General features: G+C 37.7%; 12 protein-coding genes, 2 long non-coding RNA genes and 1 pseudogene across 24 annotated transcripts; 9 read left to right on the top strand and 6 right to left on the bottom strand.

Moving 5' to 3' along the window:
• Window positions 2,564–8,100, top strand: LOC18775718 (sucrose-phosphatase 2). 2 transcript variants are annotated; one of them, XR_002271828.1, is made up of 9 exons: window positions 2,564–2,911; window positions 3,023–3,328; window positions 3,706–3,807; window positions 4,684–4,878; window positions 4,991–5,281; window positions 6,079–6,265; window positions 6,709–6,755; window positions 6,874–7,041; window positions 7,199–8,100. XR_002271828.1 is itself a non-coding variant. In XM_007209100.2 (8 exons), the coding sequence occupies exons 1-8, from the start codon at window positions 2,735–2,737 to the stop codon at window positions 6,964–6,966; spliced, it is 1,398 nt and encodes a 465-aa protein (XP_007209162.2). In that variant the 5' UTR covers window positions 2,564–2,734; the 3' UTR covers window positions 6,967–8,080. The 2 variants fall into 2 exon arrangements, 1 of the variants encoding a protein (XP_007209162.2); XM_007209100.2 differs by having other exon boundaries at window positions 6,874–8,080.
• LOC18776366 (galactan beta-1,4-galactosyltransferase GALS1) lies at window positions 16,436–18,937 on the top strand. Its single transcript, XM_007208780.2, has 2 exons — window positions 16,436–17,792; window positions 18,062–18,937. Exons 1-2 carry the CDS (start codon window positions 16,660–16,662, stop codon window positions 18,477–18,479), a joined length of 1,551 nt encoding a protein of 516 aa, XP_007208842.1. The 5' UTR covers window positions 16,436–16,659; the 3' UTR covers window positions 18,480–18,937.
• On the top strand, window positions 21,346–23,571 carry LOC18775914. The gene is made up of 5 exons (XM_007209451.2): window positions 21,346–21,612; window positions 21,726–21,852; window positions 21,967–22,179; window positions 22,327–22,542; window positions 22,799–23,571. Exons 2-5 carry the CDS (start codon window positions 21,850–21,852, stop codon window positions 23,114–23,116), a joined length of 750 nt encoding a protein of 249 aa, XP_007209513.1. The 5' UTR covers window positions 21,346–21,612; window positions 21,726–21,849; the 3' UTR covers window positions 23,117–23,571.
• LOC18777909 lies at window positions 29,644–30,870 on the top strand. The gene has a single exon (XM_007210949.2). It carries the CDS (start codon window positions 29,968–29,970, stop codon window positions 30,634–30,636), a length of 669 nt encoding a protein of 222 aa, XP_007211011.1. The 5' UTR covers window positions 29,644–29,967; the 3' UTR covers window positions 30,637–30,870.
• LOC18777667 lies at window positions 37,312–45,666 on the top strand. 3 transcript variants are annotated; one of them, XM_020564127.1, is made up of 13 exons: window positions 37,312–38,256; window positions 41,275–41,327; window positions 41,474–41,601; window positions 41,696–41,756; window positions 41,994–42,098; window positions 42,368–42,643; window positions 42,802–43,178; window positions 43,384–43,483; window positions 43,758–43,811; window positions 43,906–43,992; window positions 44,455–44,583; window positions 44,707–44,978; window positions 45,234–45,666. In XM_020564127.1, exons 1-13 carry the CDS (start codon window positions 38,082–38,084, stop codon window positions 45,361–45,363), a joined length of 1,947 nt encoding a protein of 648 aa, XP_020419716.1. In that variant the 5' UTR covers window positions 37,312–38,081; the 3' UTR covers window positions 45,364–45,666. The 3 variants fall into 3 exon arrangements, with proteins under 3 accessions (XP_020419716.1, XP_020419717.1, XP_007210598.2); XM_020564128.1 differs by lacking the exon at window positions 37,312–38,256 and adding an exon at window positions 40,369–40,711; XM_007210536.2 differs by lacking the exon at window positions 37,312–38,256 and adding an exon at window positions 40,824–41,155.
• Window positions 45,669–47,798, top strand: LOC18777217 (AP-1 complex subunit sigma-1). Its single transcript, XM_007210796.2, has 7 exons — window positions 45,669–45,695; window positions 46,221–46,307; window positions 46,703–46,794; window positions 46,937–47,045; window positions 47,139–47,174; window positions 47,256–47,342; window positions 47,543–47,798. The coding sequence occupies exons 1-7, from the start codon at window positions 45,669–45,671 to the stop codon at window positions 47,612–47,614; spliced, it is 510 nt and encodes a 169-aa protein (XP_007210858.2). The 3' UTR covers window positions 47,615–47,798.
• LOC109949168 (uncharacterized mitochondrial protein AtMg00810-like) lies at window positions 47,667–49,642 on the bottom strand. The gene is made up of 3 exons (XM_020563906.1): window positions 49,497–49,642; window positions 48,364–49,144; window positions 47,667–47,762 (listed from the first exon to the last, which is right to left on the bottom strand). The coding sequence occupies exons 1-3, from the start codon at window positions 49,640–49,642 to the stop codon at window positions 47,667–47,669; spliced, it is 1,023 nt and encodes a 340-aa protein (XP_020419495.1).
• Window positions 62,837–71,435, top strand: LOC18776821 (tetratricopeptide repeat protein SKI3). Its single transcript, XM_007210335.2, has 20 exons — window positions 62,837–63,076; window positions 63,191–63,274; window positions 63,422–63,841; window positions 64,012–64,062; window positions 64,257–64,349; window positions 64,757–64,897; window positions 64,979–65,059; window positions 65,291–65,538; window positions 65,618–65,789; window positions 66,223–66,338; window positions 66,439–66,496; window positions 66,753–66,818; window positions 66,969–67,181; window positions 67,342–67,393; window positions 67,720–68,093; window positions 68,203–68,297; window positions 68,768–69,007; window positions 69,407–70,050; window positions 70,411–70,611; window positions 70,876–71,435. Exons 1-20 carry the CDS (start codon window positions 63,065–63,067, stop codon window positions 71,049–71,051), a joined length of 3,537 nt encoding a protein of 1,178 aa, XP_007210397.2. The 5' UTR covers window positions 62,837–63,064; the 3' UTR covers window positions 71,052–71,435.
• Window positions 73,653–76,053, bottom strand: LOC18777624 (protein LYK5). The gene has a single exon (XM_020563614.1). It carries the CDS (start codon window positions 75,838–75,840, stop codon window positions 73,810–73,812), a length of 2,031 nt encoding a protein of 676 aa, XP_020419203.1. The 5' UTR covers window positions 75,841–76,053; the 3' UTR covers window positions 73,653–73,809.
• On the bottom strand, window positions 76,715–80,384 carry LOC18776505. The gene is made up of 9 exons (XM_007210753.2): window positions 80,051–80,384; window positions 79,277–79,504; window positions 79,037–79,158; window positions 78,766–78,826; window positions 78,474–78,614; window positions 78,132–78,239; window positions 77,726–77,954; window positions 77,384–77,635; window positions 76,715–77,008 (listed from the first exon to the last, which is right to left on the bottom strand). The coding sequence occupies exons 1-9, from the start codon at window positions 80,180–80,182 to the stop codon at window positions 76,926–76,928; spliced, it is 1,356 nt and encodes a 451-aa protein (XP_007210815.2). The 5' UTR covers window positions 80,183–80,384; the 3' UTR covers window positions 76,715–76,925.
• Window positions 84,621–87,195, top strand: LOC18777507 (UPF0047 protein C4A8.02c). The gene is made up of 7 exons (XM_007209599.2): window positions 84,621–84,984; window positions 85,160–85,220; window positions 85,356–85,450; window positions 85,544–85,577; window positions 85,849–85,903; window positions 85,997–86,039; window positions 86,881–87,195. The coding sequence occupies exons 1-7, from the start codon at window positions 84,796–84,798 to the stop codon at window positions 86,950–86,952; spliced, it is 549 nt and encodes a 182-aa protein (XP_007209661.1). The 5' UTR covers window positions 84,621–84,795; the 3' UTR covers window positions 86,953–87,195.
• On the bottom strand, window positions 84,935–88,131 carry LOC109949116. Of its 2 annotated transcripts, XR_002271606.1 has the most exons (3): window positions 87,990–88,131; window positions 87,743–87,859; window positions 84,935–85,005 (listed from the first exon to the last, which is right to left on the bottom strand). It is a non-coding gene; the product is annotated as an uncharacterized LOC109949116 (long non-coding RNA). The 2 variants fall into 2 exon arrangements; XR_002271605.1 differs by lacking the exon at window positions 84,935–85,005 and having other exon boundaries at window positions 87,651–87,859.
• LOC109949115 lies at window positions 90,544–99,631 on the bottom strand. 6 transcript variants are annotated; one of them, XR_002271604.1, is made up of 5 exons: window positions 98,213–99,631; window positions 97,301–97,444; window positions 97,117–97,208; window positions 91,089–91,277; window positions 90,544–90,825 (listed from the first exon to the last, which is right to left on the bottom strand). It is a non-coding gene; the product is annotated as an uncharacterized LOC109949115 (long non-coding RNA). The 6 variants fall into 6 exon arrangements; XR_002271599.1 differs by having other exon boundaries at window positions 97,301–98,620; window positions 98,921–99,631; XR_002271600.1 differs by having other exon boundaries at window positions 97,301–99,053; window positions 99,111–99,631.
• On the top strand, window positions 108,492–117,577 carry LOC18776500 (annotated as a pseudogene). Its single transcript, XR_002271597.1, has 7 exons — window positions 108,492–108,999; window positions 109,180–109,240; window positions 109,382–109,476; window positions 109,570–109,603; window positions 109,876–109,930; window positions 110,024–110,066; window positions 116,959–117,577. The product of XR_002271597.1 is annotated as a UPF0047 protein YjbQ (transcript).
• Window positions 117,585–118,499, bottom strand: LOC18777511 (probable calcium-binding protein CML31). Its single transcript, XM_007209594.2, has one exon. It carries the CDS (start codon window positions 118,208–118,210, stop codon window positions 117,653–117,655), a length of 558 nt encoding a protein of 185 aa, XP_007209656.1. The 5' UTR covers window positions 118,211–118,499; the 3' UTR covers window positions 117,585–117,652.

Raw genomic sequence — 142,436 nt, 5'->3', positions numbered from 1 at the left:
TAGTTTTGCAATTTTTGTACGTTGAGTTAACCCACTTTCCACGTAGTTAATCAAAATTGTCAAACTTGACATTATCCTGAAAGTTAAACCAACATAATAAATAATACAATACACATTGAGAAAACATTGTTCAAACCATATATATGTGTGTGTGTGTGTGTGTGTCAGAATAACAAATATTTATATGATTTGTATATTTTGTTGTCATAATAGCATATCAATAATCATGTGCAATTTGGGTCTACCACATGAGAAACACTCAAACCTCCCACGAAACACAAGAAACAGATTTACAGAGAGGAAATTTTCAATTATTTCTGCTAGGGGATGGATTTGCCTGGATCATTGTAAAGTACTTTCTACTCTCTGGCCAATCCCAATGGGCAACACGTCTGTATAGCCTCAACACTCCCTAATTCAACTTACAATGATCTAGGCAGACCCAAATTGGAAATATATTATTCATCCAAATCGAAAAAGAAATACAATTAATAAGTTCTTTATCTTCAAATCCAATCCAACAAACAAAATTAATAAGTTGAATAAACTATTTCAAGTGGCCAACAGAAAACCATGGAATTAAAACAAAGATGGTAGGAGAGAGAGAGAGAAAGAAAAGCAAACATGGGATTATAGATCGGTAAGTTGAATTAGGGAGTGTTGGAATTGTTTCAAACCAAGGTTACAGACGTGCGTGCTCAACAGTAGTTCGACCAAAATTTGTGTAGTATGGTTTTGCTTTTTAGGTTTATGTGGGTTTTAATTTTTAAGGGTATTTGTGTCTATTTAATTGAGTTTTTGGCTATATTTGAAAGATTTTATAAAAACTGACATTTTTGAAAGTGAGGGGTAAATTTGGGCTATTTTTGATAAAAACTCAGTAAAATGAGAGTAGACATATGAGTATGATAGAGAGGAGACAGAGAAATAACCACATAGTGTTTAGCTGGAAAAATTTAGAGGTAAAGAAAAGAAACTATTGTGCTAATAACATGTTATAAAATAGGCAGAGTATGAAAGTACCACTGAATATTAGGGTGGAATTGTATTTGCTCTTGTGGTTTTACATTGATAGAATTTTCTCACTTAGATAAAGCTTCCTAACTCTCAGATTTCTCTCTCTCTTTTCTGTTCGGATTGGTGTCTCTTAAAAGCGTGAAGATTGCCTCTATTTATAGGCAGATGATATATGCTTCATAACTAAGCATTCATTCTAAAACATTAGCTCATAATTGCTTCTTACTATTTGCGAAGGGTGGGATTAATCCCTGTTCGGGGTTCGATTTGCCCTTGGCCACGAAGTGCTTCCAACGAGTTTCGAACCCCTGCCATTAAGGCACTAAGCCTATAAATCTTCAACTTTCTGTAAAACATGGTATTTCACTCAATATTGCTCCTCATTTTCAATATGTGTGCCATCCATCATTTACAACAGAGAGCAAATTGAAATTCAGGGAAGCAACACTTTAACCTTGAATTTATTAAGGGTTTTTATCACAAATGGTCCCTGAGGTTTGCCAAATTATCACCTTTGGTCATTTATGTTTTTTCTGGCATTATTGGTCCCTTATATTACACCTCACACATCAATTCGGTGTCGCCATCACGTTCCAAAAATTTTCATTAGATTGCGTGGACATAGATTAAACATTTTAGGTCACAAATTGTGAAATTATCACCTTTGGTCATTTATTTTTATTTTTATTTTTTTGACATTATTGGTCCTTTATATATATTTTTAAATAGTTTAACATTAAAAATCTTTTATAAAAAATTTAATTTAAAAATGATAAAATTTTCAAAACATAATTTGTATTTCATTCAAATCCACTTGACATGTTATTATTGGACATGTATGCTCCATATACATGTCACGTCAAATCTGTTAGGTTCTGTTGAAATTTTTGTTAAATTGATGAAAATTTCAACAGAACGTAACAGATTTGACATGATATATATGTGGAGCCTACATGTCCAATAATAACATGTCAAGTGGATTTGAATAAAAAAAATATATTTATATTTCTAAACTTTTCTCTTTCTTTAAATTTTTTAGAAAAAATATTTTAAATGTTAAACTATTTTTTAAAGGGTTTAGGGTTTTCAAAAAAAACCTAACGGATTTTACGTAACATGTATGTGAAGCCAACATGTCCATTAATAACATGCCAAGTGGATTTGAATTTTAAAGAAAATGTATGTATTGAAAATTTTCTCTCTTTTTAAAAAATGATTTTAAAAAGATTTTAAATGTTAAACTTTTATTTATTTATAAATATTTCTTCATTTAGATCCACTTGACATTTTCTCATTGGCTATGTGTGCACCACATATGTGTCATGTTAATAATTTAATAAAATCTCACGGTGTGATCAAATTGATGTGTGAGGTGTAACATAAGGACCAATAATGTCAAAAAACAATTATAAAGTTTCAAATGTGATAATTTTACAAACCTCAAGAACCATTTGTGATAAAACAAATATTTAAAACATTGTTTAGTCCACACGGAATTCACGTTAGCAATCTAATGGAAAATTTTGATGAAACGTGACTGTAGGACCAAATTAATGTGTGAGGAAGTGTAACATAAAAGACCAATAATATCAAGAAAAAAACATAAAAGACAAAAAATGATAATTTGGCAAACCTCAGGACATTTGTGATAAAAAAAAAAAAAGCTTTTATTAAATATTGGAAGGATAAAGTTTGATGTTTTCCTCTTTTGACAAAGATGGTTCTGTACGGACTGTGTTCAATTTCAACCAACAAAGCGATGAATCTCTTGTCTAATTGTGTAAAAATACAGAACTCTGTGAGCCAAGGCGCCCAACCCAATCAAACCCACATGAACTCTCGTCTCAATGGCTCTGCTCGTCTCATGCTAGTCTCAGATCTTGATTACACCATGGTACATTTTCACACTTACATTCCTTCATTAGCTAATGCTTTATTTCCTATAACAATAATTAAAAAGAGAGAGAAAAACAAATGGGTTTGTGATTCTGATACTGTTTTTCAGGTGGATCATGATGAGCCTGAAAATCTGTCTCTTCTGAGGTTCAACGCGCTGTGGGAAGCAAATTACCGCCATGATTCTCTGCTGGTATTTTCAACCGGAAGATCACCAATCACTTACAAACCATTGAGGAATGAGAAACCCTTGCTAACGCCTGATATAACAATCATGTCTGTGGGAACTGAGATTATGTATGGTTATGGTGAGGCTATGGTTCCTGATGATGGGTGGAAGCAACATCTGAATCACAAGTGGGATAGAGACATTGTTGTTGAGGAAACTAATAAATTTCCTCAACTTACTCCTCAGGTACTTTTCCTTTGCTAAGGTTATTATTATTATTCGGGTGTTTTGGGACCATTATGTTAGAAATTTGTTGTAGGATGGTGTTGAAAATTCAAGCACAACCCAATTTAATCAAATAGTATCTATGTGGGACCCATGAGTGCAAGCAAAAGCAAAGGGTGTTTAGATTAGGACCGATTTATACATACGTCGGTAGTCGGTTCCGTGAGTTTGGTTCGGTAACCCCTAGTTTAGATACACAATGTATCGAATCGAAGCAAAGAAGGGTCATGATTCCCACATTGTAACTAGTGTGATATTAGTTCTTATATTTACCAGTTAAAGGTAAAGACTTGTATGTATTTCGAAATTTGATGTCCCCATATATGAGATTATTGCAGGAAGAGGGAGAGCAACGACCTCACAAGGTTAGCTTTTATGTAGAGAAGGTTGTGGCATCGGAGATAATGAATGTTTTATCACAACGGTTGGAGAAACGTGGGGTAAGAGTACATTTTATTTTCTTTATAAACCTCATGGCTAGAGCATTGACAGTTTCATTTTAAAGTGCTACTGGCAGACTCTTACTGAAAATTGTTTCTTATATTTCTCACTGATACTACTCAATAGATAGATATATATAGGATTTTTCTCTTATCCGGACATCCGGATTGTTTAGTGTGCGGATTCCAATGTTTGCAGTTGTGTTTCATTGTAAAAAATGATTTGAAGATGTATACTTCTACAGCACCGACTGGATATTTTTATATAGCAGTGTAGTGGCTTGTGATTTGGCAGCATATATAAGAGGAGAAAACTGAAGAAACATTGAGGTCCGCATGCTAAACAATCCGGACATCCGGATAAGAGAAAGACTATATATATATATATATATATATATATATATAGGAGCTTCAGTTGAGGGATCACTCAAATAAGCTTATTTGAGGGACACTCTTGTAGGGCCTACTTTGTATTGTATTTCACTAATCCAAACTATCTATTTTGTAGATATTCATTCAAAGATCATTACTACAAAAAATCACTTGAATCCAATATCATTTGACCACTCAATTGAAATATTGAAATTTTACTATTTTCTTGAAGCACCATATTCATTGATTTTGTAGGACACATTTGGATGTCGAAATGGTTTCTAATTTGTCTAATTTTTTGCAAGGATGATCAATGGATGTAGACTTAAAAAATAGATGGTTTGGATTGTTGAAAAAAAATTCTTAGGGGACCCTAAAGGGTGCCCCTCAAATAATTTTATTTGAGGGATCCCTCAATGGAAGTGGACTGGCTTTTACTACTTGAATGCATCTTTTCTCAATGTCAGTGATATCTGTTTCTGATCTTCATATATATTTGGCCAGTTAGATGTGAAGATAATTTATAGCAGTGGGATTGCTTTGGACATTTTACCAAAAGGGGCGGGCAAAGGGCAAGCTCTTGCATATTTGTTGAAGAAATTCAAACTTGAGGGGAAGCTTCCCTACAACATTCTGGTTTGTGGTGACTCTGGAAATGATGCCGAACTATTCAGTCTTCCTGAAGTGTATGGTGTGATGGTCTGTAAGTTATAAACATTGCCTATTTCGTTTTGTTTGGATAATAATATTCTTAAATTATTCGTAAGGAAAATATTTGAATTGTATGGTCATGATGTCAAACGTCACGCAGGTCAGTAATGCAAAAGAAGAATTGTTGCAGTGGTATGCAGAAAATGCACACAGAAATTCCAATATACTTCATGCAACAGAGAGATGTGCAGCTGGGATAATACAAGCCATTGGAAATTTTCATCTGGGTCCAAATGTATCTCCAAGAGATTTCAAAGATTTCCAAAAGTGCAAAGTGAAGAATTTTAGTCCTGCACATGAGGTTGTAAAGTTCTATTTGTTTTATGAGAGATGGCGGCGTGCAGAAGTGGAGAAATCTGAGCAGTATTTTCAAAACTTGAAATCAGTCTTTGTAAGTGTCATTTCTAATGTTTTTTTCTCCTTCTATATGCAAAACTTAAAAACAGTCTTGACGTGTCATTTGGTCTTTTAATTCTCCAAGCACCTGAATTCTTTCAACCTAAATTTTTAGTCTTGAATACTCAGGGTGTCTTGGTCACGTGCAATTAAGGTTGCAATGCTGTAGTAATACCTGATGCTGCAGGAGTTGAAGATTTAGTGCTGATTAATGAATGTATGTGAAAAAATGTGATTAATGATGAATGACCAAACCGAAAAGTGAAAAAGGAAAGGTTAGACCAGTAGCCATGAATGCAGTTGATTAGCTAGTAATATGACCCTAGACTGGGAATGACCGCAGATAGTTCGGATATGGTTTCTTTTCTAGAGTTTTTGATTTAAATCTTTAGTACTGGAATCTTTGCACGACCATTTTATGCTTGCCAACTTATATTGAAGACTTTTGCTTTTAGAGAATGAAATTTGCACTGTTAAGGATTTTGCTATGTTTCCCCAACAGCTTTCAATTCTGAATACACCAAAAACTTTCTTTTCTAGACAATATTTGCACTTCCACTTATGATCGACCCCAGCTTCCCTTACACTTAACCTAAAGCTGAGGAGGCTTTGGTCTCAGAGATTTGGTTGAATTATCAGATCTTGAAGTGCTAATCGTTTCTTCTCTTTCTTTTTTTGGGGCTTTCTGTACTTTGTAGAAGTTGACAGAATATTTTGGTGCTGTTGCAGTTGTGTTTTGGTAGATTGCTTACTTTCTCATTTTGGTTTTGCTATTTTTCCCCAATTCTCTAGCACCCATTGGCTATCTTTGTCCATCCCTTGGGAGTTGAGCTACCTATCCACCAGTGCATGGATGCAATGGCAAAGTCGTATGGAGATAAGCAGGGAAAACAGTTTTGGACATGGGTGGATCGATTATCCTCAGTTCAAATTGGCTCAGACACATGGCTTGTGAAGTTTGATAAGTGGGAATTGAATGGTGAGATTGCCTTTCTGGCACAATAAGTAGATTTATTCAAAGAATGGAGAAAAAGTGATACATATTCTATTAGTTTAACTGGTGGCTAATTGTTGCAACAGATAAAAAATGGAGGCTAGTCAATAGGTAAATATCTGAGAGAAAAAAGATAATGAAAAGTGTTTGCTATTCAACCTGTGTATGAGCTCTATTAGTTCTGAAGGTAGGCAGAGTTCCTTTGTCTGTCCCAATAGATTAATAATTTTTCTTTTCAGCTCATTTCCTTGAAACCTCTCATTGGACTCTCATCTAAGGGGCAACTAAATTCGTGAATGATAGAATTGTTATTTTGAATTCCCCATGCCCCTTAGATAACGGATATTGTCTTTGTCATTATGTCATTTAAACTAAAAATTCATTATTTCACTGATTTGTATTGATGAGACATTGATTGATTGTTGCAGATGATGAGCGGCAATGCTCTCTGACTACAGTCCTGATGAGTTCAAAGGTACAACCTTAGCTGGGTGTTTCCTTCCTTTTAAAGTCATGTCCCTTGTTAATTTGGTAACGTGGAGAGATCTTAATGTGGTAATTGTCTTACTCATGATCTGTTGTGGCTTCTCTAGTCAGAGGTACCGGATGCTTATACTTGGCTGCACATGCATCAAACATGGTTCGATGGTGTAGAACTTAAAGAACCAGAAAGATGGGTATTCTAGGTTCCTAATGAGATCAGCATCTATTTTTCGCAACCCCAATAAATGATACTGATTATATGCAACTGACTTATGAAGGCAAGTTCAGGGTGCAGCTAGAGCTTGCCTCTAGCTGTTCCTGTGGCAGCTAGGGTTTGCCCCTCAGGGTCTTCTTACTTTTATTTATAGAAACAAGTTATTCACTGATCTTTCACCAGTTTCTTAATAATTTTGCTTTTCATGTGATTGTTTTTAGGTGGGGCTCTGATTCCATATTGCTTACACATTCCATACTGCATGCTGTTTCTTAAAGAATTCAGTATCCCTTTCCACGTTTTCTGGTCATGCAAAGACAAATGCAACTCGCTAGGTCAAAGGAACATGATGATTTAAGATTGAAGATTAATTTGGATTGTAAGTCAATTGCAAAATCATGAGTACTCAGTATATAGATACACTAAGGTGCTCTCTTACAAAATCTTATGCATTAAATACTACATTCAGTTGTGGTAATTTAATTCCCAAGCAATTGAAGAACCCAGAAACTTAGATGAATGTTTGCCAGGATTGTTAAGTAACCAGTATCTGCCAGGGCCATAGGTAGGAGAAGTGAGACAGTGATTGGTTTTGTGCCCCTGCAAGAAATTAGTATAAACATGCCTTAAGATTACATATAGTATATTGAATTGCAAATGTTAGAATTCTCTACTGGAAGGTGTAGAGGGAAAAAGATAAGTCCGTTATGATTCATGACTTCCGGGTTTGTGGTCATGCTCTCGGATGGGGCAGCTAATGTTGAAAGAACTTCACTCTTTGCTGTGCAATAATACTATTAGGCTCTGGAATACATTCCAGTAACGCATTTAAGGTGGATATTTTGTTATTGTTTTTCCATTGATTTTTTTATCTGTTTTTATACATCATGTAGAAAAATAGTGACTTTGAACATATCACCTTGGTTTATATTTGCCTTGTAGTTCAAATGAAAGAAAAATAGTGAGCATTTGGAGACAGGTAATATATTCCATTGCATTATATGCTGAACTTGAATGATCATCATGCCTTTATTTCCCTTTTTTTTTTCTTGCCATATTGTTTAGATCAAAGATTTTGTATAAAAGAATCCCTTCATGTGTTATTATGATGTTATCTTTTTTATTTCTGTTGCAACTTTTTGTGTGGGAAATTGAGAAAAGGGAAAAGGGGGCCCCCCCCCCCCCCCCCCCCCCCCCCAAAAAAAAACAAAAAAGGTATTTCAAGATTCTGTTTACATTGTGCGTTAGTTTGGTTGGCTTGTTATAATGCTTAAGATGACATTTTGTCTACAGAAGTTTCCAGTCCTGACTGTTCTCTGACTTACATGCCCTGTACTTGTGTAATTTCTGGTCGATAGAATTATTTATATACCGAAAAAGTGTGTAGTTACTGATATTAGCCTTTTTGTTTTCCCCTTTCTTTTGATGGAAGGAAAAGCCTCATTTAAACTAACCTAGAAAGTATAACAGAACACACAAGATCCTTCAATGCAGGGGCGTAACAGCCTTGAAACAGGCAATCAGCTAGACCAATGTACAAACGACAATAAAGGCATGTTTACTTACGTAGGGTGGGACTGGAATGCGAGTCCTTCACATTCCGGATTACCCCTTTGTTTATTGGCATAATGGGAAACAAAGGCAAAGCGGGCCCCACATAAAATCAAGAGTCTAATTCCTGGGAATTGAATTCCGGAGGGAGGAGGGAGGGTTGGGTAGGGATGGATCAGAATGAGTTTTTTGGGGTACCCAAAATTGCCCTCATATTTCATATTTCAGAATTTTTTTTTTCTTTAACTTATTTATATTTAGATATATTGGAAGTAAATAATTAAACTTATAAAAATGGTTCCTTTTATAAATTTTGAATTCGATTTATCTATATATATAAAGCAAAAGGCAAAGAATAGTTAAAGAAAATACTTTTGGTTAATACAAGCATTAAGAATTGAAATTATTAATTAAATGAGGATAATATGGTAAATTCACACTTTTTGTATTGAAAAAATTAAAATTAAAAGAAAAATTAGATAATAAATCCTACTTTTATAGAATACAACTATCCATTTTTTTTCTTTTTTTAAACAAAATCTCGGGTATTATAGCCATTTTAGCATTTGACATTGCAAAAACAAGTTATGTTGGAATTAGCAAGTGTTATGTAATATTGCCTTGTAAAAGGAAATTTTCTTATTAAAAAAAAGGTCAAACTACGGTTTACGGTTCAAGCTGCTTGGTATGGTAACCAAGTCCGCAAGGAAAGGAGCATCAACCATGAAATCCACATGGATGGCAAATGAATCACTCTTGGACCCACCCTCGCCATTTGCAATGGATGATATATGGGAAGAGATTTTTTTTTTTTTTTACAGGTGAAAGAAAAGATGGATGAGCGCTCAGATTTTTGGGGGAAGGGGACGTGTTGAGAAGGATGAAGAACGAAGAAAAAAAAATTGTTAGAGACGTTAAGATTAAGTTAGTCGAGTTAGGGTTTTTTTTTCACTTTTTATTAGGAGTAAATTTGATTTTTATTTTAGGGAGGTGATTTTTCCACTCTTCTTTTTTCCACTTACACTCCTTTTTGTTTTTTAGTACTTTTTAATTAATATTGTTCTTTTTAGTTCTTTATCTTTCATATTCTACCATTACCCTACATTAAGGTTTTGATAACTGAAATTAAGAAAAGTTAATAAAAAATAAAACAAAAATAAATCTGGAAAATGGATAGAAATGTGAGTATTTGTATGCCAAATTCTTAGTTTTTTTTTTTAAAATCAAGTATGTGAGTACTATTTATCTTTGTTGTAGTTAATAGATAATAAAGTTTTTGGGCTAACATATAAATATGGTAGAAGAACCAAAGAATGCTACTAATCAAACTGTCATTAGGAGTTAGATATGCAGAGAGCAAGGTATGCATAATAGTCTCAAATTTTTATTCTTTCATAATATTAGTAAGTGATTGTACATGTCTATTAAAGAGAATTGTAGGGTAAGGGTAGACTAAGAAAGAGAAAGAACAACAAAGAATAAAAGTGATTAAAAAGTAAAAGGGAGTGTAAGTGGAGAAAATGGGAGTGGGAAAATCACCTCCCTTATTTTAAAGATCATATGTATAATTTATATCCCTTAGATTAAATTTTAATGAAGTGGTATGTGGAGGACAAATGTCAAGCAGATCATAGTAGAGAAAATCAAAGCAAAGGATCCGAATCCGCTAACTAGAGCCTAGAGGAAAAAACCTAAATATGTTTTACAAGGCTATTGGTGCTCATTAAATCCATCCATGCTCTAAGCTTCAAGTTGTGCTTCCATGCGTGATCTTAGAACCGTGTCCACATATCCAATTCCACAACTATAGATGACAGCTTTTGGAGAGAGATAACTTTTATTTTTTTTTTCTTTTTGGAAAAAGATAAGGAAATTCATTGATAACAAGACCAATTATATAGAATTGAATAACAACAAAGCGCCAACGAGGGTTGGTTGAGTTGATAAGGAGTATTTTCTTCACTAGCAAGGTCTAGGTTTGAGTCCCGTTGCCGACAATCCTTGTTGGTGGGTAATCTATAAAAATAAAAAAAAATGGTTAAGATCCCCTTTGTAAGTCCTCAAAGAGACCTTAATATGTCATGGCCCTATGAGATAGCTTCTCCTCCTCCCAAACTTTTTTCACCCAAAAAAAAGAACAAAGCTCCTTACCAGAGGGTTCCAGCCAAATTCAAATACACATGAAGCACTAAGGCCAGAAAAGAGTGAGCAAAACAAACATAATAGAACTTGGGAAAAAAAAAAATTAAACTTATATATTTGCCTTCTTTCAAATATAGTCCACTGTGTATTAACTTCTTAAAAGTCCAAAAAAAAATCCAATTATTTATGAATGGCTAAAAGTCACTTTTAGTCCATGTAGTTTGGCAGTTCAACTACTTTTGACCTTGTTGTTTCAATTCCGTCAATTTTGCCATTGTAGTTTCGTATTTGTAGCAATTTAAGGACAAGTTAGTATTTCTGTCACTTTCTTTGACAGTGCAAGAAGCAATTTCGTCAACCCAAAACCCTTGAGCGTAAAATGTCGTCTGCAACACTCCCACTTTCATATTAGGGCCCGAAATTCAACCACAAATCCCAATTTTTAAAGAACTCGAAACCCAAATGGCCAATTTCGAGCCAGAAGTGATCCTAGTTTTTTCATCGAGTCGGGGTAGAGACCAAAGGTCTTGAACGACCAATCCACCAGAACAACTCAAAAGATAAAGAAGTATCCTTAATTTCTTCATGCTCGTTCCAAGTTCGAAGTACCAATTGTACAAATAAGAATCCTATTTGTTACATGAATTCTTCTTCATATTATGTGCAAGAGCCTTTCCAATCTGATAGAAAAGAATCCTATAATCCTGAACCGATCTTACTTGGGATTGCAACCAAGTTTGTCTATGAAGAGCATATCTAATTATATTAGTGTCTATAATTGATTTCTTTTGTGTAATACTAATCGATAGAGCCTCATTGGTAAGTGCTATAAGATCTCCTACATTAGAACCTATGGTTATGGACCCAAATCCATTAGTATGGAACATTTTCTTTTCCAAGTGAAATCCCCTAGTGTATGAAAGAGTGAAAAAATACTTTCGTTGTTGTGGAATAAAAGGCCTTCGTATCTTAATGCATGTATTTAATTTATTCGGAGCTATTAGTGCAGGATCCACTTTTTGGGGAATATGAGTCAAAGCAAGAACAAGAATATTTCTAGTGGAACATCTTCCACAATCCCTGGAGAGATAGTTCACTAATAGACCGAGGGATAAGTAATTCAACTTACACATCTAGATCATGAATGTGTGGAATCCATATTATGCAAGGAGACATTGCTTTTGCTAATTCAAATTGAAGGGTGATATAAAATCGGTCTTTTTATGGCATCATATCCATAGTTAGTGCATTCATCATAGTTAGAAGCTCTAGCTCCCTATCAAAGTCACGGTCGTCACTACCATCAATATCGTCCCTATCATCAATATTGTCATTATCATCAACAAGAAAACCCTTGGGCTCGTTATCCAGGAACTTGTTCAGAAATACTGTAATGAAAGCTACATAGGAGTTTGTCGCTAAGTATTTGACCAAATAGGATAATCCAGTTCCTAGAGAACCTATCAATAAAATACCCTTAGAGAGGGATAGGGCTAAGCGGAGCAAAAAGGGTTTTCCATGAGATGGGAAATGAGAACTATTAGCCCTATAGGAGGTTTGTGAATAAGTGATTGTCTGATAATGAGCAAGGAATACTCGTCTTTCTGCTAAACATGACGTATTGAACTCATAATTCATTAGATACTTTTTATGAATGTCAACTAAGTATCGTAAGTAAATTGCTTCCAGTTGTTCAATCATTTGATAACCATAGTCATTCTTTGATAAATGCTCACTGTGAGTCAGACTCAATCGAATTTGATCAATCCTTTTTTCTGTCGTTAAGGCGGATAACTGAACCAAGAGTTATCTTTCTTTATCATCAATCGAATTACTCTTCGAGGTCAAGGATTCTATTTTATCATTAATCCAATCACTGTTCACGTTTTTCCTTTTTCTTATCAATCAATAGATCTCTTTACTTGTATGACTTAGATGTCTCATATTTCTATTGATTGATAAAAAAAGCGATTCGATTGATGGGATTTGGTATGATACTTATGAAATCGATGATATCGATGAGATTGATATTCAAATATTTCTTATTAGAAAGTATTGATTTGACCCCATAAGTGGGACCACCACCCCATAGCATGTTGCCGACAGAAGCAGAACCTTGTATTTCTTCTAGAGAATCTCCTAATTATTTACAAGCAATTAGAAAGAGATTTTTTAACTAGAAAAAATATAGTTCAGATGTAGGTTACCTATCTAAAAGTTTTCGCAACTCAATTATGTATGATGGAATCATCAAAGATGACGCAGTACACGCAATTAGGTTACAAGCGTAACCTAGGAAAGAACATAAACCTGGAATCCACTAGAAAAATTAGGGAGAAAATTCTCACTGTTTGTATTATTTGATTAAAAAAAATGAGTTCAGACTAACCATACACGAGGGCTGTCTAAATACATCATTCTCACCCATTGGACTGCCATGGGGAGTTATTGAAAGGTTAATAGAAAATAAATGAAAAGTTGAAAATTGACTACAACTTTTAAATGCTCTTTTGGAAGCCCAAACAACCTTAGAAGCCCAAAATCCACCTTATCACAACAAATTAGTGAGTTGAACTCGTAGCGTCATTCCCTTTTCGAAAAGGTATCACACGTCCCAATCGGAGCTCGGACGTCAAATCTGTGAATTCCTGTTGCGTCATTTTTCCATTCTTCGCTCCAATTTTTCTTCAATCCATTCAGCCATTTGCTCTACATCAAAAGATTTGACCCTTTCGAACTCTGTTTGTAACTCACTATAGGCTCAAGAAATAAAGAGAAGATGTGTACGAACGAGATATCTAGCAACAAGAAGAAGGAAAAGAATTGAATAGAGGAACTCCCGAATATTTGGCGATCTCAGATGTGTCGATATCAATGATGACTCATTATTTCGATGAATCATTTCTTCGAACAGAAGAAGATTATGTATACTCGAAATATCACTTATCAAATTTCATTGTGGAAGACACAATTTTTTCTGAAGAATTTACCATGGTATATCTAATCCATGCATAATATCATAAAAAATGGATACACATTTTTGGCTGCTACTTAGTATCGGCAATAGGTCTGAAAAAAGTCTCTAAAAATATAAAATATAGATATTTGTATCATGTCAAAGCAAGTTCTTCCCTTCTGAATTAGACAAATTCATATATGAAAGAGGTTGACAATAAGTTCTTTCAAAATTTATCTATTTGTTAGAAGTGTTCGAGAAATGTATGCGATCGAGTACATAGCTCTACAAACGAGTGGATCAGATCGAATTGGAAAATGGAAAGATTTGTACAAGTTATACATTTCATCACCAATTTCGAGCCTTAATATGAAATGGGGGGAGTTTCAGACAATCTTTTACGTCAAGGGTTTTGGGTTTACGAAATTGCCCATTGCACCGTCAAAAAAATTGACAAGAATATTAACTTGTCCTTGAATTGCTACAAGTACAAAACTACAATGGCAAAATTGACGGAATTGAAACTACATGGTCAAAAGTGGTTGAAGTGCCAAACTACAGAGACCAAAAATGATTTTTGGTCTTTATGAATTTAGTTGTAGGGCAACAATAAAAATATACATTAAAATACGTACACTTTCAGTTCTGTTGTTGAACATATTTTCATTTTGATAATATATGATTTTTGGTTGCATTTAATATGTATTTGTCTTAAGTTAAAGCTTATTGGAAATTGCAAAGGGCTTGTAGCTCAAATAGTTAAGACCATTTACCCTTGTTTAAGGTTCAATTTTCCCTCCCCCAATGTCGCTTGTATCCAAAGAATTTTTTAAAAATGATTGGAAATTAGTCAAGCTATAAACTAACGTGGTTTATATGATTTAATGTACACTCTTATTTTTACAAAGACAAGAAATTGTAAATAGAAAAAAAAAAATGATCACTAAAATTTTAGCTAATAAATATAACTATCCCACTCGTTGAAAAATTTATGATTCCTCCCTTGATTACATACATAATCCTTTCCCATCTTGCAACTCCTTATGAATGAAGAAACATATTAGATAAAGGTCGAATTATTTAATTAGTATATACATGCTCATAACCATAATTCAAGCAGAAACATAAGGTATAGAAAAGAAGGCGGAGTGGAAGCTGCTTGCTCTGCCTAACAGTAACAGTGTTTCTATTGGATATTGGGTCTGAGATGACATAGTGACATACCCGCACGCAACGCAACATCTGTTAGTATTACTGAGGTTCATTCTTGTCGGGCGATGAATTCATTTGGGAGAATCTGATATCTGGCGTATGCATCGCTAGATTATATTTAACAGCAGCAACCAATATGGAGAGAGATGAGGTTCTTGGCACCCCAGGATTGTTGGTTTGTCGGTGATTCTTAGTTGTAAATTGCAATTACAAGTCAAAACAGATGGCTTCCCTTCCTTGGAAACTAATGTGTGAGTGGCGAGTGGTAGGTTGTTCCAAAATTAAGTAATGGCCCAATCATTTATCTTACTTTGGCTTTTTCTTTCACATTGGCAAATTGGCAAATTGGCAACGGCAACGGCAACCGAAGAATATTATGAACAATAACTGCAATGATTAGTGGTTGAAGCAATAGCGCATATGCATAGGCATCTTCACATAATAGACCATTGCATTGCCATGACAACTGTACCTACCTATAAATTATTTATTTGTCATCATATATATATATATATATATATGCGTAGTTTATGGCTCAATATATGGAATGGATGGTAATGTCTACTTATTACAACCTGAATGTAATGCATGGGGTATTTTTTTAAATTTTCATTTCATTTCTAAGGGCACCACCAGCGCAGGCCTTTTTGCCGGAGCAAGAGGCCTCTTTTCAAGGGTTTGGACCTCCAGTGCACGCCAAGTAGCCCGGACAAGCCCTAGGTTCCACTAGCTCGGGCAAGTCCAAAGGTTGATTTTGCTTGGGCTTCAACCCGAAGGCGCTGACGTCAGTGATCAAAAAAAATTCAAAAAAATTGAAAAAAAAAAACCAAAAAATTATGGATGTTTTCCCTATAAATAAATAACAATTTTATTTACTTTCCCTATAAATACATAACAAGTTTATATTTTGTTGCATATTCTTTTTTTTTTCTTGCCCTTACCAATAGTAACAGCTCTTATCTTGTTTTTGTCTTAACCTTAAACTTTTGGAGTGGACATACCCTAATGTGTATAAAGAATATAGAAGATAAAAAACTGCAGGAGGCATTGGTCAATTTACTGAATTGATTCTCTTGGGAGCTTGGAGCCATCATATTCATATCACATTAATTTCTCTTCCTTCTTTCAACTTCAACTTTATTAAAAGAGTTTATTTTTTGCTGACTGGCACTGCTCTCACTGCTCTGTGTGGTGACAACTGATTTTAATAAAATGATATAAATCAGCAACAGCTGTTATTCGTTTGGCAATCCATTTATGTAATGTTATTGCCAATCACAAGGCAAGGCAACAATCCTCAATTAAATGAGAAATTACGAATTTAAGTTAAGTCAATTGATCAAAACAGCGAGCACTTCTCCTTGTTTGAATCCCTCTCCTGCGGATTTAAGTTAAGTAGCATGTTTCCTTGTTTGAAATTCCTATATCTGTATGTTAGATTAATCTAAAGTAGTTCAAACTATATAGGTTGTAAAAGAAAAAGAGAGAGAGAGAGAGAGAGAGAGAGAGAGAGAGAGAGAGAGAGAGAGAGAGAGGGAGAGAGAGAGCCTTGGCAACAGAAGAGTAAAAGGCACAAGTGTCACTTTAGCCGAATCAGACAGACTCAAGAGTGTGGGTCTCGGATGTGGACCCAATTTGACCCTCTTTCCTCTGTTTCTCGATATATCTGTATTCTGTTCTATACTTCTATTATTGCTACCAGTATAGGAGTACAGGAGAGTAGTAGTACCGTTATATTATAATCGATCCATCTGCCAAAAGCCTAAACTCCACCATCACCACCAGCCAGCAGCACCGACAGAGAATTAGCCAACCCAAGCAATGAGGAAGGAAGGCCCACCATCCTCCGTCCCCGTCGGCCCCGTCGCTAAACTATTCGGCAGCTGCTTGGAGAGAAAGCCATTGGTGCTCACATTGCTTGCTCTCACCTTTGTCATGCTCATCTGGAACCTCCCTCCCTACTACCAAAGCCTCCTCTCCACCACCACCCGCTCCTCCTCCTCCGCCACTGCATTAACTGCCAATGCATCTCTGCGAGCTGTTTCTTCTTCTTCAATTAACCCAGCAGTGACAGAGCAGAAGCTTTCCACCCCAAAACCCAACGACCCTAACAAGCGCGTCTTTCAGTCATACGGCAACGCCGCCGCTCTCTTCGTCCAAATGGGGGCCTACCGCGGCGGCCCCACCACATTCGCCGTGGTTGGCCTCGCCTCCAAGCCCATCCACGTCTACAGCCGCCCCTGGTTCAAGTGCGAGTGGATCTCCTCCAACGGCTCCTCCACCCGCGCCTTGGCCTACAAGATGCTCCCCGATTGGGGCTACGGCCGCGTCTACACCGTCGTCGTCGTCAATTGCACCTTCCCCGTCAATCCCAACCACGACAATTCGGGCGGCAAGCTCAGGATCAACGCCTACTACGGCGAAAATCCCAGGAAGATGGAGAAGTTCACGGCATTGGAGGAAGCTCCGGGGGCTTACAACGAGTCCAAGTACCGCCCGCCTTACCAGTACGAGTATTTGTATTGCGGGTCGTCTCTGTACGGGGACCTGAGCGCAGCGAGGCTGAGGGAATGGATGGCATATCATGCGTGGTTCTTTGGAGAGAAGTCGCATTTCGTGTTCCACGACGCGGGTGGGGTGTCGGATGAGGCAAGGGCAGTACTGGATCCGTGGGTGAGGGCCGGTAGGGTGACGATGCAGGATATCAGGGCTCAGGCGGAGTTCGACGGCTATTACTACAACCAGTTCTTGGTGGTCAATGACTGCCTCCATAGGTACAGATACGCTGCCAACTGGACTTTTTACTTCGATGTGGATGAGTACATATATTTGCCCCATGGCAACACTTTGGAATCTGTTCTCAGTGACTTCTCCGATTATACCCAATTCACTATTGAGCAGAATCCAATGTCCAGTGGGCTCTGCCTCAACGATCCCACCCAAGATTATTCCAGGTATTTCCATCTTTTTGTTTTTATCACACAATTCATTTGCTTCAATTTCTTTTATTTTCCTAGTTCCTGCCTGCCTGCCTGCCTATTTCATTACTTAATTAGTATAAGTAGAACGGATAAAATTTGACCAATTGTTAAATTACAAGTTTCAAAGGGACAGTTGGGAATTCTCTCCTATAGTTTTTAGTCAAATGTATTATATATGCTATGGCAATGTTGCTTTGATATATGTACAATGTAGAATTGAATTGAGTTGAATTATAATTCAGGCAATGGGGGTTCGAGAAGCTGCTATTCAGGGACTCGAGAACAGGGCTCCGTCGGGACAGAAAGTATGCAATTCAGGCAAAGAACGCCTTCTCGACGGGCGTACACATGTCCGAGAATGTGACCGGAAAAACGTTGCACGACACAGAGACTAAGATCCGCTACTATCACTACCATAATTCTATAACCGTACAGGGTGAGATCTGCAGGGAGTTGGTGCCAATGTCGGCCAAGAAGAACGTCACATGGTTCAATAAGCTCCCTTACGTCTACGACGACAACATGAAGAAGCTGGCATCCACCATCAAGCAATTTGAGCTCAAAACCATTGGCAATGTACAGGAACAGCAGTTGCCTCAACCTCAACCTCTGCCTGCCCACATGAACAGTATTAATACTCCAAGGACAACGCATACATAAAATTGAACAAGGCGGCCGAGATACTGATCATATAATCTTAGCTAATGCATGAAAATCTGTCTACGGTTGATGGCTTAATGGTGAAGTACTACTGAGACTGCCGAAGCGTGCCTTAGTTGAGTTGAGTGTGGCATTGTAATGATTTTAGATGCATATGGTCCATCAAAAATGAGTTGGGGTTGCTCCAACTTCACTACTCTTTCTACTCTTTTACTGGTGGTTGTTAGGATGTGGGCCCCCACCCTTTCCTTGAGTGGTCGCAGACAAACTAAATGCTAAAACAAGAAGAGCAAGAAGAAAGGGGGGGCCACAATTCCAGGTCTGCAATTGATTTGTTTGTCAATAGAAAGAATTTCTTTTTGTACACCACAAACACCAACTGTTTATTTATTATTTGTGGTGTGTATATGGAAGTTAAGGTATGTATAAAAAAGAGTTTGGTAAGGATTTTTCTCTGCTTTTCATGGGGGCAATTTCGCTTTTATAAAGTCCCAAGTAATCAAAGAGGAGAGGACCAACCAACCGTGCCATGTGATTCGTCAATTAACATAATTTAATTAGGACGACAAGATGATTAAATTTGGACAACAAGGATTTTCCTCGATGACTGATGCGGACATCTTTTTCTTTCTCCTTTTATCTATCTATGTTACAAGCATGGATCTACATAGTGGGCTATCTGGGCTAAAGCCCATATGAATCTTTTTATTTTGTTTTTAATAACATGCAGTCTTCATAAGAACTGATCATATTTGTCACCAAACTACATTCATTCGATCTGCAGGAATTGCCAAGTGATATTGTGGCAGCCCACTGGTGGACTTGCCTGGCTCACTGAGGGTTGCTCTTTCCAAAGGAGGGAGACTGATGCCCAAGCTTTAATTGAATTGACGTGTATTTGGAGATTTGCAAAAGAACTTTTTGAGGGTTGATTTTAAGGTTAAATGGGAGTTCTCCTCATTTTACTGTCAACTCGTAAGTGTTCACGATGTGATTCAATTAGTCATCATCAACAAATCTGCAAGAATTTGATTGTATTTCATCCTATTTCGTAGACAATGGAATAAACTTTTACTCTTTATATTATAGATTGCAATAGATAAATGTTTAACTTTACAGTTTTTTTCCTTTCTTGATCATCTTCTTGATTTTTTGTATTGCAATGCCCTTGTTATCAACCCCAATCAATGATCTTTCCCAAGAAGCATACCTTTCACCATTTTCAGCTTCTTTAACCCCCAAATATCTCCAATTTTTTCAACAGAAAAAGAAAAGAGTAAGCCTAATCTCTCACCTTATCGAAGTGACCCACATTGCCTCCTGCCGTCAATTCCATATAAAAGTTTGTCAAAACTAATGACGTGGCAAAGGTGTTTAAATAACTGCATACATATGGGCTATTTACCCACCAATCTTAGTGGGTGATGTGGCAAAGTGGATGCCCACCTCCACATAAGGAAAAATAACAAAAAAAAATTGAAAGAGCCCAAATTAAGAAAAGATGAATTTTAATAAAAAAATGATAATGATAAATTTAACTACTGTATTGTTTAGGAATTAAATATCTAAATTTAATACTTTTTCTCTTACACATAGGATTGTATTGAAGTATTTGTAATTCGTTGTTCAAGTCTCAAATATTTTGCAAAATGACAATTTGACAGGACATGCTCCAATTCTCTCTTTTAATCTGTGATGAACTCTGTGTTTATCCGACATCTGGCATATGTCGGGCCCACTGACAAACTCCCTTGACCTTTGTTTTCGAACCAAATAATTAATGATTTCTGCTAAAAATCAGACAAATTCTCTAATATAATTGGAACATTTCTCAATTTTACCACCTATATAAGATCACAAATATCAATCCCAAAGTATGAGTATGCACAATTTAAGGCTGATGAACATGTTCATGGGTTTGTCTCAACCTGTTTTTCAACGGTGGTATTTATGTTTTCATGGTGGCGATGTTGGCGATTCTACTTTCTGTTATCTCGGTTGATTTTGCAATTTGGGTTGTAATAATTATATTAAATGTTTTTGTGAGTTTGGTGTTTTGTTTGTAGTTGAGTCTGTACTTCTATTTTTATTTGTGAGAGTTTTAAAGTTGTGATTGTATTGGCATTGCGGTCCATGTATGATTTGTTCAAGCTTGCATATTTCATGTCGAAATTTCTTTGGCCTTATGCTACTATTAGAGGAGATACACCTTGTGGTGTACTTCTATTTATTTGGAATCTCTCTATTTATAGATTAAAAAAGAAATAATATTTGGAGTAATAAATTTATAGATTACCATATCTGTTTAACTATTATGTACAGAATATTCTTCTGATTTGATTTCGAAAATAATTAATATTCAAGATTATCTATCAACAATCGCATTTAGTCGTTTGTATGTATGACTCTGGGTGCAGCCGTTCAATTCAATTATGTTAAGAAAAAGAAAATAAGAAGCCCTAATTGAAATTTGAGGCTTTAATTTGGGCTGATGGTTTGGTTTGACTAGCAAGGTTTGGACTCTGTACCCGGCCGGTGCACGATGCTACAAGCTTCCTTGGACTCTTGGCGGCGTTGAAATTAACATCCATGCATTATGAAAGAGGCCCCATTTGCCCACATCCAACGGTGGAGCATATAGACGCTGAGATCGGACGGGTAATAAAAGAGGAATATCATGTGAATGTTGCATTCGAGTAGTCGATAAATTCGTCTGTTACCAAATGGGGGCACGTTTCCTTTTCTCGTGTCGTGCTCCTCCTTTTAAGTTATAACTTTCCTTTTTTATCCTTTTGCCTTTTTAAAAATTAATTAGTAAAATATTTGGAGATATGCAGCTTTTTTTTAGTGACCGCCTTATAAATCTCTTAACAATTATCATAGGCATCTGCTGCTGTGTTTCCCATTCTCCAGTGTTTTCCATCTTTTTTTATTAGGCCAATACAAATAATACCCTATTTATATATACAATATATATATATATATATATATATATATATATATAGTCTTTGTTTGTGTGCTGGAGCAGCAGTGTCCTCTTTTTACCCTAGTTGTTGAACACCTCAACTTTCCCACCCCTTTGGCTTACTGCCGATTCCACTACTTGCTACTTTCCTTGTTCAAGTTCTTGAAGGTCTGCTATTATCTTCATCTTCTCCACATATTCGTATCTTGGTCTTTCTGTAATTAATGTGTAATTATTTCAATTTTGTTTTTGTTTTGGCTTTCTTGAATCTGTGTTTTCAGATTTCAATCTCCATCTTGGAAAGGGTTTGATTTGTTTTGGTAGAGGCTGGATAGGCTGCAGGAGCCTCTGCTTCGTCATAATCAACAAGAAGAAGAAGAAGAAGAGCAGAACAGAGACAGAGCCATGGTATGTATCATGTTATCTTTACTTACACACACTCGCATGGCATTGCTTAATTTGCTCTGCTTCAGTTAGATTATTAATTCATTCGTATTTGGGTTTGATTGTAAATGTAATCAGGTGAGTTCAATACCAATAGGGCGATTTGGGAACGAACTGGACGCGATGAGCCCGCCGTGGTTAAAGCCAATGCTGACTGCAAACTACTTCAGGCAATGTGAAATTCACGGGAGGGCCAATAAGAGCGAATGCAACATGTTCTGCTTGGATTGCATGGAAGATGCTATGTGCCCTTACTGTTTAATTCATCACAAGGATCACCGCGTTGTTCAGGTTGGTTTCCTTTGATTGATTTTCACCAATTTAACATGAGCTAGCTGCAGATTGTAAACCAATTTCTTATCTTTTTTGTTGGTGGATTATGTTTAGAATGTATCAAAAGATTTATTGCGTGGTGTGGGTTCTTGTTCTTGATTGTAGATAAGGCGGTCCTCATACCATGATGTGGTGAGAGTGAATGAGATTCAGAAGTTCTTGGATATATCGCACGTGCAGACGTACGTCATCAACAGCGCAAAGGTTGTGTTTTTGAATGAGAGGCCGCAGCCAAGGCCTGGAAAAGGGGTCACCAACACTTGTGAGATTTGCTGCAGAAGCCTCCCCGACTCCTTTAGGTTCTGCTCCTTGGGTTGCAAGGTAATTCATCGTCTGTAATTAATGTGACATTTGTTTTTATTCAAGAAATTGCCTTTACTTTTTATTGTTCGAGTTTCGCGTTATTTGCTTTCTTGTTTGTTGGTTGATTTGGGGGGTTAGAAATTACAAGTTTTTGTTATCTGGGAATGGGGGCGAGTTTGAATCCCCTGTTTTTCTGCCCTGTTTTCTCGTCTCCAATGTATTATATATACACACCCCTCACTGACATTGTATTGATTTGGTTTGTGAATTGTAGCTTAAAGGAATAAAGCGCGGTGACGGTGAGCTCACATTTACAGTGCTGAGGGCGAAGCACTACAGGGACGGTTTCTATGGCGGGTCAGAATCGGATGAATCAACAACTCCAAAGAAGATAGCAAGGACGGTGCACATGTTCAGCCGTCTGATGGATGGCAATGCAATGAAATACGAGGGCAGGACTCATGGAGAGGGTACTAGCTCAAGTTCTGGTGATGAGGAAGGCACTACCAATATGTCTCCGTCCACACCTCCCATTTACAACCACAACAATGCCAGAAGACGTAAGGGTATACCTCACCGCGCACCCTTTTGATCAGTTTCCCATTCCCACTAAGTTAAAAGTACATAAACATATAGATACATACATATATATGTTCATATAGTAAATCATCGACATAAATTAGCTTTTAATATGTTAGTGGCTCAAATAGAAGGAACAAAGTAAGGATGAAGAAGTACATATGTAAATGTTTGAAAGCTACGGAATGATATGTTCGGAAAGCATCATGGATGGTCCCTTAATCCATCACTCTCTCTGTCTGGGATTCTGTTTTGTAAATGAATCAGAAACTCTAGGATATATATACTAGCTAGCTAGCTAGCTCCCCCTCTGGTTTTTGTACAGCAATATGGCACATGGCTTGTGTTTCTTTCTGGTTGTTAGAAAATATAACAGTGATCAAGTTTGAGTGGTTTTATATGTACATATGACTATGTAGAGAACATATTTTGTGCATATAAATGGTGTTTCTTATATACATGTTAAAAGAGAGAATGTTTGATTGTGTTGGTAGGCTTGTAAATTGCAAGTTCTGGTTTATTCCGTATGCTCTGTGGCTGGCTTGTTTGTGTGTGGGAAGTTGCAGATGCATTTGGAGCCATACTTTCGGACAGAGTAGCGATTTGATTTGTTTGGACTAATATTACAGTGAGGACAAGATAAAAGTCGGGAGAGGGAGGCTCCAATATTATGTTAATTGAATGTTTTAGAATTAAGTTATTAGTTATTAGTGGGAGGGAGTGGCGGTGTCAGATGCATAGTTTACCAATTTAGGCTATGTCCTGCATGCACTAGTGATTGATATGAGGCAACTATCCACTGCTAGATATTTCGCTCTCTTTTTTTTTTTTGGAGATTTATTATTATACTTAATATAGGAGCTCAAATTATAAAAGAATTTTATGTAAAATAGATTTTAGAAACACATTCAAAGTTCATTTATAACATAACAAAAAGACTTTGAATTTTCTATAAATTATAAAACTGTCATCAATTTTGAAAAACAAGCTTAACCTTAAAATCTCATAAAAAATTTAAAATACTCGATAGGGTATTAAAGTAATTTAATAATTAAAATTCAATTCAATAAGGTTAGTTGTATTTTTTTTAGATTTATTTATAGAAATTAAATGGTATAAGGTTTTTTTATGTCATTAGTGCTAAAAATGGATAATACAACTAAATATCTCTTCTTGTCTTTAGCAAGAAAATGTTGGTTGAGATATTTAATTTCATATTACATTAATTGTGAAAAGTCTAATGGTTAAAGAATATGGTGGGGATGATTTGGGGCCAAGTTTAGTAACAATTTTATTTTAAGAGAAGAACTTACATGTAACATGTAACGGGGATGCTAAATGAAGCTGTCTTGGTGAGATGGGTTTGATGAGATGATGAGATGCTGAGCATTGTGTTTAGAAATTAATACATAAATGAATGATGTTGTGTTAATTGATTAAGATGCCTCGTCTCTTCCCCAGTCCTCAACACAAGATAGATGGGGTTGACTGAGCTAATTAGTGATTTTGAAATTAGGGTTTAATTAATACTAATAGGGAGGGAATGGTACTTGGACACTTCACGTAAATGAGTGAAGACAAGGTAGGTAGCTTTGGGGCTACGCAGTTGGCTTATGGATGTTGGATGAGAGACACAGGGAGGGAGAGGATCTAAGTAGACAAAAAAAGATTCTTAAAAGAAAATTAATATTCATCAATTGTGTTTTATGGTTGAAATTAATAATAAATAATTGCAATCGATGACAAATTGAAAATGATGGAGTTTGGACATTTGGAGTCTCTATGAAATGGAGGTTGCTATCAGCGAAAAGAAAAAAAAGAAGAAGAAAAGAAAAGCTTGGTAGACACGTAAACCCCACACACAAAGACAAGGGCAAGCATTGGTAATTTTGTGGGTCTTGTCCAGATGAAGATTCTCCCAGTCTCTCTCTCTCTCTCTCTCTCTCTCTCTCTCTCTCTCTCTCTCTCTCTCTGTGATTGAATATAAAAAAAATCATAAAATGAATATGAATATAGAATAATAATATAACAAGTGAGCAGACAGAAACAAGTGGATGAATGAGAGCCGTGAAGAATCTGAAAGTGAAAGAAGGCTGCTGGTGGTTGTGTGGTGGTGTGTTGTGTTGTGCCTTCCATCCTCTCTCATCCATTCGTTTATTTATTAATGGGATGGGTGGGGCTGGGCCTTTTCATCTCTTATCAATAAATTTTAATCAATTAATTAAGTATTTGTTCGATTTTTTGTTGTAGAAAAACAATAAGAAACAGAAACAGAAACAGATATACAATTTCAAATATATACAAATAATTTATTAAAAATATATATAAAAAAACTATCTATAGCTCAAATCAAAATGTAATAAATAATAAAAAATGAGAAGGAGATTGGGATTGGGATTGGGATTGGGATTGGGATGAGGTTGGTTTGCTCTGAGCCTCTGTCTGTGTTCTTCCCTGTTACGTAACTTATTACGAGATAGAGTGAGTCAGGACTGTGGGTGCCAAATGGCTGCCACGTTACATGACTAGTGTTGTTGGGTAGACACGTCGCTTTCCTTTCTATAATTTTGGAAGGAAACGGGACCCACTTTTATCCTCTTGTTGTTTTACGAGGGAGTCTTACGAGAACCAACGATGTGTGATGTGTTAATGTGTTGTGTGTAAGGAAGGATTGTTACTCACTCCAATGCTGGATGTTTCTTCATTTGTTCCACTGAGTCAAAGAGAGATATTGGCAGTGAGTGGTTGATTAATGATATATTTGGCAGTGTTAGCTAGTGCCTAGTTGGGTGCGTCCAACTGTGGATAATGGGGCTTTCTTTACTTTACCATATAAACTTTCATTCATTATCTGCACCCAAATACCATCTCATGCTCTCCTCTCCATATGAACATGAATAAAATTCAAGTAGATAACGGAATCTAGCTCATTAAAAAATACTTTATCCGACTGTATGTGAGAGAAATCACGCTCATATTGATTTGATTGGGAGGAAGAAGGCAGTCTGTGATGTTGTCTACCTGCATTTGGCATGAGATAGGTCCGCGGTCCACCGCTTTCTGTGACCTTTCGGTAACCTACATATCTATGTATTTATGTAGTGATGACTCCCTTCACTTTTTCTTTGGGTCGGTCAGAGAGAGAGAGAGAGAGGCCTGCGAGGGGCAAATAGGCTTAGTCATTAGTCCATTAGTGCTATTTGGACTTGGCCTTTTTCTGATAATATAATTGAGATTATTCATCAAAAGCAATCATAACCTTGTTTGCATCATGAGCCTCCCTGCCAGCGGTGCTTCTCTTAAGTACGTACAAAACAGCTCCAAATACATATATACTAGTAATATACTGACCTACAGCAACCATTAGAAACTCAACAATATAGCCTTCTTCTACCTCTCTCTTAATGGGGCTAAGTTGGATTTCTAATCCTTAATTTGCCAACTAAACTAATCTTGTCCGTTCCTAAACTCTCTCTTTTTTTTTTTTTGGGTTAAAATCCAATTCAGTGTGCGAATATTGTCAAAATTGAGTTGAATTGGATTTTTTTTTTTTTTTTGTCTGAAATATGGAATTTTCATAAAAAGGCAAACAGCCAAGAGAAGTACACAACCTAAAAAGCAGCTAGGCACAACGAACAACAAGAAATAAAACATCACAGTTGCATGGAAGGAGGACTAATAAAAAGACGTAGTCATAAGACAACCGGATACGTCGAGAAGCCCACACATCCGCAAACATTAAGCACTCCTTGGGGGGCATGGTAAACCATCTTTGTTCAGGATATGCATTAGAGAGGATGGGGGTCGGTTGACCCATACTTCCGGGCTCATCCTTGAAATGGCAAGCATTGCCAAATGATCTGCCGCTTGGTTGGCGGTTCTAGGAATCCACGTCCAAACGTAGGTCTGGAAGCAGTTCAAAACATCTCGAACAGTATTTAGGATAGGATAGATTTCCCACCTTCCATTGGATAAGGGGCCCTTCAAAGGAGAGATTACTTCCTTGCAATCAGATTCAAAAGTTACATGACGATAACCCATCTCAGCAGCGAGCTTACAGCCTTCAAGACAAGCCTGTGCCTCAGCCTCAATAGCAGAGTTTGCCACAGATGGGATGGATGAACCCTTGATAAAGTCTCCATGAGTGTTCCTAATTAGGATATCAATGCCAACCCTCTTTGAGTTTGGATTCCATGATGCATCCACGTTGACTTTGACAAAGGGAGAGGCAGGGGGTTCCAAAGTTGTTGTTGGTTGTCATTAGAAAGGGTAGGATGCTCAGTTTGATGTCTGCCATGATCAAGGGAGCCAAGGAATTCATTGATGGCAATAGAGGCAGCGTGGGTAGTTCTGGCTGGTGAAGGGGAGATGTGTTCCAACACTGCTTTGCGCCTATCCTTCCAGATCTGCCAGCAGAAGTACGCGATAACAGTTAGGCATCTTGATCGCTCCTGTGGGGTCTTCCCTTTCTCAATAACATTCCCTAACCATTGGCCGAAAGATGTCACCGCCTGACGATTTATACGAAGGTTGAGGGAGCATCCGAACCAGACAGGCTCCACCCAAGGACAGAGGAGAAGGATGTGTTCAGCCGTTTCCGGGTGATCATTACAGAGCGGACACACGGGCGATCTAGCGATTTTCTTTTTGTGCAAGTTTGCCGATGTAGCAAGGCAATTTCTGAGAGCTCGCCACAGGAAGTTTCGAATTTTTGGGGGGACATCCGCTTTCCAAATCTGCTTCCAAAGCCTTGGATCAATCGCCATTGAAGAGGATGGGCGTGGATTTCTTCGTCTACATTCAGTATTGTGAAGCCAATGATAACCAGAGTGCACAGAGTAAGAACCATTCCTTTCCATAGGCCAAATCAGTCGATCTGGCAGTCTGCTGCTACCGAACTTGAATCCGGTACAGCCCTAATTGCTGATTTGATTAGTGAAAAATATTCCATTTTAAACGCTAAAGAAATGCCGGGACAGGCTAGGGACACGAACCACCGAATGCGGACATGAAGTCCAGTGATTCAAGACATGGAGATCTGTTATACATATAATTTGGAAAAAGGAAAAAAATAAATATATATATATATATAAGACAATTGACTAATGAGATTCCGCATATTATAGACTAACGATGATTTAATTGCATTGATGATTATTTGGTTGAAAATACAATTACAATATTAATGATCGATGAATTGTGAAGGGATGCAATGAAACAAAACTTCGAAAGAAAAAACCAAGGTCTTAATATGAGAGAGAGAGAGAGAGAGAGAGAGAGAGAGAGAGTTCAAAATAATTTAATATTCAGAAGATGTTATTGGTCAAATAATTAAGATTTACCGTGATTGGTCCTAGTCAACTAAGATTTGAAACGTGCACATATCTCATCATTGTGTATATTGTCGACATGTATTAAGGTTTTCTAACGTAAAAATATCTAAAAATATTAAATTGCTTTCTCTACACTATTACTGACTTATACGAATGTATAAATCATATCATAATTCTCTTTTGGATTATAAAAAAAAAAAGTATAAATCATAATTCTCAGTTTTTGCAAATATATATTATGTTATTGTGATTAGATCCAAAAAGGGAAAGGGCAAAAAAAATATGCACTTAAACACGAAAAAAAGAAAAGAAAAAGTAAGGTAATTGTGATTAGATCCAAAAAGAAAGTCAAAATGACCTTTCTATGTGGATTAAATTGATAGGTCATTCTTCAAATTGTGTTGGGATGCTGGCTAATACTGATTCAGGGAGTTTTAAGCTTAATATTGATGGGGATTTTCATTCGGAATCTGGTTGATGTTGGTGTTGTCATTCGTAATGACAAAGGGAAAATTATGGTAATTGCAACGAATGATGTAATTGTACCCCTTTGATTTCAATCAATGATTGAAGGAACTCTAGTTTTCCAATGTGGACACTAATTTCAACTCAAACATATTTGAAATGCCTTGTAAAGCCAACAAATACCACCTAGAAGACGCATTTGCACCTAAAAGGTACATCAATGTGGGTTAAAATTAACAAAAAAACTGAAATGGACTAAAGTGACAGTGGATGTTATTTTTACCTTAGGCTAATGTGAGTCGGATGGTGTGAACAAAATATAATTCACAAAACAAATTTAGAGGATAATGTGACTCGGATGTTACTTTTAGGCAACTGTTCAAACCTAACTCTTACTTTTATTTTGTTGAAAAAGAAGGTTCTGAGTCCAATCCCTGTGTAGATGTTAATTTTCTGTTGATCTCTGTTTGTAGATTTTTGGGTCAACTAGTGTTGTTGGTCAATGGTCAACTAGTTTCTGTTTGTAGGAGAGGAGGTGTCAGCTCTTTTTGAGTTTGAGCTGGGATTTGTTCCCTTGTTGTGTATCGGGTTGTCTCTTGGTTCCCTGGGACTACTTGTTGGGCTTTTTTCTTTTTATCGCGTTTCATTTGTTTTATATATATATATATATTTTTCTTGCATGGCAAGCAGATATAGAGCGCGCAGCACAAGTTTTACTACGCGTTTAGACGTCATCGCTTAGGAGCAAGGGGAGAAGAGAGTCAAGCCTGCCTGCCCTTTCTATTGGAAAAGTTGTCGTTATTGCCTGCTATTGAGTCTCCTGACGACCTCGCTTACGCATTCCCATTCCCTTTCAGCACTGCCCATACAATTTCCTTCCTTTTTCTGTTACTTTCCCTTTTCCTTTCCCTTATTAATATATAACCCACACACCCCTCTCTCCCTTCAAATTTCAAACCCCTCTCTCTCCTCTCTCTCTCAAACAAACAAAACCTTCTTCATCTCCTCACTCATCAGCCCTAGCTATCTGCTTGATTGCTTCTCAGAGTAATATTACTGGAAAATAATGGGTGGATGCGTGTCGTCTGTGATCAGGAGTAGTCATAATGAAGAGCTTCTGCTCAATTCGCCAACCGCCAAAGTTATCTCCATCAATGGAAGTCTCCGCGAATACCCAGTTCCCGTGATTGTCTCCCAAGTCCTCGAGGCTGGCCAAACGGCATCCTCTTCGTCTTCGTCGTCGTCGTCGTTTTTATGCAATTCAGACCGTTTGTATTACGACAACTACATCCCGGTTTTGGATTCGGAAGATGAACTTGAGGCCGATCAGATCTACTTCATACTCCCGAGATCGAAGCTCGAACACCGCCTCAGCGCCACCGATATGGCGGCCTTGGCTGTGAGAGCCAGCCTCGCCTTCCAAGATGCCTCTTCCTCTTCTTCTAGTTACAAGACCAAGGAGAAGAAAAAGGACCTTCATCCTCGCCGTAATTACAAGAAGGCCCGCGTTTCTCCCGTTCTGATTAATTATGCAAACTCCGACATGGACAGAGATGACTTCAATGAAATTACCATCGGAGACTCGGCCTACAAAGGGCAGATGAGCCAGAAGCAGCAGATTTCGAGATCTAAGTCGGTTAAGAAATTGCAGAGATACACATCCAAAAGGGCCAAGATGGCCGTTCGATCTTTCAGACTCAGATTGACGACCATAGACGAAGGCTCTGTCCTCTGAATCTCTGAGTTGCAACCCCAACAAACAATTATATTCCGGCTCACGACGTGTTTTTATGTCATGTTGTTGTGTACAAACACAATCATACAAATTTGCAGAATTACATTTTATTTATTATATAAATTTACTACGCTACTCCTTTCATTTTCTTTTGTCTTTGTTTCTTGTATTTTAAATTTATAATTAAGAAAAGGACACATGCACATATAAATACTACGCGGATATTTTCGGTCTTGGCTTTCTTCAGTTTTTAATTGAATGCCCTTTATTCTCGTTCTGAGTTTGCTCTCTGTAATCTAATAACTGTTTGGGAAGGAAAGGCAGTATCCCGGTTTTGAGAGGTGAAGCGTGTAGAAGCAAAGAAAAATCAAGATATTTGGCAGAAATTTCCTGTAAAGTCTACAGAAGGGAACACATTCCTAAATTGACAGCAATAAGTTCACATCTTAATTGCGTCTCTTTTCTCCGATTTCATAAAATCCCGTTTGAACTAACTTTTAGTTGCCTGTGTAGTTGTAGAATGTAGACCAACAACATAAACGGTTACACCCCAAAAATGATATCTCATGATGAACGTGTCTGCATGTTCACACCACATTGGACCCTTCTTCTTGTGTACGGTACGTACAGTACGTTCACTTGTTGATGAATCATAGCTTCAAAGAATCGTGCTCAATTTTCTTTCTTTTTTCTTTCCTATAAGTATGGAATAGTGGTGGAGTTAGGATTTCACGTTAGAGGGGCCCCTTATAAAATTTGTCTTCTCTTTATAATTATCATGAATTTCATATTTTAAATTGGTTAAATACTAATTTCATCATCTATACTCCTAAAGACTTAAAATTATTTATTTATTTTCCAACAAAGAAGAAAAAAAGAAGAGAGAGTTTATAAAGCGCAATATTAAGACAACCAACTCTTACATTAAAAAAAATGAGAAAAATAAAAAATTCACAAAATTTTAGTTCAAATATCATAAACTAACCTAGAAGATTTAAGGGAGATGAGTAGAAGGGAGATCAAGAAATTTTATGGTTTATTTGTATAAAAAAAAAGAACCTAATATATTATTTTATTTTAGGGTAAATATCATAAAACTAATATAATATATTATAATATTATATATCATCATATATAATATACAAATAAAATAGGTAAAAATGGAGTGGGGGCCTGGGGTGATAGGACTTGACCCAAATTTTATTTTGGAATCCGTGTCGAACCTTATGCATGTCTAACACCTAGCAGGTGTTGGGCACAAATGACCAAACTACCCTTCTTGCCTTAATCCAAAGACTGCTTTAGGGTCTAACTTCTACTTCCCCTGAAAAAGGCTCAAAAACCAGAATTCTACTTGCACAACAAACTCAATTATTCCCAAGTGTTCAACACATTATTCAACTTTACAAAACTAAATATAACAAGCAAAACATAAACTTGCGGTTGCACTAGGTTGCCTACGTACCCTTATTGAGGGATCAAGCCACACATAGTTCTTTCTACCATGAATCACAATTAAGATAGTACAAAATATTTAAAATGGAACCAACGATGAAATTCTAGAATCATTCTTTATCTTGATCTCCACAAGCTATATAATTGAATATCATGTCATTAAATCATGTACCTAACTGTTCAATTAGTTTATCATTGTACATCCAAATACTTGCATAACCAAACTTTTTACCTGAAAGTCATACCTGCAATCATCCGCATAGTTCATATATCATGTAATCACCCACCAAGGGGTATATAGGAACACCATCGAATCATCCAAAGGCAACAAGGGAAGGGTAAACTAGCTAACCACCTGTATAGACAAGTCGGGCAGGTGGCTACGGATCCTGACCAACCCTGCGCAGATAATATAAGTAAGGTGGTGAATAATATCCTGTTAACTATATCATACGTTGGTACTGCACTAATCTCCGCACAGATGTACCGTAAACATAATCCGTCAATTCCAATAATATACCGTCAATTCCAAGTACCACACATGTGGCCATGTGTATGATACATCCTCGCAGAACTCGGGGGACACAAGGTCAACCAGAGACGCAATCTTCGCAAAACTCAGGGGACACAAAGTCAACTTGAGACATGTTCCTGGCAGAACTCAGAGGACACATGGTTAGCCTGAGACGCATTCTTTGCAGAACTCAGGGAGATATACTTCACCTGAGAAAGCAAATCCTCGCAGGACCTAGGGAGATGTACTTAACCTGAGAACACAAATCCTTGCACCACATGGTTCGGGAGTCCCTAATACTCATGGGGCAATGTCATACGCGCGTAGACAAAACTGAAGGCAACCATATGTCTAAAGATAATCCGAGGGCAGCCATATGTCCAAAGGCATTCCGAGGGCAACTGTTTGTCCAAAGACATTAATATTTCCGAAGGCATCCAAGATGTCTGAAGACATCAATATTTCCGAAGGCAACAATTTTTCTGAAGGCAATTAAGATGTCCGTAAATATCAAGATTTCCGAAGACAACCAAGATGTCCTTAGACATCAATATTTCCAAAGGCAACCATATTTCCAAAGGCAACACAATTCAATTATTAATCTATTTAACACATATATATCATGCTTGGAAGGTAAAAGCCATATAACAATAATTCACAAATATTTAATAAAACTCTCAGAGCAAAAATATCAACTTAAAATCAAACAACCAAGCCCCAAGCACCTCCCAACCAATTGGTCCCGGTTAGACCTACGAGGCCCGCCATCTAGGTCAATTAGGCCCACGAAGCCCACGACCTCTGATTCTCGATCCGAAAGTTCCTATAGGTCCAACAAAATTTACTGAACAAGTCCCAAAAGTTTGATCTCAATTGAGCGGTCGGATCTAAGACAATCGCATGATCGGACGATGATCGTTTAGCCAGAACTTAGAATCATTGACTCTGAGTATCTGAGACTTTGATTCTCAATCAACAAGTTCCTACACGATTTTAAAGGTATAGAGAACAACAAATTTGAAATTGGGACCGATTGAACGGCTCGAACCTATCGAACTCGGATATTGCATAATGGGTGCAATATCCGTTCGATTGTCAAACGATAACCAAATCTAAATCCGAGCATACCGTCATACTTAGGATGACAAGAGGAACTATTTAAAACACAATGGATCACTACATAGTGGCCCACGCGTTGCCAACAACGGTGGGTCTCTTGAGAGATTTTCCAGCGACAGAAAATCTCTAAACCACGGCCAATACCTATTGCAATAGATCCAGACTAACTAAGGGATCAACTTTTATTCTTGGACTATAGCCAAAAATTAGTCGAAACTAGCCAAAGCGAAGTCAAAACCATGGGCTAAAATGGGTATACTGAATGATCTGTAAAACCTCAAAATCGATCCAAGATACCAGCATGGACAGCTAGAGCATGTGGAAGGGATGAAGATTCATACCTGGATTGACAAAATTGGTAGCCGGAATGGCCGGAAAAGGCAATTGAAAGCTCAAAACTTTGGGAACTTTTTGAGCACGTCGCAGCTGTGAGACGACCTGAGGTGGCTAGGCTTCAACCCAGGCATGGTCGCCAGCTCCTCCTAGTTATTTTCCGACTAGTCTCGTGGCCTAGCGTGCTTGAACAACGTCGCAATTGTCTTCGGAAGCGATGGTGTCACGGTGGGGGAGAAACAAAGGAGAGAGAGAAAGAGTGTTCATTTATCATTTCCAAACTACGTTTTCCAATTATATTTAAACTTATAAAGTGTTCATTTATCATGTTATTCAGTTACAACCAATATCGGACCATAAATCACTAGAACTCCTTATCATGTAAGATGGCCTGATCTTGAGATTTCCTTCCCAATCATGGGCAAAATTGCAAGGTGCCCCTTGGCACTAGTGCATAAAGTGAAATATTGAAGTCCTGAATCATATAAGGCATTAGAAAGAACTAATATGAGCCAGTTCCCCACTTGGAGCATAAAAAAAAAAAAAGGAAGTGACTGGGACCCCTCAAGGCACTTGAAGCAGGCCTCCTTAAAAAAGGTTGCCTAGGCCCAAAGATGCACTATAGGCCGCCAATGCCCACATAACGATTGCACGCCAATGCCCCACTCATTGACCCAAGCTTAGCGCCTTTAAAGGGCCCATACATCAAGGGAGAGGCCCACGAACATGCACTCTAGGGCGCGTAATGATCCCAAAAAAGAATGAACACGTGTCAGAAGTGTAATGAAATATTTCAAATAAAAATGGAATAAATTATTAATTAAAATTTATGAAACTAATTTTAATAGAAACAGAAAATAAAAAAAATTAGACAAACAACTCATTAAGTTCAAAAGTTTTCCTACCATCTCTCAGCAACCAAAAGAGAAATAAAATGAAGACAAATTGCATTTCATATTGTAACTAAAGAAATAATCAAAACAAGAAAAAATTTCATTGGAGTGTCAATCTCATATATCAATTTACATCAAAGCCAAAGGCAAAAAATGGAAAAAAAAAAAAAAGAAAAAAAAAAGTGTCTCATAAATATATATGAGATTTCCAGTTGACAACTCTTAAGAATACCTTGTTTCTTTGCTCTGCGTTCCTTCTTTGTTGGTATGATTTACAATTGACGATCAGTCCCAACTATGATTGCTTTATTTGATTAATCTCTCATTTCAGTTTCTCTGTACTCAGGACCACTCTGTTTGATTTCCTTTCCTTTTGTTGTATTTCAGTTTGATCGGAATAATTTACCTTTTCTTAGTAAGTAATGTCCATTCGAACATAGTTTTATAAATAATAGAAGTTACCATTTCAATATGATCTCTTTGATATTTGTTTGTTTGTTCAAATTCTCAATCGCATAAGTTGAATAATGAAGTCTTTATTAAAACAAAAATAGAAAAAAACAAATCCATGCTAGTTCCCCACTTAGAGCACAATGACTTGTTAAAGTTGTTATGAAGTTAAGATTTCTTAAGTAAGGGCGGAACCATGAATTTTTCAATAGGTGGACTAGCTAAAATTATTAGCTTAAAATATAATTATCCTTTTTTTGGTACTTACAATGTCTATAGTTATTTTTTGGGAAATAAAAGTAACATATCATATAAACCACACTAATTCTTATAACTTCATTGACTAATTTCTATAAGCTTTAGCATATAACAAATAAATATTAAATGCAACCAAATAATACATATTGTCAAAATGAAAATATGACCTTTACAGTTTGAGTCCATTGGTTTTGGCATAAATTGAATAATTTATGGTGGAAGTAGGAGTGGGCGTAGTCTGGTTTGATTCAGTTTTCACCTCAAACTAGAATTGAAACTGGTAATACTTAACCGATTCAATTTGGTTAGGTTTTAGTAATTTTTTTTTAAAACCAACTAGCTAGGTTTGAATCGGATTTCAATTTTGAACCGAATAATAATTACTATTTTTATACAAATTCCAACTAAATTTTATTTTTTGGGCTTGAAAATTAACAAATTATCCAATTTCATACAAAGATAGACATTGGGCCTAGAAAAGAGAGATGTTTAGAAGTTGGGCTTGGGGAATATTAGTGATGAGATTAAAAATGTGGAATTGGATTAAAATAATTTTGTAAAAATAATAAAATAATACACAATCGGTATGGCTTTTTCACTACAAGAATAGAAATTGGAACGGGACCCAATCAATCTAGTTTGGTTTTTGGTATACTCGATCCAGTTTTTGGTCAAGTCGGGTTTTTCTGATTTTTTTTCCGGCCCAATTCAGCTTGATTTTCTGGTTTGAATGCCCACCCCTAGGTGGAAGACCTCTAAGGCCAAAATTATGAAATTGTAGCTAGCCCACCCGTTGAAAAATTCATGGTGGAAGACCTCTAAGGCCATCTCCAGTCATAGGGCTAAATGTAGGCCATGACTATAATTTTGCCCTAAAAAATATTAATTTTTAAAGAAAAGTGTAGGGCTAAATTTTTCCATCTCAACCCATGCATGGCTATATTTTAGGGCCCTCCATATTTTATTATTTTGAGAAAAACTATAGTACAACACTCATACATTCCACAACTATGTATTGTTTAATTTAATTAAACTACTATTTAGAGACAATATTCCAGATATGACACGTGTACGTTGATAAGAGAATAAATTTGTAAGAAATGTTTGAATGAAATGAGTGTGAAAAATATTTGACAAAAAAAATGAAGTGGAAAGTTGTGAATAAGTAGAGAATGTGATAGAATTTGTAAGAAATGTGGAATGAAATGAGTGTGGAAATAGTTGAAGAAATTTTGAGGTATTTTTATAATATAAAAAAAAGAATTTAAATACATTTAAAAAGTTAAAATGAAAAAGAAAATTAACGTCTAACTAACATCAGCACGCTCAACCTTTAAATATGCAATTGCACGAGATGTTCCGTGCTCATGCCCATGTGTGATTTTCTTCTTGGACAGCACATGCGCTGGGCTCACAAAAAAATTTGGCATGGGCTATAGCTGGGCTGCAAGTGGCATGGGAGGAGAGCTAATGGCCTAAATGTGGCTCTTCAAATTTGGCAAAATATTTTTTTTAGCCCATGACTGAAGATGAGTTTTACATGTTTTAGGACTACATTTTGGCCTATGCCCATGACTTGAGGTGGCCTACAATGTATGAAATTGTATAACTTAATGCATTTTTAAGTTAATATTGGGCCATATAGGTATTATATTTTTTTGGACAAACTACAGTAAACTCCCCAACCTATAGGATCATTTATGAGTGCATACCTGATTTTGGGGACATTTATGAGTACATACTCAACGTTGCTGAAAACCTACAATTTACCCCCTCTGTTAGCGAGATCGTCAGAAAATTTGTTATCTCCCTACGTAGCATTTGTGGGACCTTTTTTTTTTTTTTAACTGACGTGGACTCCACATAAGACATAAAATTAAGAAAATAAATGAAAAAACAATTAAAAAAATCTAAAAACCCAAAAAAAAAAAAAAAAAAAAAAAAACCTCATCTTCTCTCTCTCTCTCTCTCTCTCTCTGGCTTGATCTGAGCCAACGTTTGGCCAACGTCTTTGTCAAAGTTGGAATTGAGTCTCTGCTCTTGTTCGTCCCCTTCGTCTGTAAGTTCTGGTACAGAGCGAGCCAGAACCCCGTGTGCTGGGAAAGCCTTGTCTTCCCAGACAGCGAAGAAGAAGCTACAAACGATCCATGGAGCCTCGACGACTATGCCGCCAATCTTCCATCGACCTACGCCAATCGCATCGAAGGCCAGTCCTTCAATTACTTCACGAGGAGATTCGTGCGCGAGTTTGAAATCGACTACAACAGTTTCTCAATCCGTAGCTTCATCAAAATGGTCATCAATCACAGCTGTAGCAACACTAAGTTTTTGAAAATCCCCGAGATTTGCAGCTACTATGTGAACGTCATTGAAAAAATACTGGAGCGAGATAGTCAGATTTGAGTTGGAGAGAGTCAGATCTAATGAAGGTGGGGCAGAGCTGTAGGGAGGGTGGGTTGGAGGTCTCGCGTGTTCTTATTTCCCCTCAAACTCTCTTTCGGCCGCCACTCTCTTGTTTCCGTCTCACACTCAGTTGTCTTTGCTCTCATCTGCCATTGAGGCTTTGCTGCAGAAGCTCTCTTTATTCAGTCTTAGACGGTGACTTCTCTTCAAACTCTCTCTCTCTCTCTCTCTCTCTCTCTCTCTCTCTCTCTCTCTATTCATATGGGTGTGCTTCAATTTCTTCTCAATTTTAGCCAAACATATAGTTGATTGAATCTGGATGTTTTTAGTGCATATCTTTGAATTGTGCTATCAGTTCTTGTAGATTGAGACAAGTTTTATCGACCTTGGTTATGAATTTTATGTCTTGCAGATAAATCATGTCTTCCTCGCTTTTTGTTTAGTTCAAATTTTTTTTTCCCTCCAATTCGTCTTCATCATCTTAATTGGCAGTGGTTTTTTTGGGCAGTGGCTGGATTGGTGGGTTTTGGGAGATGGCTAGGTGGTTACGCGACGATGGGAGAGTGGTGTGGTACATGGGTTCGTTTGGACTAGAGGAGCGGGGTGGGGGAGGGAGAGAGGGTTGGCTAGGTTGGAGAAGAGATATGAGAATTTATTATTATTCATTTTTTATGATTTTAATATGATTTAAAAGTTATTTTTAACATGTACATAATTTTTTATTTGTTTTTTGTCCACGTGGAAGTCCACGTCATCAAACAAAGGGGTCCCACTTTTGTCACATCAGCATTTAATAGATTCATTAACAGTTTGGTTGACGGAGGGGGGCAAATTGTAGATTTTCCACGACGTTGAGTATGTACTCGTAAATGTCCCTAAAATCGAGTATGCACTCGTAAATGACCCTATAGATTGGGGAATTTACTGTAGTTTGTCCTATTTTTTTCCCTGAGAAAATCTCCCTGAGCTATAGCCTACTTTGGAGCCCAATTTAGGGATGGCAAAAATCCTCGTAGGGGCGGGTCTTCGTCGATTTTCCGACCCTAACGGGGGGAGATTTCGGGGCTAAATGTGTATCGGGTACAGAGATCCCCGAATTTGAAAAATTCCCTACGGGTATGGGGAGGGGATGATATTGGCGTTCCCATTCCCGAACCCGATCCGAAAATATATATGTTTATATTTAAATAAATAAATAAATAATTATAATATTTATGTTTAACCCTAAGTTAACTTTCCTCTCCTAATTCTTCCTAATTTTCTATGGAATTTCATATTGATGTGATTTTGAATAGTTGAGTTGAACTTTATAGTTAATTTGGATGTGTTGAATGATAATGTAATATGAAACTTAACGTTAAAATGTATGATAAATATTTTTTTATGCAAAAAAATCGGGGATTCGGGGCGGATATGGGGGATAGTCCCCCGACGGGGACAGGGACGGGGACGGGGATTCCCCGAAACCTAATAAACGGAGATGGATTCGAAGACGGGGTTGGGGATGGAGAGCGAGGATGGGGATGGTATTGTCATACCCGGCTCCTACCCGACCCGTTGCCATCCCTAGCCCAATTGAAGAAATACCTTGGTGCTAAAATGCACTACAACGCTTTTTGAGGTGAACACTTATATGCCTTTATGTGTAAATTTTTGAACACCTCTACAAGTTATTCTCAAAGAAAAACAAAAGCAAACACAAATTCTTTAGCTTCATGCCTTTCCGTGGCTTTCTGGATCCCTCCATCAAAATGCCAGTTAACGATTACTCTTCAGCAATAAATTGTTAAATTTGATGGAAGGAATTGAATTTTACCGGTGAAGTAATGAAAAGGTTGTCGCGCGATTCATGTAGTTAGATTTGATGGAAGGAATTGTTGATAGAAATTGTCTTGAGGTGGCCATAATTGGAAATGTCTTAATCTAAAGTTCCGTTTGATTCGCAAATTGAATTTTCAGTACAATTTTGCCTTAACTCCGCGAAAGAATTGATGCTATCAAAAAGGTCCACGTGCATTTAATGTTGATATGAGAAACAGCTGTAATGCTTCGTGTACTTTGCTTACCGAAGAAAACACTAGATGGACTTTGTTGCTAGGTAGCTAGCTTTATTATTATTAGAAAAGACAGTCCAATGCAAAGACATTATTATTAGAATTTAAAAAGTTAGGCCGTTAATATTTATATTAGACTATAATAATAATAATAATAATAATAATAATAATAATAGTGTGATTTAACATTGGGTGGTACAGGTAGATGAGATTATGATTATATTATAAGCAGTTGAGTTGTTAATTATCATATACTAATGTTTTATTTGTTAGTATAGCATAAGTAGGCGGTTCACTGAAATGAATATTGTTTAGTTTGTTTGGTATGTGGTGTGATGATGCAATGCAAGAGCAGAAGCAACTGGTCGGGGGTTCTGGCCGGGGAGGGGACGGTGGAGTTGGCGGAACCAGAACACCTACTCCTCTTCAGCGCCAGTGTCCTAATCATAACTGGTTTCGTTGTTTGCCAGCACTCTCCTCTTCCGCCACCTAATTAGCAATTATAACTGTGTCTTTGTGTCTTGAAAAACTCGTGTGAACATGACATGTGGTGATTGACTGGAGCAAAACAAGGGATATCTTTCTCCAGTGTGTCGGTAATTCTTTTTCTTTTATATTTATTTATAAATAATAATCATATCTCTGAAGAGATAGTAAATAAATAAATAAATAAATATATCGTTGCTGCTCATGATTCATTATTATTATTCATATGTCACCAAGAAAAGGAATCATGATGATATTCAATGTTCATCATTATTGTTGTTTTGTATTGCCCTGTTCAACCCGTCTCCGTGGGTTGTCGTCCCCGCCAGTCCCACAATCTCATTCATTCTTTACTAATTTAATTCTCTTCCCTTCCCTTCCCTTCCCTTCCCTTCCCCTTATGCTCATAGATCCCACTCCCCGCCATATCTTCTGGTGTGGTGGATCATCTAATTTTTTATTTTTTATTTAGTCCGTGGAGTGGAAGGTTTTGTTGTCTACTTGTTTATCTTTAGGCTACTCAATCTCGTGCAATGTCAGCTTGTTGACTACTTGTTCGTTTCTTCTTCATCTTCGTCTTCTTCATTTTTCTTCTATAAGATACAAAGAAAAAGAAATGATGATGATATACGCAAGAGCCCAAGTTTAATTATATATATTTCTGGAAATACAGGTCCTTTCTTACTTGGGTTTCAAGTGTCCAGCACCACTTCACCAGGAGAACAGGTAATTTTATTAATTGATTAATGCTGCTCCACTTTCCAATTCATTGTCCAATTTGTAATCTCATTCTCCAATTTTGCCCTCTCTTTCTTCTAAATTTGTTGCCTTTTTTATGCTAACTAGTCTCTCTCTCTCTCTCTCTCTCTCAGATTGTTACTCAGAAAGACTTGTTTCTTTTCATACTCTCTAACAGACGGAGACAGAAGATGCTGGCTGTGAATTGCAGCTCTTCCTCTTCCACCTGTCGTCCTCCTCCACCATTGGGCTCCCATTTAAGGTAAAACTAAATTGCAGGATTTTACAGGTTTGGTTGAGTCTTTTCTGTTCTGGAATCAATTAATTAATGTTGGTTTGGTTTGGTGAAATTGCAGCGGACCTGACAATGGGGTTCTAGTTAACATGTCACCTACACTCTTCTCCTACTTCAACCCTGTAAGTAGCGCTATTTCCCTTGCAGTTTAGGTGATTCATCTGATGCTTGTGATTCTTATTTATTGAATTCAATTGATTCAGCACACCATGTTTAGGATATGAAAGCCTTGAAAATAGGCTATATCACTAAAGAATGACCATAACAAAAAATAAACGGGGAAAAGAAAGAGTAGGCATTCATGGTTGATCTTGGCCTCTAGAGCAATACTGAGACATTCTATGTATCTTTTGACACAGATTGTACAGTTGGATAGGACCTTACCTAACAAGGATTCCCTTTGTTGTGACTCCGAGGAGGCACTGGGTTGTACTATCATCAACTCTTTTGCTTCCACACCAAAGGTTTGTTTGTTTGTTTGTTTTTTTTTTTTTTGTACGCATCTCTGTTGGCTGTAGTGAATTTCAGCAGAGCAGTTTACTAGTTTCTCTCTGCAGTGATTTTTTACTCCAACTACCATTCCCAAGTCATTCCTGACACCTTTTAGTTTTCCTATTGTTTCAAATATAATGCATTCATATTCTAACAAATGTTGTTAGTTTGCTTTAATTTTTACATTCGGCAATAGTTTGTTTGTTTTGATTTGTATTTTGGCTTTTCGGCTCTGAAACAGTCTTCCACGGAGCTGAAGGAGGAGATTGCCACGCTTGAGCTTGAAATTATGCATTTAGAACGTCATCTTCTTTCACTATATAGAACCACTTTTCAAGGATGTGCCTTGCTGAGTACCCCAGAAAGCCATTTACAATTTAAGACGGGACACTCCAAATTGGAGCTGCAAGTGCACAGAGGTGGATTGGTCCATCATGATCAAACTTCCCCTGCACATCGCCGGGTCAGCTCAGATAATTGGAATAGTGCCACCAGCATAAAAGCCCCATCTAACTGGGTAAATTGCCTGCTAATCTAGATTAGATTTAGATATTAATTTGTTCATACACATTTAAATTTCTTTTTTGAGGGGCTAAAGGGGAGTTTACATTATTGTGCCTATTTATTTTCTCCCTAGCTATCATTTGTTTATAATTAAAATTTATGCATTTGCAGGACCGGAAAATTAATTCTCGTCATCGCAGCCTAGCTGATCATCTTGGTGAGACTCGCAATGATAGTACCCTTAATACTCCAGATAGACTTTCTGAAGATATCATAAGATGCATCTCTTCTATATACTGCAAACTTGCCAATCCCCAAACCCACACATGCACGTCAGCGTCGCCTGCTTCCTCCTTGTCCTCCTCAAGTATATTTTCTTCTAAGAATCCTTGTGATAGTTGGAGTCCACATTGCAATGAGGATGCTACAATGCATCATCAAGGGTTGAAAGAAAACAGTGGACCCTATGCCACAATGATAGAAGTGTTGAAGATATGTTTAGATGATGACAGCTTCAATTATGCTGCTATGATGCTGCAAAATTTCAGGTTGTGCACATGTACCTCAACATGAAATTTATATTTTTTTTTCCTTATGGTAAAACTAGGTTGTTATAACCTTAAAATTTTTGTTGGTTTGATCATTAGAAAATAAGAAAAAAGAAAAGGGGAAAAATATATTTTGTGGTTGTGATTTCAAAACTTCTTTATATTTGTGATTCTTTCAAATGTGACAAGCTTCAATGCTTTATAGGTCATTGGTGAGAAGTCTAGAGAAGGTTGATGTCCTAAAGATGAAGCGTGAGGAGAAGCTTGTGTTCTGGATTAACATTCACAATGCCTTGGTGATGCATGTATGGCTCCAGATGTTCAAACTATAAACCCTTTTTTTTTTCTTTCCCTTATATATTTCTCTGTACAATAAAACTTTGGTTCATAACTTCATATTGAAAACTTTTACACTGAAGTTGACTTGTTCTATAGGCATATGGTTATGTGAAATGTCAAGAAAGTCATGGCATTTGCTTAACTATTCAAAGAATATTACATAATGATAAAAACTGCAAGAAGATATTCTTCATAGGTGTAAATGCATGTCTGGTGAGGCTTATGACATTTCTTTTGCAGGCATACCTGGCATATGGAACTCACAGCCGTGTGAAAAGTACTTCAATTTTAAAGGTAAAAGTCCCATCCTATAGCATACTGTGATTAAAATGATATATGGGACTCACCAGTAAACACACTTGTTGTGTCCTTTAAATCCCATTTTCAGGCAGCATACAATATAGGTGGACATTGCATAAATGCGTATATCATACAGAGCTCCATATTAGGAATTCGAGCACACCACTCAGCACCGGTATGCACTGTTCTCTGAAACCCTACTTACCTCATACGGTCTGCGTGCTTTATGAATCTCAACACATCCCGTAAGCCAATCATGAGATTTTATGACTGCTAGTTGAGTAGTACTGAACAAGTTTTGGTGATTCTATGCTCTTGAAAATATCAGGCCTCTGAGCTAGAATTAGTGTGCTCTTCTGCAACACCATTGTGAACAAAGGGCCAAGAAACTCTAAAATTACGTGCCTATTAATATCCTTACTGAGTGTTTGAGCATCGTCATTTTGGACGTGCCTTTTGGTATCCTTATGGATAACTGAATAGCATGCCATTATCCTCAAGGAGCTTTCAATTATAATATGTCGAGTAACCATCATTTGAAGCTAATTGGATGCCTATCCAGCATTTCACAATTTCATTGGCCATGCTGGCAACAATTTCACTTTATAATGCCTTTCTTCATCCTATGTAAATGCAGTGGCTACAAACGTTGTTCCATTCAGGAAGGAAGTTGAAGACAGGGAGCATTAGACATGCATACTCGTTAGAATACCCTGAGCCACTAGTCCATTTTGCTCTATGTTCAGGGGCGTACTCTGACCCAGCGGTATCAGTTTTCTCCTGTTGAAACTATTTTTCAGTGACATTTGTATATAAAAAAATAGTTGTGGCTTTTTCTATGCATCTATTTCAAGCTTTGTCTGAAGTTGTGCCGCTTTACTGGATGCAGGTTCGAGCATACAGAGCAAAGAGCATATTTCAGGACCTGAAACTTGCTAAAAAAGAATTCATTCAAGCTAATGTCTATATGTACAAGGAGACAAAGCTTTTCCTCCCAAAAATTCTTTACTACTTTGCAAAAGACATGTCACTGGGTATGCTAGGGCTCTTGGAGGAAATAAATGATTGTCTCTCAGACATTCAAAAGAAAGCTATCAGAAGCTGCATGGCAGGAAAGCTTGACAAGTACATACAATGGCTACCTCAAAGTTCAACCTTTCGGTATGTAATCCATGAGGAATTAGCCAACGTAAAATTAACTTTCTAATTCTTCAGTGTGGTTAGAGAGGAGCAAGGAAGTGTTTGTTTCTGATAGGAGCCACAAATAAAGGGCAAATGTTAATCTGTACAGAGTTGGATTGAGGAAATTAAGTACAGAATATTCTTCACCATCCACTTAAATTGAATCACTTTGTTCTAAATAAAGTTTTCTAAGAATGCTTTGTGGTTATGGATAGCCTTTTGGATTTTGGGCAGAATCATGCAGCAAAAACCAATAGCCGACCGTTTCCAAGGACCGAAAGAACCTCTCCATCCTTCCAGAGATTGTTGTGGACTGGAGAGGAGAGGGTTGTGGTTGCTGCTGTTGACTGGCGTTTGCTGGTGAATCATGGTTGAAGATAGTTTTTCAGACTCGTCTATGGACAAAGTTTTATTTATTTATTATTTTTATTATTTTTTTATTTTTCTGTGGGTCTTTTTTTGGTCTGGTACAAAGTAAACTTATAAAAGTGTTGTAGCTCAAGTAGTTAAAAGCATTTATTTATTTACCTGAGGTCCTAGGTTTGATTCCCCGTCCCCAATATCGTTTGTATTAAAAAAGAAAAAAAAAGGATCATGCTATGGAGACGGCATTATCAGACAACAACCTTGTAAACCAACTCTCTAATAAAGATAGAACCTTCCAATACAATGGGTCTCACCTCTATTATAAATGCGGTATCCCTAGAATTTTCCAAAAAACAAAAAAGTTATACGATTATAATTGTTGGGAGTTGGCCAGCCTGTGTAATACTAATATCCAATATATGGTTGCAGCATTCTTCTCTGTGCACTCCGTTGAATCGGCCGACTCTTTGAATCCAAATTTGTAGCACAACGGCCCCCCTCCGTCAGTTACGTTTACCCTGACCATGAGTGAGTCTAGTCTAATATAACATCTCATGTATAATAAATAATAAATATATATAATTAAACTTGCTAATTAAGATTATTTACACAAAACAAGAGCATCAAAAGAAAGAGTACGCTTGCTTCTTCATTAGCAATGGTAATTACGTCTGTTCATTTCTGTTTACTGGATCTCAAACATTTTCATTGCTACGCTACGCATGATTTCTTTAACCAATTAATCCCACTATAATATTATTAATTTGTGAAAAGCATTTGCTTTAATTAGTTCTTGAATGAATCCATATGGATAAGTAGTTTAACAGCTTCGATCCGCTTTTTGAATTGTTCCAGATTCATTTTGTCATTCTTGTTAGTCGACAAGGAAAAGTGAGGCTGACCAAATGGTTTTCACCCTATACCCAGAAGGAACGATCTAAGGTACCAGTCACTTCACTTCCAACGATGCCTCCTTATGAAATTAGATAGACTTTTTCTGTTTGCAAGTGGGCAATTCTTTTCTAGGCGTTTTCAGCTAACTAGAAATACTTCTGGATGGGAAATGACCTAGACTTGGATGGGAAATGATTGTCTAAACCACGGCGGTTGACTAGACGTCGGTTTTAGAACTTAAACCACGACGCGGCCGGAAAAACAATATGTTAAAAGTACTTGTAGGTGGTAAAATTGGCTATAAGATTCTTAAACAGGTCATTGTGTCGTCAATCCTACATGTGGTGTGACGGTGTTGGCATAGATTTTGTATTTATCTTGGTGTGGAAATGTTCCTGCTTCATATATAATGCATTGCTTTTGCAAACTTTGTGAGAAAAAAGGTAATGCGGGAACTGAGTGGCATAATACTCAATCGGGGCCCCAAGTTGTGCAACTTTGTGGAGTGGAGGGGTTTTAAAGTTGTGTATAAAAGGTACAAGATTACTGTTTTTCCCTAGCTACTCACACATTTAATTAGTCCTTAATTAATTTGAAAATCAAAGCTGCACATTGTAATATTGTTCTTGAAGATTCATAATTGTTTTGTTTTTTTTCCTACGGATTATCATGCTCAGATATGCCAGCCTCTATTTCTGCATGTGTGTTGACCAGAACGATAACGAACTGGAGACCCTTGAAATAATTCACCATTATGTTGAGATACTGGATCGCTATTTCGGCAGCGTGAGCTTTATTAAGATTTTTTTTACTATTAGTGATCTTGGGATGAATTCAATTGATTTAACTATGCCATGCTTAATTCTTCTTGTTAAATAGGTTTGTGAGCTAGACTTGATTTTTAACTTTCATAAGGTATTCCTTTTATCCTTCTTTATATCCCCTTTAATTGGCTGATGTATTTTCTAACTTTAATGGAGGTTGGTATATTTGCAGGCTTACTATATATTGGATGAGCTTCTGCTTGCTGGCGAGCTTCAAGAGTCAAGCAAGAGAACAGTCGGGCGGATGATAGCTACGCATGTATATACTATAACATTCCAATTTTCTCATATTACAGTGGATGTATGGACGTTGTTACTGTACAGACGTCATTGTAAACATAAAGGAAAGTATGGAGGAACAATAAAAAAATACATGGTGTCCGCACAATAATAATGTACAGACATTCGTAATATATGTGTGTGTTTGTATTTTGATGACTCGGGTTTCATACGTAACAGGATCGATTTGTGGAGGCTGCTAAAGAGGAGGCGAGTTCAATAGGCACTTTCATCGCACAAGTCCGCATGTAGGAGAGGAGATTGCTTCATATTAAATGCACACATATTGCTATGAGTTCTACATTCATTGATTAGAAATTCGGAACTGCATGCCCCAACCTTCCTTTGGCAATTGCCGTTTGACAGATCCGAATGTTGCTTTTATATTATAGCTCCAACGCTGGAGACATAGTATTTAACCCTACACCATGTCAGTTCAAATCTCTCCCCTACCCCTTTGGCCTCCTGTATACTTACTACACATGCTGCTTTATATTCTCTTATACACTTGATTACTGTCTAGTAACGAGAATAAAGGGGCACAACTTTGCATCCATATCTTCGCTAAAATATGAATATAGTTTGAATATTTTGGGTTGGGTTTTATTCTTCTCCATAAGGAGGTATATATAAGAGTTTATATGAGCGTTTTACAAGGAATTAGATACAGTAAAGAATTATGAAAATATCTCCTAATTGTACAATGATTTATCACTTATATAAAAATAGGAAAGTAAATCCTTTAATTAATTAAGAAAGTAAATCTCCTTGATTAATTAGGAGACTCACGTCAACACTCCTCCTCAAGTTGGTGCATATATGTCACCAATGCCCAATTTGGCTAGTGAGTGATGAAATACTCTTCAACAAACAGCTTTGGTTAAGATATCTGCCAGTTGATCTTCTGATTTTACGAATGGTAGGCGGATGATCTTTTTCTCAATTTTTTCTTTGATAAAATGTCTATCCACCTCAACATGTTTGGTTCGATCATGTTGAACTGGATTATGGGCAATATCGATAGCTGCCTTGTTGTCACAATGCAACTCCATTGGCTTTTCTGGCTTGAAGCCCAATTCTGTCAAAAGTCTTTTGATCCACAATAATTCACAAACTCCGTGAGCCATTCCTCGATACTCTGCTTCTGCACTAGACCGAGAAACCACATTTTGCTTTTTACTCCACCAAGTGACTAGGTTACCTCCCACAAATGTAAAGTAACTTGAAGTAGAGCGTCTATCTGAAATGGAACCAGCCCAATCAGCATCTGTGTATCCAACAACTTCAAGATCTCCATTTTTTGAGAACATTAATCCTTTCTCAGAGGTTGACTTTAAGTATCTTAAGATCCAATCAACTGCATTCCTATGAGAAACCTTGGGTGAATGCATAAACTGACTAACCACACTCACAGCATATGCAATATCTGGTCTTGTGTGTGCCAGGTATATCAACCTTCCAACAAGGCGTTGGTACTGTTCCTTATTGGTTGGTTCTTGGTCCATGTCTTCACACAACTTGTGATTCATCTCAATGGGTGTGTCAGCAGGCTTACATCCAAGCATTCTTGTTTCAATGAGTAGATCCATTACATACTTCCTTTGAGACAGAAATATACCAATTTTTGATCTTGCTACTTCGATTCCGAGAAAGTACTTCAGATCACCTAAATCCTTCATCTCAAATTCCTGAGACAAATACTTTTGCAACTTCAGTTGCTCTTCTGAGTAATTTCTAGTTACGATTATGTCATCTACATAACAATCAATGCAGTAAGTTTTCCTTCATCATGTTTCAAGAACAATGTGTGATCTAAATTACTTTGTGAATATTCAAAATTCTTCATAGATTTAGTAAATCTGCCAAACCATGCCCTGGGAGATTGCTTTAACCTATATAATGACTTTATAATCTTACAAACTTGATTTTTCTTGTCAGGAGCTGAATTACATCCTGGGGTAAGTCCATATATACTTATTCTTCCAAGTCTCCATGTAAGAATGCATTTTTGACATCAAACTGATGTAGTGGCTAATCGAGATTTGCTGCTAGAGACAATATGACTATAATAGTGTTAATCTTGGCTACTGGGGCAAAGGTCTCCTCGTAGTCTATCCCATATATTTGTGTGTACCCCTTTGCCACCAATCTAGCTTTATATCTTTGAACGGATCCATCTGCTTTGAGTTTCACAGTATAAATCCACCTACATCCTACTGTCTTCTTTCCATGAGGTAAGGGCATGAGTTCCCATATGACATTCTTTTGGAGAGCTCGCATTTCTTTATTCATAACTTCTTTTCATTTTGGGTCTTCTAGTGCTTTAGTTACACTGTTAGGGACAGATATGTCAACCAACTTCTTCACATAGTGCACACGTGACTCTGATAATCTGCTGAGAGATATATAATTATTGATGGGGTATTTCCCTTTGGCTTTAAGATCTGCTTCATATTGTACTCGAGGTTTACCATGGTTCTTCCTTTCTAGAAGCTTATATGTAGGCTCTATGCCTTCTGAAATCAAATCATCATGAGATATTTCATTAGTGTTATCAGTTTCAGGAAAATCTGTTACCTGAATGGCTTCCTCAGCAGGTGATTGGTGCGGTATTGGAGCTGAAGCGGGCAAAATCTCATAAAACGGTTCAATTTCCTCTCCTGATTTTGATAGCGTGGAGACAACTGATCAGTTTCCGCTGGCGACCAGTCGTTGTCTGCTGGCGGCCGGTTGTTTTGAGTATGTTCTCTGTAGTTGAAGAACTAAGGGGGGCGACCGGTTGCTTTCCACTGGCGACCGGTCAGTTTAATGCAGAGTGACGTCTTGGGGAAAAAAATCGAGAATTTGAGCAATGGTGGATTCTAGATTCTCCTCATAGGCTGTTGAAAAATATAAGTCATGTTCCCAAAACACAACATCTATAGAGGTAAAGACCTTTTGACTAGGAGGATGAAAACACCAGTATCCTTTCTTATGAGGTGCATAGCCAATGAAAACACACTTTTCGGCTCGGGGATCCAATTTGCTTCGTTGGTGATCAGATAAGTAGACAAATACAACACAGCCAAAAATTTGGGGTTCTAGGTTTGGGGTGGGAGGTGTTTGGATATGGTGGTGAAGTGTTTGAAGTGGTGTTTGGAAATTTAGGATACTAGAAGGAATCCGATTGATAAGGTATGCTGCAGAGACGACTGCTTCGCCCCAAAAGGATCGTGGCATATTGGCACCAAAGTGAGAGGCACGAACGACTTCCAATAAGTGTCAGTTCTTTCTTTCAGCCACCCTATTCTGTTGGGTAGTGTAAAGGCATGAGCGTTGATGTATGATGCCATGATCTTGTAAGAACTGGTTAAGATCATGGTTGAGAAATTCTCTGCCATTGTCAGAATGAAAAACCTGAATTCTGGCATGAAACTGAGTCTCCACCATTTGATAAAACTATTAAAACCTGGAACTGACTTCCTCTTCAGTTTTGAGAAGGGAAACTCAAGTCATGCGTGTACAATCATCTATAAACGTGAAAAACTATGCTTAGCAATTTGAGCAGGTCCCCAAACATCAGAATGAACAAGAGAAAACGGAACCAAACTCTTATTTGAACTTAATGGGAACGGGACACGATGACTCTTAACCAATTCACATGTGTCACACTGGAAGCTGGAAACATCAAGACTGGAAAATAATGATGGAAACAACTTCTTAAGATAACCGAACGAGTCATGCCCAAGACGTTTATGCCATAACCAAATTTTGTCTCTCTCCTCCTCAGAACGAGTTCCACTGGTTCTGAAAACTTGACCAACCTTGACCTCATTATCTGGTGCCCAGTCCAAGTAGTAGAGTTTGCCTCGTCGAGTACCACAACCAATCGTCTTTCCTGTGAGGATGTCTTGAAAAACACAATGATTATGCCAAAATGTTACGGTACATCCCAAAGTAGTACTAAGTTGTGCAACAGATAACAAGTTATGGTCCAAAGATGGAACAAGTAATACAGAATCCAGATGTAGGGAAGTAGAGAGAGATATAGAGCCCTCCCCAACCACAGGGGATGTGATACCATTAGCATTAGACACCGCCGACAGAGTGGATGATTTGCGACTAATAAGTTTGCTAGGATCAAAAGTCATGTGATCCGTAGCACCCGAGTTGATAATCCATGCTGATTTTTGAGATGACGTATGAAAAGTATAACCTTTGGTGGTGGTGATAGAAGCGCCGGATCAGCAGAATTGATCGCATGCTTCTTTGAGTCTGCAATAAAGGGGAGAATCGTAGGGGTTCTTGACATTACAGCGGATGTAAGATGTGATATGAGAATGTGAGAAATTGTGATTTGTGAAATTTGATTTGAGGAATTTGATGTATGAATTTAGTGTAGGAATTTGATTTGAGAGGTATATGTAGGGGTGGGCACTCAAACCGGCGAACTGGAAATCCAAACCGAACCACACCGAACCAAATCGAAAAAAAACCGAGTTGACCAAAAAGTCAAAAATCGGTCAAAAACCGAACCGGACCGGTTTGGACTGGTTTCGGATCCGGTTCCATGTCTTCAAAAATCGAACCGGGCCGAACCGAACCGGTGAAACTAAAAAAATATATAATTTCAATATATATTTATATTTCATGCTATATTTTTAATTTCACTAAAAAAAACCTAATATTTATCCAAGTTCAATGTCAAAATATCTCTCTTTTCTCACTTTAATATTTATTTTTTATATGAAATTGAATAATTTGTTAATTTTCAAGTAAAATAATAATATTTCAGTTGAGAATTGTATTAAAAATTAATTTAAAAAATAATTTTTATAATCCGGTTCAAAATCGAACTGAAACCGGAACCGGACCGAAACCGGTTCAAACCAAACCGGACAGTTTTTGAATTTTTTTTTATTAAAACCGAACCGAATCAAATCGGATGAATAGTATCGGATTGGTTCTAATTTGAGGCAAAAATCGGTCCAAACCGAACCGTGCCCACCCCTAGGTATATGTATAAGATTTGAAGGTATGATTTGAGGACTTTAGATTTGAGGGATTTGGATTTGGGAAAAAATATGATGAATTTGATTTAGCGTTTTGGATTTGAATATAAGAAATTTGAGATAAGAGTTTAGAGACAACCTAGGATCGATTGCTCTGATACCATGCTACAATATGAATATGGTTTGAATACTTTGGGTTTGGTTTTATTTTTCTCCATAAAGAGGTATATATAGGAGTTTACATGAGGGTTTTACAAGGAATTAGATACAATAAAGAATTATGAAAGTATCTCCTAATTCTCCTTGATTAATTAGGAGACTCACATCAACAATCTTTAATTAAACTTTTTTTTTTTTTTTTTGCACTTCTGCACATATGTTCATAGAATAATTTTTATAGTTTTTTTAAATAAATAAGTCCATTTTAGAATGACATATTACACAAAAACTCATATAGAATCAACTAGAAAATGACAAGTGGTTACTTTTGGATTTTTCTCTCCAAATAGGCTCCCAAAGGATTTTTATATAATATATCATGTTAGAATGTGCCTATTCATGCAAAGCCCAAAATTTTAAGTTAGAATGATGTAAACATCATCATTCCCAAGGTTTCCTTCATTCACAGTGAGGATGTTCTCATTTTTCTTACATCTAAATGTCCTCTTCAATAACTGTCTATCTTTTAGATATTATCATTTATTCAAAAAATCCCACCACTGCACAGTATATCCCGCACAGTATATCCCACCACTGCCTATATTACCGTTGTTGCGCCACCTGCCACACCACCATGGTACCCATCTCTCGACCATCTTGGCTTTCCACATTAATTAGAAGCCTAAGGCCATGAGAGCGGATCTTCAAGAGTTGTAATCTAAAAATAAGATAAACTCCTCCCACTTGAGAACTCTTGGCAAATTTATTTTTGCTTGTAACATTTAATCTCAAAATTCAATACTATATCATCCATAAATCAACCAAATAACCTTCAGTTTCAAATTTTCTTATCGGATGGAGCACCCGAATATTCAAAAAGTAAGGATCTTGATAGGCATATTGATGTAGAACAGCTAGCAGAGGCGATCAAGGAAGAAGTGCAGTGACATGTTGGCAAGGGCAAATCAAGTACGTTGATGCTTAGTTTTTGTACCACCAATCAGAGTGCATTAAAACCCTATAGTCAACCCTTCCCCGAGGGCGTTCTTCTAGGCTTTAAACAGCACAGTTTCGTAGATCTTCTTTTCCTTGCACTTGGCCCAGCGAGGTGCTACGGTCGGTGACTCTAATCCTTTGAAAAGGAAGACAAGCAGGGATCATTGAAGAGGTGGTAATGGGGCCACCAACCACTCTCCAATACCTAAGTCAGATTCTAAAGTACTGTACTCAAGTCTGAAGGGATTTCAACTTACCTATTTAGGTGAAAAGTACTTCTTTCTATATTGGGAGTGAAGGACCTATTTTCCATCCTTTTTCAATATGGGAGTATTAAGCTTCTGATGATGTGGCATCTTCGGATTGGATGGCCGATGAGATCCCGGCGAGTGTTTATGTCCTCTTGGGATCATTGCGTGCTTTGGAAAGACACGCAGCGGGCCTCGCTTCTAACATTTAAGGTTGTTATCTCTATTTTCAAATTAAAAAAACTTTGAGGTTTTCTCAATTCTGGTGGATACCAATTGACCCAAATGGTACATACTCTTATTGGGAGCACATTCAGTTGCATGTGTCAATTATATTAATGAGTTCTTTTTAATGTATGCTACTTAAATCTTATTAACCACACCTTTTGACATTACTTTCGCAAGTGGAAAATTTTGATAAGTGACTTTCATTTAGGGGGTGTACTCTATTGAGATTTTAAAAGACTATTTAGGGATAAAAAAAAGTCTTTCAGATTTAAGCAGAATATAATTACTTATAGAATTTTTTTTAATGAATTTCTATAATCAAGATTTTTTACTTATGGATTTTAAAGATTTCTATTACAAGATTGATAATATTTGAAAGGACTGCATAAATTTCTTCTAGGGTCAACATAAGATTTTTTTGAATAAAAAATATACCCTTAAAGGGTCGTTTGGTACACCAGATTATTATGGATTGGATTAAATCCTGGGGCTGTCTTGGATTAGCTCGGATTGGCTTAAACTGGATTAAGTACCGACCTACGTTTGGTGCTGCGTCGGACTAAGAAGTTGGATTGTAAAAATAGTGAAGACCTATGTTTGGTGCTGTATCGGATTAAAACAATTATTTAAATATTTAAAATTCATTATGGATTTTCACCTAAAACTAAGTAAATGCTACAAAGAAACCAACGAAAAATGCATAATTTATTAAATAAAAAAATTATAATATTTTTAAAAGCTAAAACTATATTTATCTCATGCCTTTCTTCTTTTTTCTTCCTTTTTCCCCTTTTTCTTTTTCTTCTTCCTTCTCAGGGCCCCTTTCTCTTTTCTTTTTTCTCTCTTCCTCCCGATCTTACTCTCTGGTTCTCTTTTTTTTTTTTCTCCAGTATTGATACAATGATATTCTTCTCATTCTCTCTCCTTTTCTATCTCCCCCTCCCAACCTTTCTCTGCCTCCTCATCATTTTCTCTCTCTTATTCCCCTTTGAAGTCACAGATTTTCATCTCATTTGAAGTCACAAATCCCCATCTGATTTCATTAGCCATGGTCGATGGTTGATGATTTTTCATAGGGTTCAATTGGGTTTGACAATGGTGGTTGAATTTGGTTTTGGTTCCATTGGATTTTGTTGGAATTTTAAAGGTTTTAAAAATTTAACTATTTTATTTATTTAATTATTTTGGCTGTTTTATTTTATTTATTATGGGGGTTATAAATATTTAATATTCATGTTTTATTTCTGGTTGGTGAATGCCTTAATTTTTTGGTTGGTGAACTTTTATGGTTGGTGAAGGTTATATGTTTTTGGATGCCTATAAAAGGCCACTCCTCCTTTACACAATAACACACAATAACACACAATAATACACGATACACTATCAGAATATCACATACACATTCTAATTTTCTCATTTTCTAGTTTTACATATATTCTCTACTTTATTATTATTATTTTGGGCAATGGTTATGTGACTTGGATACCTATATCTGTCTGTGAACGTGCTCATAGCGGATCTTGAGTTTGTGTACAAGGGGTCGTATCTTGGAGTCTTGTAGACCGTCAGTACCTGCACGTAGGGAGGCTACAAAGGCTTTAGGACAGCGTATTTGACGTGTTTCACCGTACCAAACTCACCTTCTTACTTATTATTTATTTTCCTTTTACTTACCTATTATTTTGTTTTCTTCAATTTTATTATACCTTCAAAGCTTTCCAATTTGTTTATATGTTATTTATAATATAAATGTTTTGTATTTGGCTTTACGGAAAGAGGAAAACTATTATTTTTTATAACAGATTTGAATTGGTGGTGGTTGATTCGAGTGGCTAGGTTTGAATTGGTGGTGGATGGTTTGAGTGACTGGGTTTGACGACTGTCTGTGGTGATTCTGGTGGTTCGGCTAGGGATATGGTGGTGACAATTCTAGGTGAAGAAGAAGAAGAAGTTGGTTATCGTCGGACTCGCTTGCTCTGTTTAGCAAGCTCGCTATTTTGTGAGCCATGTTTCAAGCTCGTTATATTGAATGAGCGAGTGAGGCAAATTTTTTACTGTTAGACTATTTAATCTCATTTAATTTAGTCCCCCTCTAAACCAAGCATGGGTTTTCAAGTGCTACTTAATCCAATCCAATATAGTGAGGGGTACCAAACATGCCTTCAAAGTGATGTTGGTACATTAATCAATTTCTAAGTGTTTGGTAAATTTTTGTGTAAAAGTATTGTAAACTGTGTATAATGTCTAAAAAGGACATTATGTTGAAATCGTTTTTCTATTCAAGTGTTTGATTAAAAGAATAAGATTTTCACTTTCACTTATATATTTTTTTTGTTAAATATGTTTTTATCACAACCTAAAAATTATTGCATAAAAAAAAATCCTAAAAATTAGTTTAATTATATAATAGATAAAGTATCATGTTGAATTAAATATTTGTTTCCAAATGCTCTAAACTATTGTTTGAAAATAAACCCAACATATTCCATTTATAAGATCACCAATTTGAGCATTAAGACTATGATGTTGATATGAGTCTCCTAATTAATTAAGGAGATTTATTTTCTTGATTAATTAAGGGATTTACTTTCCTATTTTATGTAGTTGACAAATCATTGTATAATTAGGAGATACTATCTTTAGAGCATCACCAGTTGGGGGGTTGGGTTGTATTTTCAGGGTTGTAAAGCCTCTTTTACATACCCATTACACTTCCGGGGGGTGTAAATGTTGTTTTTGCTCCAGTGGGGAAAGATGTAAATCCAAATATGTGTATTCAATTGATTTGTATTAATTCATTTTTGTGTTATTTTTTTTAATGTTTTAATTGTTTAAAATTAATTTTCTATGTGTTAAGTTTGGTTTATTTTTACAAACTAATGGACCTAAAAAATTAAAATTTGGTGAACGTATGATTTTATGACAAAATAGGTGGGTATAAACTGGTGGCCTTTCATTTTGAATGAAAAACCATCTCCATCATTGAATTTGGAGCCGTTGGCCTTTCCTTGCAAAAGTCCTAATTTTTTGACTTTTTTATATAAAAAAATCTTTGAACTTTTGGATGAATCCAGGGTATCCCCCGCACGTAGGCTAGGACTAATCCCTCGAGCTGGGTCGGACCCCATTTTGGGGTCAAGCTCTCCCAATGATGGCTGCTCCATTCACAAGGCTCGAACTCGAGACCTTGTTTAAAGGGAACAAGCTCCTTACCACTTGAACCACCAAACATTGGTAAAATCTCTGAACTTTGAGTGTGTTGGCATGAGTCTTGCAACTCAAAAGAACAAAAGTGGCGAGTTGCGTTTTACTTGCGCGTGAGTAGCAAGTAAGTTAGGAAATATTGTAGCATTTCTCTTTCCTCTCTCTTACTTTCTCTGACGTGGGGCCCACTTCTTGGATGTAAAAACAGATGTAAACTTCCATATATTTTTCCATCTCACAGTGGCATGCTATATTTGCAGTAGGATACACCCTTCCATTGCAGTTGATTCCGGTCAAATGAGGTGTAAATGTGCTATACACCCCGTCACTGATGATGCTCTAATTGGTTACTGTATTTATTTCCTTGAAAAGTAGTTATGTAAACTTTTACATATCTATATATATAAGGCAAAAGGCAGAGAATGGTGAAACATTCAAAATCCCAAAAAATGCCCTTGGTTAATGCAAACATTAAGAATTCAAATTATTAATTAAATGAGGATAATATGGTAAATTCACACTTTTTCATATTTAAAAAAATTAAAAGAAAAAGAAAAAGCAGATAATGGATCCTATTTTTATGGAACACAACTACCCATTATCTTTTTTAATTCTAAAATAAATTTACTTATTTTTAAAAAAAAACCTCTCGCAAGCGCGCAAGCGCATGCAGAGAGGCTAGTACCTCCTTATGGAGAAGAATACAACCTAACCTAAAGTATTCAAACTATATTCATATTTTAGCATGGTATCAAAGCAATCAATCCTAGGTTGTCTCTAAACCCTCATATCAAATTTCTCATATTCAAACCCAAACCCTAAATCAAATTCCTCAAATCCAAATCCCTCAAATCTAAATCCCTCAAATCCTTTTATCAAAATCCCTAAACACATACCCTCAAATCTTATACACATACCTCTCAAATCAAATTCCTACATCAAATTCCTCCAATCAAATTCCTTCAATCAAATTCCTCACATTCTCATATCACATATTACTTCCGCTGCGATGTCAGGACCCCTTACAATTCTCTCCCTCTTTGCAGACTCGCAGAAGCATGAGGTCAATCTTGCTGACTTGGCTACCCAGACTCATGCTTCTACTGCCACAGCAAAGGTTCTGTTTTTCATACGTCCTCTAAAAAGTCTGCATGGATTATTGACTCGAGTGCTACGAATCACATGACATTTGGTCCTGGCCAAGTTATTGGTCGCAAATCATCCACTCCGTCAGTGGTATCTAATGCTAATAGTACCCCCTCCCCTGTGGTTGCAGAGGGCTCTCTACCTCTCTCTAATTCCCTACATCTGGATATCGTATTGCTTGTTCCATTCTTGGACCATAACTTGTTGTCTATTGCACAACTTACTATTACTTTGAGTTGTACTGTAATATTTTGGCCAAATCATTGTGTTTTTCAGGACATCCTCACGGGAAAGACAATTGGTTGTGATACTAGGCGAGGCAAACTCTACTCCTTGGGCTGGGCACCTTTCACAACAAGTGGAACTTGTTCTGAGCGGGAGAGAGACAAAGTTTGATTATGGCATAAACGTCTTGGACATGCCTCGTTTGGTTATCTTAAGAAGTTCCTTCCTTTATTATTTTCCAGTCTTAATGTTTCCAGATTCTACTGTGATACCTGTGAATTGGCTAAGAGCCATCGTGTCCGATTTTCATTAAGTTCAAATAAGAGTTTGGTTTCGTTTTCTCTTGTTCATTCTAATGTTTGGGGACCTACTAAAATTACCACTCCGATAGGAGCTTAATGGTTTGTCATGCTTATAGATGATTGCACACGCATAACTTGGATTTCCCTTCTCAAAACTAAAGGAAAAGTCAGTTTAAAAATTTCAACAATTCCATAAAATGATGGAAACACAGTTTCAGGCATGAATCCAAGTTCTCCGCTCTGACAATGGCGGTGAATTTCTCAACCATGATCTTAACAAGTTCTTACAAGACCATAGTATCATACATCAACGATCATGCCCCTACACTCCCCAACAAAATGGAGTAGTTGAAAGAAAGAACATACATTTATTGGAAGTAGTTCGTGCCTCTCTCTTTGGTGCCAATATGAATAAGTCTTTTTAGGGAGAAACCGTCATCTTTGCAGCATACCTCATTAATCAGATTCCCTTAAGTATCCTAAATTTCCAAACACCACTTCAAACACTTCACCACCATATCGAAATACCTCCCACCCTAAACCTGGAACCCTAGATTTTCGGTTGTGTTGTATTTGTCCACTTACATGATCACCAACGAAGCAAATTGGATCCCCGAGCCAAAAAGTGTGTTTTCATTGGCTTGCACCTCATCAGAAAAGATATCGGTGTTATCATCCTCCTAATAAGAAGGTCTATACCTCCATGGATGTTGTGTTCCGGGAACACGACATATATTTTTCAGCAGCACAGAAGGAGAATCGAGAATCCACCACTCCTAAAATTCTCGATTTTTTTCCCCATGACCCAACTCTGCTTCAAAACGATTGGTCACTAATGGAAAGCGGCCAGTCCCCCCTTTAGTTCTTTGAACACGGAGAATCTACTTCAAAATGACGGGTTGCTAGAAGACAGCGACCGATCGCCCTCTTTTGTTCTTCGAACATGGAGAACCTACTTCAAAATGATTAGTAGCCAGAAGACAACGACCGATCGCCAGTGGAAAACGATCAATCATCTCCATGCTGTGAAAATCAGGAGGAGAAAATTGAACTATTTTATGAGACTTTGCTCGCTTCAGCTACAGTACCACACAAATCCCCTACTGAGGAAATCATTTAGGTAACATCTTTCCCTGAAACTGATAACACTAATGAAATATTTCATGATGATTTGATTTCAAAAGGCACAAAGTTTACATATCAGCTTCCATAAAGGAAGAACCGTGGAAACCTCGAGTGCAATATGAAGCAGATCTTGAAACCAAAGGGAAATACCTCATCAATAATTATATATCTCTTAGCAGATTATCAAAGTCATGTGTGCACTATGTGAAGCAGTTGGCTGACATATCTGTCCCCAATAGTGTGACTGTAGCACTAGAAGACCCAAAATGGAAAGAAGCCATGAATGAAGAAATGCGAGCTCTCCAAAAAAATATCACATGGGAACTCGTGCCCTTACCTTATGAAAAGAAGACGGTAGGGTGCATGTGGATCAATTGAAAGATATAAAGCTAGATTGGTGGCGAAGGGGTACACACAGAGATATGGGATAGACTACCAGGAGACCTTTCCTCTAGTAGCCAAGATTAATACTATCATAGTCATATTGTCTTTAGCAGCAAATCTCGATTGGCCTTTACATAAGTTTGATGTCAAAAATATTTTCTTACATGGAGACTTGAAAGAATAAGTATATGTGGACTTACCACCGGGATGTAATTCAGCTCGTGACAAGAAGAATCAAGTTTGCAAGCTCAGAAAGTCATTGTATGGGTTAAAGCAATCTCTCAGGACATGGTTTGGCAAATTTACTAAATCTATGAAATTTTTTGGGTATACACAGAGTAATTCAAATCACACCCTGTTCTTGAAGCATGATGGAGGAAGACTTACTGCATTGATTGTTTATGTGGATGACATAGTCGTAACTGGAAACGACATAGGAGAGCAACTGAAGTTGCAAAAGTATTTGTCTCAGGAATTTGAGATGAATGATTTAGATGATTTGAAGTACTTTCTCGGAATTGAAGTAGCAAGGTCAAAAACTGGTATATTTCTGTCTCAAAGAAAGTATGTTATAAATCTACTCACTGAAACATGAATGCTTGGATGTAAGTCGGTTAACACACCTATCGAGATGAATCACAAGTTGTGTGAAAGACATGGACCAAGAACCAACCAATAAGAAACAATACCAACACCTTGTTGGAAGATTAATATATTTGGCACACACAAGACCAGATATTGCATATGTTGTTAGTGTGGTTAGTCAGTTTATGCATTCGCCCGGTGTTTCTCATAGGAATGCAGTTGATCGGATCTTAAGATACTTAAAGTCAACCCTGGGAAAGGATTAATGCTCTAAAAAAAATGGAGATCTTGAAGTTGGTCGATTTACAGATGCTGATTGGACTGGTTCCATTACAGATAGACGCTTTACTTTTGGTTACTTTACATTCGTGGGAGGTAACCTAGTCACTTGGCACAGAAAAAAATAAAATGTGGTTTCTCAGTCTAGTGCAGAAGCAGAGTATCGAGGAAATGGCTTAAGGAGTTTGTGGATTATTGTGAATCAGAAGACTCTTAACATAATTGAGCTTCAAACCAAAAAAGCCAATGGAGTTGCATTGTGACAACAATTCAGCTATCGATATTGCTCATAATCCAATTCAACATGATCGAACCAAACATGTTGAGGTGCATAGACATTTCATCAAAGAAAAAATTGAGAAAAAGATCATATGCCTACCATTCGTAAAATCAGAAGATCAACTGGCAGATCTTAATAAAAGCTGTTTGTGGAAGAGTATTTTATGACTCACTTACCAAGTTGGGCATTGGTGACGTATATGCACCAACTTGAGGAAAAGTGTTGACTGGAGTCTCCTAATTAATCAAGGAGATTTATTTCCTTGATTAATCAAGGTATTTACTTTCCTATTTTATATAGTTGACAAATCATTGTATAATTAGGAGATACTATCTTAATTGATTACTGTTTCTATTCCTTTGTAAAGTACTCATGTAAACTCCTATATATACCTCATTATGGAGAAGAATATTACTTACCATAAAGTATTCAAACCATATTCATATTTTAGCATCCAATTTAATAAGATCACCAATTTATATTTTCTCAACGCTTCCTATATGGTTGAATTAGATTCGGCAACTAGTGGAGCTACTGCTAATTGAATAATTCCTTTGTTTCTCAGTAAACATGACTGAGTTTTAGCCAGTGCTTTAACCATAGCCCTCAAACCTAAACATCCTTAACACCAAACACCGAAGCCCTAAAACCTAAACATCCTTAACTCCAAACACGACAAGATGGTAGTGAAAGCAACAAAACAAAAGCATAGATTAATTTTGATTTTGGCTTAACAATTTAAACAAAACTTCATCACAAATACAAGCACAAAATTCATCATAAAGCACCAATTAAAACCCTATAAATTATAGCGAATGTGAATAATGAAATTAAGAAAAAATAACTCGCAGTATTTCATTCTTATGGCTTTGCTTCGATTGATCCAACCAAAAAAAGAAGTTCGAATGGAAGAGAAGAGCGATGGGAAGAGAGGGCGTGAACTTGAAGAGCAAGGCTGAAGCGTGAGCAAGCAGAAGGAGAGAGCATGAAAGTTTCATTAAACACCCAACGCCTCCTCAATCTGATTTCCGCAAAATTAGAAAATGAAAGCAGGTCCACTCCTCAATTTGATTTCTCTCACAATAATTTTTAACAATAAAGTAATTTTCACATAGTTTATCAAACAGACTAGGCTTCCTAATTTTTTTTAAAAATAACTTATCACTCCAAATAATCAATGTCAAACGGGCACTAATATCTCGTGAAAGAATAATGCTTAAATTGAGGATTAGATTTACAGATGGACTAAGACTGTAACTGTTGTTCACATGGTTATTTTCACTATTTTTAAAAGACAGGAACGAATATCTTAGGGCGTAAAGTCTAATTGACAAAGAAAACAAGGAAAGAAGTAGTTAACCGAGAATCAGCTGTGTGCAGGCGAGAAGGTAGGAAAAGCCTGGAAGTAAAGCATCATATAGACTGGAGCGCTCGAGTCTGTATTTTCACCCTATAGCTCGAAAATTGAAATTGATTTTCAAGTAAGCGGAGTCTAGGGTTTTGTACTGGGGTTTGATCATTGAAGAAATTCGAAGACATTCCTAAATGCAATGCAAGAAACGGTCTCTTTCTTTACTATCCTCTCTCTCCTCTGCCTGTCTCTGGGTTGTGGCTCTACTGGAAATTTCAAATTTATTTACTAAAATGGAAAGTTGACTGAAATAGGGTTTTTCCAGGAACAAGAAAAGGAATGTGAGCTGCGACGCTTGGAGGAGTGTATAGAGGCCCATCCAGATGATCCCTCCCTTCGCTTCGAACTCGTGAGTAATCGTCACTTAAACTTAATAATTACTTTTTCATTTTATATATATGAGAAATTGGATGATGATTTGCCTTTTGTTCTAGTTTGTTTGTTCATCTTACAATCTTAATAAATAAGTCAGTAAATAATGATGAATAAATGTTAGGGAGTGTTGTTGTGGGAGGAGTGGGATACCAAGGAAAAAGCGGCAGAACAATTCGTAATAGCAGCGAAATTGAAGCCTGAGATTGAGAAGGGAGGGGCATTCAGATATCTAGGGATTTATTACGCAGGTCTGGACTCCCAGTCCCATAGCCAGAGAGCTCTTAAGTGCTTCCAGAAAGCCGTCTCTCTCAATCCTGATGACTCCCTCTCTGGGGAAGCCTTGTGTGATTTGTTGGACCAGCAAGGAAAGGAGAGCTTGGAGGTGGCTGTGTGCCGGGAGGCTTCCCAAAAATCCCCCAGGGCCTTTTGGGCTTTCCAAAGACTCGGTTACTTGCTACTCCATCAAAATAAATGCTCTGAAGCTGTCCACAGTCTTCAACATGCCATTCGAGGCTATCCTACCTCTCCACATCTCTGGGAGGTATCCCTATCAATGCGCATTTGTTTTTTTTATGACGCTAATTATCTTTCTTAGGTATCCCTATCAATGCACATTTGTTTTTTTTATGACGCTAATTATCTTTCTTTCTGTTCTGCTTACTAGTCTACTTTCTACTAAACTATCTCACCCTTCCTCAATTATTGTTTTAGGCTCTTGGCCTTGCCTACCAGCGACTAGGCAGGTTCACTGCTGCTCTCAAGGTTCCTTTCCCTTTATCTTTCTCTTTTTTTTTTCTCTTCTTTTCAATTATTAAAGCAACCTTTGATTTTTTTTTTTTTTTTTTTGCCAAAGCTTGATATTATCTGCTGTCTTCTGAATTTCAAATTGATACTTCTCCAGTTATATTCCTCTTTTAAATATGATTTTTATCATTGATATTACGCCATTCTAACAGTCTTATGGAAGAGCCATTGAATTGGAGGGTACAAGAATCTTTGCTTTGCTTGAAAGCGGAAACATCTTTTTGATGCTTGGTTCCTTTCGACAGGTCAGCTTTCGTTTTGTTCGTTGGTGATTCTCCAACCAACATTGATTTATTTGTTTGTAATTGTCATCAACCACAATGTTGTAGCATTTATCTTGTATTTACATTTGTTCTTTTAATATAGGTATAGTTGAATTTTCAGCACTTACATGTTTTTTTAATTTTCTTTTGTACTTTTGAGTTGTGGTTCCTTTTTTTAGTCTACTTCTCCTCTCAGAATTTTTGTACTAAAATGGGTTCAATTTTCTAATCGAGTTGGTGAGGAGCAATTAGTTGGACTTGCAGGTGTAGCTATGCTGATTGTTAAAACAGATTGTTTGCAGCATATAAGATTATACTGGAGTTTTCCCATAATATTTGAAGTGCTGTGTTATAAAATATATCTCATGTGGCGGTGTTTCTATGTGAAGGGAGTTGAGGCATTTCAGCAAGCATTAGAGATTTCTCCCAAAAGTGTCTCTGCGCACTATGGGCTTGCTTCTGGGCTGCTGTGTTTGGCAAAGGAATGCAATAATTTGGGAGCATATAGATGGGGTGCTACAGTGCTAGAGGTAAATTGTCTTCGAGTGTTTAAAGATTTACAATTCAAGTTGTTGAAACGTTAAAAGATGAACACTTTGATTTGATTTCAGGAGGCATCTAAAGTTGCCTGGATGTGTACTCAATTAGCTGGAAATATGTCATCTATTTGGAAGCTGCATGGTGATATACAAGTATGATCCTTTAATGATTCAACTATGTTATGCTCATTTCTGTCCCTCAAAGAGATACTCATAGCGGAGTTATTCTTCAATCTTTCATGTTATTTTAGATTCTACTTGACTTTTTATTGCATATGAATCTTCTTGTTATTAATTCATTGTATGTCGACCTTGCTATTTAAAACACAATAAATTTGACAGGAACCCAAAACTAATCTGAGATATGCTTTACCTCTGTGATAGCTTACTTATGCAAAATGTTATCCATGGATGGAGGAGGACCACAGTTTAGAGTTTGATGTGGAAGCCTTTGATAATTCCATCCTTTCATGGAAGCGTACCTGCTGTTTGGCTGCGAAAACTGCCAGGTGCTCTTATCAGCGGGCTTTGCACTTATCCCCATGGCAAGCTAATATATATGCTGACATTGCAGTAACTTCAGATCTTGTAGACTCTTTTGATAACAGTCCTGGACATGAATTAAGTGCTTGGTATGATCTAATATACTCGTGTAATCATATTATTTAGCCGTGTATTTTTCTCTTAATTTAACGCCTTTTTTTTTACCAGGCAGCCATCCGAGAAGATGGCTTTGGGAGCCCTGTTACTCGAGGGTGACAATTCTGAGTTTTGGGTAGCATTGGGATGTTTGTCTGATCATAATGCATTGAAACAACATGCTCTAATCAGGGGATTGCATTTGAATGTATCTCTAGCTGTTGCGTGGGCATACTTAGGGAAGGTACCATCCAATTACATAGATTTTTTTTCCTTTTCCTTTTAGTGTTTTCGTGGTCTTTCTGCGTGGGTTTTCTTTAACATGAATTTCAATTTTAATGGGAAATAAGGAAACATAAAAATTACTGAAAGGTTGTCTGTCATATTCACTGGAGAATTTTGGGATTTTTGTAGCGTGGTTGATTTTTTTATGTGTTTGCTAACATTTGTCGAGTTGGGTTTGAATATAGATTGGTTGAGCCTTGCCTTAGAGGGATTTGGCTATTGCTTGAATTACTAACTATTGCTTACCTATTTAATTGTGTCTATGAACATTTGCATGCCACTGGGTTGATCCATTATATAATTTAAACATCCAGAAGCATTACTGGTGTTTATTGGAAAAATTTAGCTTGTAAATTTTTTTTGTGTTGTCTGAGTTTTTGTTCTTCCTACAGCTGTACAGAAAACAAGGTGAGAAGCAATTTGCAAGGCAAGCATTTGATTGTGCTAGAAGTATAGATCCTTCACTCGCGTTACCATGGGCTGGCATGTCAGCTGATTTTCATGCCAGGTAAATTTTTTATTTATTTTGGATTTGTTTTTCAGTTCAGCTGATTTAATTTTTGTAGCTTTGCACTCAACATTACTAACAGTGAGTTGTACCTTCTTAGAGAGTCTGCAGCTGGAGAAGCTTATGAGAGCTGCTTACGAGCTGTGCAGATATTGCCTGTAATTTTCTATCTCCTGCCCCTTATGTTATTCCACCATGGTTTAAATAGGAAGGAATGTTAAATGTATTTATTACAATCCATTTAAACTGATGATCTGTTCTATTTTGGTATTTTGAGATCTTATGACCTCCTTTAGAGGTGACTTTTAATTATTTCTATCTTCTTTCACATTACTGAACTTTGCTTTCTTGTTTTTAACTTCAAATCTGTGTTCTTAATTTCTTATTCCTTTATTTTTAATTCTTTCTATGCAGCTTGCCGAATTCCAAATGGGTCTTGCAAAACTTGCTCTTGGTTCAGGGAATCTTTCATCTTCGCAGGTCTAGTCATGCCTATGTGATAGTTGACCAATCAGAGATTATAGAAGTAGCACATGTTTTATTTTGTCTCCCTCTGTAAGAAGGGCCAGCAAGGGACATCCTTGTGTCATTTTAATTTTCTAATGGTACTGCTGCTTACCATTGCCGCAGGTCTTTGGAGCCATCAGACAGGCCATGCAGCGTGCACCTCACTATCCTGAATGCCATAATTTAACTGGGCTAGTCTATGAGGCACAATCCAATTATCGGTCTGCCGCTGCTTCTTATAGACTAGCACGCTATGCAATCACCAATTTGCCAGGCAGTGATAGAAAATCTCATATGACGGATATATCAATCAATTTGGCTCGATCACTTAGTAGGGTAACGCATATAATATCTTTTCAGTATCTGTTTTTGATCTGTAAAGGTGTAACCCTAATTATGTGTATACACACGCATACGATCGTACATGTTATCCTAATGCAAGTGTTGCTTCATATTTCGTTAAACATTTTCTGAAAAATGCTTCTGTGTGATGCAGGCAGGGAATGCTCTAGATGCTTTGCAGGAATGTGAAGATTTGAAGAAAGAAGGTTTGTATTAAGTATGCTTACATATGACCTTATAACAAGGATGGAGATAATGTATTAGTGGCTGAATGCTTTCTTATTCACATCAGACCAATTTTTACTTATAATAGGGGATGTTTAGAATTTTTACAAGCTGCCTTCAAGGATCTGTATTGTTGCTTCTGTTCATATGAATAATTTTGTGTCTGACTTAAAGAAGAGCGTGAAAAGGCTTTCTTAAGAGCATCCTTGGATGTGGTTGTGTTCGATTACATATTGTAAACTTGTAAAAAAAAAAAAAAATGTCACTTTGTTGACTCTTTTTTTTTCTGGTGTCCTTCATGTTTAAGGGTTGCTTGATGTGGAAGGTTTGCAAATATATGCTTTCTCCTTGTGGCAACTTGGTAAGACTGAACTGGCCCTCTCTGTGGCAAGAAATCTGGCAGTGAGTGTCTCTACAATGGAACAAACATCTGCAGCTGCCTCTGTTGTTTTTATCTGTAGATTCCTGTATCATATTTCTGGACTGGATTCGGCAATCAATAGCATTCTGAAGATGCCAAAGCAACTGTTTCAGAGTTCAAAGATCAGTTTCATAGTATCTGCTATTCATGCTCTAGATCGAAGTAATCGGCTTGAGTCTGTTGTGTCAAGCAGTCGTTACTATCTTAAATCTCATGAAGAGATAACTGGAATGCACTTTTTGATAGCACTTGGTAAACTAGTAAGTTTATTATTCCAGTAACCTCTCATGTTTGGTTGGGATTTGCTTGTTTTTTTTATGATTTTTGTATGATAAGTGATATTGCTATACTCTGGGTTGTTTTATGCAGATAAAACATGGATCAGAACACCGTTTGGGATATCAAAGTGGAATTGATCACCTTAGGAAAGCTCTTCACATGTATCCTAACAGTAGCTTGTTAAGGTATCTCCAACAATCAACCTCATGGTTGAAACCTGATTTCTGTATAACTGCTGACATTGCCAGTAGCAACAGCTGTAAAGGAATTAACTAACAGAATGACCACATATGGTAGAGAGGTGTCTTAATTATAAGATTCTGGTGGTATTTTTGGTGGATTTCTTGTTCACTGATTGTACAGATTAGTTTTTCTTTTATAATAAAATTGTTGTTTGCTATTTAAAAAAAAAAAAAAAAAAACACAAGCATCTGAATTTTAGTGCAACTTATTGGATTAAAACAAGAGATTTTATTGGTCAAATCAAAACCTTCTGTATTTATTCTAGGCAGCTAGGTTGGCATTGTTATGGTTCACTGCCATCTAGTTTGTAGAATGATGCTTTTGGTGTCAACCTAAGCTTCTTAATGCCTTGCCACTTCTAGTTATTATTTTTAGTCTTCAAACATTCTTCTGACAAACTTTTTTGGAACAGGAACCTTCTTGGTTATCTTTTGTTGTGCAGTGAAGAATGGAATGATACCCACATTGCAACTAGGTGTTGCGACATAGACGCTACTAATCCAAGTAAAGGCGGTTTAAAATCAGCATATGAAATTCTTGGTGCTGGAGCAGTCGCTTGCTATGCTGTTGGCAATTGCAGTCCTAAGTTCTCTTACCCAACATGCACATGCCAGTGCCTGAATGAACCTGGAGCCATCCAGCAACTACAGAAGTATTGTAACTTATTCCTGCCTCTGAATTTGAATTCATTATATAACTTCTAAGTAAAAACTCTATGCCGCTTTTAGATTTTAAGGATCAATTTCTCCTCTAAGGAAAAAGAGAAAAAGAATAATCATTCCCTCCCTTTGCCTTTTTGACTGTTTGTGCTAGTTTTGCCTTTCATAGCTGTTTTCCTGTATGTTTTTTATATTGGCTACATAAAAACATGATGAATTAGACTATTGGTGTTTCTTTCCCGAAAGAAATTTGCCTGTTTTTGGAACAAAAAATGTGAAGGTGCTTTTTATTTTAATATGGGCTTATTGCTTATGCTTGTCTTTTCCATATTAAAGTTAACATGTTTTGATTCCTAGTGAAAAGAATCACAGTTCTTGTTTTATATCCACAGATGTTTACGCAGAGAACCATGGAACCAGAACATAAGATATCTGCTTGTTCTCAATTTACTGCAGAAGGCACGTGAAGAGAGATTTCCTTGCCATCTTTGTATTATACTTGAGCGGCTAATAAGTGTAGCTCTTTCTGATGAAGTTTATCATAATACGGGCATGTCTTATGAATATAAGAAATTCCAGCTTCTACTTTGTGCTTCGGAGATCTGTTTGCAAGGTGGTAATCTGACTAGCTGTATCAACCGTGCCAAAAACGCTTCATCGATTATGCTTCCCGATGATTGTCTTTTCTTTGCACACTTGCTATTACTCCGTGCCTATGCCTTAGAATGTGACACTGTAAACCTTCAAAAAGAGTATATAAGATGCTTGGAGCTCAAGACAGATCATCATATTGGTTGGATATGTCTAAAGTTCATTGAATATCGTTATGAATTGCAAAGTGATTTGGATATTTTAGAGTCTAGCTTCAAAGAATGCTCAAAGGAGCGAATGAATTCATGGAATAGGTGGAGGGCTCTATTCATTCTGGTGCAAGGCTTGATATCTATATGGAGCCAGGACATTATTTCTGCTGAACAGTTTTTTGCACAAGCTTGTTCATTGGCGGGTGATGAGAGCAGCCTCCTGCTTTGTCATGGTATTTGCCTGTTAATAGATGGGATTTTCCTTTTCCTCTAATAGGTCCTACTAATCATTAAATTTAAGACTCCATGCTTTAGTTTATTATTATTATTTTTTTTTGGGGGGTAACAGTTCTGTTGTTTAAATTTGGCATGACATGTTCCAACTAAATTAGATAGCCTAAAATTGGATAGACGTCTTGTTTTCCAGTAACAAGTATATATGATGGTTCTTACTACATATTCTACCAGTGGTGCTAGATAGATTTGGTTTCCGGTCATTGTCTATGTATGCCTGATTTTGTACAATAGCAAGGGTGGTAGAAGTTTTGTATATGTCTCCTTTCGTGCAGTAATTAGATCATTGATGGGTCCAGGTGCCACCTGTATGGAGCTTTCTCGCCAGGGGTGTTCGCAGTTTTTATCACTTGCTGTACGGAGTCTCACTAAAGCTCAAAAAGGACCTCTCATTCCCTTACCGATTGTCTCAGCATTGCTAGCTCAAGCAGCTGGAAGTCTTGGTTCAAAAGAGAAGTGGGAGAAAAATCTCCGTCTTGAATGGCCTACTTGGCCCCAAGGTATGATATCTGTGTGACGCATTGGTGTTCATGTCCTGATGATTTACTGTTTTTTATTTAATTTTTTTTAATAATCCAGCTAGAAATAAGCTACTGATGCATCATCATTTACGTGCAAATCCGTTATCATGCGAAATGGTAGAATTATGTGAAACCACTGAGAATTCCTTATTGGAAAAATCTGACCTCTTTCCCTAAGAGTGGCTGTCTGGTTTTATATGATGTATAGTCCATAATGTGTGGACGTTTTTAAATCTTTTGCAGAAATGAGGCCTGCAGAGCTGTTCTTTCAGATGCATTTGCTTGCAAGACAGTTGAAAGCTAGTTCAGCTTCCAGAATTGAGTTTTGTCAGAGTCCGGAGAAGTGGGTTCTTCGAGCAATTCACACAAACCCTTCTTGTATGAGATATTGGAAGGTTTTGCAGAAGCTCGTGGAATGAGTTGCAAATGGTGAAGATTGGGCATGCATTTTGTATCATGCATTATAGTACGCCTCCTACTTCAGCTTGGCCTTGGTATTTAAAATTTTTACTCAGCTAATTTGTTCGTTGTTGTGTAATATCGAGAGCTGCCTAATCCTAAATGCTCCCAGTTTTTCCGACTTTTGTACAATATGCCATCAAGCTGTCCTCAATTGTATGTAAATATGGAAAGTTTTTTGGGTAGCTTGTTGCTACAGAGTTAGGTTAATTAAGTCATTACAGGAATAGCATCTTTTGTAACATCAAATTAGATTTAGGAATTGTATTGATCATACTCAGGCTCTACTAATACAGTTATTTTAATGATTTTTCTGAAGTAGATTGTGGCTGCTTTACCTGAAATATATTTTGCAGTTATCATTAACATGAAGCCACAAAATAGCGTTGCATGTACTGGTTTTAAATAAGGGTTCTTTAGTTTTAACCCATAAAAAACTTAACTAATTTGGAAGAAAGATACTGAATTTTGCTTAATTAATATAAAACCAAAGCCACCTAATTTTACCAAAAGGACATCCAACAACACTAAAATTACTACATGTGCCATTGTGCTTAACTGTCAAATACAATTTATTTAATTATAAACCAAAACTTAAAACTGTCAAAACGACATAACATCCCCACAAAACACAACACAAAACGACACTACTCAGATTTAATCACTTCAAAAACTGGTTTCGCGCGACCTTTCGTCTCTCACTCCAAAAACGCAACCGACGAGCAGAAACGAAGACGAGAACGAGCAGAAACGAAGACGACGAGAACGGCGACGAGCAACGACGACGAGCTACGACGACGAGCAACGACCACCGACGACGAGCAAAGACCACCAACGACGACCGAAGCTAAACCGTAAGAAAATGAATCAGTACTCTCTTCGATTTTAGATTTTACACCGACGAAGGTTTCAGTACTGTTTCTTCCTTTTGATTTCTGGTTGTTTGTCTTCGATTTTGACCAGAAACTGCATTGCAGTTTCTGGTTCCATAATCCAATTTCAGATTGCTTTTCGCTAGGGTTTATGGGAATGTGATAACTGCTCATGAATTTAAATGTGTTTTGATATTAGTTTTAGATATTGTTTCTTCCTTTTGATTTCTGGTTGTTTGTCTTCGATTTTGACCAGAAACTGCATTGCAGTTTCTGGTTCCATAATCCAATTTCAGAGTTCTTTTTGCTAGGGTTTATGGGAATGTGATAACTGCTCATGAATTTAAATGTGTTTTGATATTCGTTTTAGCTATTGTTCTTGCCTTTTTGAGTTTTGGTTGTTTATAGAAGATTTTGACCAGAAACTGCATTGCAGTTTCTGGTTCCATAATCCAATTTCAGATTGCTTTTTGCTAGGGTTTATGGGAATGTGATAACTGCTCATGAATTTAAATGTGTTTTGATATTCGTTTTAGCTATTGTTCTTGCCTTTTTGATTTTTGGTTGTTTATAGAAGATTTTGACCAGAAACTGCATTGCAGTTTCTGGTTCCATAATCCAATTTCAGATTGCTTTTCGCTAGGGTTTATGGGAATGTGATAACTGCTAATGAATTTAAATGTGTTTTGATATTAGTTTTAGCTACTGTTTCTTCCTTTTTGAGTTTTGGTTGTTTATACCAGAAACTGCATTGCAGTTTCTGGTTCCATAATCCAATTTCAGAGTTCTTTTTGCTAGGGTTTATGGGAATGTGATAACTGCTAATGAATTTAAATGTGTTTTGATATTAGTTTTAGCTACTGTTTCTTCCTTTTTGATTTTTGGTTGTTTGTCTTTGATTTTGACCAGAAACTGCATTGCAGTTTCTGGTTCCATAATCCAGTTTCAGATTGCTTTTTGCTAGGGTTTATGGGAATGTGATAACTGCTCATGAATTTAAATGTGTTTTGATATTCGTTTTAGCTATTGTTCTTGCCTTTTTGAGTTTTGGTTGTTTATAGAAGATTTTGACCAGAAACTGCATTGCAGTTTCTGGTTCCATAATCCAATTTCAGAGTTCTTTTTGCTAGGGTTTATGGAAAACTGCATTGCATAAAGAACAACAGCAAAAATGTGTAATCCCTAAAATCGAAGACAAATCTGTGTTAGAGGGTCATTTTCTTACTGTTTTTTTTCCAAGAGAGTGAAAATCGCTTCGATAGTCGTCAGTGGTTGTTGTTGTTGGTGGTGGTTTCTGCTCGTCGTTGCTGATCGTCGTCGTTGCTGCTCGTCGTTGCTGCTCGTCGTCGAACGAAATTTGCCTGCCAAACGAACGAAATCTGCTGCCAAACAACTGAGCTCGAAGACGAAACAGAGAAGAACACGAAGCTGCTGCCAAATGAACGAGAACGAAAACGAAACAGAGAAGTCGCGCCTTGTTTAAACATTCAGGGGCAAAAGCGTCATTTACTGTATAGTTTTACAAATGGGCCAACGAATCTGGGCCTCTCTTTGGGCTAATCCAAAATAGTAATTTTTTCCTAGGTATTAAAACTAAAACCAAAATATCCAATATCTTACAAACTAATTAATAAAGTTAATTATGTCTAAAACCTAATTTTTCTTTTAAATAACTTAGCCCACATGCGATTTTGTAATCTCAACTTTATTCGATTTCTTGCGTTGAAAAAATGATGTGAAAATTCACAAGCAGCACACCTGTTCCATTCTAAGCAAATGATGTTCAAACTTACTTTGCTAAGATTACAAAAATTCTAGTTTTAGTGTGGTGATTGGAAATTATGGCCTATCTTCCAAGACTCAGTGAGGTGGTTGAGTGTTGGAGCTCATCAGCATCAGATGGATCCCAGTCCAGCGTGGAGGAAAGAATCTTGGAGAGTGTGATCAAGGCTTCTGCCATGGTGGGGCGAGAGTTGATCTGAGTTGCAACGCAGCTTTTAGCCAACTGGGCCATGGAAAAAGCGAGATCCAAGGGGTACTCGCGCTTTAGAGAAGGATCCATAAAGCCTTCAAGTTTGTCTCTCACATGGTCTCCTTCCAACACCCCTCTTATGGACGCAGATAGTAACAACTCTTGATCATCTCCGGAACCACCATTATTAGAGGAGGGAGCGGGAGTAGCAGCCGCAGCAGCTTCTCTTCCAGATAAGAGCTCCAACAAGACAACCCCAAATGCAAAGACATCTAGTTTAGGAGTAATGACCCCGTTTTGGATGTACTCTGGCGGCATATAGCCATGAGTGCCCACCACATGTCTGGTGAGTTGCAGTTGGTCTTGATTGTGATTGTGACCGTGGGAGACGAGAAGGGGTCTCGCCAAGCCAAAATTGGAAAGCTTGGCCCTCAAGCTGGCATCCAAGAGGATGTTGCTGGTCTTCAAGTTGTTGTGGATACAGGGAGGGTGGGTGAAGTTGTGGAGATAGTTGAGAGCATCAGCGACGTCGTGGGCAATCTGAACCCTCTGCTTCCATGACAGTGTAGTAGGAGAATGAAGGCAATGGGAAAGAGAGCCAGAGGGAGCATACTCGTAGACAAGGTAGGTGTGTCCCTGGTGGACGCAGAAGCCAGAGAGCCTGATGATGTTGGAGTGGTTGATCCGCTTGAGGAGGTTGATCTCGTCTCCAGACTGGGAGACATCCCCTATCACCACCTTGATGGCGGCATCGTCACCTTCAAACGATCCTCTGAACACGGATCCTTGAATTCTGTTGGCTTCGCTGAAGAATTGGGTGGCCCTCTGCAGTTGCTCCAATTCGTAAAGGGTCAAGGACTCAACAGCATAGCCAAGCCCTCTAGAAGAAATGGTGTCGGATGAAGGTAGCGGCGAGGTTGGCAAGTAGTCTGCGATCTTACCGGGTTCAAGTCCAGGTCCAGAAGCGACTTGTGGTTTGGAGTTAGGGGATTCCGTAGCCGCCGCCGATTGGTAATGTTGACGACGGCGGCGGTGTAACAGGAGGAAGACCGTAATAACGAGGAGGAGGAGGCAAGCAGCTCCAACACCGACACCCACAAAGATAGGTTTGTTGATTTTGCTGTTGTTGTTGGAGTTTGGAGGTGGAGCGGCGGATGGAGGAGGAGGAGGAGGAGGAGAAGAGCGTTGTTGCAGTTGAGCTGGGGTGGGTTTGGAAGTGAGAGGAAGCAGAAGTTGGGTGAAGGGATAGATGATGTCGTTGGAAGAGAGGCGATTGGCTTGGAGCAAGGTGGGTAGGTCTAAACCGAAGCGTTGGGCGATGGTAGGAGGGTCGTCTCCCGAGGCGACCAGGTAAGAGAGGAGGAACTTGACCCCAGCGGCGGTCTGGTTGGCGGTGGGGCAAGCGCACCTCAGGGGGACTTGAAGGGTGAGGCCCACCGTGAGGTTAATGGCGGGGAAGGGGTTCTGAGCCATGAGGGCCTGGCAGGTGGTGAGGCCCTGGTAGGTGTTGTTGGCCACTATGAGGTAGGTGTCGCCGCTTTTGAGCACATAGGAGGCGTTGTGCTGGTAGTAAGAGGAGGAGCAAGAGCAGTTGACGGGCACGAGTATGAGGGTGTCCGCGGAAATGGGCTGAACATCGGAGATGTTGTTGGCTGCAGCGATGCGGGTGGGTTCGGAGCCCAGGAGGTAGGCGATGGAGGTCGGGGAGTAGTAATAAGGAGGGATGGAACGGAAGGTGAGGTAGGAGAGGCATGACGATTCGACGCCGTTGCAAACATAGCCGTCGGTGGTGTTGTAGTGGTTGTAGCAGTCGAGCTGTTTGTTGTCCACATAACTCTGCTGCCCTTGCACTTCGATCAAGATAAACACCACCACCACCACCACCACCAATACCATCCAATTCATCTTCAATGGAATGGCTAAAGCTAACACAAACAAAATTCTTCGTAATTTTCTGAGAGACTCCGTGAGGCCTCAATTATACAACTATTCAACGCGTCTTTAGTTGACCACTTGGCAACCTTTTCTTTTTTATTTATTTTCATTTGACTTTAAAAGTCAGTCCACTCTTCAAACCCATCATTTTGATTTCTGCCAACCATTACCATTTTGGTTTCTTACTCCATCGTCATGACCGTGCCCATGCGTACAAAATGGGCTCCCCGCTCCCTCTCCCTTGTGATTTTCTCACTTGAATATCTTTGAAATTTTCTTCAAATTTGATTTCACTTATTAAGGTATATAATGGTCTTTTAGAGCTAGAATTTAGATTTTAACCAAAAATTTGATAATTAAAACCTAAAATCAAAGTGATCAACCAATCCACTAATCCAATATTTGAAACTTAAAATATAAGTTATAAATGATAACAGCACTTCCCTTTTTGCATCTTCATCACTCTAACACCCTAGGCCAATTTTGCATTGCTGTGCTGTGAAAATAATGACTGTCAAATTTGCTATGAGAGAAATTAGCTGTGAGAGAAAGCAGTTTGAGATTTGGTAAACTTTTTGTTAAATGTGTTGTGGATACTGATTCTCGCATAATCAGAAAATAATTCCCGCATAATCATCAAACCAGTGCCTCTTCGAAGCTGATTCTCGCATAATCAGAAAATGAAAGCACCTCATTAGCTGCTTTCCCTTATAGCTTTCTCTCACAGCAATTTTTAATAATAAGTGATTTTTTCATAGTCTACCAAATAGGCTGAGCTTTCCAAAAATTTTTAAAAATCACTTATAACCCCAAATAAGCAATGCCAAACGGGCACTAACCCTACTAACTTGAACAATGAACAGTATAAAGATAAGTTTCACAACATATATTTGTTAATCAGAAATTTTACATCTCCAGCCACTAATTATTAGGTGAATAAAATTTTATATGCCTCCAAAAACAAAATTCTACACACTAGAAAGTCAAAACTAGGTTCCCCTGATGATCATCACTGCAGTGAACTAAAAAACTACCACCATCTATCATTGAGCAGGTCAGTCGCACTTTCTTTTGCGGGCGCATCTCCTGCACGCTAATATACTAGCCCAAATTACTCCTATCAAAGCAAGGACAAAAGCTGCAACATCGAACGGAAAACTATAACACTCAGGACAGCAAACACAGATAAAACCAAATAAAGTTGCAATCAATTGAGCATAATTTGATGGTACCCCGTAAAAAAACAACAAACAAAAAATTGATTTGATGAAAGAAATGCACATCCGAATATTAGACGACCTGAATCCCTTATATATTAAGTCTATTTAAATTTTATAGTCAAGCCCGAAAAAATTATTTTTCTTTTTCTTGTTCCATTATCCAGTCCATATGATATAAAGAGATTTTGCTGAAAACACTGAAAGTTTCCCATGCAGTGTAGAAAAAAAGCAGCTAGGTACATTCTATGCAAGAAGCATTCAATAGCAAAGCTGAAAGTCTCAGATAAACATACTCGCTACAGCACAGTAAGCTAAAATAGCCAGGCGATATCTAACAATCCATGGTAGAGTGCTTTCAAGAGAGCAGTGCCTGTGATGCTCTCTTGCTTTCTTGGTGGTTGAAGAGGTGGAATTTCTTGCTTGCAGTTCCGATAGCGATGTAGTTACACCTGTCACAGGATTTCCGTTTATATCCCTGACTTGAATCTTCAATGTCACAGGAGTCGCATCCCAGTCTATCTCAACTGCTCCGAAATTAGACATGCCTGAAGAAAATACACATCCAGAAAATAAAAAAAACCTGACATGTTCCGCCAGGAAACTCAGATATGTCAAATTTAAAATGACAAGCATACCATATGTGCACGACCTGTATCTGCAGTTTTGGTCCATAACTCTCATAGTGTTAGGAGTTAACCATGCCAGAAATCTCACAAAGAAATGTAACGGTGGTGGGACTACTTTCTCAACTGCTTGGGTTATCCCACTTGAAGTAACATCATACAATGGATATCCAGTGGCACAATCATAACGTGTAATTTCTCCAAAGTGAACATCTCCACTTATGAAAAACACTCCATCCCTCTACAAGGAAAAGGATTTGTAAAAGAGCTGATCTAAGCATCCTCTCCTCTCAGACCAAGTTGTAAAAGTAAAAAATAAATACCCTGCTTCATGCATCTGCTGGTTGTATCTTAATTAGAAATCGCTACTGAAAGAAGTATAATTGAAAATATGCATCATGGAGCATACATATACCACCTTACTATCTGCTATCAATTTAAATAGCCGATCTCTCTCCTTTGGAAAACGTCCCCAAGACTCCATGTAAAACAATGGCCCAGTGGTTGCTGACAGATTTGATATTACCTGAATTGGGAGAAAGATAATTACTGAAATGTATGCATTATTAACAAAACTTGCAGACACCACAGGCAAATCCAAACAACCCAACTAGCCAAGCATTAGGGAGTAGCACACATGTAAATTAATTACATAGCTAACAGCTTGATGTAGAACAATGTAGGCATAAATTAATGTATAGAAGATCCAAGCATAGTACCAACCTACCTAATATAATGTTGGCATAAATTGACAGCATACCTGTATAGAAGATCCAATAATTGTAACGGCTGTTGGAGAATCATTCAGCTCTTTTTCTAACCATTCCCACTGTGAGTGTCCCAAAATAGTTCCATCACTACGTAAAGGGTCTCGGTGGTACCTAGTATCTAATAGTATAACCTGAGGAAGTTTATTGCCCGTAATTAGAGCAAAACACAATTTTACTGAAAACAGTTGTTTGCTTACTTGATAGGCTTTCCTGGGAAAGCCAATTTGAATTCCATAAGAAGAAATGTTTCAGACAGATACTTAGAAGCGTTCACTTTGATACCTTGATTTGTCTACCCATGGGGCCAAGTGTGTAAGATGCATAAACTCCGTCTTGCTTGCGCCTACAATTGAAGCAAAAAAATAATTCTAAATAATCAGCAATAATTAGGTATTACGAACAACTATATTGCAGTTCACCACAATTAGATAGAGTTAAAATTAATGATGTTATTCATACAAAGCGAATGAGGCTTTAACAATGACAACATCAGCATCTTTGGATATCAGTAAGGCCATAATGACAATTCTACAAGGGGAGAACAGTCGCTCACCGTGGACTATTTTCCGGCTCATCCAAGAAATCAAGGAGAAGTCTTTGATTAGTTATTTTCCCGGAAAATTCTTTTCCTGCATCATTTAATCCATAATCGTGGTCATCCCATGTGCCAATTACCTACAAGATTGACATGCTACTACTTAGAACGAAGAATAATTATATAAAAAAGAAAATACATATGCGCAAGCATAAGGATCTCAACAACTATTCAGTCAGAGAAGTGAGGATGAAACACCTTAGTATTCTCTTGAAGACGAGAATAACCAGGGTTAGACTTGGCTTTCTCATATCTAGACTTCATTTCCTGCTCAGTAGAAGGAACAAATCTTGGGGCATTCTTCCACGGTCCAATTGTTCTTTCTTTTCCAAATAGTTTAAAAGGACGCCTAATGTCTCCATAAATGTTATCACCAAGCCAAATGAAAACTTGGGGATCAAATGAGATTATTGCATTCCAGATGGGCTGCACAAAACCGAAAATTTTAAGTTATCCTGAGAAACAAAAAAGAAGTAAATATATTCACAAAAGTTTCAGAGATGAAATTTCGTTGCGATGCAAAACAAATCGATAGATGATTTGATACAATATAATGCCATTTGAACAGCTAAGTAATAAGCAACAGTTGCAGTAGGGTTCACTAGCAGAAAGTAAAAGCAGGGACAATGTGCAGAGGAAGATTGCCTAAACGTCACCTATCAATGGCCAGTTGGATTCAGATTTCGTTATGAGGAGATTGCCATTGTGGTCAAACTGAAGAGTGGAAGTGGGTTCATCTCCAACTATGTGTTCTTGAATTGTTTTTGGCATTTGGCAGACTTATAAATTTGTATAAATTATTATAAATTAGGAAATCATAACTGATGAAGTGTGAGTCAAATAAGCACTGTAATTAGAGAAACATGTGTTGTCATCAAAATTAGTTTGCTAAAATGGCAAAGCTATTGAGAGGTGAGAAGAAGAAAAGGAAAAAAAAAAAAAAAAGAGCAGAGTGCAGACGGACAGACAGACCTGAGGAGCGCTTTGGTTGGCACATGATCCAAACGCAATACGAGTAACCAGACGCTGCTGCTCGGAAGGGACGCCCCATGCCACCACTCCAATCGCCGTCACTGTCAACATCCACCACCACTTCCAAACCATCTCTCTCAACTCTCAATTCTCAATTCTCAATTCTCAATTCTTTATTCAACTCTCAATTCTCATATGAGCAGCCACTAACTCTGGGATTCTTGCGTAAATGTGAGGATTCTTTCCATTCTTAACCAATCACCTTATTTATTTCTTGAAAATTGCCTTATTTCCATAACAAGAGCCTGAAACCTTCCGATCAAGAAAATCCAATAAACTAATATATTAAGGACAAACTTCCATTAAAGAATTCTTACATGCCTCTCCTTTGCCTTTTTTTTTTTTTTTTTTTTTCGGTTTTTAGGCGCAGAATTTGTACCCACTTCACATTTTAGTCCTTATATGTTACTTTTTCTGTTAAATTTAGGGGCAAAATAGTCATTTGCGGTCCAACCCTCATCGCTCACACCAACTCCACCACTCCATATCCAAACTCACCATTCTCACCATCACCAGCGAAAAACAATCTCACGACCCCATCATCATCATAATCATCAATTTCAACCCTTCCACCTCCTTTAGCCAATACTAGAGAGACAAAGAGACGTAGAGATAAAGACAGAGATAGATAGAGAGACAAAGATGGGTGGGTGCGGCGATGAGAATGGGTGTCGTGTCTGTACAATGGGCATGTGCCATGGGTTGGGGATGATTGGGTGGGGAGATCAATTTTGGGTGGGGATGGCATCGATGGTGTTCGTGTGCTGAATAAGGGGGTGGTCGGCGACTGTGGCTTGGTGGGGGTTGGGGCTGCTGGGAAGAGGAGAGGGTTGCTGATGTTTTGACCATTAAAAAGACTGTTTTGCTCCTAAATTTGACAGAATATTTAACGCTGGACTAATAGTTGTAACAGAAGTGCGGTTGAGGGACTGTAGTAGTTAGGGGTGGGCATCGGGACCGGAAAACCGGAACACCGAACCGAATCGGTGAAAAAAAACCGGAAAAAAAACCGGTTGACCAAAAAAGTCAACAAACCGGACCGAACCGGTTCCAACCGGTTCCGGTTCTGATTTTACATCTCTCCGCACCGGACCGGACCGAACCGGACTGGTCATATATTTTATATTTATATTTTTACAAAATTTTAAAATCTAATGCCATTTTTTAACTTCTATAATCACTAATTTTCCAAGTTCAACTTCAAAAAATTTCTAAATGTATGAATTGGATTATTTGTTCATTTTTAAGCTAAAAAAAGAAGTTATTTATTATAATTGTTTTATTAAAAAAATTTAAAAAAAATTTTTTTTTAAAAAAAATTAAAAAAATAATAAATTAATAATCCGGTTCAAAACCGGAACCGGTCAGAACCGGACCGGAACCGGTTAGAACCGAACCGGCCGGTTTTTGAAATTTTTTTTGCCTAAACCGGACCGAACCGGACGGATTAAATAATACCGGTTTCGGTTCCGGTTTGAGGTGAGAACCGGACCGAACCGGACCGCGCCCACCCCTAGTAGTAGTCATTTGGGGTCATTTGGCGCGGCACATTATTGTGGACTAGATTATATTTTGGGATTGTCTCGAATTAACTCGGATTGATCTAAGTTGAATTAAGTACTAAGTACTAACCTACATTTGGTGCTGCGTCGAACTAAAATTGGATTGTAAAAATAGTGAAGACCTATATTTGGTGTTGTGTTAAACTAAAATATAATTCTTATAATATTTAAATTTAAATGAGGTTTTTGACCTAAAAGATAAATAAATGCTACAAAGAAACTCAATTCAAAGATTTTTAAGATAAATAGTTCAGGGACAAATAATTCTTATAACAATATCTAGCAACATAAAAAAAAAGATTTAAAATAATAATAAAAAGAAAATGAATAAAATTATGTTTTTTTTAAAGAATAAAATTATGATATTTATTTTTTGGCTTCTCAAGATTAATCTTAGTTGGTCGAAACATTGTTAAAGGAGCTAAGCTCACTCTATGTAATTCTAGGTTTTTTAAGGACCAATTAAAACAATAATTAAAAAAAATTATATAATTTTTGTATATTTGACTCTTGACTTCAAACTAAAAAATATAATTTGACAATGTAACAATTGCTTGCGGTAAAGAAAGCATCACATCATGAATTATTAAACTTGTTTCAATATCAAAAAAATATCGAACATTTGTAAATTACTATAGTTTGATTTTCCAAATGCAATGTCAAAATAATAATTGTAATATTTAACTTTACATGAGGATTTTTATCTTTAAAAAATGCTGCAAACAAACCCATTCTAATAACAAAATTAGATAATAGGTCCTATTTTTATGGAAATAACTATCCATGTTATCTTTTCTTAATTCTAAAAATAAAAATAAAAATAAAAAATAAAACCAAGCATGTGCCAAGGGGCTAGTTAAAAGAAAACAAATAAAATTATGATATTTTTTAAAGAGAGGTGTCGGACTCACGTGTTCTATTTAGCGAGCGTGCTATTTAGCAAACCACTTTTCAGGCTCACTGTATTAGACGAGCGAGTGAGATGTTTTTTTTTTTTTTTTTTTTTACTATTGGACTCTACAGTCTCATTTAAGTTAGTCTCGTCTCTTACCAAACAAAAGTTTCGAGTGCTATTTAACCCAGTCCAATCCAGTGAGGCATACCAAACATGGCGTTAGAGGACCAAATGCAAATATGGTAAAAATTCAAGAACTATTGCTCCTTAAAACTCTTTTTAAAAAGAGCCAATGGAGTGTAGCCCAGTGAAATATAATTGACTTGTAGCCAATGGTCTTAAGTTCGAACCTCATGTTTTCTTGACAGTGTGTGCATGAGAAATCATTTCCCCTTGTAGCCTTCACTATCACTTGTATTTAAAAAAAAAAAGAAAAACACATGAAATTGAAATCAACTTTGATAGTTAACCAAAAAAAAGTGGCTGACTTGTAACCAAAAGAAATAGAGTTATTATTGACACTCAATAAAAAAAAAAAAAAAAAGTAATCCAATGTACACTTTCTCTTTTTTCCTTTGGTTTTTTTTTTTTAAGGGTAAAACACACAAGAAAATTTAATCAATAACAATTCTCCGAAGAACACATATGAATATTTGTTTTGGTTCAAACACATGAATATGGGGTATGAGTAGAGGGGGTCATTTGAATCGGTGAATTGGGGAATCGAGTCGGACCGAGTCTAAAAAAAAATAAAAAAATTGTGTTGACCAAACAAACAAGTCAACTTAGACTCAAAAATTGAACCAGACCATTAAATAAATGAAAAATGATTGAGAAATCGCGCTCTTGCACACAAGGGGATTCAAACCCCTTCCTTTCCCTTCCTCCTGCTGAGCCTTATCCACCCCGTTGCGGATGAGTATGTGAATATAACTACGACATATGATATTTATAAGGTCTTTAAAATTTTTGCAAGCTAATATTATTTAGTATAAATTTAGGCATATGTTTAATGTTATTTATTATTTTTATTATGGAGTTGTATTTTTTTTTTTTTGTGGTTATATATTACGGAGTTGTATTATTATTCACTATTGAGTTTCAATATTGTTCATTATATGTGATACTAAGTTTGAACTTAACAGGAATTCTTTCTATGTGGTACGAAGTTACTCATATATTTTATCTTTGTTTTTTTTTATTCAAGCTCATATAAGCTTATATATCTTATCATAGGTATCAAGTGTAATATATTGTAGTAAATTATTATAACTAAAAAATTATGGTGTGTTTGATTTTCTTTCACTAATTATTACATATTTTCTGAAGTCATAGTGTTTGTCAGGTCGCTACATAATCAACTTAAATCATTCAAACCCACCATGACATGCATTTCCTTCTAATTTTGTATGTAAAATAATAGACAATTGACCAAGTAAATATCCTCTAAAGTTTCAATAAAAATTTCCAAGTTTTTCTCACAATTTCAGTGATTTTTATTCAATTTTTATTGATATTGATATTTCCTCGATATTTCCATCGATATATCCGTGTTTTTGGATCACCGATATTTCTGAAACCCTTGATATTTTAGACCTTGATTTTAACCCAATTAATACACAAATGTCTTAGTTCCAATTAATACCTAACTAAATAACTACTTTAGCCCAATTTCTTTTTCTTTTCGGTGAACCATATCCATTCTTGGTATGTTTCGTATTTCTCTCCTTTCCACATATTTCTTTATATTTATCTATTTGCATCTTTCTCTCTTATTTTATCTCCTTTACCTTTTTCTCTATTATTTTATCCATTGTACATATTTTTCTCTTTTTCCTATTTTTCTATACATCATATTTCTCTCTTATTCATACATCTTTATATTTTTTTTTTCTTTTCAAACTGAAAATTGGGCAGAATCAAACTGGAACCGCATAGGTCCAGTTTGGTTCAATTCTTCTAGACACTTTTTATAAAAATCAAACCGAATTGAACCGTGTGTAATTTCCAATTTCGGTTCCAACTCTAGGTATAAGTAGAAGAATGAAATTGATGGCAGGAAAGGAATAGGCCCGAGTTGGGCTTGGCACAACCACACAAAAGTCATTAGACCAAACAAAGCTACAAAGCCTAGAAACAAACAATTGTTAGGGAAAGATTCTTCAACGACCAGTGCATTTCCCAAATTCCAACATTTGGGCTTTTAGACCAGACAATAGGAAATACAAATGCTGCCGAGCTCGGTGTCATTGGGACTGTCAGCTTCTCCGGTTCGCGTCGTCAAGTGTTCTTTGGTCAGGGCCCCGAGCACCACCGTCAACGATCCCAATTCAATGGCAGCAGCTGGTCCCAAGTGGGCCCAGAAGACCATAACTCTGCCTCCGCAGAGGAGGGGTTGTCATCTCATCACCCCTAAGGTACTCTTTCACTCTTGAACCCTAACAGCCACAGAGTGTTTTCGATTATGACATAACCGCTCATTATGATGAAGGCCTTCAATTGAAACAAGTTTGTGTTTTACTCTTAAGCACAACTTCAATTCAATTATGACTTTGTGTTCAACAATTCAATATCTACTGGTTTCTATTTCAGATAGTGAAGGAAATTGGCCAGGAATTGTCAGATTTCAACTGCGGCCTTGCACATCTCTTTTGTAAGTTAGCGAAGCCCCAAGGCTAAACTAATACCTGCCCCCTTGTCATGTTCAAAATTCAAAATTGCCTTTTAGTATTAACTATTTTTTTTTTTACCCTTTGTTTTGAAAAAAAAAAAAAAAAAAAAATTCCAGTGCAGCACACTAGTGCTTCTCTTACTATCAATGAGAATTATGACTCTGATGTTCGTGATGATACAGAGACTTTCCTCAATAGGATAGTTCCTGAGGTTAGTTTGTTTCCTATAATGTCTCACGTTGCAGTTGCAGTATACCTTATTCTAAGGACATAGATAACGTGATGTTTTGATATTTATTTTCAGGGGACATCTGCACCATGGAAGCATACCCTTGAAGGTTGGTATTGGATTCATTTGATCTCTTGGTCCGTGGAATAATTTGGTTTTCTCTGTTTAACCCAAATTGTTACTTAATGCAGCATTAACTTGATTGGCTAGGTCTTTGGGTTGCATCGTATATAGTTACATATGATTGATATTGTACCCAAAATTTCTGTTTGATCAAATAACCCTTTGTTTGGGGTGGGTACATATTAATTGTGGTCTTATTTATCTGGTTCTTTGCATTCATTCCCAAATGTTGATACTGATTGATGTAAGTTTTTCAGGCCCAGATGACATGCCGGCACATATTAAATCATCAATGTTTGGCTGCACACTGACGTGAGGATACCTTATTGGATTGGTTGAAACTACTTTTTTGCTTTGAAAATATGTAGCCTCGTTGGCATTTACATGTTTCTTGTTCTCATGCAGGGTTCCAATTACAAATGGAAAGCTTAACATGGGAAGTTGGCAGGTCGGTGAAACCAATAATTAACGTTCAGAAGTTTTCTACTTATTAAGAGCCTTATTTCTCAACCTTTTATGATCTATCGCTTAGCAAGATTTTCATGGATTCTCTGCTGAGTAAATTTCTTGGGCGTGGGGTAATTATTAGCTATGAGAAAAGAACTTACAAGTAAATTATGGGCATAAAAATGCATCATGATTAAGGAAGGTGAACCACAAAGCAGTAACGAAATTACTAGCTGCAAAACAAGTTGTTATGAGAATACACTTGCATGCTGTACATTCTTCGTTACTAGAATTGGAGTTTCCATAAATTGGTTTTGATCCTTAATTGAACTATTTTCTATGTAGACAGAGTATGTAAATTAAAAAAACTAGAAATAGTTGACCCCAAAAAAAAAAACATGGACTAGCAATGTCTTTTGTAAAATGTTTTGAAGACAGGAAGTCAATGGTGAAACATTTTCAGACCTAGCTTTAAGAAGCTGCACTAGGCTGCTATTTCTTGTACTCGAGTATGTAAACTGGGGAAGATAAAAATAGGCCTTGTGCTTAAGATTTTACCAAGGCCTTTTAACTTCCAAGGGGCAGCTGAGGCAATTAACAAACTAATAACTATGGTACAATGAAATTAGCACTATGGTTTTCAATTATTGGTTATCGTTTTTGTTTTTGTTTTTTTGGAAAGCTTCAAATACGCAGTACATGTGCATATTCTTGTATGTTGTATGATGGACAACTAGTTTCCGTTGCTTAATTGTTTGGCTCTCTAGGAAAGCAAAATTTCAAATCGTGGCTATGTTATTGATATGTCAGATTGCATAATTTTTCCTTGTAATATCCTTCAGGGAATATGGTTGTGTGAGCATCGTGACTATCCTACTGCGCGGAAAGTTGTGGTCACCCTTAATGGAATATGAGAAGCTTAGATGGAAGTTTCCTGTTTCTTTCATCCAGTGTGCAAATGAAGTTGTACTCAAGTATCTTCTATGTTAATGGGTGGGTGGGATGTTAGTGTGCTAGCTATTTGCTCTGTTAATGGCATCTTCCTTACCAGAATCTGGTAATACCTTGTTATTTGTAATGGATTTAAGCTTTGTTATGCAGACTTGTAGAAAATGTAATGGAATTTGATTATGGGTTTACATCTCTCTCTTAGTTTATCTCTTGTACCTTTTTCTCTATTATTTTATCCATTGTACATATTTTTCTTTTTTTTTTTTTTTCTTTTTTTCTATACATCATATTTCTCTCTTAATTACACATCTTTTTTTTTTCTTTTCTTTCCAAACCGAAAATTGGACAGAATCGCAACTGAAGATTTTAGTGAATCCTTTTGGAGCGTTGCTGAAGTGTAGCGATTCTCACTGTGTCAGTTCTCTATTATTTTATTGCATTTTTGTAAAATTTATAATTTTTTAAAACTATAAAAAACATATGAAGGGTTTAAACAAGTTCCTTGCAACTACTCTTCTCTTCATATTTAAACAAGAACCTGCCCGAATTACATGAACCCAAAAAAAAAAAAAAAATCAAACGAAGCTAAACGGTCCCGATTTAACATTCAGAGGAATACTCAACAGAAAATGCAGTACCAACCAAACACGTTTAAGCAATATTCAGAGGAATACTCTCTTTTTTTCTTTCTATATTTGATTATCTTCAAAACAATAAATTTTACTATAATTAGACAGTTTTGTCATGTTTTACCTTCAAATCAGTACCAGAGCAATGAACCACAAGCTGTAACAATACAATCCCAACGGGCAGAAGAAAGATCTTCTCCATAATTTGAGACAAACCAAATTCTTTATCTATAAGCAGACCCTAATTTCAATGGGTTGGAGACAAAATATTAAAAATAGAAGTGAAATCACAAAGCTTTAGTATTTAGAAATAAAAGCAAAAAAAGAAAACTTGTTTCAAGGATATTCCAACTAGGATTCAGATTGCTTACCTCGAATAAGATGGTATTTCCCTGTGCTTGTCTTGCATAAGCTTAGATGATTCAATAAGCTGTGCTTGTCTATGTAGAGATAAAAGAGGAGTGATGAGTGATGACCACCCTGTGTTGGTGCTCTCGTACACGACTACTACATAGGGCGCAAAACATTTAAAAGTGTGAGTGGACAAAATAAAGTTTTGGAAAATAGAATATTAACATACTAACCCCACTGTTAAAACCATTTGAAAATCTAATTATATACATGTTCTATATTCGTACAATAATTAAGACATGCATATTTATATACATATAATTGATCATGCATTCAATCAAATCATCAAAACCTTTTGAAAGCATTCTAAAGGAATAATTCTTTTCCACCTAGGTATACCCATCATATTTCCGTCAATTCCATGATTTTTATATTTATTTCCCACATTATACCGTCAATTCCAAGTGTCACATAAGCGACACATCCTCACAGGCCTCGGAAACACGAAGTCACCCGAGCTGCATTCCTCGCAAGACTCAGGGAATACTTGGTCAATCTGAGCCGCATTCTCGCTCCTCACGATCTGGATAACCCTAAGACTCGTGGGGCAACTGTCAAACATGCGCTGACCCAACCGAAGGCGACTAGAATGTTCGTGTACATCATTATAATCGAAGGCAACAAATTATCCGAAGGCAATATATTATCCAAAGGCAACACTTTGGGTACCTATGGTGGTTTAAAAACCTTTCTTGGAAAATTATAATTCTATTTCTCATTAAATCTTTAAATCCTTTTATCATCTCCTTTTCTACCTTCCAAGCCATTCACGTTTAAACATAAATAGAATTTAATAAAAATATTTGGAATCAAACTAATTGCTTGGAAAGCAAAACCATAAATAATTCATTCAAGAGAGATAATAAAATTTTTACTGCATAAAATTCATTTATAAAACAAAAGTCCACTCATTGAGCATCCGAGCTAGCCTGACCCTTCGAGGGTCCTTCCTGCGGGTTCAATGAAGCCCGAGTACCTATTTAAGCAATTAAAATATTTAATTAATAAAATAGCTCAACCATAGATATTTAATCAAAATCCTGACCCCCAGCCTCAAAAGTGCGTGTACATAACTTACGAAGGTTCCTAGGCCTATTTTCAACATTTCTGACAGGTGGAATGGTCTGAAAAGACTCCAGATTGAATAAGCGATTACATTCCCATATTGGTCATTCTAGTTCTCGTGGGGTCCACGACATCTGATTACCAATTCGAGAGTTTTTATAGGTTCAACACACTTTACTAAACACGTCTTGCAAGTTTGGTTCGAATCGAACGGTCGGATCGCTCGCGATCTCACGATCGGATGGTTACCGTTTACCTAAATTTTGAATTATTGAATTGGAGTATCCAGGACTCCGATTCTCAATCCGAGAATCTCTACACGATCCTAGAGGTGCCTAGATAAAATTATTTTAAATTGGAGTCGATTCAAAAGTCCGATCATATCGAACCCAGATAACGCCTAAAATGCAATATCCGATCGACAGTCAAACGGTAATCAAATTGAAATCCGAGCATACCGTCGTGCTCGGGACAACATGAGAATCATTTTAGGACCAAGAGGGACACCCAAACAATGCCCACGAGCTGGCAGCGCGTGAGTGTCCAAAGCAATTCCGGCGATCGGAAAATCTCCAAACCGTCGGTGAAGACTATACCTACATGATCAAAACAGTGAATGGAGCCATTTTTGTTCTTGGACCAACCCCAAAAAGTGGCCGGAATTGTGAGCCAAAATTAGGTTTTAAAAATCCCTTTTGAAATAATTACTGTTTTGCACTAGACTATTTTTGATCGTAACTTCTTCGTTACAACTCCGATTTGTGCACACTATGTGTCTACGGACTCATCTCGATGTGCTCTACGCAACGGTACTGCTAAAATCCCCAAATTCCTTCCCAAACAATAGTCAACTTTTAAATCATTAAAATATTTCTGAGGTAAAATTGTCTTTTATTTGAATAAATTAATAATTAAATATTAATTTATGATCGGGTTGTTACACTACTCACTACAACTCTTCCTCCAATTATTACTTAACATTTCCCAAAGTCAAAATTTTTTTTTTTCACATGTCATAGTCGAAGAAAATGGGGTCATGCTAGGAAGATCAACTTTAGAACTTGTGTACCATCTCTCTAATAGAGGTGGAGCCCACCAATACAATGGGTTCCACACTCTATTAGAGAGATGATACACAAATTGGTATCGAAAGATAATATCCTTAGCATTTTCTAAGAAAATGTGGCAAGGGAGTTTTAGAAATTAGTGTCATTTGTTTTTCATATGTGTATATATATATATATATATATATATATTCATTTTTTGTGAAAATTTTAAGTTTAAGACACAAAAATGAACCACTGATAACACATGTCGCTATGCGATACGTACATCTGTTAGAAGCTCTGATGACCCACCAATCTGATGCTACCATCCCACAAACTTCTTAGTAAAAAAAAAATTTATTTATGAAGCTTTATTGAATAGTAAATCATGCGATGTTGAAGCTCTAGTGAATCCTTTTGAAGCATTTATTGCTATTTCCAGTGATATTATGTTGTTCTTTCTTCTTGTTTACCTTCCTACTTCTTAGTAGCCAAGAAGTCAATACCCGCTTTGCACCAACAGAAATCAACAAAACCGGAGTTTCTATGTTCTCCATTGCTGCATTTTGTCCATTTCTCATATCGGGTATGTTGGTCACATCTGACGAAACTATGCTTATCTTTGACACAGCTGATCCACCAACATGCTCCCCAAGCAATTTTGATGCAGACCAATTCTCAACACCTGGCATATACCTAGTGGTCGTTAGACAATTAGCTAGTCTTGTATAAGCACCTGATAAATCACTCAGTTTTGCCACCCAGGCGGGTTCATATGTTAAATAAATATCATGCATACATTCATTTTTATGTAGGCTACAACATGCACGTATACTGTCAGCTCAGTTCTCAAGGTTAACAAAAGTGCAAATACATTCAAATATATTATACAATAAATTCTTTATTTTTAAATTTCAGATATTAAATAGCTAATAATTATAATCATACCTGGTCAACCTCACAGTTCTATCTTCACACCCAGTTGCGTTCCAACTAGATGCAGAGAAGAGGTTGTGCTTCCCATATACTCCAGGTTGAAATCCTTCTGAGACAAAGCATATGGAATGCATCTCTCTCCCATGGTATCTTCCTTTCACCATCAAGCACCCACTGCCTATGTATATAAATGAATTCATCCTAATAAATCAAAGAAATATAGTGCAAAGTTAAGATAAAATTTAAATGAACCTTATCTTTTCAAAGTAAACAAATGAAAAATACGATCAAATCAATTATTAGCAATTATTAACAAAAGATAGAATGATGTGCTTGTTAAGAAGGTCAATGATTTTCTAATGTTCACAGGATGGGTTAGGAAACAAATATGTAATTATGTGCTGTAGAATATTTCTTTTTCTATTGTAATTTAGATTCCTAGAATAGCTTAGCATCATTATAGGAAATCTCTTGTATAAAGTTACACTCTTAGACTCAATGAAAATTATTCAGGCAAATATCTTTCTTCCCTATTTTACATGGTATCAGAGCAGGAAGACATACCCTAGCTCTCTGCCTTTTTTTGCCGTCTCAATTTTTCTTTCCTCGGGCATTGCTTCTCATCATGGAGCGTGAGCAATCGTCGAAGGAAGACAAGAACAATGAAGGCAAGAACAATGCCGTCGATCCCTTTTTTCTCTACCATTCCGATCATCCAAGATTGGTCCTTGTTTCCAAGCCTCTCAATGGCAATAATTATTCGACCTGGTGCCGAGCCATGACCATCTCTTTAAACGCCAAATCCAAGTTGGGTTTTATAGATGGTACAATAAAAATGCCGTTTGCCAAGAGCCGTCCAGATGATCATACTTCATGGAGAAGATGCAACGATATGATTTTGTAACATCCCACATCAACCAACGGAGAGGGGGTGATGTGCCTTATATGTACATGCCCGTCTCCATCTAGCACGAGGCCTTTTGGGAGCTCACTAGCTACGGAGTCATGGGAACTCCGAAGTTTAGCAAGTTGGGGGCTAGAGCAATCCCAGGATGGGTGACCCACTGGGAAGTTGCTCTTGAGCTACCAGAAACAAAATCATAAGGGCAGATAGGGGGTCCCTAAGCGGACAATATCGTGCTACTGCGGGGCCGATCCCGGGATGTGACAATTTGGTATCAAAGCCACTCTGCCGTGTGATGCGAGTGTGCCGACGAGGACGTCGAGCCCCTATGAAGGGTAGATTGTAACATCCCACATCGACCAACGGAGAAGGGATGATGTGCCTTATATGTACATGCCCGCCTCCATCTAGCACGAGGCCTTTTGGGAGCTTACTGGCTTTAGAGTCATGGGAACTCCGAAATTAAGCGAGTTTGGGGCTAGAGCAATCCCAGGATAGGTGACCTATTGGGAAGTTGCTCGTGAACGCCCAGAAACAAAACCGTGAGGGCAGATAGGAGGGCCCAAAGCGGACAATATCGTGCTACGGCGGAGCCGATCCTGGGATGTGACAGATTCTCTCGAGGATCCTTAATTCAATCACACCTGATCTTGCAGATAGTGTCATATATTCAACTACAGCCCAGGAGGTTTGGGAAGACCTTCAAGATAATTTTTCTTAGAGCAACGCCCCTCATATTTTTCAGATTGAGAGGGACATCGCTTGTCGTTCCCAAGCTCAGATGACTGTTGCGGCGTACTGTACGAAGCTGAAAGGATTATGGGATGAACTGGGTTCTTATAATGACACAGTTTGCTCTTGTGGGGCAGATCATAAGTGACGCCAATTGATGCAATTTCTCATAGGCCTAAATGAGTCTTACAAAGCAATCCGAGGGTAGATCTTATTGATGAATCCGCTACCTGATGTTCGCCAGGCCTATTCTTCCATTGTTCAAGAAGAAAAACAGCACAACTTAAGTGATGCACGTGAGACAACTGAGACTGCAGCCATGGCTGTTCGAAGAGATGAACCCGTAGCTCTAGCAGTTCGACTGGGACAAGGTTCTTCTTCTCGTTCCAACTCCTCTAACCGCAAGCCATTGCATTGCTCCTACTGTGATAAGGATCATCATGTACGAGACACATGTTGGAAGTTGCATGGGTATCCACCAGGGCATCCGAAACATAAATCAAACCGGTCCAATCGTGCAGGCAATCGTTCTCAGTTCGACAATTTTGACAATTCTGCTCAGTCTTCAGTCAATCATGTCAAGGAAGGTCCAACAATGCAGGAGATGCAGTCGGTAATGAATGGACTCTCTAATCTACAATTTCAACAGATATTATCTATTATGAACAATAAAGGGAGAAATCAATCCTCCAATCCTAAGGCCAATGCTGCTGGTACTTCTTCAGGTTTGTCACAAGCACCGTTGCACCTCCATCGATTAATCCTCGATAGTGGTGCAACTGATCATATTACTTCTTCTCCAAATTTGCTTGTCAACTGTCATCAGAACACTATTTTACCGCCATTTATTATGCCAAGTGGAGAACAGGCTCCAATCACATCTACTGGAACTTTACCTTTGAACTCTGTTATTTCTCTGAAAAATGTGCTTGGTGTGCCATCTTTTAAGGTGGATTTGATGTATGTGAGTCAAGTTACAAGAGGTCTCAATTGTTCTGTAACCTTTTTTCCCTATTGGTGTATTTTGCAGGACTTGACGACGAAGACGACGATTGGTTTGGGTAAACAACGAGGCGGACTTTATTACTTGGTCGCATTGGCGTCAATAACACTGAGCCCTAAATTCAGATCCTTCGCTGCCATTGCTAGCCATCCATCTTGTTCTCATGTTACCTCATCCACCGACTTGTGGCATCGCCAATTAGGGCATCTATCTTCCTCTAGATTAGATTTTATGGCAAAAAATTTGCTCAATTTCCCTTTCAAATCCAATAATGCTTGTGATGTTTGTGCACTTGCAAAACAATGTCGACTTCCCTTTTCTGCTAGTTCAATTTTGTCTGTTAGACCTTTTGAGTTAATTCATTGTGATATTTGGGGCCCCTACAAAATTCCTTCTTTTTCTGGTGCTAAATATTTTTTGACAATTGTGGATGATTATTCTCGTTTCACATGGGTATTCTTTATGCATCACAAAAGTGAAACACAACATTTACTTACAAATTTTTTCTCCTTTGTCAAAGCTCAATTTGCTGCATCCATTGCTAACATTCGAGTTGATAATGGAGGGGGAATTCTCTTCTATGAAAGATTTTTTTCAACAAAATGGCACCCTTATCAACACTCTTGTGTCTATACACCCCAACAAAATGGGGTTGTAGAGTGCAAACATCGTCATATCCTTGAGTCAGCCCGCGCCCTTCGCTTTCAAGCCCATCTCCTTTTGCATTTTTTAGCAGAATGTGTTCTAACCGTTGTACATTTGATTAATCGTTTGCCCACACCACTTTTTTCCCAATAGACTCCTTTTGAACGCCTTTATGGCAAGGCCCCTTCCTATTCCCATCTTAAGGTTTTCGGGTGTCTTGCATATGCTACTGATGTGCATGTCCCTCATAAATTCGCTCCTAGAGCCAAACGTTGTGTTTTCCTTGGTTACCCAGTCGGTCAAAAAGCTTACAAGCTCTATGACCTTACCACTCATAAATTTTTCACCAGTCGTGACATTGTTTTTCATGAATTTTTCCCTATGCGTCCCCTCAATCCATTCCAACACCTCCAGCCCCCGTCCTTCCTCATTTTATGTCTGACCCTCCTATTTCATACTTATTCCCCACAACCTCCACAGCACCATTAGAACCGGTCCATCCTGTCACCCCATTTGAAATGGCCCAACCAGATTCTCCTTATGAGTCTCCGAATCCAGCCACTTCCACCTTTGATCAGCCCATTCCTGCCAGCGTCGTTCAGCCCCCTCCCATACCGATTTTACGACGTTCTCAACGACATCACAGTCCTCCACGTGCTTTACGTGATTACGTTTGCAACCAAGTGACGTCTCCCAAACCGTCGCCTCCTTCGTCGTCTGGTTCCACCAAAGGTACGAGGTATCCTCTTTGTAACTTTCTCTCTTACCATCATTACTCACATCATCATTCCTTTGTTGCTACTATTAGTCAGGATGTTAAGCCCAGCTCTTATACAGAAGCTGCTTCCCATTCACACTAGAAGGACACGATGCAATCTGAATTGGTAGCTTTAGAAGCCAATCACACTTGGTCTCTCACTCCCCTCCCTCATGGCAAGAAACCCATTGGATGTCGCTGGGTTTACAAAATGAAACGCCACTTAGATGGCACCATAGAGCATTATAAAGCTCATTTGGTGGCCAAGGATTACACACAGTTGGAAGGTATCGATTATCATGACACTTTTTCTTCCACTGCTAAAATGATTACTGTTCATTATTTATTGGCTCTGGCAGCTCTGCTCAGGATTGGTCCCTTCACCAATTAGATGTTAACAACGCTTTCCTTCATGGTGATCTCCATGAAGAAATTTATGTCTCCACCTCCTGGTCTTCAGCTACAAGGGGAGAACTTGGTGTGTCGCCTCAACAAGTCGTTGTATGGTTTAAAGCAAGTTTCTCGTCAATGGTTTGCTAAGTTCTCAACAGCTATTCAAGCTGCCGGATTTGTTCAATCCAAAGCAGACTACTTGTTATTCACATGTCGGAATGGAAAGTCCTTTACCGCCCTGTTGGTATATGTTAACGATATTCTTATTACGGATAATGATCTCAAGGCTATATCCACTCTTAAGCAATTTTTGCATAGTCGTTTCCGAATTAAAGATTTGGGTGATTTGAAATATTTTCTGGGCATTGAAGTCTCTCTCGATCAAAGAGAGGTATTTCTATCTAACAGCGGAAATACACTTTGGAAATTCTGAAGGATGGTGGAATTTTAGGTGCTAAACCTGTGAACTTTCCCATGGAGCAAAACATAAGGCTCTCTGATACAGGCAAATTGCTTAGAGATCCATCTCAATATAGGCAACTTGTTGGACGCCTAATCTATTTAACTATTACTCGGTCGGATATCATGTATTCAGTACATGTATTAAGCCGATTCATGCATGCACCACACAGACCACATATGGAAGCTGCCTTGCGTGTATTGCGTTATTTGAAAGGTGCTCCAGGAGAGGGTTTGTTTTTCTCTTCTCAAAATGATTTGTCTTTGCGAGCCTTTTGTGACTCGGATTGGGCTGGTTGTCCAATGACTCGTAGATCCACTACAGGTTATTGTGTTTTTTTTTTTGGATCTTCACTTGTTTCTTGGCGAACAAAAAGGCAAAAAACAGTCACTCTCTTCAGCAGAAGCTGAATATAGAGCCATGACAGGTACATGCTGTGAGTTATCTTGGTTACGTTCATTATTGAAGGATTTATGAATATTGCATCCGAAACCCGCGTTGCTACATTGTGATAACAAAGCAACCTTACATATAGCAGCCAATCCCATTTTCCATGAGAGAACCAGGCATATAGAAATGGATTGCCACTTTATTTAGGACAAAATACAAGATGGTTCGGTTGTTACCAAGTTTGTTACTTCGACAAATCAGATTGCGTATGTATTCACTAAACCATTGGGAAAGGAACCTTTCTCTACCATGATTCGCAAGTTGGGAGTTCTCGACATTCACTCTCCAACTTGAGGGGGAGTGTTAAGAAGGTCAATGACTTCCTAAAGTTCACAGGATGGGTTAGGAAACAAATATGTAATTATGTGTTGTAGAATATTTCTTTTCCTATTGTAATTTAGATTCCTAGAATAGCTTAGCATCATTATAGGAAATCTATTGTATAAAGTTACACTCTCAGACTCAATGAAAATTATTCAGGCAAATATCTTTCTTCCCTATTTTACAGTGCTTAGCAGCAAAACAATTCACAAAGCAATTCATGACACAAAACTAAGGGAACTCATACATGCATTTATGGATGTGTATTTTCAGATGATAAAAAATACTTTTGACCTACTCCGTGGATATACCTTTCCACAATGCTTTTTTTATTTGTGCTCTGAAATTACCAATTCTAAATAGATTGGCACGAACCTTAACATATGTAAAGCAGTTCTTTATTTCTGGTACATTACCAAGATAATGGAATGAGGACGACTCCATCCACCGCATGGAATTTGCACAACCTGCAACAAAATATGGGTCCTTAGGCATCAAAATAAATAACACAACTTACAAATCATTTCAGTAAGCAGTCTGAGGTACAGGAAAAGACTACCTTGGTCTCAGAATAATAAAATCCACTGACGCAAAACCAGCAGCACAATGGCAGCTTGACAACTCATTGACAGAGCTATTATCAGTGGAATAAACTCCTTCACTTGCTTCATCCCTATAAACTCTAATGTCTGTTGCTTCATCCCTGTAAACTCTCTAATGTCTACTGCGGCTAAGCTTTAAAATATAATTTTGACATGTAAAATTCAAATAATTTCTCAAAGTCAAGTTTGTTCTGATGCTAACAATAATACTATGTTGAAAATCACTACTCTCCTTTACAACAACTCTTCCTCCAATGATTACTTCAAATTTTCCAAGGCCAAAATTTTATTATCACACATCATAGTCGAAGATAATGTCGCCATGAGTTTTTTTAGAAATTTTCGGTGCATTTTTTTTTCATTTTTTATTCATTGTTTGTGAATTTTTTTAAGTTAAAGATACAAAAATGAAGCTGATGACACGTGGTGCTACGCGATACTAACACCTGTTGGAAACTCATTTGCTTACGTTTATTACTACTTTTAACTTCCAAAAATCAGAATAATTCATTAAATAACATGAAAATACACAAAGTGCTTGTAACACTTTGTACATCTTTTGAGTTCATCTGAAAAATTCATAAAATAGTAATGAAGACTTCTTAGTAAAAAAATAAAAAAAATATTCATAAAGCTTTAGTGAATAGTAAATGACGCGATGTTGAAGCTCTAGTAAATCCTTTTGAAGCATATACGAAACATATTTTGGTGGCAAACAAGAGATAGATTTTGATGGCAGCATGAATCATCTTTGAGTTAGCAATTGGATAATGAGTGGAACTCAATGAGTTGGCAATATGACAATAAAAACGAAGCTGTCATCGGCACACATTATATACATGAAAAAACTGTTATAATCCATGACATACCGCTACATTATAGGCAGCAGCCTTCACGCCACACCTACAGAGATAGTTTGCAATGCTCAACGTTCCTTTTCTAGTAGGAACATATGTGATGGTTGATCCTTTCTCTAAAGGCTCCTGCTGCACAAGTGTTAATCTTTCTTCCGGTTTATTTGACAGATCAATAATATCAGATATAATTTCTTTTCTAGTATTCCAGTCCTCCCAAAGAGATTGTCCACAGAATTCACCGCAGCAAGTAGATCCGCACATTGAACAATAATCATGTTTGACATGCTATCAATTTTATTTCAGATATCAGAACTTGAAAATTACAATACCAACCCAATCATTCACACTCTGGAAGATGTCAATGTCATTTTCCAAGTACTCAACCAACAACTCCCTTCCTTTTGAGGAACAAACTCATCTCTTGTTACAACATCAAATCATAAACACCAAGAATGATTCAGAATCTCATAAACAATTGAGAAACAAACGCATATTCGCACATAATCTCTACTAGTATAAATCCCTAAACACTAAAAAAAATTCAGAAATTTGCCCTAATTCCTATATAAATCGAAAATATATAAAAAAGATAATGATTTTCACAGATAATTTACAATTAAATACCCAAACATTTTAACCCTAAATCAAATTAGGGATATAGAAATTGAATTTTCAAAAAACATAGAAAATAATTCTAAGAGAAGGAAGGACAGTTGTTACCTATGGAATGGAGGACGGGAGGCTCTTATGGACATAGAGCGCGAGAACGAGCGAGCCAGCGAGAGAGAGAGAGAGGGGCAGCAAGAAAGAGAGCGCCAGCGAGTGAGAGGGAGCCGTCGATGCCAAAACCAGTCTACGGAAAAACAGATCACGATCCCAAACAGCAAAATAGAGTAACAGACCCAAGTACCAGGGAAACAGGCCCAAGACAGAGCCAAGGCCCCGCACTCTATCTCCTAGACTGGCGGGCAAGGAAGGCCGTCGTGAGCAGGGACTCACCCAGGAATTGCAAATCGGACGGGCTAAATTTACTTTAGGGTTTTTAACTGCAGAGGTCCATGAACTTTACCTCGAGTTGCAATTGGGTCCTCGAACTTTTTTTTGAGGCAATTAGGTCATTCAACTCTCTCATCTGTTTCAATTGAGTCATTTTGTCAATTTGACTGTTAATTTGAGGGCTAAAATTGTCAATCTAAATTAAAATATTTAAAAATTTAAAAATTTAAAAAAAAACTGAAAAAAGTGAGAAAAATAAATAAATAAATAAACTTAAAAATAAAAATCCAAAAGCACAATGAAACAGCTCACCGTCTCTCTTCTCCCAGTCTTCCCCCTAACCCGACGTTTAGCCAGTCAACCTTAGAACCCAAGCGGCCCAAAACACCACCCCAGCCGCTCAAAACACCACCCACTCTCCCCACACTCTAGCACACACACCCTACTTTGTCGTCAATTTCATCGACGACCGTGACTTCTCCTACATGGATGATCTTAACGGAGAGACTGCGGTGAGCAGGAAGTGGCCAAGGCTACATCGTGGCTACCCCAAAATCCCGAGGCAATGGAGAATCCGGCTCTAAACACGGGCGAGTACTTGTTCCCAGAAATGGATCATTATTTGGATTTGGACTACGGGTCTGTGGAAAGAGAAAGGGATTTCAGGGGGCAAGCAACTAGATTTGGACATAGCCCAACCTTCAAATCTCTCAACTACCGCACTTGCCATGGCCGTCCTCCAATCGTTTTTTCTACAGCATACAGTCTCCAAAAGCACAATACCAAAACTATCAGTCCCGATCTCTTGGACCACAGGAGTCCAAGAGATTGTGGTCACCCACCGTTGGATATTAATCCAATGGTTCAAAAAAGTTTTTTAAAAGGAGTACAAGAGTGAGTGAACCGTTGAATTTACATCTAATGGTGAGTGACCACAAATCTCTTGGACCCCTGTAGTCCAAGAGATCAAGACTACCAAAACTATAGATGTTTGATTTTACTGATATCAAGGCGTTCTTCTGGATTTCAGGTGCTAAGTAACCGCTTCTCTGTTCGACTCTGGCATCTATCTTTGTTTGATTAATTCTTCAATCAATCCCACAACAAGAATATGGTGACTCCAGCAGTTATCTTTGTCTGAAACTGGAGATTGCAAAGGAAAAACATACGCATGCAATGGAACCCAGACTCATAGCAAGAATTACAATCAAGCCATGACTATTCTTGGTTTCGTATTTCACCAATGTCAAATTTCTGGTAGCCATTGGATTATGAAATTGCAGATTGTGTGTTGCAGCTTACCTTAAAACCTCGAAAGGAAGCTTTTACCCCCTCATTTTGATGGATAAATTGACAGAGTTGGACGGTATGACCCAATTGAAACTATTTGTCGAGTTAACGGATGCAATTGCCTCAAAAAAAAGTTCGAGAACCCGATTGCAACCTTAGGCAAAGTTAAGGGACGTCTACAGTTAAAAACCCTTTACCTTAAGTACAAATCTATTAAGAAAATTTGGTGGCTTTTGGTGGATTTTTGTAGATTTTTAGGCTTGGACAATAGATTGTAGGAACTAAAAATCAGAAGTAAGCTCAGCCCAGGCCCTCACTCATGCCCTTCACTCATAGCTGAAAACTCAATTTAAGATCCTTAAACATTATAGCCCATGTTAGTAAGAAAATTCATGCTGGGTTAAATGTTATTTTAGGTTGAGAGAAAATAAAAGCCCCCCAGGCTGTACTAAGGTCCGTGCCTGGTCATGAGAGAGAGTGAAACAAAAAATAAAAATAGTTCAAAATTAAAATTAGGATTCTAAGAAATATATTTGAAGGTTAGAATTCTAAAAACTAAAAGATTTTCTTGGGATTCATAGATGTTTGAGGGAGGCGATGTCGGTGTTTGGGTACTTTGTGCGTGAAGGAGGTGAAGGAGATGGGAAAAATGTGAACAGTAACTGTTATCACCCTAACCCAATAGCCATTAAGAGCACTTCCATCGGTTGGCCTCAGCCCAGGCAGGAGGGGGCCTAAGCCCTAGTTCAACGTTCCAAAGGGATTGTGTAGCCCGGGTAGCACGTGGGACAAAGCAAACCGAACCAACCCAAAAGCAAAACGAGCCCGTGCTCTAGCTTGTGGGTTGTTGACATCAGCTCCGATGCCAGCTTGACGTTAGCGCTGACGCTAGCACCGATGCTAGCCTGAAGTCAGCACCGACATTAGCGACGGGTTTAAATATTTAAATATTTTTTTTTGAACTTCCGTGCATTGAAGCCAGGCTGGAGTCAGCCCTAATTTTTGGCAACGGCTAGAAGCCATGTGGCACGTTCTAGGTTGTCCGATCATTTTTTGTCTTCCAATCTAATGGTGTTTGGACAACCATGGAAGATGTTCTATTGTGTGAGTGTTGCGTCTAAGTTGGTCATTGTCTGATCACGGGCAATGAGACGAAGTTTTCTCATATGTGGAGAAAAATTCATGCCGAATTTTTGTGAAAGATCGGGTTTGACTTGTACTGAAATGGCATTGGCTAGTAGGTGGAAAATTTTGAATAAAGAATTAAGTAAATGGAGAGATTTGTTGACAAAAGTGAGGGACAACCATCGAAGCGGCGAAAATCTTGGCCATGAGGTAAATTATTTGTAATTTCTGTTTTATTAAATTTAATGTCCTAATTTTTTAAATGTTTCTTACATTTTCATTTTTTAAAAATAGATTATGCAAGCACAAATGTGGTTCGGTGCCATTGGCCAAGGCAGAAAATCTTTCAACTATCAGCAATGTTGGGAGATGGTGAAAAATTGTTTGAGATTCAAAATTATTCCCATGGGTCTGACCATTGTATTGAACAAGACGCCGCTCCATGATTCAACGACATCGAGGTTTATTGGGAGAAAGGCGGCGAAGGCCAAGAGCTGGAGTACTTCCATCAATGATATTGCAAAAATTTTGGAGCAAATTACCATGAGAATTGAGAGAGACATGAAAAAAAGATGCGGAGGAGAAGGCAATGAATGAAGAATATGCAAGAGAAATGGACTATATATGCAAACAAGACATTAAGAAGAAGGATCGGGAAACCATGGCTATGGATACAAGCCATATGTCCCCTGAAGTAAAGTCATTTTGGAAGCTAGAACAAAGAGATGTTATGAGAATAAGGATTTTCCGTGATGATGGACCTAGCAACACCGATTGGTTAAATGATCAAAACCATTAGGTTATATTGCTTGCCTTTTATTTAATTGTATTGATTGTTTTTTTATATTTATTGAAATAGTTGTATTTCTTGTCTTTTATTTAATTAGTTGTATTGCTTTTCTTTCAATGAATAAAGAAATCATTCAATAATATACCTTTTTATTCAACACATTGATACATCAAACTAAAGCATAATTAAAAACAAAACAAAAAACCAAAACATAATTCAAAACAAAACACAAATAAAGCATAATTCAAACAACGCATACATCAACACAAAGCATAATTAAAAACAAAGCATCTTCACTTGACTTCATTCACCGTCATTGTCTATCACCGCCCATAAGTGCTCCATCAAGTCAACTTGATGTTGTTCATAAACATAAGACGATTGCATCTCCGTATATCGATCAATCAGTTGAAACGACCGTCCCTAACCAATGGTTCATGCTCCAGTGGTTGTCAATTTGCTCTCATGGGCCTTTCATAAATTCTTGTCAAGGCCATGTTCATGGGATCGGGTTCGAACACGTCTGGAGTGTCATAATCATATTCATCCTCCACAATCATGTTATGGAGGATGATGCACGACATCATAATGCTTCGAAGCACCTCCTCATCAAACATACGAGCAGCACCCTAATGATTGCCCATCGAGCTTAGAGGATACCAAAACACATTTCCACATCTTTCCTGTAACCCTCTTGATAGGTAGCAAATAATTTTTCCTTCTCCGATTGAGGATGCTAAATTGTTTTGACAAATATGGTCCACCTCGGGTAGATGTCGTCTGCTAGGTAATACCCACCCCAGTAGATGGTATTGTTGATTTCATAGGTGATATGAGGGGCTTCACCTCTCAATACATCGTCGAATACGGGGGATTGACCCAGCACGTTCAGGTCGTTTTGAGATCCGGCAACTCCGAAAAAGGCATGCCAAACCCACGTATCGAATAAAGCAACAACTTCCAAAATGATACTTTTTTGCCCATTTCTATTTCCATAAATCTCCTTGCCAGGTAGTTGGGCAATTCTTCCATTGCCAATGCATATAGTCGATGCTTCCAATCATGCCTGGAAAACCTTGAGCTTCGGCTTTTTATAGAAGCCTTTAGAGGTCTCTAGGCGTAGGTTTGCGGATGTAATCCCTGGTGTAGAGAGTTTCGATTGCATCACAGAATCTGACCAAGCTCTCTAGAGTAGTGGACTTCCTCATCCTAGCAATTTCATTCACATGATTAGCAGATGCACCAAACGCCAGCATTCCTAAAACAGCTGTAAGTTTTTGCTTCGGAAAAAGCCCTAAAACCCCAGCAACATCACACTTCTGAATGAAGTATGCATCGTAATTGCAAACATCATGCATGACTTTATTGAAAAAATGTGGTTGCATTCTATATATTCCTTGAAAATCAACATTAGAGTACATAGAATTTGGGGTTGAAAATGCCTATGTTTGTCCACGTTCGGGCCATAGCCGACTTGTGAACACTATGGCGGCCTTGCCTTGATAGATCGAGCATACCCACTTGTTCATCATCTTCTTGCTCCTCCCTTTTTTCTTCAGCTCGTCTACGCATTCTTTCTTTAATTTCTCGCTCTTGCCTCTTCAGGCATCTCCTCATGTCTGACATTAAGAGTGGACTATGAAATCTAAAATCTAATAAATGAAAGGATAGAGAAGATATGGTGTGAGAGGTATGTCTGCTTTTATATAAAGATTTAGAAGATAGAAATGACACGTGGTGCGACTTTGGAGGGTGAAAATCTTATATGAAATCTGAGATTTGTATTTTATAATAAATATCGACACGTGGCATATGAGAATCTTATTTGAAATTTGAGATTTGTATTTTATAATAAATATCGACACGTGGCACTTGAGAATCTTATCCGAAAAATTCATTCGAATAATGAGATATGAATTTAATTAATAAATATTGGCACGTGGGAACCAAAAATCTTATTTGAAAATCTTCTCCAAATTAATTGTTTAGGTAAAAAAAAAAAAGAGTGAATACTATTTGCTCTTTGCCATGACAATGGGTGGAAACACAACAAGCCTTTTGAAAGGGTTGTCACTATTTACATGAATAGTAATAGCCCTTGCCTTACCCTTGCCCTTTGCCATGGAAAATGGGTGGAAGTGCTTTAAAGGCACCTCTAGCGCAAGCCCCAAACCCGAGCAAATGACAGCCTGCCACGCCTAGATTCGAAAATAAGGAAAATTCCCTGATCATGGTGTGAGTCATATCATAGTCATAAGAATAAAATCCTACAACCATGATATGATGAGAAAAAGAGCCACAAATAAATACAAATTTACTTAACAACACAAAATCGGAGTCACAATAGCTCGTAGTTAATTACACACTAAGACTTTTATCAACCCGTTGACTACTTACAAATGTTAATTACACAAATCAACAACAACAAAAGCCTAGTAGCTTAGTTGAAACCCGCTTCCTCAAACTTCGCCTTGAATCATGCATCAAACAACACAAGATACAGAAATTATGCAACCATACCAGATAGATAAATTTGTATATGCAGTGATGCCATGAACTCACTCCCTTCTAATCCCACTAATTCATATCTTAGGGCAACAAGCCTGCATGTCCCATACCATGCGTTTTACCATTGTGGCTCTGAATACCCCAAAATATGAACTAGTGGTCATCCGTCCCTTAACCCATTTTTATTTTGTTTAAGAATTTCTCAACTTTCACTTTTCATTAGAGGCCCCGCTCCCATCACCTTAATATATTCAAGCCATGCTCCCATCATTTGAATTTATTCCACATTTTTATTACTCAAATATACCTTAAACGACACATACACACATACACACACACCTCAAACACCATTGTCTTTATGATGCATATATAATGTAGTGCAAACCTCATTTATCTCTGCAGAATAACGATACAAATAATAACAATAATATATATCAGGCTTAATCACATGAATAATTATATTCATCCAACATGAAAAAATAATATCCATGGAGAAACATCAATAATAATATTCACATAACATCAAATAATATTCATCGAGTAAAGCAACAATAATATTCATATTTATAGTATTATATATAAGCACCAAGATTAAAAGTGACATAGCCCAATCATCGGGAAAATCAAGAAACCCTACCTCATGTCCAGCTAGCTAAAATACCAAATTTACTCTTCAGAGATTCTCGGAGTTGAGTCTACCCTTATGATCCAATTCCTAAACAAATTCAAATCCAAATTATTATTGAGCAGTCTTCACTTTATTTCATCTAAGTCCAACCTCAACCTTAAGAATTTCAAAGATTTTGCATGAAAATGACGAAAATGCCTCTAGGACCAATCTGGGGTCCAAAGTGGCCAAATCTCATCCAAAATAGTCTAAAACTCAATCCTATGCCCTGTCAACACCAAAACAAGGCCACTACACCCGTTATCCAAACCATACTTTGCACCACCTCGGATTGACTCAAAACATATACCATTGGACTCGGATCGAGAAATTGAGTTAATTGGACTAAAAATATGACGTCGGAGGCTGCCGGAACAGCCACCACGCGCCGGAGCCGCGAGTGGGCTTGTTTCCAATTACTATTCATCGTCTTTGCCAAAAATCCTGCAACTTCCTCTGTTTTTAAGTTTAAATGTCAGATTTTGTGAGCCATTTTGACCAACAAAAAGTCAACGAAAATGGGCAACCTTCAGTGGTTTTGAAGCTTATTCTCTCTAGTTTCTAACCCAACAAACAACACTAAAAATGGAGCTAAAACGAAGGAGAAAATCATCTCCAAATTTGGGCTCGCGACTGGTTTTTCTGCAGAAAACAGATTTTTTCGCAAACTTTGCACCTGTATTTGACCAATCAAAACTCAACCAAATTGGACGAAATCAATTGTGTTTTGTTCCTTTCCAAGTCCAGTTTAAATTCCAACAAATGGATTCCTTAAAAACTCAAAGTCTCGGGAGAAAAAGAGGGCCAAAGTGAGGCTCACGGACTGCAATTTTCCAGAAATATGCAAATTTCCAGATTTGGTTCTAAGTCGTTTTCAACCCTTCTAACATCCCCAGATTGTCCCCAGATTGTTCCTAAGGCTTCTAAAACACTTCTAAACTTCATACCTATCAATCAAACTCATCAAAAACTCAAAATGGAACCAAAATCATAAACACCCACACTTGAAAAATTGCTCTATGCACCCAACTCGAAAATAGAGATTCAACCTCTTCCAATTCAATTTTCCCGTCTCTCAAATGACTCAAAAATACTCTTTAAGGAACTAGAAACACACAAACACCAAGTTAAAAATCACAAATTCGAAATTGACTCACCTTAGAAATTTTTCTTCTCTTCTCTTCTTCTTTTTCTCCTTCTTAGTTTTCTTCTTTTCTCTCTCTCTCTCTCTCTCTCTCTCTCTCTCTCTCTCTCTCTCTCTCTCTCTCTCTCTCATTATCTTCTTCCTCCTACTACAACTCACCTCCCCTAGTTCTTAGCTTAAGTAATTAATATCCCTAGCCTAGACTAGATGACTCACCCCCCCAATAGATGAACAACTCATCCAAAAAATCAGATTTTTTTGAAGAGAAAGAGGGAAGGGGGGAAGACTGGAGAGAAGAACAAAAGCTTGGCTTACACGTTGGCTTCTTCTTTTGTTTTCGTTTTTTTTTTTGGCCTACAAGGATATTTTGGTAATTATCCACACATTAGGGCATTTTGGTCATGTTTGTCCAACTTCAGATTAAACACACTTAATTTAATAATCTCAATCCAAAATCACTTGATAAAATAACCATAATTATTCTCCACTATAATATTATTTTTCGCTAAAAATGAAAATCCACCTTAAATTTTTCGGGCTATTACATAGCCTCAAGCCTTGAGCCCACCTCTAGCGCTCAAGGTCCAACCTAGGCAAGGGGTGGGACCCACCAGCTCAGGCAAGAATCGACTGGCTGTTGCCAGAAGGCTACTGGCGTCAGCGGCTGATTTTTCAATTTTTTTTTATTTTTATTGTTGGTGCTTGTATTCCACACGCCAACAGTAAAAAAAATTAAAAATCAGCACTAACCCACAGCTGCCAGAAACCAATGGCTACAAGCCACGTGGCTTCTCCTGGAGCCTCCGATCCAAAAATCTTATTTAATCCAACAGCTCTCCAATTATTGGCTAAAAAAATTGTAAAAAATATCAAAAAATTATGAAATTTTTTTCTATAAATACATACCAATATTATTCACTTTTAACACCAAATCTTCGTACAAATTCATCTCCTTCAAATATTTTTCACTTTCCACACCAAATTTTCTACTACAAAATTTCATTTGTGCAAAATTACAAATGGCCTCTTCCATCGAAACCGGAGGGTCATGGACAAACATTCGAAGAAGTCAAAATCTTGACGACGAGGTTTAAAAAATAAAAAAAAACCCATTTTATTCAATTTAATGTCATTTAAAAAAAAAAATCTTGCATTTCCAATTTCATTTTGTTCATATATTATTCAAGGCAAAACAAAAAAGAGGAAAACCATTACACATGGCTCCTCAAGTGAACAATGTCCGCAATCTGTTCCAGTGGTGCGTTCCGTGTCGAAAACAATGGCACTATTACATCCTCCGAAGGAAAATACTCCCCCATGTCGTGATCCGGTGAAAATGCCTCCGCCAATGATCGAGTCGTCATTGTACTCAATTGTGTCAGACTATGTGGACCGGAAGATTTTCAATTGTAAGATGAGTGAGTAGGTATTTCAATTGTATGATGAGTGAGATGTGAATTTTATAATAAATATAGACACGTGACAATCGAAATTCTTATTCGAATATTTAATCTGAAATTTGAGATGAGAATTTTATAAAAAATAATGACATATGACAGCCGAAAATTTAATCCGAAAATCATATCAAAATTAATAATTTAAATATAAAAAAATAAAAAATAAATTAAAGTGAATAATAATTGCCTTTGCCTTTGTAGTGGAAATAAAAAATGAAGGCTGCCACTATTCTTGAATAGTGAAAAAGCTTGCATTTTCTTTGCCTTGCCCTTACCCTTTCGCGTAGAGGTGCTCTAACAGAAAGAATAAACAGGTGAGAGAGAGGAGAGGAGAATTTGTTTGAGAGGAACAAGAGGGCATCTGAAAAACAAAACAGGCGCGATTGGATGGAAGAAAGGCGGGATTGGAAAAGGCGTGCCAGGACATGTGCGCTAAGGGGAAGTTTTTCTATTGTAAGCTCTCTCTTTTTCTCTCCAACCATTGAGATCACTTTGATGGCTGAGATGGGGCCGTAAATAGGGGTTCGCAAAAAAGGAGTTCCCACCTGAGCCGCGTGCGGGGAAGGATTCTTCAACGACCTGTGCAGTTCCCAAAGTCCTACATTTGGGCTTTTAGACCAGACCATAGGAGTATAAATGCAAATGCAAATGCTGCAGAGCTCAGTGTCATTGGGACTGTCAGCGTCTCCGGTTCGCGTCGTCAAGTGTTCTTTGGTCGGGCTCCGAGGACCACCGTCAACGATCCCAATTCAATGGCAGCAGCTGGTCCCAAGTGGGCCCAGAAGACCATAACTCTGGGGTTGTCATCTCATCACCCCTCAGGTACTCATTCACTTTTGAACCCTAACCTTAACAGCTACAGAGTGTTTTCGATTATGACATAACCCGCTTATTATTATGAAGCCCTTCAATTGAAAGTGTTGTGTTTTACTTTTAAGCACAACTTCAATTCAATTATGATTTTGTGTTCAACAATTCAATATGTACTGGTTTCTATTTCAGATAGTGAAGGAAATTGGCCAGGAATTGTCAGATTTCAACTGCGGCCTTGCACATCTCTTTTGTAAGTTAGCGAAGCCCCAAGGCTAAACTAATATCTGCCCCCTTGTCATGTTCAAAGTTCAAAATTGCCTTTTAGCATTAACTATTTTTTATTTTACCCTTTGTTTTGAATTTTGTTTTTTGTTTTTTTAAAATATTCCAGTGCAGCACACTACTGCTTCTCTTACTATCAATGAGAATGTTGACTCTGATGTTCGTGATGATACAGAGACATTCCTCAATAGGATAGTTCCTGAGGTTAGTTTGTTTCCTGTAATGTCTCACGTAGCAGTTGCAGTATAGCTTATTCTAAGGACATAGATAATGCGATGTTTCGGTGTTTATTTTCAGGGGACATCTGCACCATGGAAGCATACCCTTGAAGGTTGGTATTGGATTCATTTGATCTCTTGGCCCGTGGAATACTTTTGGTTTTCTCTGTTTAACCCAAATTGTTACTTAACGCAGCATTAACTTGATTGGCTAGGTCTTCGGGTTGGATTTTATATAATTACATATGATTGATATTGTACCCAAAATTTCTGTTTGATCAAATAACCCTTTGTTTGGGTTGGGTACATAGTAATTGTGGTCTTATTTATCTGGTTCTTTGCATTCATTCCGAAATGTTGATACTGATTTATGTAAATTTTTCAGGCTCAGATGACATGCCGGGGCATATTAAATCATTAATGTTTGGCTGCACACTGACGTGAGGATACCTTATTGGATTGGTTGAAACTACTTTGTTGCTTTGAAAATATGTAGCCTCGTTGGCATTTACATGTTTCTTGTTCTCATGCAGGGTTCCAATTACAAATGGAAAGCTTAACATGGTACCTTGGCAGGTCTGTGAAACCAATAATTAACTTTCAGAAGTTTTCTACTTATTAAGAGCCTTATTTCTCAACCTTGTGTAAATATAGCTTCGCAAGATTTTCATGGATGCTTTGCTGAGTAAATTTCTTGGGCTTGGGCTAATTATTAGCTATGAGAATAGAACTTACAAGTAAATTATGGGCATAAGATTACACTTGCATGCTTTACTTTCTTCCTTACTAGAATTGGAGTTTCCATAAATTGGTTTTGATCCTTAATTGAACTATTTTCTATGTAGACAGGGTATGTAAATTAAAAAGACTAGAAATAGTTGACCCCCCCAAAAAAAAGGACTAGCAATGTCTTATGTAAAATGTTTTGAAGACAGGAAATCAATGGTGAAACATTTTCAGACCTACCTCTAAGAAGCTGCACTAGGCTGCAATTTCTTGTACTCGAGTATGTAAACTGGGTAAGAATTCATGAGATCACTGAGTGAGAGATAAAGATAAAAATAAGCCTTGTGCTTAAGATTTTACCAAGGCCTTTTAACTTCCAAGGGGCAGCTGAGGCAATTAACAAACTAATAACTATGGTACAATGAAATTAGCACTATGGTTTTCAATTATTGGTTATCGTTTTTGTTTTTGTTTTTTTGGAAAGCTTCAAATACGCAGTACATGTGTATATTCTTGTATGTTGTAGGATGGACAACTAGTTTCCATTGCTTAATTGTTTGGCTCTCTAGTAAAGCAAAATTTCAAATTGTGGCTGTGTTATTGATATTGTTATAAAAATAACCTGGAATATGTACGAATATTGAGCTGCACGAAAAGTAGATGAGACACAGCATTTAACGAGGTTCGGCTATGCCTACGTCCTCGGAGAGCAACAGCAGTAACTTTTTCACTATATGAAATAATAGGGCTACAACTTTAGAGTTTACAATATGTGAGGCTCACTGAATTTTCTCTCTCTTTCTTCTTCTCTCTTTTCTTTCTTCTCCGTTGGTCACACTCCCCTTTACAATTGGTATGCCTATTTATAGGCTAATGTTTAGGCAAAATACAGGGAAGGGAAGGTTCCTAGAAGATGCGAGGAAACTTCCTGAATTGATAAATACAGGGAAGGAAAGTTCCTGGAAGATGCAAGGAAACTTCCTGAATTGATAAATACAGGGAAGGGAAAGTTCCTGGAAGATGCAAGGAAACTTCCTCTGTGGGCTCCACCTTCAAACTTTTACAACACTCCCCCTTGGAGACCACAAATGATATGGAATATGCCTCGTTAAAAACCTTGCCAGTAAAAACCCAGTGGGACAAAAACTGGTCGAAGGGAAAAAGAGTACATAATCACGTGTAACATAAAATTCTGTGTATATTGACGCGCGTGCGACACTGCCTCGTTAAAACCTTGCCAGGAAAAACCCAGTGGGATAAAAACCTGGACGAAGGAAAAAGAGTACAGTGTGTAAGGGTCTGTATTGACAGCACGCTCCCCCTGATGCTTGGCAAAATATCTTTAAGCCATACTGTTGATCATCTGTCTGAATATCATAGTTGACACTGCTGCTGTGAGTCAATAGTGTATGAAGGTCTTTATTAATACCATGCTCCCCCTGATGAATATCTCCCCCTGAAAAACTTCATGACTAGCTTTTTCCAGTAAGCGACCATAGAGATTTCCTGAGTCCGCATATCTTAGAACACTTGGGCTATTTATAAGTTCACTAAAAAAATATGCCCGTATATGGTGTTATGCTTAGATAACATCAAATATACCTCACATCATCCCAAAATGATGGTGATGGAGTTGAGCCCTATCTGGAAAATATGATGTCCGGTCCAATATACTTCCGAAAAATCATTAAAGTGTCCAACGGATAATCCTCATAAAAATACTTTAATACTTTCTTAGTATAAGCAAGAATCTCGTTGGCATAATGCTCGATCGAGACAAATATTTCATGAATTCTGCAGAAGCTTTAATGTGTTGCAATCACATTATAATCAATGTACTCACTGAGGTAATTTATGCATATTAATATTGAGTACAAATTTTGTGCTTCAAGCACATGTCCTTTAGGGACTTGCTTTATGCAATGTCAATCCTCTCAACGGATTTTGTTTAAAAGGGATTAAACTTTATGACACATTATATAGCTTTAACCCAGCTATTTATACATCTTTAGGAAATCGCTTCTGGCGATATGCTCTGTGCATTAATAACCCTTAAAGATAATATGTTGGTCTCCGTAATTGTGTAATAAGGGGGGGCACAATTGAATCTGTAAATATGGAGAAAACCCAACATTTCTTGTTTCTGCCAGAAACAGTGTATCATACAAAGTAGGTATATTTCCTTTTATTCCGAGCACCCAAGTATAACATTCAGTATTAACAAATTTTGGGGTTCGTACTGTGGGTTGTTCCTTCACGTTCATTCTTATCTATAATGGAATTACCTCATTTCATTTTGGCCAATGATATTGTCGACATTTAATAATTGAACGTGGTTCCAATCAACACAGCCCATTGATGATTTGAGTAGCTACTCCAAAATTAAAATTTTGTTATTCATCAATTTATGATCAAAAATTGTCATTCATCAATTCATGATCACACCATTCTCATGTGCATGCGCATGCATCAATTATAAGCATTTCTTTGCTTTTGGGTACCCAAGCCACTTCAGGGGGCTTTTATTATGTGAGAATGTGGATTATAACCTCCATCGGAGCGTTATTTAGTAGTAGGGCGTGGATAATCTCCATTTAGGGAGTTAGAACATTGAGAACCCATATATCTGTCATGCTGCAGGCATGCCACAGATTAATACATACATGTCAATTAATTTATGGGACTTTAACCCATATAATTTGCTACGCATTAAGCGTGCATAATATCAATATTGACATGTCAAAGGATTGTCCTTTCGGGACTTCAATCCACATCATTTGCTACGCAACAGGCGTGCATCATATTGATCACTGCTATACCCATATTTTGTTCTTATGGGACTTTAATCTGTGCAGTGTATTATCAATGTATCTAACTTGCAATCTGTGAAATTTGCGTTAATAATTCATGGATACATACAAGCCATTCTTTTGGAACGGACTTATCTCCCCATTTGGTTACCTTTGAAGATAAAATATCAAATAGGTATATAAGCATAAAATAACACAAGTATTGCTTACATCCTTAGGTGGGAGAAACTTTTCTCAAGTATCATTCAAGCTCGTATCGGCCCAGTAAATATAAAGTATCGCTTGATGATCTTGTTATATCCTGCAAGAGCAAAAATCATAATTCTTTTCTCTGTCAAAAACAAATAACTCTCAGAGTTAGGATCACTGCATGGATTCATTCTTCAGATGTTCATTCTAAAGAAATAAAATCTCTTATGAACAGAGAGTTATAAAAAGAAAGAAAAGATACAAAAATTGTGATATTGATTGCAAGGTAAGGTAAGCAATCAAGGAAGGAAGCTGGTGGGAGCAGACAACAAGCTCAGCAATCAAGGAAGGAAGCTGGTGGGAGCAAACAACAAGCTCTCATTTCTTCTAGTCTAGAAGAACTTCCGGAGATTAGAACATAAGGTTGCCTTCACAGTTCCCTGATGTAGCGGAAACATGATCAGGGATAGTCTTGCTTCCTGAATGGATGATCAGAGATAGTCTTGCTTCTCGGGCATATTGAGTGCTTACTGATAAGAAAAACAAGTAGATATCGCATCACTAGGTATGGAGTAAACTGGATGTCTTCTGCAAAGAAAATTTCGTTAGTAACACATTTATACACAGATACAATGAATAGGTAGAACCGGTGAATTTCAAATTAACCATAGGAAAATTGCGAGATTCTCGGGATGTTTTTGAAAAAGTAGCTCCGTGAAATCCGTAAAGCAAGATCGGCTTTGAAAATAATACTTGAAAACGCCGAAAGTGCCGACAGGCATTATTAGAGGCCACGTGAAGTTTTGGACTCTGGGAAAGAAAAAGATAATATGGGGATTCGAGAAGATATTGGGGTCCTGAAAAACAGTAGCCATATTTTCGTCTATAGATATTGCCTTTGCAAAACTTGATTGGAGCAATTGCGTTTCAACTTAACTTCCTTCATTTTCTGAAACTTTAGTTTTCCTAAGGCTTTCTTCGAAACCTTCTTAAAAATGGCTTTCTCTTCTTCCTGCCCAAATTATTTCAATTTAAATGATGCTCCCACAACTACCAGTGACGCCCAAGTTTGGCGTCCATCCTTTGTATCCAAAAATCGTCATCTCACAGTTAATGATTCTGTGATGATGAATGATGCTACTGCTGTCATAGTAGCTAGGAATTTCATTACTCCAATGGATGAAATGCTGTTGACAGGGAGGTCTGAGGAAGAGGCTATTAATGACTCAATGGCTTTTAGCATTCAGAGTGCTGCTTCTGTTTCTAACATGGCTGATCGTTTGCGTGCTAGAGCAAACGAGGTTGAGAAGCTGACAACTGAAAATTCGTCTCTTCAAAGAATGTTTCATGAGTCTCAACAGGAGGTTGAGAAACTTAAAGGAGAGAATAATTCCTTGTTGAAACTGGTGAGTTCGTACTCTGTTGATACACTGAGAAGGCTAGACATGCTGCAGGTCTCCAATGAAAGAATTTTGGGAGACCACGAGAAGCTCATGGCCAAGCTTAAGAGGCGCTGTCCTCTTCCTTCAGAGGCTTCCAGAACATAATGTAATTTTATAGATTTTACAGGGCCTGCACCTTTATTGCAGGTGGAAAAAATCTATCTGTTGTATGTTCCTGTAATAATAATTGCGCACATTCTTAAACTTGCACCTATGGTTTTTACGTCTTTTCAAAATGACGGTTTGGAACCTTGTGCCTTATAGGTTCAAATAACCACATTGTCTCTCCCAAATTGCATGGTAGCCTGGAACTTTTGGCATGGGCACAAACTCAAAATTTATTTGCCCTTTTCAAATGGACATGAAATGTGAATTGAGTAAAAGCCATGATAATATCGCAATATAGTAGTGAAGAGCATTAACTACTATATACCCACAACTTCAAGTTTAGGATCTCTCATATATTTGGATCCATGGGCTTCCGGCCTAAATATAACAAAATATGTGGGGAGCCTCAATTCATTATTTGAGGTTTATATTGATATTATCCATTTCGCGGTGTATTCTTAACAACCGGAATTCACAAAATATATTTCTTCCTTGAGGTGTCGATTATAACAAAATCGAACTTTAAATTCATCATCTTCTTATGCCAAAGAAATATGTGACATACCACAATTTGCAATAATACCTCAAGGGTTGTCCATTTAATTGTTGGAACTTCAGGTTCTCAACACTGTTAAATTTTGAACTTCAGGCCAAAGTCACATATTCTCATGGTATGGACATTTTTACAATTTTCTGTACATATTTCGGGACTTTAAGCCCTTACATAATTGTCCATATTTTGAGAAATTTCTGGCATCTCATTTAATTGCCCATCCATGAGTTTAAGGAACTGCAGGTTCCCTTTTGTATATAGGGACGGTTTACCCGAAATGGTTAATATTTATGCATACGTCACTATTCATGCGAATAGTACTATTCATCAAGTCATGAATACGTATCTATTCATCTGCCAGTACAGTTATCATCAATGTGTACGACACCATGAACCAATACGGTACTGTTACATCATTAAGGAACTCTAGGTCCTTATTTACATGTCAGGGATCAAGGACCCTTAAGTCCGATCACATGTTTACAAATACAGTACCGGAGAGACTGCCAGCTCTCATATTAATATCATCATCAAGGATCTTCAAGTCCTGATGTAATTGTATGATGAGGATCAAGGAACTTCTGGTCCTGATCTGCATACTGGAAAAACTCATCATACAGCACAATTAATCCATAAAATAAATTGCTGATAAATAAATTACGGGTATGGACGATAAACCCGCACCACACTTTAAATAAATGTAAATGTGCGGTAAATTAAATTCATAAAGTTAAGGTGCTTGTATAGGCATTAATTCTGCTCCATACATTTAAATAAAAGTAAAGGCGTGGACGATAAACCCGCACCACCCTTTTAAATACATACTGTTGTATGGGTAATAAACCTACACCATACAGTAAATAAAATAAATATGCGGTAAAATAAATTTGCGATAAAGTAAAGGTGCATGTATGGGTAATAAACCTACACCATACAGTAAATAAATGTGGGGTTAAAACCACCACCGAATAAAATAAGAAAAAGTTAGTATTAGTAACGGTCTCCCACTGATAATATGTTTAGTATTACCAAGGGTTCATTTTTGTTAGTGGTTAGTAGTATAGATAATAGTGCAGCAAAAAAATTATACCTGAGAGCTTCTCGTGCTGATAACGTGTTATAAAAATAACCTGGAATATGTACGAATATTGAGCTGCACGAAAAGTAGATGAGACACAGTATTTAACGAGGTTCGGCTATGCCTACGTCCTCGGAGAGCAACAGCAGTAACTTTTTCACTATATGAAATAATAGGGCTACAACTTTAGAGTTTACAATATGTGAGGCTCACTGAATTTTCTCTCTCTTTCTTCTTCTCTCTTTTCTTTCTTCTTTTTCTCTTCTTTTCTTTCTTCTTTTCTCTTCTTCTTCTCTCTTCTTTTTCTCTTCTCCCCTTTCTTTCTTTTCTCCGTTGGTCACACTCCCCTTTACAATTGGTATGCCTATTTATAGGCTAATGTTTAGGCAAAATACAGGGAAGGGAAGGTTCCTGGAAGATGCAAGGAAACTTCATGAATTGATAAATACAGGGAAGTGAAAGTTCCTGGAAGATGCAAGGAAACTTCCTCTGTGGGCTCCACCTTCAAACTTTTACAACAGATATGTCATTTTGCATAATTTTTCCTTGTAATATCCTTCAGGGAATATGGTTGTGTGAGCATTGTGACTATCCTACTGGGCAGAAAGTTGTGGTCACCCTTAATGGAATATGAGAAGCTTAGATGGAAGTTTCCTGTTTCTTTCATCCAGTGTGCAAATGAAGTTGTACTCAAAGTATCTTCTATGTTAATGGGTGGGTTGGATGTTAGCGTGCTAGCTATTTTCTATGTTAATGGCAGCTTCCCTACCAGAATTTGGTAATATCTTGTTACTTGTAATGGATTTAAGTTTTGTTATGCAAACTTGTAGAAAATGTAATGGAATTAACTTGTTACTTATTAGCTATTGCGACAATAGCAGCTGCTTGCCAATTACCATGTAAGAAATTTTGGAACTTCCTGGGAGTTTCTACGTCGAAACCTTGCAGGTGTATATAACATCAACGGGTCAAATTGCAGGTATTAAAGTTACATGATTCTGCAGTGGGAGCCAGCCTGATTGGTTTTTTTTTTTTTTTTTTTTTTTTTTTTTTTTGTTACAAGCGATAGTCTAAATTAGAGGAGAGGAGGTTTCTCACACACACACAATCAAGATGCCATGGAGGTTAGATCTCACGCACAACCAAGATGTCTGCTCGAAAAGGGAAAAGAAAAAAAAAAAGGAAATATCTGAGTTACAAAGTTATTATATAAATGATGTATATACACACAAAGGAATGAATGGAATTAAATTAATTTAACGCATCATGATTGTGAACTCATTAAAGCTGAGAGCCCCATCTCCATTAAGGTCGAACGCTCGAATCATGGCCTTGCAGTCATCGATGGAGCGAGAGTCGCCGAGGCGGCTGAGCATCCTCTTCAAGCTGGCTGGGGTTATGCAGCCGGAGCCTTCCATTTCATACATCCCAAAGGCATCTCTGAGCTGCTGATTGTTGTTGTCCTCGTTTGTGGCTTCCATCAACTTCTGGAATTCTTCAAACCCCAGCAGCCCATCTCCATCCAAATCCGAAGCCTCCACGGCGGCCTCCGCTTCCTCCTCAGACAGCTCTCCCCCAACACTCCTCACACAAGTCTGCAGCTCTGCTGGGGAAATCTTACCATCTCCGTTCTCGTCGAAGAAATCAAACACCTTCCACATCTGGAGGTCGCTGTTGCTGCTGATGCTGCTGCATGTTGTTGGGTTCTCAATTGGGCCCTCTACATCATGATGACCTGCCTTTGTCTTTCTTGGAGACAGTTTACGGCACAATCTTCCCAGGGCGGACGATGATGACTTGGGGGTGATCTCCATTGAAATTGCTAATTTGGTACTTTAATTGCTGCTATGTAAATGCGGACTCTGGTCTCTTCTAAGTGCTCTTCCTGTCTTTGTGGCTTCCTGACTTGTTGTATATGATGCTATTTATAGACGATGAGACTATGGGGATAAAGCAACGATGAAAAGAAGAGGATAAACTTAAACTATTATAAAACAATGGATCCTTGTTGGAGTGTAACAATAACAAACGTGGAAGCCTCTTATTTATACAAGTTGAGGATATTTGAGGGGGGGAGGGGGGAGAGAGAGAGCGAGAGAGAGAGAGAGAGAGAGAGGTTCGCTATATTCTTCGATTGGGATATGGAATGACCAATTCCGTATTACATAGGAAGACAGGCGAACGCGGTTCAGCGGCCAAATCCAGTTTTTTATAATTAATTTAAAAATACTTTATATATAAAATAAAGACAAGGTTTGCCGTACCCGCCAGTTGTTTTGGTTTGCTTTTGTGGGTTTTGAGGTTTCAGCGCGTCGGGGAAGCTTCCTGCTTGCAGCCTGCAGCGGGTTTCTCTGCCTGGCATTTCTGCATTTCTTTAGTTTTTTTGACAATTTAATAGTCTCAATTAAGGTTTCTTTATTTGGTTAACCTGACTGCTTTTTGGATCCTATTGAATTTCTAGACGTGGGAGAAGTGTCGTACACTTGATACCAAGGGGACAAATAGACTAATAGAGTATGTCGGCTACCGTCACAACTTGTGTAAACAAAAATAGTCTCACCAAAATGAGAGGTGATTTTCCCACTTTATTAACTACAATAAAGATAAACAGTACTAACATATTTGGAAACCTTAATATATAGTAAGAGTAGAATTGGAAAGAGAAAGAACAAATAAGAACAATATTGATTAAAAAGCAAAAGGGAGTGTAGTGGAGAAAAGTGGAGTGGTAAAATCAGCTCCCCTCCAAAATAATTTATGATAAGTTTTAGATATACAAGTTTACAACTACGCAAATTCTCTCATTTGGGGTGGCTTCTTAAAAAAACCCTAGCTGTACTTTGGTCCCCTTTCTCCTGCCAGCAACCAACCGCAAAGAAGCCAAGGGGGGAGGGGCCACTGCCTTTCCTCTCTTCTGCCAATCTTCCCCTTCCTCTCCTCATCTCCCCTTCTTTTTCTCCCATATTTTCTCTTCCTCTTGTCCCCTCTTCTCCTCCCCTTCCCCTCACTATATAGTCTAGATATGTTTGGATTTAGGTCTGTTTATTTGTTTGTTTTGTTTGATTATTTTTGCAGTGTTCTAGGTGGTTGGTGTTGTCTTTGTCTCAACGGCAGTGGCAGTAGTGACGTTGGATTGTGTCTCTCCTCAGGAGAGTTGTGATACCTGATGGCTAATGTTTTGTCTCTGTTTTAACGGCGGCAACAACAGCGACGTTGGTGGTAGTTATTGGGATATGGTGCTCTTCTTTACTCTGCACCGACCAAAGAACTATGTAGGGTCATAGGAGATTTTCTTTGTCCGATTTTGAGTTGAAGTGGAGTGTGACACCCTGACCCTATTTTAATTACCTATTTTAATTATTAAATTATGAAATTACAATTTTGCATTTGGGGATAGGGTCATTTTGGTCACTTTTTAATCTGGTAATATTTTGAAAAATTGAATGACACCACGACATAGATCACATCGATATGAGTTCGTAGACACGTAGTGAGCTTAAATTGGAGTTGTAACGAAGAAGTTACGATTAACGGAAGTCCAGTGGCATAAGAGTAAATATTTTGAAATTCAGTTTTAAAAAATCTGATTTTCTCTTCTCTCTCTCTCTCTCTCTCTCTCCCTCATGATCTCTCTTCCTCATGACAGCCCCCTGCTCCCCCCCGACATTGTTCAGCCGGCCACATTTTGGTCTGCCATCTCTTCCTCCCGCCACCCCAAGCGACGGGGTTGGTACCAAAAGACCACCAATGGGCACGCGTTTCGAGATAGTAGTTTGGGAAAGGGTTTGGAATGAGATTGGTTATTGTATACTATTACGAGATTACGGATTTCATTATGGTTTTGACTAAACTATGTATACATATATATAGCTACATCGATTTGAATGCATGTCGTTTTTAGCATTGTTTTCTAAATGGTGGGGTTATTATATGATGTTTTAAAAGATAACAAACTTTGTTTTTGTCCACTCACACGTTTTTCTGTTTTGCACCCCCAGGCAGTAGATAGTCTTGAATCGAGCGGCCATATCAAGTCATGAACTCCAAGCCCGAGCTTGTGTAGGGCAAACTTTCATCGATTTTTATTTATGTCGAACTTCGTTTCGTTGTAAACTGAATTTCATTAGATATGCTCTGTTATCGCCCATGTTAGGGTTGATTGTAAGGCTAGAGGCCTATTATGTAAACTGCATGAATTTATCTTGTGCTTGCTGCTAGATGAGATTTATAAATGTGTATTTGTCAGGTTTAACATTTTTGGGAATGTCTATTTTTCAGGGGAGACTCTGCCGAAATTTCGACAAAAAGTCTCGTCCTTTTTTAGTAAGTGGGCCCGACATTAGTATGATGTCGAAAATATTACAGGATTCGTCATGAATTTCGAGCAATTCGAGGCGGGTCCTATCATGGAGTGCTTCTTAGGGGTCCTTTTACTGTTGTTTATTTGTTCCTCTTGCATGCTCTCTCCTGGTTTCTACTATGATATACCTTACAGTTTGTGTGGGTGTCAAATGACTATGATTTTGCTCATAGAAGGCTTCTTTTGACAATTGGATTGTTCTGCAGTCTTCTCATATGGGTCTACTGTGTTGGTCTATAGTTGCGGTTCTCGTCGGAGGTCTATGTGTCAGTTTTTGTTTTTGATTTTTTAGTCCATGACATGTGTGGTATTCTTTCCTACCTTGAGGTTTGTCCCATGAGATTGTCATAGGAAGGTTTTAACGAGGCCACTGTATCATGTCGTTCTTTGTACATCTTTGATTCTATGAATGAATTCTCTTTCTATTAAAAAAAAAAAAAAGTTTACAACTTCGCAAATTTTAAATGATAGCTCCATTTTCAAATTTTATACACAAATGTGGAAAATCCTACAAATTGCGTCCTTTTTCTACCATTTTGTTAATAAATCTCTTAAATGCTTATGTGACAAATAATGAATCTTATTATACTTATACGAGTTTCATGCAGACAACAAAAATAATAAATACTCATAAATGCTTCCTGCGAAGAAACTCCGATCTCAAAGGTTTAACAACAACGGCTAGCTGTAGTGCGATGGCTAGTGTGCTCGACAATAATGGCTGGTTGTAGTTTGACTGATTGTGTTGAGAAGAGAGAGAGAGAGAGAGAGAGAGAGAGAGAGAGAGTGTGTGTGTGTGTGTTGGTATGACTGGTAAGGATTTAAAAAAATAACTTTTTCATTTTCATTATTATTTTGTACATTGAAAAGAATTTTGTTATTAATTTTTTGGTCCATGTGGATGGAGTCAGCATCAAAAAAAAAAAAAAGGGTCCACGTTTGCCACAAAAAATAGGATACATTTGTAGTGTTGTTTTAAGTTTGGGTACTCATTTGTAGAGTCATCAAAGTTCGGGCCCCTGGGGTGGGGGGAGGGGGGGTGGTGAGTCCAATTTTCTTGTTACCAACTGCCCTGTGTCCACTTGTTTCTCTGCTAGCTTCGTGACATGTGGCAAGCTACTTAATATCGCTTAACTCTATTAAGTTCATTTATATTTATTAAAATAAAAAATAATTAAAGATGCGCGTTGTTGAACCAAAAAAATTCAAACAAATTTTTTTTGGGCCAAGTTTCTATTGGTCATTTGGATGCAAATCCATGGGTGAGAAAACCCGAAATCATTTAGATGCAAATCCATGGGTGAGTAACCCAAATAATCATTGGATAATCCATTATTGGGTGAGAAACCCCGAAATTATTTGGATGCAAATTCAAGGGTGAGAAACCCCGGAATTATTTGGATGCAAATTCATGGGTGATTAACCCTGAAGTTATTGGATGATAAATCTATGGGTGATTAACCCTGAAGTTATTGGATGATAAATCCATCATAGGTGGAAAATCTATAAATTTCCATTGGATGATAAATCTATTTTGGGCGGAAAGAACCTATGAATCAAATATGGGGATGAAGCATGTACGGATGAAATATCCTTATAAATATATATTTTGCACAAGCTATTGAAGAAACACAAGGTCTCCAACATGGACTCGGATTTAGTTTCTGCTCCAAGAATTCCACTCAACAAAATTGGGGTCAGTTTTAAAAAACTCATGAGATTTCTATTTGAATTACTGGCTGCTAAAGAGATCAACGTACTGATCTGTGCAACGACCAAATTCTCAAACCAAAGTTTGAAGGGTCCACCTTGTTCAAATTACTATTGCTGCTAGCAGCAAGGAAAAAAATGGTGCTCGTCACTTTGCTGCAGGATTGGCTTATTTACCAAATATCTTTAAATGGTTTTCAAGTATCATGACAATTTGAAAAACCCAAGGAGATTTGGTCCACATCAGATGGCAAACCAAACGGTCAAGCCTCATGGAATGAACACATCTCACATGAATCGGTGGAAATAGATAATCAACAATTAGCAAGCTAATAAAAACTGTGGACACTTAGTTTCAAACTTCGACCAAATAAATTGTCAAGAATTGTTTTCTCATCATGGCAAGCAAATGGTTATTAATTAGCACTTGTGTAATAACTTGGTACTAAATAAATTTTTAATTATTAATTTATTCAGATAAAAGACTATTTTATCCTTGAAATATTTTATTATTATAAAAGTTAACTTTTTTATCGGGAAGGAATTTGGAAATTTCAATTAGACCATTGCATAGAGCACGTCGAGACGAGTCCGTAGACAAGTATTGGGCTCAAATCGAGGTCGTAACGAAGAAATTACGATCAAAATACCCGTAGTGGCAAAATCGTAAATATTTCAAAAAGTGACTTTTATTAAATCAGATTTCTCTCTCTCTCTCTCTCTCTCTCTCTCTCTCTCTCTCTCTCTCTCTCTCTCTCTCTCTCTCTCTCTCTCTCTCTCTCTCTCTCTCTCCTCACCCTTGACTCCAATCTCTCTCTTTCTTTGATTCTCTCTGCTCAGGTCACGGGAAGGGCCGACACTAGTCTTGTTCGAACCGGCTCAACCTCGCCGTTAAGCCCCATTAGGTTTCCCTGCCGGAAAACTCGAATCATGCCGGCGGTGACGACTGGTTTTTCTCCGATATTTCCCGGCGTCGCCACGGCATTTCCGGCGAGCTTCTCCATCCAACCAAGTGTGTTTTCGAACCCTCACTGCATGCTCTAACTGTCTGTAAGGTGCTTAGCCTTCGATTTGTATCCTAGAACATTCAATCTGAAACTCAGATTTTGATCGGATGTCGAGTTGAAATTCCAGCCAGTTGTCGGCCGGTTCGTGAGAGTTTTGAACTCTCCTCAACATGCTGTTTTGATTGGTATAAGGTTTATGGCTTGATTCGACGTCTTCTTGGTGACCGGGAATTGATCAAGCCACCCACGTGCTATCCGAGCGTGGGCACTGTAGCTGAGGTGCATTCTGTCCCAATGTGATCTCCTGGTTGTCACGAGCACGTAGGTGTGTTCGGATTTCAATTTGGATATCGTTTGTATCTTGAACGAATCTTGCCTATTGTGCGTTATCCGGGTCCGATATGTTCGGGCCGTTAGATTCTAATTTAATATATGTTAATCTAGGCACTCCTAGGATCGTGTAGGATTTAGCGGATCGTGAATCGGAGTCCCGAATATTTCGATTCAATGATTCGAAGTTTAATTAAACGATGATTCAATGATTCGAAGTTTAATTAAACGATAACCGTCCGATTGTACAATCGTGATCAATCCGATGGTTCGATTAAGACCAAACTTGCAGGGTAGGTTTAGAAGGGTGTGTTGAACCTATAGGAACTTTCGGACTTGTGATCGGAGGTCATGGGGCCCGCGGGCCCGAATGACCCAGTGTAGGATGTTTGACCCTCGGTTGACAGTGAGTCTTCTGAGATAGTATCGTCCGTTGAGTTGTGCTAGAACGATTGTGTAAACAAGGTTTAACTGTTTGTGAACTGCTATGATTATGTTTGGATTACGTGTTTATGTTAAAGTGTTTAATGATATTTTGGGTATTGTTCTAATATTCGAAGTTTAGTGTGTTGACTATTTATTTATTATTATTATCAGTTTTAATAAAGTGAATGATTGGGTGATATTGGATTATTCAAATGTTTGTAGGTTATTAGGTAACCGCTTTTATTTTCTAAGGATGTTGGTGTGGACGAGGAATTAATTAAATATTTATTATATGCTTAAATTTAATATATATATATATTCAGTGGATTGAAGTACCCTCCTTGTTGCCCTTGAAACAGATTTGTCATTTATGACATGCTCCACGAGTTTTGGGGACGCTTGAACCATGTGGTGTAAGGATATGCGTTCTCGGGCCAACTATATGTCCCCCGAGTTCTGCGAGGAATGCGGCTGGGGTTAACTTTGTGTTTCCGAGCCTACGAGGAATGCGATTCGGTTAACTTTATGTTTTGAGGCCTGCGAGGATGGAATTGACAGAATAATATTGGAATTGACGGAATATTATTGGAATTGATGGAATGTGGATGGGGGTACGTCCAGGTAGAGAGTTTTCTAAGTTTTAAGGATTTTATACAGTTTACAATTAATCTCTTAAGCGATGGGTTTGTTTTATAAGTAAAAGAGGAAAATATATGTTTCAGTTAAGCTGTTGTTATTGACATTAAGATTTCCTGTGGTCAATGTTATTTTATTAATTTTCTCGTTTTCCTACTTATCTGTAATAAGTTAAATATAAATCTGTATATATATGTATGTATTTATAATTGGGTTTTATGTGAGTTTTGAAGGAAAGGTTAAAAGTGTCTTCGGCGGTTGTTTGTTTATTTTTATTTTTATTTTTATTTTCATCTTTATTTTTAATATATATATATATATATTAATCTAAGCCAGTAATACATAATTTGATTTATGAATTAGAGAAAGTATGGTGAGTGGACTTTTGTTTTATAAATGGATTTTATGCAATTAAAGTTTCATTGATTGATTTTGAATGACTTATTTATGGCTATTACGAAAGGCATTGTATAGACTGAAACAGTCACCACATTCATGGTTTGGGCGGTTCACCATCGCAATGAAGAACAATGGTTTCCGACAGAGTAACTCAAATCATACTCTATTCTTGAAACATCAGAAAGGGAAGGTAACAGCTCTAATAATCTCTGTTGACGACATGATTATTACTGGGAAATAATAAACATGAAATATCTCAGCTACAAGACTATTTAGTTACTGAATTTGAGATGAAGAATCTAGGTGGACTCAAATATTTCTTGGGGATTGAGGTGGCCCGATCACAACAAGGCATATTTCTCTCACAAAGAAAATATGTCTTGGACTTGATGACAGACACAGGAATGTTAAATTGCAAAACTGTAGATACTCCTATCATTCAAAATCATCATCTTGGAGAATACTCGGATCAAGTTCCAACTAACAAAGAAAGATATCAAAAGTTAGTGGGAAGATTGATCCACTTGTCTCATACTCGGCTTGACATTGATTTATGCGGTGAGCATTGTCAGTCGATTTATGCATTCTCCGAGTGAAGACCACATGAATGCAGTTCTTCGGATACTTAGATATTTTAAGTATGCACCTAGAAAATGACTTATTTTCTCAAAGCATGGTCATTTGAATATTGATGGTTACACAGATGCAGATTGGGCAGTAAGTATAACAGATAGGAAATACATATCCGGTTACTTCACATTCGTGGGAGGTAATTTGGTTACATGGAGGAGCAAGAAACTGAAGGTGGTCGCCTTATCTAATGCAGAAACTGAGTTCAGAGGTATGACAAAAAGAATTTGCGAACTCATTTGGTTAAAGAGGTTGCTTATTGAACTTGGGTATAGACCTAAATTTGTAATGAATCTCTTTTGTGTTACAACAAGGCTGCAATAGCTATTGCACAGACTCCAGTTCAATATGATCGCACCAAACATGTTGAGGTAGATCGACACTATATCAAACAGAAGCTCGAAGCTAAAGTGATTCAGTTTCCTTTCGTAAAGTCAGAGGATCAATTGGCAGATATTTTAACAAATGTAATTTCCAGTAAAGCATTCCACAATTCACTGGATCAGTTGAGCATTGGTGACATCTATGCATCAACGTGAGGGGGAGTGTTGGCGTGACTTGTGGACCATTTACTTACTTTCCTTTCACACCAAGAATTCCTATTATAATTGTAATTGATTTACTTTAATTCCTTATTTCCTACTATAAATAGAAATAAGAATTTATTATTTTCTTGCCTATTGAAGTTCCGTTGTATTATAAATATGACCTCATACAAGTAGAAGAATACACAGAAAATTCTCACAAACAAATATTCTCATATTAGGTTTCATATTTTAGCACCTATGATATTCTTTACATGCAGGATACGGTCATTCTGGCAATTAATAGCGTCGCTGCTACTCACAAATTTTTGGAATAATGCATGGGTCCCAAGACATCTTGTTCACCCGTTTTGATCTAATCCTGTAATTGTATGGTAAAGTTTCCTATTAACTTGAGAACCATTTGTGGTTAACAAATCAACTTTCTTTTGTGTATGAGCGTGCCACTACTAGCGGTTAAAACCCTAATAGACTTCTAAAAAAATAGGTAACTTGCGCCACAAGTTACTGATTCTAAACAAGCAATTGTGAATTTGGGTGAGGAATATCTCTTAAGTAAGTTTTTTTTTCTTGCCTCAGACTGATGAGGACTTCACAATTTTTCATAGTACAAAACTGGTAGTTCTGGCCAGAATAAATAAAAGGAGAGCAAAAATTGTTTAAGCAGAACTGCCTGTTATAGAACTTAAAAGAGAAATGCCAAGTTCGAAAAAGACAATAGAACGTTGGACTTTGATTTCTGCCTAGGTAGCTGCCTCTAAACTGGGCTGGATTAGATGTGTTTATGCTGGATTGAATCGCCAGCACCTTCAACCGATAGGTTTCAACTAGAAATCGATACCAATGTTTGAATTTGGCAGAGCTTCAATATGTTTCAAACCCTGGAAGACTTGTTTGATGGGCGGAATTGAGGCTTCTTAAGTCTGGAGGGGGCAGAAGTGGCTGGATTGACGATTGCTGAGCTGGAGTTGCATTATAGTACCTGTTCTGCTTCATCAGGACCTCTTCATAAATTTGTTGAGGTTTTCATATTGTAAAAACCCGAATTCTGCTTGACCTGGCTTGTGTTGAACCCAATTTGTAACGAGAGAAATCTCACTTTGTGAAACTGTTTCTCTGAATCGAACTGAAGTCAGAGACTTTGAGTTCTGGCTGACCTATCTCTTGTGGATCAAAGAGTTTTGGTTGCTTAAGAATCTGAAGACCTTTTGAGATCGACTGATCTTGTTTTGAATTTGTCAATATGACTTTGAGAGTTTTTGTTTTGATTGATTTTTTGCTGTCCTTAACTCTGTTCACCTTCTCTTGTATTTATAGAGAATCTGAGTGAGGTTTTGTTTTCAATGTCAGAGGGCAGATATTTTGAAAAGATTTTCTTGATGCAGAGGGAGTTTACTTTAATCTGGCGAAAAAGAACCTATCAATAGTCAATTTCTATGATGATCTATTTTCTTTTTTTGGCAAAAACCAACTCTCCTACCCTCTGCTTGATTCTTGGTAAACAACTCTCTTGTTTCCTGTCAATTTCTCAAAAAACGTGACCTGCCATGAGTCTATAAAGAAAAACTTGGGACTTGGTTGCCCCTCTTTCCTAGCATTTTTGAATGGTTTTATGGAGAGAGTGCTTTCTTGGTTAACCAGTTTTTCATTAACTCCCCATCACTTCTTCTGTCTTTAATTGAAAATTTTAATTTTTCAACGTCAGATGGCCCCTTTTTCTGGGAAGAAGATCTCTCCCAAAATATGTTTGATTCAATTCTGAGATCAATGGTGGTGATCAAATTGCCTGTGTTTTTTGGGGATATTTGAAACTGGGCCAAATTCAAGAAGAATTTTATCAGCTGGCCTGCTTGGATTTAGATTACCGTTTTAATGGTAATTTAAATTTTGATGAATTTGATCCTTTTCAAGGGTCTGGGCCTTTAAAAACTGTCTGGGCTGATCTTTGTTTAAATAAAGCCCAATAAACTTCTGTTTCTGTTATGGGTCAATTTTGATTGGGCTTACATGTGGGATTTAGGCCCAAACACATCTGTTGTTCCTTTTTCCACTGTTTACATGTATTTTCTTCGCACATTTGTCCTCGCCAGAAGCTTTCTTTTCTATGTCCTGCTTTGCGCTGTAGTATTGAAATGGACTTTGTGTGGCATTTCAGGTTTCTTGCCTTTTACATGGCAACTATTCGCTGTGTCTGTTGCTTCATTGTCCATGTTATTCTATGTCATTCTTCAGTTTCTCTATCGGCTTCTGAATTACGCATCAGATTCATGGGTATACATTAGATCAGTGAAGGTATTCAGCAGTTCAAGGATAAATATCAGAATCCGTTGTTCTCAGATCTTGTATTGGCCAATCTTTCTTCAAGATAATGGCATGAGGTAATATGAAAATCTATGTTGAATACTGGAAAGTTATCTGATCGATGATTTGGGTTTCAATGCCATTCCATATGGCATTCTAATCATTGATGAAATTAACAAATGCAAATACGGAAATGTATGTTGCATACTGTTGAGTTGTCTAACTGATAAGTTGGGTTTCAAATGCCATTTCATTTAGCATTCTATGTTGAATACTGGAAAGTTACTGATAAGTTGGGTTCAAATGCCATGTCATATAGCATAATAATCAATGATGAAATTTACAAATGGAAATCTAGAAATCTATGTTGATGACTGGGAAGTTATCAGACTCATAATTTGGTTTTCAAATGCCATTTCATATAGCATTCTAATTTTGGAAAAAATTTAGAGATCCAAAGATGCTATTAGATTTCACACCATTTTGGTTTATGAGGAAGTTTTTCTTTGTAAACTTATGCATGTTAATAAAGTGTTGACGTTTTCTGATCTATACTTTTGTAGGCTGAAAATTAGGTTTTCTTAAGTACCATGATTTGGATTCACCTGATCTCTCTCTTCTCATCCTTGACTGCATTGTCTTACATTTGACCCCCATGGACAGTTCTCGTCATTTTGTTTCATTTTGTGTTTTTTTTTTCTTTTGTTCTATCATCATTTTTTCTTTTTGGTATTGAACTCCTCTTATTTCTTCCGTGAACAAACTGCAATTTTTTATTCTCATCATCTTCTTGATTTCAAAGGCCACCATCAAGTGTTAAATATGCAGAGAAAGCTGCACTGTGTAAGCATTCCATGTGGTCAAGTTTAGCTGTTGATGTACTTCTGGGAAACTTGTTTGGTTTGGCACTGTTGTGTCATGCAGAATCTGCTTGCATATGGGTCCTGAAATTTGCCAATGACATTACAAACGAGTTATTGCGCTCAGGTTGTGTGTGGTTGATGGGAGTCCCTGCAGGTTTTAAGTTAAACACGGAATTGGCAGGAGTTCTTGGGATGATTTCTCTAACTGCTATCCAGATTTGGTCTACCATTTGGATCTTTTTGGGGTTTCACTTCCTTTATTTCATTAGAGGACTTGCTATATCAGGAATCATTTTTGGGGTCACTTTACCTGCTGCTTTGATAACAGACTTGATTGCACTAGCAACGTTACATGTGTCCACTCTTCATTGGTTGATATCGATTTTATATTCAACTCAGATACGAGATAAACTCTCATGTAATGTAGATAGCACTTTTTGCTATCCCCGACCAATAACGCAGTGACATGTAGAATAACTTTTCCACTTGTCATTGTGTTATTGACCGGGGATAACAAAATAGTGTTATCCTGTTATAGGTAGGTTTTTTTCCTCAGATACAGGCATTAGCAGCTTTGTGGCGCCTTTTCAGGTATTACTCTCGGATTCTTGTTCTCGCTTTTTTAGTTTTTAAAACTTCAACGTATGGCCAACCAAAAGCAAATGTACTTTGTTTGGTAATCCTATGCATGAGATCGGGTCAATTTTCTAACCGACCTTTTCTCTATCCCTTAACACAAATGCTTATTCAGCACCTGTTGGTAGGGGTGTTAGGCCTTTAATACATATTCCGCGGTCAAATCACACTTTTAGTTCATGCAGTTTAGCCTGTTTTCTACTTAATTACCTGTAGTTCGAATTTTTTTCGATTGTACACGTGTAATTTGATTACAATTGCAATGAAGGACATGCTAAAATATGAAAATTATGAGAGAATATTTGTTTGTGGGAATTTTCTGTGTATTCTTCTCCTTGTAGGAGGTCATATTTATAATACAACGAAACCTGAATGGGCAAGTAAATAATAAATTCCTAAATCTATTTACAGTAGGAAATCAGGAATTAAAGTAAATCAATTACAATTATAATAGGAATTCTTGGTGTGTAAGGAAAGTAAGTCAATATCCACAAGTCACGCCAACACTCCCCCTCACGTTGGTGCATAGATGTCGCCAATGCCCAACTGATCCAGTGAATTGTGGAATGCTTTACTAGAAATCGCCTTTGTCAAAATATCCGCCAATTGATCCTCGGATTTCACAAAAGGAAACTGAAACACTTTAGCCTCAAGCTTCTGTTTGATGAAGTGTCGATCTACCTCAACATGTTTAGTACGATCATGCTGAACCGGATTCTGTGCAATGGCTATAGCAGCCTTGTTGTCACAAAAGAGATTCATTGTGGATGTAGGTTTATACCCGAGTTCAATAAGCAACTTTCTTAACCAAAGAAGTTCACAAATCCCTTTAGTCATGCCTCTGAACTCGGCTTCTGCACTGGATAAAGCTACTACATTTTGTTTCTTGCTCCTCCATGTCACCAAATTACCTCCCACGAATGTGAAGTAACCCGATGTGGATTTTCTATCTGTTACATTACCTGCCCAATCTGCATCTGAATAACCATCAATATTTAGATGACCATGCTTTGAGAACATAAGTCCTTTTCCAGGTGCAGACTTCAAATATCTAAGTATCCGAAGAACTGCATTCATGTGGTCTTCACTTGGAGAGTGCATAAATTGACTGACAACGCTCACCGCATAAGCAATGTCTGGTCGAGTATGTGACAAATAGATCAATCTTCCCACTAACCTTTGGTATCTTTCTTTGTTAGTTGGAACTTGATCCGGATATTCTCCAAGATGATGATTCTGAACAATAGGAGTGTCCGCAGGTTTACAATCTAGCATTCCTGTGTCTGTCAACAAGTCTAAGACATATTTCCTTTGAGAGAGAAATATGCCTTGCTGCGATCGAGCCACCTCAATTCCCAAGAAATACTTGAGTCCACCTAGATCCTTCATCTCAAACTCCGTAGCCAGATAGTCTTGTAGCTGTGATATTTCCTGTTTATCATTCCCAGTAATAATCATATCATCAACATAGATTATTAATGCTGTTACCTTCCCTTTTTGATGTTTCAAGAACAGAGTATGATCTGAGTTGCACTGTTTGAAACCATTGTTCTTCATTGCCATGGTGAACCGTCCAAACCATGCACTGGTGACTGTTTCAATCCATACAATGCTTTTCGTAACCTGCAAACTGTTCCAGTCTGAGTAGTATTATATCCAGGAGGAATATCCATGTACACCTCCTCTGTGAGTTCACCATGTAGAAAAGCATTCTTTACATCAAACTGGTGTAGTGGCCAATCCAAATTAGCTGCAAGGGACAATAAGACTCTGACGGTGTTTAACTTTGCAACTGGTGCAAAAGTTTCTTCATAGTCTATACCATAGGTCTGTGTGTACCCTTTTGCCACAAGTCTTGCCTTGTATCGCTCGATAGATCCATCTGCATTGTGTTTTATAGTAAACACCCATCTACATCCGATAGTCTTTTTTCCTCGTGGTATAGTCTCTAATGTCCAAGTCTGATTTTTCTCAAGAGCTTTCATCTCCTCTTTTATAGCTTGGACCCACTTAGGATCTTTCAATGCTTCAGAGACCTTGGTTGGAATATGGATAGCAGACAACTGATGCACAAAAGCCTTGAGTGGTTCAGACAGCTTCTCAGTGGATACATGATTTGCAATTGGATACTTGGATGTCTTGCCAATATCCGGTGAATAACGGTTTGGTGGCTTCCCACGATTTTGCCTGAAAGGTAATTGATATCCAATAGTTTTATCATCTAAATTCACAAGTCTAGTAGGAGTAGTTACCTCAAGGATATTCTCAGGAGATTGGCCTGTTGGTACTGTTGAGTTAGAATGGGGGTCTTCATCTTGTTGTTCTGTATTGTCTGTAGGTGTGGGACTCGGATCAGAAATATCTTTGCATGGATCAGGTGGGTCAGGCAATTGATCGCTATGAATGGGCGATTGGTCACTTTTCAACGGAGAGTAATCTCGTGCTCCAGACTCGGGATGATCAATCATTTCTGTACATGGGAGAATTTCTTTGTTTGCCAAGTTGCTCCAATTCTGTTCTTCACTTCGTATCTCCCCCTGAAGCGCAGAATTGGATGATGGGTCATGAAAGAACAGCTCAGATTCCAGAAAAGTCACATCCAAAGTGACATAGGTTCGTTGGGTAGGAGGGTGATAACAGCGGTAACCTTTCTGATGAGTGGCATAACCCACAAAAACACAACGAAGCGCACAGGGATCAAGTTTGCTACGTTGATTTTTGTGGAGATGAACGAAAGCCACGCATCCAAAGATTCGGGGTGTGAGTACCAAAACAGAGGGTAGAGGTCTGTGTTGCGCAAGCACCTGTAAAGGAGTTTTAAAGGTCAATACACCAGAAGGTATGCGGTTGATCAGGTGAACTGCAGTGACAATAGCATCATCCCAGTGATGGCGAGGAACATGAGCGCCAATCAGAAGTGCTCGGGCGGTTTCAAGAAGATGTCGATTCTTTCGTTCAGCAACACCATTTTGTTGCGGTGTCTGAGGACAAGTCGTCTCATGGATAATTCCATGTTGTTGGAAGTAAGTCTGAAAGTTATGATTGACAAATTCTCCACCATTGTCGGAGCGAAGAATCTGGATTTGAGCATTAAATTGAGTTTTCATCTGTTTGTGGAAGGACTGAAAACGGGAAAACACCTCGTTTTTATTCTTCAGCAAATAAAGCCATGTCATCCGTGTACAATCATCGATGAATGTGACAAACCATCGAACACCAGAAGGAGCAGTGATAGGCGAAGGTCCCCAGACATCAGAGTGAATTAATGTAAATGGAGTAGTGCACTTGTTCGTACTCAACGGGTAGGGCACACGGTGACTCTTGGCCAAAATACAAGTATCACATGTGAAGTCGGAGTCTTTGAAACCTGAGAATAAATCTGGTATAAGATGCTTCATATAACTAAAAGACGGATGTCCCAATCGACGATGCCACAACCAGATTTGCTTTTGTTTGCTATCAAAGGAATGTGTCACACTGTTAGCCACGCCGGGACTGAAGTCATCGACATAATATAGCCCCCCTCTCTTAGTACCATGACCAAGAATCTTCTTAGTGTGAATATCCTGAAGCAAACAAAAACTCGGGTAAATGAGTACACAACAATTCAATTGTTCAGTAAGCTGACTAACTGACAACAATTTAGTGGATAAAGATGGAACAAGTAAAGTATTAGACAGTGTGAGAGAGGATAAGAGTGCAACAGTGCCAGCCCCTGTCACAGGATAAGTAACACCATTGGCATTTGCAATACAGGTTCGTCGAGGTTGTGTAGTATTCAGAAAATCATCAGGATCAAACGTCATATGATCAGTTGCACCAGAATCAATTATCCAGCTCTTGGAATCAATCTTATCGGAAGTATGGAATCCATAACCAGTACCATTACTGGTCATATTGCATTGTCCTCGATCTGTAAGAGTAGCCCACCAATCGGGGTAGCCATGCGATGTAAAACAAGTCTCACAAGTGTCTCGGATCACCACAATATGCGCAATTTGGTCCATGTGTCGGGGTCGTTAGTCTAGAAGTCATAAGCTGTGCAACGGAAGAAGCATAGGATACAGGTTGAGTAGGAATTTGGATCGGAATCTGAGCATGAGTCGGGGCCGGAGTCGGAGTCGAAATCGGGATCGGGGTCTGAATCATAGACAAATTCGAGGTTGGGGTCATCATCGGAGTAGGGGTCGGGGTCGTCTTCGGAGTCGGGGTCAGGGTCGTCGTCGTCATAGTCGGGGTCGGGGTCGGGGTCGTCAACAGAGGATCCTGATTCTGGATCGGGGTCTGAATCATAGACAAATTCGGGGTTGGGGTCATCATCGGAGTGCGGGTCGGGGTCGTCTTCGGAGTCGGGGTCGGGGTCGTCGTCGTCATAGTCGGGGTCGGGGTCGGGGTCGTCAAAAAAGGATCCTGATTCTGGATCGGGTTCGGGGTCAAAGTCTGCATCTGTAGGGGCAGAGCCATCTGGGCACTCAACTCAACGATGGTTGGTTGAGAATGAGAGAAGGAGTCGGTGGTGCTACCTCCATGAGGGTTGAAAAAATCATCAACCCTCATAGCGGCGGTGGAGTTTTGAAACTAGAGTCAGCAATTCCAAGATCGCCGCTCTGATACCATACTAAAATATGAAAATTATGAGAGAATATTTGTTTGTGGGAATTTTCTGTGTATTCTTCTCCTTGTAGGAGGTCATATTTATAATACAACGAAACCTGAATGGGCAAGTAAATAATAAATTCCTAAATCTACTTACAGTAGGAAATCAGGAATTAAAGTAAATCAATTACAATTATAATAGGAATTCTTGGTGTGTAAGGAAAGTAAGTCAATATCCACAAGTCACGCCAACAGGACAAATCATCAAGTCCGTCTAATAAATTGATTGAGTGTCAACCTGGAAATCTTGTGATAGGTATTTCTAAAGACATATACGACCACAGCACTCTGTTAAATTATTAGACCGAGTTGATGTTTTGTCCTCAATTGCAAATGAACCAAAATATAGGGGTACAATTGGAAAGATTTAGATGTACATGAATTGAAGTGTAAAAGGAGGCTAATGTAAAAAAATGGTATTTCTGATATATTTCTGATATACATCTTTACAATACAGAAGGGTATCTTTCATAAGGGAAAAGAGTGCTATGTAAGGTAAGAGAATAAATTCCTAAATTACAAATATACAGACCCTAAAGTAAAGGTGTTACTATCTAAACAAAGTAACAAAATAAACATTATTCCTATAAATCTTTCCATATCTTCAGTATTCCCCCTCGAGCTGGAGTATGGAGATCAAGAATACCCAGCTTGTTTTTGAGTCGTTGGAATTGATCTTTACCTAAAGACTTGGTAAAGACATCTGCGAGTTGCTCCTTTGAAGGAATATAGGCAGTACGTAAATAACCATTTTGAATCTTCTCTCGAACAACATGAAAATCGAGCTCAATATGCTTGGTGCGCTCATGATATACTGGATTAGCTGCTATGTATAAAGCAGCTTTGTTGTCACAATAAAGTAAGCTTGTGTTGAGAATCAAAGATTACCCTTCAATTTAGGGATTGTATAATAGAATAGGAATGTTATATTATTTGATTTCCTGTATATATTCTTTCCTAGCTAGTTAGCTTACTTGTAGGGGAAACCTACGGAATGTATTATATAAACATACATCAACGATCAATGAGAATTCATTCTGGTCAAATATCTTTTCATACCTATTTTACATGGTATCAGAGCAGAGGAAACTCTAGCTCTTGGCTCTAGCCACACTTGTCAAATAGTTACCTTTCAACCTTAATTTTCATCATTTCCTTGCCGCTGCCACCATGACCAAAGACCAAGAATCCGCTGCATCAGGAAGCAAAAACAATGCTTCCGATCCCTTTTCCATTCACCATTCCGATCATCCTGGAATTGTTCTTGTTTCCAAAATCCTTAATGGAAACAATTATGCGACATGGTGCCGCTCTATGCGCATCTCCCTAAGCGCGAAGAACAAATTGGGGTTTGTAAATGGGACAATCAAAGCCTCTTCGGAGAAAACTAATCCTGAGAGTTTTGAGGTTTGGCAGCGTTGCAACGACATGGTTTTATCTTGGCTGCTCAATTCGATAGAACCAAATATTGTAGAAAGCATGTTATACTCCTCCACTGCACAAGAGATTTGGGAGGACCTTAAAGAACATTTTTCCCAACTTAACGCTCCTCGTATTTTCGAGATACAACGCACCAAAGCTTCCCTCTCACAATAGCAGATGTCTATTGCTATTTATTATACCAAGATGAAGAGTCTATGGGACGAGTTGTCTTCTTACAGTGACCTCCCAGCTTTTTTCTTGCGGTGCCATGAAGAAGCATGTCAAACAAAAGGAACGAAACTCGTTGATGCAGTTCCTTATAGGGCTTAATGAGTCATACAGCGCCATTCGAGGCTAGATACTTCTTATGTAGTCTCTCCCTAAGGTTCGCAAGGCTTATTCTTTGATCACCCAAGAAGAAAAGCAGCGTGACTTAGGTTCCAGCCAAGCAATCACCGAACCAGCAGCTATGGCAGTTCGAAACAATCCGCGTTCAAATTCTTCTGGGCACAAACCTCTTCACTGCAGCCATTGCGATCAGGATCACCATACAGTGGACAAGTGTGACAAGCTACATGGCTATCCCCCTGGACACAGGCTTCACAAATCTGGGAAAGGCAACGGGAAAGGTAGCAACAGTTCCGCCAATAATGAGGCATCGAATGGTCCATCCTTGCAGGAGATTCATACAGCTATGCCATCTTTACCTGAGGATCAATGTAAGAAAATTCATGCCATGATGAGTGACAACACTGATCCATCTCACGTTGCACCACAAGCCAATACCGCCTCAGCTTCTTCAGGTATTTCCGAATTGTTACCCAATTTACATTGGATAATTGATAGTGGGGCAACTCATCATATTACATCAGATTCGAAATTCCTTACCAAGAGGATGAATACTTCCTCTATGTTGCCAGTCACTATGCCTAGTGGAGAAACAGCACCAATTGCATCTACTGGGACTCTTCCTTTGAACTCATATTTTTATTTACGAGATGTGTTATGTGTGCCTACATTTAAAGTTAATCTGATGTCCGTAAGTCGACTTATGAAAGGATTACAGTGCTCAGTAATTTTCTTTCCCACTTGGTGTATTTTACAGGATTTGAAGACGAGGACGACAATTGGTTTGGGTAAGGAGTGTGATGGGCTCTACTACCTTGTGGCGTTGGCGTTTGACAGAACACCATCCACCACCCAACCTTCCTGTCACCTGGTTACAACTCCTGGAGATTTATGGCATCACCATTTAGGGCATATTTCATCCTCTTGTTTACAATTTTTAGCAAAACATTTGAATTGTTCATTTTCTTTCCATAATGTTTGTGATGCTTGCCATTTTTCTAAACAAACTCGCCTTCCTTTTGGCATTAGTTCAATTTCAACTTCAAGACCTTTTTCCCTTATTCATTGTGATATTTGGGGACCTCACAAAGTTCCTTCCCTTTCTGGGGCTCGTTATTTTTTAACTATAGTGGATGATTATTCTCGCTTTACCTGGGTTTTCCTTATGCATCATAAGCATGAAACACAAGGGATTATAAAGTCTTTTTTTTCCCTGGTTCAGACCCAATTCACTGCTACAATCCAAGCAATTAGGGTAGATAATGGGGGTGAATTTTCTTCATTGCGAGATTTTTTTAAAGAACAAGGCACCATTTATCAACATTCTTGCATCTACACACCCAACAAAATGGTGTTGTCGAATGTAAGCACCGTCATATTCTTGAGACCGCACGTGCTTTGCGCTTTCAAGCACACTTGCCTATCCGTTTTTGGGGGAAATGCATTCTCACTGCCGTTCATTTGATTAATTGATTTCCCACTTTAGTTCTTTCCAAACAAACCCTTTTTGAACGTTTATATCACAAAACCCCATCATATTCACATTTAAGAGCATTTGGTTGCCTTTCATATGCTACTATAGTCCACCCTACCAAAAAGTTTGATTCTCGAGCAGTTAAATCGATTTTTATTGGGTACCCAGTTGGCCAAAAGGCATATAAACTCTATGATTTGTCCACTCAAAAAATATTCACTAGCCGAGATGTTTTATTTAAGGAAGATTTCTTCCCTTTTTCTACTCCAATTGCCGGTCCCATCACCATCCCAAACACTAGCCTTCCTTTACCCATTTCAGCCCATGACTTATCTCCCCCACAAAATTCCAATCTAGCTCCTGAGCCCACGGAGCACACTTTGCCTATTAGTCCAATGAGTCCCATTCCTTCTGCTCCTCCTTTTGCAGATCTTCCTCTTCTAGCACCAGATCCTCTTGCAATCCAATCTTCTTTTCCGCCTACTGCACCGCCTTCACCAGCACCACCAGTTCAACCCACTCGCCACTCTGAACGTCACAAGGTTCCGAATGTGCGCCTCCAAGACTTGTTTGCTCTCAGGTCACGCTACCCAAAGATGCCCAATCGAAGTCTTCGTTTTCACATCGCACCTCAGGTACTCGTTATCCCTTGAGCAACTTTATTTCTTATCACCGATATACACCAGCACATCTTGCTTTCATTACTTACCTCAGTCACAGTGTGGAGCCACGTTCATTCTTTGAGGCCAATTCTGATCCTAACTGGCAGCAAGCCATGCGCTCTGAACTTCAAGCTTTAGAGTCCGATTATACATGGACTCTTACTCCTCTTCCTCCTGGTAAGCACCCTATTGGTTTTCGGTGGGTCTACAAGATCAAACATCATTCTGATGGCTCTATTAAACAGTACAAAGCTCGGTTAGTCGCCAAGGGTTATACATAGACAGAGGGTGTTAATTTTCATGATACTTTTTCTCCTACAGCCAAGATGGTTCCTGTCCGCAGCCTTCTTGCACTTGCCGCTGCTTCCTCTTGGCCTCTTCATCAACTCGATGTCCATAATGCCTTCCTTTATGGGGATCTCCATAAAGAGATTTATATGACACCACCGCCTGGTCTTCAACAATAGGGGGAGAATTTAGTATGTCGCCTCCACAAATCTTTATATAGCTTAAAGCAAGCTTCTCGTCAGTGATTTGCAAAAAATTTCTGAAGCTATTCAAGCTGGTTTTACTCAGTCCAAAGCAGACTATTCCTTATTCACATGCAAAAGAGGAAAGTCATTCATTGCTCTCTTGATTTATGTTGAAGATATATTGATCACAGGAAATAACTTGGGTGCCATTAATTCTCTTAAATATTTTCTTCATACCCGCTTCCGCATTAAGGATCTCGGTGACCTTAAATTCTTGTTGGGTATTGAAGTTTCGCGTTCAAAGAAAGGCATTAGCATCTCTTATAGGAAATACACCATTGACATCCTTAAAGATAGTGGTTTTCTTGGGGTACGACCTGTCTTATTTCCCATGGAACAAAATTTGAAATTATCTGACACAGGTGAATTGCTTAAAGATCCAGCCAAGTACAGAAGGTTAGTGAGTCGTTTGATTTACTTGACCATCACAAGACCAGACATTACATATGCAGTGCATGTGCTCAGTAGATTTATGCATGAGCCACTTAAACCTCATATGGAGGTGGCGTTGCGCATCTTGAAGTACCTCAAAAACACTCCAAGATAAGGTTTATTTTTTCCAGCTCAAAATGACTTGAAATTGCAAGCTTATTGTGATTCTGACTAGGGAGGTTGTCCAACCACCAGAAGATCTACCACTGGATATTGTGTTTTTCTCGAAAACTCCTTGATTTCTTGGAGATCAAAGAGACAGAAAATTGTTACACTTTCTTCAACAGAAGCAGAATACAGAGCTATGACTGGTGCTTGTTGTGAACTGACTTGGTTGTGTAGTTTGTTACGAGATCTTCAGTTGCCACATCGGAAGGCAGCGATACTTCATTGCGACAACAAAGCTGTGTTACATATAGCAGTAAATCCTGTTTTCCATGAGCGAACACGACACATTGAAATGGATTGTCATTTTATCAGAGACAAAATCCAAGATGGTTTCGTAACTACAAAGCATGTTGCTTCTTCCCAACAAATAGCAGACATCGTCACCAAAGCATTGGGCAAAGATGATTTTGCTCGTATGTCACGCAAGTTGGGAGTTCTTGACATCCACTCTCCAACTTGAGGGGGAGTGTTGAGAATCAAAGATTACCCTTCAGTTTAGGGATTGTATAATAGAATAGGAATGTTATATTATTTGATTTCCTGTATATATTCTTTCCTAGCTAGGTAGCTTACTTGTAGGGGAAACCTACGGTCAATGAGAATTCATTCTGGTCAAATATCTTTTCATACCTATTTTACAGCTTGGTGTGGTGTGTGACAAACCAAGATCATAAAGTAAATATCGTAACCATTGGAGTTCACAAGTTGCCATAGCCATCGCTCTATATTCTGCTTCGGCTAATGAGCGTGATACAGTATCTTGCTTCTTTGTTTTCCATGAGATAGGACTTTCTCCAAGAAGTACAAAGTAACCTGTAGTCGACCTCCTTTTCATTGGACAACTAGCCCATTTAGAATCACAGTAGGCTCTCAATTGAAAATTATTAGAAGATGATAACAGAATCCCTTGGCCTGGAGTCCCTTTCAAATAATGTAATAATCGATCTGCAGCATCTTTATGAGTTGTACGGGGGCTTTGCATGAATTGGCTCAAAATATGAACTGTATGAACAATGTCTGGCCTGGTGATGGTGTGATATATCAAGCGACCCACCAATCTTCTATAGGTTTCTGGATTATGTAATAGTTCTCCATCTTCATTGTTTAACTTGAGATTTTGTTCCATGCAGGAAGAAAGTAGGACGTGCACCTATAAGACCTGAGCCTTTCAAAATGTCAAGTGCATACTTTCGTTGGCTCAAATACAATCCCTTTGAAGAACGAGACACTTCTATCCCGAGGAAGTATTTTAAATCACCAAGGTCTTTTAAATGAAAACGTTGGTGCAACAAATTCTTGATAATTGATATAGTAGTAGCATCGGTACCTATAATAATAATATCATCAACATATACAAGCAAGAAAATTGATGACTTACCTTTGTGACGATAGAAAAGGGAGTAATCTGCTTTAGATTGAGAAAATCCCGCATCAAGTAAAGCTTTGGAAAATTTTGCAAACCAACACCCAGAAGCTTGCTTTAATCCATAAAGTAATTTCTTAAGACGGCACACCATATTCCCCCCTTGCCGTGATAACCTTGAGGGAGCTGCATGTAGACCTCTTCATGTAAATCACCATGAAGAAAGGCATTGTTGATGTCTAATTGTTGAAGACACCAACCCTTGGCAGCGGCCAAAGATAATAAAACACGAACAGTGGTAAGCTTGGCAACAGGAGAAAAAGTTTCATGATAATAAATCCCTTTCATTTGCGTATATCCCTTGGCGACGAGGTGAGCTTTGCATAGTTCAATAGTGCCATTAGAATGCCGTTTTATTTTATAGACCCATTTGCAGCCAATGGCTTTTTTTATGAGCAAACAAGACCATAAGGGTCCATGTATGATTAGCTTCCAAGGCAGCAAGTTCACTTTGCATAGCTTTACGCCATTCAGGATATTTAGTGGCTTCATCAAAAGTGTTAGGCTCAACAATGGTAGTAATAGAAGCAAGAAAACTTTGATGTTTAATAGAGAATTTGTCATAAGATAAATAATGGGATAAAGGGTACCTCGTGCCATGTTGAACCTGAGTTTAAGAAGGAAGATCAACTTGAGATTGGTAGCAGTGGTAGTCACTAAGATAACCTGGTGGCTTTCGATGGCGAGGAGGAAGTGGAGTAGAGGCAGACGGTGTTGGTATAGATGGAGGAGAGGAGGACGGAATAGGAGGGAGAGAAGAAGTATATGTGATATTGGGGAGGAATGGGTGGTAACTTGAGATGGAGAAGGTGTGATCTCTATAATGGGGTTAAGGGATTGTGTAGGTGCGGAAGCGGTAGCAAGGTCAGATGGCTCAAATTCTGGTATCGAAAGAGGTAAGACGCTAGGCATGGTATTTGTGTGGGATAAATTGTAAGGAAATACAGTTTCATAGAAAGTGACATCACGTGAAGTATAAACCTTTTTAGTGTGAATATCATAAATTTTGTAAGCCTTTTGAGAAGGTGGATAACCAATAAAAATGCCTGGTATGGCTCGTTTATCAAACTTTGAGTGAG

This window comes from Prunus persica, chromosome G5 (genome assembly GCF_000346465.2).
Source record: "Prunus persica cultivar Lovell chromosome G5, Prunus_persica_NCBIv2, whole genome shotgun sequence".
NCBI lineage: Eukaryota > Viridiplantae > Streptophyta > Magnoliopsida > Rosales > Rosaceae > Prunus > Prunus persica.
The sequence above is the reverse complement of the archived record's forward strand: the minus strand, read 5'-3'. Positions and strand labels throughout refer to the sequence as shown.

Coding starts and splice junctions, on each gene's coding strand:
- LOC18775718 (XM_007209100.2), top strand. CDS start 2,735: ATGGTTCTGTACGGACTGTGTTCAATTTCAACCAACAAAGCGATGAAT. Junction 3,808..4,683: donor AACGGTTGGAGAAACGTGGG/GTAAGAGTACAT, acceptor ATATTTGGCCAG/TTAGATGTGAAGATAATTTA. Junction 5,282..6,078: donor AAAACTTGAAATCAGTCTTT/GTAAGTGTCATT, acceptor CCAATTCTCTAG/CACCCATTGGCTATCTTTGT.
- LOC18776366 (XM_007208780.2), top strand. CDS start 16,660: ATGAGGAAGGAAGGCCCACCATCCTCCGTCCCCGTCGGCCCCGTCGCT. Junction 17,793..18,061: donor CCCACCCAAGATTATTCCAG/GTATTTCCATCT, acceptor ATTATAATTCAG/GCAATGGGGGTTCGAGAAGC.
- LOC18775914 (XM_007209451.2), top strand. Junction 22,180..22,326: donor AGGATCACCGCGTTGTTCAG/GTTGGTTTCCTT, acceptor TCTTGATTGTAG/ATAAGGCGGTCCTCATACCA. Junction 22,543..22,798: donor TCTGCTCCTTGGGTTGCAAG/GTAATTCATCGT, acceptor TGTGAATTGTAG/CTTAAAGGAATAAAGCGCGG.
- LOC18777909 (XM_007210949.2), top strand. CDS start 29,968: ATGGGTGGATGCGTGTCGTCTGTGATCAGGAGTAGTCATAATGAAGAG.
- LOC18777667 (XM_020564127.1), top strand. CDS start 38,082: ATGAAGGTGGGGCAGAGCTGTAGGGAGGGTGGGTTGGAGGTCTCGCGT. Junction 43,179..43,383: donor ATGATGCTGCAAAATTTCAG/GTTGTGCACATG, acceptor AATGCTTTATAG/GTCATTGGTGAGAAGTCTAG. Junction 44,979..45,233: donor CCTCAAAGTTCAACCTTTCG/GTATGTAATCCA, acceptor GATTTTGGGCAG/AATCATGCAGCAAAAACCAA.
- LOC18777217 (XM_007210796.2), top strand. CDS start 45,669: ATGGGTCTCACCTCTATTATAAATGCG. Junction 45,696..46,220: donor TCACCTCTATTATAAATGCG/GTATCCCTAGAA, acceptor GAATTGTTCCAG/ATTCATTTTGTCATTCTTGT. Junction 46,795..46,936: donor TTTAAAGTTGTGTATAAAAG/GTACAAGATTAC, acceptor TATCATGCTCAG/ATATGCCAGCCTCTATTTCT.
- LOC109949168 (XM_020563906.1), bottom strand. CDS start 49,642: ATGCGAGCTCTCCAAAAGAATGTCATATGGGAACTCATGCCCTTACCT. Junction 49,145..49,496: donor GCTAGATTGGTGGCAAAGGG/GTACACACAAAT, acceptor AACATGATGAAG/GAAAACTTACTGCATTGATT. Junction 47,763..48,363: donor TCGATATTGCCCATAATCCA/GTTCAACATGAT, acceptor CTATGTCTCCAG/CGTTGGAGCTATAATATAAA.
- LOC18776821 (XM_007210335.2), top strand. Junction 65,060..65,290: donor AGCTGCATGGTGATATACAA/GTATGATCCTTT, acceptor CCTCTGTGATAG/CTTACTTATGCAAAATGTTA. Junction 65,539..65,617: donor GGACATGAATTAAGTGCTTG/GTATGATCTAAT, acceptor TTTTTTTACCAG/GCAGCCATCCGAGAAGATGG.
- LOC18777624 (XM_020563614.1), bottom strand. CDS start 75,840: ATGAATTGGATGGTATTGGTGGTGGTGGTGGTGGTGGTGTTTATCTTG.
- LOC18776505 (XM_007210753.2), bottom strand. CDS start 80,182: ATGGTTTGGAAGTGGTGGTGGATGTTGACAGTGACGGCGATTGGAGTG. Junction 78,240..78,473: donor TTATTGGATCTTCTATACAG/GTATGCTGTCAA, acceptor CTCCCAATTCAG/GTAATATCAAATCTGTCAGC. Junction 77,636..77,725: donor ATACAGGTCGTGCACATATG/GTATGCTTGTCA, acceptor TATTTTCTTCAG/GCATGTCTAATTTCGGAGCA.
- LOC18777507 (XM_007209599.2), top strand. CDS start 84,796: ATGCTGCCGAGCTCGGTGTCATTGGGACTGTCAGCTTCTCCGGTTCGC. Junction 85,451..85,543: donor TCAATAGGATAGTTCCTGAG/GTTAGTTTGTTT, acceptor ATTTATTTTCAG/GGGACATCTGCACCATGGAA. Junction 86,040..86,880: donor TTAACATGGGAAGTTGGCAG/GTCGGTGAAACC, acceptor AATATCCTTCAG/GGAATATGGTTGTGTGAGCA.
- LOC18777511 (XM_007209594.2), bottom strand. CDS start 118,210: ATGGAGATCACCCCCAAGTCATCATCGTCCGCCCTGGGAAGATTGTGC.